General features: G+C 29.7%; 4 protein-coding genes, 3 long non-coding RNA genes and 1 pseudogene across 10 annotated transcripts; 3 read left to right on the top strand and 5 right to left on the bottom strand.

Moving 5' to 3' along the window:
• Positions 1-14,369: 14,369 nt before the first annotated feature.
• Positions 14,370-46,507, bottom strand: LOC126895977 (uncharacterized). 2 transcript variants are annotated; one of them, XR_007701746.1, is made up of 5 exons: positions 45,988-46,507; positions 39,533-39,644; positions 23,780-24,038; positions 14,660-15,395; positions 14,370-14,574 (listed from the first exon to the last, which is right to left on the bottom strand). It is a non-coding gene; the product is annotated as an uncharacterized LOC126895977 (long non-coding RNA). The 2 variants fall into 2 exon arrangements; XR_007701745.1 differs by lacking the exon at positions 45,988-46,507 and having other exon boundaries at positions 39,533-39,954.
• Positions 46,508-67,541: 21,034 nt separating this feature from the next.
• On the bottom strand, positions 67,542-69,750 carry LOC126895766 (uncharacterized). Its single transcript, XR_007701716.1, has 3 exons — positions 68,872-69,750; positions 68,662-68,798; positions 67,542-67,974 (listed from the first exon to the last, which is right to left on the bottom strand). It is a non-coding gene; the product is annotated as an uncharacterized LOC126895766 (long non-coding RNA).
• Positions 69,751-83,117: 13,367 nt separating this feature from the next.
• On the top strand, positions 83,118-95,714 carry LOC126895767 (uncharacterized). The gene is made up of 2 exons (XR_007701717.1): positions 83,118-83,515; positions 92,908-95,714. It is a non-coding gene; the product is annotated as an uncharacterized LOC126895767 (long non-coding RNA).
• On the bottom strand, positions 94,158-112,786 carry LOC126895765 (protein charybde-like). Of its 2 annotated transcripts, none has more exons than XM_050667971.1 (4): positions 112,622-112,786; positions 96,841-97,033; positions 96,544-96,699; positions 94,158-96,424 (listed from the first exon to the last, which is right to left on the bottom strand). In XM_050667971.1, the coding sequence occupies exons 1-4, from the start codon at positions 112,737-112,739 to the stop codon at positions 96,340-96,342; spliced, it is 552 nt and encodes a 183-aa protein (XP_050523928.1). In that variant the 5' UTR covers positions 112,740-112,786; the 3' UTR covers positions 94,158-96,339. The 2 variants fall into 2 exon arrangements, with proteins under 2 accessions (XP_050523928.1, XP_050523929.1); XM_050667972.1 differs by lacking the exon at positions 112,622-112,786 and adding an exon at positions 97,121-97,392.
• Positions 112,787-116,301: 3,515 nt separating this feature from the next.
• LOC126895762 (general vesicular transport factor p115) lies at positions 116,302-126,319 on the bottom strand. Its single transcript, XM_050667967.1, has 14 exons — positions 126,115-126,319; positions 125,813-126,041; positions 125,555-125,723; positions 125,062-125,158; positions 122,514-122,715; positions 122,132-122,456; positions 121,916-122,070; positions 120,650-120,852; positions 120,434-120,556; positions 118,623-118,733; positions 118,361-118,541; positions 118,084-118,283; positions 116,899-117,003; positions 116,302-116,764 (listed from the first exon to the last, which is right to left on the bottom strand). The coding sequence occupies exons 1-14, from the start codon at positions 126,190-126,192 to the stop codon at positions 116,483-116,485; spliced, it is 2,460 nt and encodes an 819-aa protein (XP_050523924.1). The 5' UTR covers positions 126,193-126,319; the 3' UTR covers positions 116,302-116,482.
• Positions 126,320-126,447: 128 nt separating this feature from the next.
• On the top strand, positions 126,448-129,017 carry LOC126895763 (transcription initiation factor TFIID subunit 8-like). Of its 2 annotated transcripts, none has more exons than XM_050667968.1 (4): positions 126,448-126,682; positions 127,144-127,436; positions 127,788-127,938; positions 128,498-129,017. In XM_050667968.1, exons 1-4 carry the CDS (start codon positions 126,562-126,564, stop codon positions 128,773-128,775), a joined length of 843 nt encoding a protein of 280 aa, XP_050523925.1. In that variant the 5' UTR covers positions 126,448-126,561; the 3' UTR covers positions 128,776-129,017. The 2 variants fall into 2 exon arrangements, with proteins under 2 accessions (XP_050523925.1, XP_050523926.1); XM_050667969.1 differs by lacking the exon at positions 126,448-126,682 and adding an exon at positions 126,714-127,001.
• Positions 129,018-130,101: 1,084 nt separating this feature from the next.
• On the bottom strand, positions 130,102-131,350 carry LOC126895764 (probable 28S ribosomal protein S26, mitochondrial). Its single transcript, XM_050667970.1, has 3 exons — positions 130,997-131,350; positions 130,489-130,750; positions 130,102-130,405 (listed from the first exon to the last, which is right to left on the bottom strand). Exons 1-3 carry the CDS (start codon positions 131,209-131,211, stop codon positions 130,217-130,219), a joined length of 666 nt encoding a protein of 221 aa, XP_050523927.1. The 5' UTR covers positions 131,212-131,350; the 3' UTR covers positions 130,102-130,216.
• A 10,402-nt stretch (positions 131,351-141,752) lies between these two features.
• On the top strand, positions 141,753-142,916 carry LOC126894897 (putative nuclease HARBI1; annotated as a pseudogene).
• Positions 142,917-144,179: the final 1,263 nt, after the last annotated feature.

Raw genomic sequence — 144,179 nt, 5'->3', positions numbered from 1 at the left:
AATACTATAATCGCATCAAAAGCTATAAAACTTTTATGGCGAAAAAATTGATCAGAGATACGCCTTAATCCGAGTAAAGTTACCCATAGTCGAAGCCAATGCCCCGAAAAAGTTTATCGAGCAGCTAAACAATTCAACTTGAATCACCTTTACAAAATTATACCTATTTGTTTTTAATAATCACGAAATAAAAATATTTTTTCATATTATATGTCCTCAAGCAAAAAATTTAATTCAATTGATGTTAAGAATTAACACTAAAAAGTCTATGAACCATGAATTTATAACAAATTATTTATTATTTTTTTTATGGTATCTGTATGATAGTTTTATAATATCTACAGTTACAGTTGTTTAAAGAACAGTGTCATAACCATAAAAAATATAGAAACATTATTATAAAATCGGATTTAAAACACTCGATATATTTTAGGTCATATTTATTGTTATGTTACATAATAAGATAAAAGAGTCGCAACCATATTTCTTTCAAGATCAAGACAGAGTGACAGATAATAATAATATGTGTATACACATATAAACCATTTATTATTATTATTATTATTATTATTATATAAACACTAAATCAATCACAGAATAATTTTAATTTGTTTATTTATTTTTATATCCCTTTTCAATAATCAACTATTAAAGTTAAAAACCAATCTATTTGTAAAGCATCAGCTTGCAGAGCTAATTGTACATTCTTAAAGTAATCTATTAATGTATGTTCCTATCTAGATTCGGGTTACTAGAAAGTTCTAACCTTTAGACCTTTAGCAACCACGAGAGATTAGTTCAAAATAATCTTAAGTGAACTTTTGTGAAACTGAGTAAAACTTATAGAGGTGTACCTAAATCTATTATGTGTACTGAACCGTTTGGTGACAACGGACGGAATTCTCAGGCTGCAACCAAGAAATCTTGTTCGTGCTGTATGAGAATATATAAAGTTTCGCCTTTGGACGGAAGACCATTAATTTGCAGTTTAGAAGGCCCGTCCGTTGAAGTGTGAAAACAGACTCACCTTTTGCATTATCATCATTAATACTTTCTGGAAGAAACGCCAGCTAAACGACAACGGTGGCCACCAGCTGTGCGTTTCAAGGTGTTTGCAAGATTGGATACAAGAACTTATTAATAAAAGCGATTACATTAAGTCTAATAGACTTTAGAATATTTATACAGGACCGAACCACCTTTATCGGCAATGTGTGCGAGATTGTGGGTGTGACCAAAAAAGCGTGAAATTAAATAGGAACCCGACAAAGAAGCCTATGACCAAATACGTGATACACAGTTTGGCAATAAATAACCAATTCCACAGATCGGACAAATTTTAGTCCCTTTTTAAGGGTGTAATATACGTACGTGCTTCTGCATCTTAATGCGTTCCTTTAGAAAATTGAGAGGCCACCACAAGGCAAAGGATCCCAGTAAATTATACCTTTTGCTATCTCCTCTAACCCGACATTTCAGTACGAAGGTCTGCAGGTACACATCAATGGTGAATCTCGCTTTATAATATATTCATTTATAAAAATTATCATTTTTGCAGCAGAGGAAGTCGGCCGATTTAAATTTTATGCGTATGTTCACAATTCTTTACCATCCATATGCGTACTGAACACAAAGGTATCATCAGGTAATTCAGCCGCCAGAATAAAAATCTATAATAAGGTTATTATAGATCCTTTTATTATGGTTATAAATCTATTGATAAAATTAAACCAACAACAGCAACGTGTTTTAATTTTAAGTATTTAGGCAATCATATAAGTATAAATGTATGTCTAAGATTTGAACAAATTATTCTAATTTGACACTAGAAAAAATCTTATAACTCTAGACGAATATCCATTTAAGAGCTTTTCAAAGTTAAATACAACAAGAATATATCAAATTTTGAAAGTTTTGATTGATTTATATTGAAGCAAAAAAAAAAATTACTACATAACACCTTCACGAGCTATAAACTCGTTTCGCACAATGATATCGTTGCTGTTAAATTAATACACGTTAAAGACGAGTTCCAGATCTCCAAGTGATTTTAATTGAGTTATATTCATATGGCATAAATAAAGCAATTAGCTCCATATAGTATTCGTTGTAAAAAAATAAATAATATCTCAATTCCAAAACACATAGGTTCATTATTTTGTGGATTGAAATTTGTGGAGCTATCAAGGCGTGCTAACCTATTATCAAACATCAACACACGAACCTATTTATTATTCTTTTTTCGGGTTAACAAAACACACTCGTACACATATTTGTATGTGCGTGTGTAGCGAATGGTCGAAATGAATCCTGTCATTAAGTCCGGAACATTTTATACCGATCGCATTGTTTTCGTTTGCAATTATTCTCCACCGCTAGTCCTCCCGTTCGTTGTGCCCACAACTTAAGTACCTTTTTAATTTTTATCATTTATTACTGAACACGTACGTGTACAGGATATACGCGTCCTTAAACGCCAGGAAAGAGATCGCTGTTAGGTCCCTGTTTTGGGTTAGAACACGTTGTTCTTCGGCGTACGTACAGTCGGTGGTTATCCACACAATGGAAACAGTATACACAATTATAGTCGTTAATTTCCTATCACTTCGGACCGGATAATACGTTCATTTAACAGTGTAACTTGATTAACGCATTCATTCGGATGTATATACATGTGTGCATGTATTTTGTATAATAACAATAAAAAATTTACGTGCGTAGGAGACAAAAGTACTGGGTTGGAACCATCCCGGCCATTGTACTTGCCTGAAAAAAACCGTTCTTGTAGCTGATGGTGCTGATGTTGATGTAGTTTTTATGGCATATTATTTTCAATAATTAAAGTTTTGGATGAATGACAATGACAGTCGATGTCCATTCGGCAAAAACACTATGGAGTTACTCTGTTTCCATTGTGACGACTAAAAAATTCTACATAAATTCACTCTTTTGTTTTTATAAATAGAACTTTTGAGTGCATTATGCTGATATAATATTCATCATGATTATATTATTGAAATTTAAAATTATACAACAGCATTTATAATTAATTATATTTATCATTAACTCTACAGGTAATCATCTGACTAAGGCGTTTCATATCGAAATTATTAACTGAGCTAATTATTGCACAAATATAAAAAATATACAAATTAATATTTCATGAACGTTTCTTGCTAAATGAACAAATAATTATAGTTATTATTAATAGTTGATTTAATGTGTGCATGTTTGAATGAAATACTAAAAAGGTAAGACTTATGGCGTGCGTGTTTCAAAGAGTCAACTATGAAAAAGCAATTAATAGTACGTAATTATTTATACACGTTATCCTGGACAAAGTACTTTAATGTTTTAACAAAACTAAAAAAATAAATAATAATAACCATTTAAGCATATACTTTGTATAATATCACGAAGCTAAAATCATAAGCCATTATAATATCTCTTAATTAACTCTAAAAAGAAACATGAACAATTTTCTTTACAGAGCTTAATTATAAAAACTGAAGGAAAACATTAATTTCAATTTGACTACAGATTATGCTCTTTGTTACTCGTAACTTAAAGTAAGTGCCTACCAATCTGTAATCCCCGAGCATTTGTTAGTAAATAATTAATCATGCTATTTGGTTGAGTGTACTGATATAGCCTAGATTAGAGTTAAATCTAAAGCTAAAACAGTGCAGTTATAAATCAAAATAAATTGAAAATTAAGTAAAATTGACTAATAATACTATTCGGACTATGAGTATCATAGACGCATCATACAAAAAGCAATATATTCACAGGTTCACACTGAAGCTAAAAAAACATATATTAAAATAAAAATTGGAGTTAAATTGCTTGCTTGGAACATAACAAAATCTTCGAAATATTTTATATAGGTTTGAAGACCACTTATTTATTTAGTAGCTGTATTGTTGAACATATCCGTTTTTTAATATGTTGTATAGCTTCAAAAATAAGAATAATATGTTTTTGCAAAAATCTAACCTTGTACGAAATATGAAACAAACTAAGTACCGAATAGTACTATTATTAACGGTGAAAAACGTGATTCGCACCCATTAAAACGAAGTCTCTGATAATAAGCTGTACATAATTATACATGTAATAGATTCCTCGGGCGATACACCCCGTACACATTAAAATGTGATCAACGAGTTTTACCAAGCAATAGTTAATAATATGAATACAACCGCGTAAGTTGTAAAAGCTATGAAAAATAATATACTTTTTTTTTTTTTTTCAAATTGCAACAACTTAAATGACGAAAAAACACGAAGTAACGAGGGATAAAAAAATAACAACTGTTGGTCCAATATAATGACAAGGTTGACGTTAATTGTTCTTAATGGTTTTTTCTTTAACCACAGCCGTGACAATAACAGCCAATAGAATAGCGGTTCACTTTTTGTTCTATGCAACATAAAAATTGTTTTGTACGTTAAATAGACGTAGTACAATTATAAAGTAGTAAAATTTTATGTTCACGGAATGATTGGCTTAGGTAGTTCAAAAAAATCTAGCAAATATTGTATTTTATAAATTTTTTGTAAATGTAGCATTTTTATTGAATTAAATTTTTTCCAATGTTATAGTGCTAAATAATAATTTATACTTTTGTCTTTATAGTATAGCGCAGGATATATTGAGGTAGATTTTTTATTACTATATTTAATGACGGCTATAGTAAATAATAATAATGAACTTGTTTCCAAAGCCGTCGTTACTAGCTGTTGCACTCCAATCAGCTGATAATTCGATAACAGATCTTTTTTTTTCTGTAGAGTCTATGAAAACAATTGTTGACGTCGTTAAGTACGCTATAGCAGCTAATATGTGGTGGCGTCAGTATTGTTGAACATAGTGATGTGTATGTCTGGGTTTTATAGAGGCATTGTGCTGTACAGTCAACTTGGAGATCATCGTCCAACAATACATGAACTATGTGTATAATAAAAAATACTAAGCTCTAGAAATATAAGTAAAAAAAAAGATACTAAACACAATTTTCGATATAACTATAAAAGTTGTGTACACTAGATAGCTACTTAGTAATGAATAAATGTTTAACAGATATTTACTCATGTTCATTGAAATATAAAAAAACAAATAAAATAGTTTTCTTTTTCATGAGAGGCATAATTTTTAGGAATAACAGATCTAAATAAACATATAAAGAAGATTCAACTGCATATTTGTTTATGTTGTAGTGGCCGCAGAAACGGAAGATAGCAAATAGGTTGTAAACATTGATTATTTACGTTGGATGTTTTGAAGGCCTCGGTGTAACTTGCTCTGAATAATGTATTTCTTTGTATATTTAGTTTTTTCGTAAAGAAAACCTTACTTTGTTGTTTATTGTATGATTTAAAGACTGCTAATTCAACGGTATATAGTTTCTTTTTTTTTATCACAAATTAAATCAATGACGCCAAAGAAATAAAATAAACATTTTAAAAAGTAGTAAATTAATCACTATTTTTACTAATATTTTACTATTAATCTTATGATATTAATTCAAAGTAAATATTTCGTTTTCTTGACATTTTATATCTTAGTAGTCAAAAGTAATCCTATCTTCAAAGTAGGCATATAGAATATTTTTATATGGTTTTTTTATGGCTATTTTATAGAATATTTGTTTTTATGTTAAACCTGTTTTTATACATTGGCTATTTTCGATTTTAGCTATATTAGTATACAGAGTGTAAGGAAACAAGTAAATTGTTATAAATAATGATAACAATGGAAAACCGTTTCCTGACTTACTGAATTCTCTATACAAATGAAATTATTTCCAAATGCCTCCTAATTGCTGTTTTTAGAAATTGGACCTTCATTGACTGCAATTAGCAGAGGCGTATGTAAAATTTCGTAATAATAGAGGACCCAAATACATTTTTTATTAAATAGCTACCATGAAAATTAATTTATTCATTTCGAGCAAATTTTAAGTAAAAAAAGTTAACAAACATGTTTCTATCAGCAGTATACAATCAACGAGAAAGCACGTGCCCCTGTACCCCCCTCTAAACACATGACTGCCCATAAGGGTCAGTCATTCGATTTGATCCATACCTTCTCGACACATTTTCAATAAACATGATAGTTTGCACATTTTATATAAAATTTTTTATGATTTTTTTTTATATCACTTATAAAGGAATCACACTTTATACTTTCTAAATTGAATATGAAAATGGAAAATTTAATTTTTTTAAATAAAATATATTTATTAAGAGACGTTTGCTTTCTGGAAATTAAAATTATGTTGCTTGATGTAGTATTTTATTTACACGTGCAAACACATATTTGCAATTTAAATCAGCTTTAATGTTTTATTCTTTGGTAATCAGGCCATAAAATGCGTCATCACGATATTCATTAGTTTTCTTTATTATTATATAAGTATAATTTAAAATAATAACATAAATTATGGCGAATAAAACATATTTGTGTTATTAAATTTCAAACGTACATCTATTTTTTGAAAATTTAATTCTTAATTATTATTAAACCAGTACTTAATTATATATACATTTTAAATGCCTAAATTTAACAATAGTTTAATTTGCTTTTACGATGTTGGTTAGTTTGCTATATTTCTCTTGATTCCTCTATAATATGAAATGTATGCCGAAAACATAATATATATTTATAGTTTAAATAAATAATACTTTCTGTATATTTAATTATTAACACAAGAATTATCAGTATAAAACCTGACACTTTAATTTTCATTAAGAAATTAAATTATTATCATAATTATAATCTCGTTTATAAATTCGACATTTTATTATTATAACTGATAGGAAACCAATTTCATATGAAGACCAGAATCATAATCAGGGGTGTAATCCTAAAGGAACGGTAGGGAATCGTGCCCTTTGATTAGCACAAACATTATTTTTTAAGAACTCTATTTACTAAATATGGCTCTAAAGATCAAAAATGGTTGGTCCTCACTTTGTTTTTTTAGCAAAAAATTTGCTCTAATATACTTACCGAAGTAAAAAAAGAAGTCGCCCTCCTAAAATGAGTCCTAAATACGCCCCTGAGCTTAATCAATAAAATAAGACTAATCCTACGCAGGAAACAGGATGTAGTTTAAAAATTCTCATTTATAAAAAAAAGTACTAATCGGAATCGGAAACAACATTTTTGTTATATGAGTGAAAATCTGTTATATCTAAACCTAGCTCAGGAAATATTATGACATTCTAGAATTGCCAAAGAAAGGGTTAAAATAGGATTAAGTTTATTTACAAAATGGTTAAATGATTTCATAGAAAATTGTTAAGTTTTATTAAAAAGGCTATTTAAAAATTGTAAAATATCAAAGAACTATATTTATTTTCTTAGAATTTTTATTATTACTTATATAGGATTAAAACTCGATTCACAAAACATATTCTGCGGAGTCACCATTTTTTGCGCTACATCATAAAATTTAATAAGACACTTCCATGCTAAGTATACGTTATATACTTACTGTGATTTTATTTCAACTTATTCATTTTAAATGTTGTTAATTGTTTTTATAATGGATAGTAATAGCGAATATAAGAGATCAGATAAGGCCTTAAAAATATACCTGATCCTATTCAAATTATTATTTTTTAATTACGACCCGAATCGACCGATTTAAAATTTCTTTTTAGGCCGGACCAATCCGATTTATTTAAAAATACCATAATTGCAAAAAAATTATACACGATTTTACAGATTCAGTAAATTTTGTTTTTAAAGAAAAAATATCGTTTATTTATTTATATTTATTTTTTTTTAATTGGCAACATAACGATCAAAATGCAATGTTTGATCCGATCAGATCTATTTTAAATTTAAGTTCAATCCGGCCAAACATATACATATTTGTACTAAAATCTGTATATATTAATACTCTTGTATTAATATGTAGATAAACTATAAAATTAAAAATATAAAAATTTCGAGTTAAGTATTATTAATATTTTAAATATAAAATTATTTTTAAATAATATTAGACACAAGTGATAAATTCTTGTTGTATAGATGAAATTTATTAAACTACGTTTTTTGATCACATAATTTCTGTTTAAAAATTGTTTCTACAATACAAAATAAATGTCAAGTTTCTGGTTGTTTGTTTTACAATAAAACATTTCAACATTATTATATTATTAATTCTTTCCTAGTTTTATGCATTGTACATTTTAATCACATAATAATTTTAACAAAGTCATATGATAATATTTCATTGATACATTTAGAAATATTTTATCCTTTCTTTGTATTTTAAGATGACAATAAAATAGAAATATCAATTATATAACAATAAGTGTAATATTCTCATCGAGACTAGAGTTGCCTTGAAAGTTAACTAAGTAATCTCGATAGATCTCTAAAATAGATAAAAAGACGGTTTCAGAAATTTCAAACAAATACTTATTAATAGGTTATTTTAGTATAAATTAATAAATAGCCTGAATATTTTGACCTAGAGACTCTTGGTCACGGTATAAGAAGAGTTATTAGTAAGTAGGCCTTATTGTGCCAATCCGGTTCTAATTCTCATGTGAATTCACGTTTGGTCATCGTAAAATACAATTATTTAAAATTATCTCAATTACTTATACTGAGATGTCTGTCAAATTTTTACCAGGATATCCTTCACTCAAGATAACTATGTACTATTAAATCTTATTTATATAATTTCAATAATTATAATGATCATATGTAGAAAATGAAACAAACATAAGAGGTCTACTAGAAAATCGATCAATTTCTTATGTTTTGTTGTTATTCTACGAGTTTAATCAAATAATTAAGATAAACATTTTTCAACACTGAAAAAACTCCTTAGTTAAATCAATAAACTTCTTATCAATGTAATATTTTTATTAGATAAATAGTACAATTTATTAATTAAACATTTTTTTTTGTTGATTTAACGAAATGTTTTTAAATTTGATTAATTTTTATTCTTCTTATTAAATAATGGTTAGATTAACAAAAAATTATTATTCGTTACATAAAAAGTTATTAGACTGATTTTGATAATGCATTTGTTAATTTTACCGAAGGAATTTTTACTTAAAGAACAAAGGTATCATATGGTTTTAATTAGTTTTAGTTATTTAACTTTCATGTTCATAACGTTCATGTTTTATGTACAAACATAATAAACAATATTATCTTATGTAATGATTTATCAACTGTTAACATACAACTATATTAAATAATTTGGATAAAAACAATTTTTAACATCTTCATTAGCCAAGTCGTGATACTCGATATTATAAATCTAGACTTAATAAATTTTATGAAACTATCTGGTGGTTATGTTTTATGACACTAATTTTACGTAAGTAATGGCAAATAATTATGAATAAGTACCTACAAATATTTTTTTAATATAATAACAACCGTAGTATCATAGACCATTCAGGAATATAAATGTTTTTTTTTTTAATATTGAATATTTAGCACATGTAAATCCTAAGTATTATTTGTCATAGTTTCACAACAGTTAATAACAGATATAACAGTTAATTATATGAATAATCGAATAATGCATTTAAAATGCATTTGATATATTTAAATATGTTCTATATATTTTTAATACTAATATTGCTAACTTTGCAATTTGCATAAACCACCACCGTCCAAACGTTTTAAACAAAAAAATTGACACGTGATCTTTTCAAAATATTCACATAAATCTATAAACAATAAAATGTTATAATATGTAGACATTACACTTATTGAAATGAACATAGTATTTTAAAATCGCTAATTCTCTAAAATATCTATGATATTTTTGGACTGTTCTACTCTAACAATGATTGATTTTGTTTAAATAGCCACTAGTGAAGTATATTTACTTTAAAAATATTTAAACTAAAAATAATTACTATAATTCAGTCAACAAAACAATTAATATCGGCTATTTGTATACATTGAAACTTTGAATAGAGCAATGAAGTTCAAACTAAACTGAATGTATACAATATAATACTAGAAGATTTATTAGTATTTTACGTCAGTAAGTTCCAACTTCAGTTAAAATATCTCTAGTACTGTTTGAACAATCTGTATTATGTGAACTTAATATTTCTGAGAATTTTCTTAAAACTGATTGTTGGTAAAAACTTCTTCATAATTAACTTTATAAGACCTAACAGCACTCGTATTTAGGTGAAAAATTCGCAAGTTGAAACTACCTCAAAAACCCATAACAATATAAAATATATCCAAGGCAGACATCAGATATCTTTTATTTATACGGTCGTAACAATTTAGAAATTGGACTGTTAATAATTTTGGATAACGGGAAGATTCTATATCACATTGATTTATCCTACCCAGAAATTGATTCATTTGTTGAGTTACAAATGTTTTTACATGGACTGAAGCCCCCACAGCTCCCATGCAAACTACGCCAAGGTAATACAATATTATCATTTGTTTTTTACGCTCATATAACTGTTATACAACAGTATGTAAGTAAGTATTATAAGCTGAAATTTTAAAGACGTCACATTGTTAATTTAAAATGTTACTTTTTATATGATAAATATTTTTTTTAATTAATTTTTTGAGAAACGTCATTAAAAAAATTTAATTTAATGAAATAGTGTATTTATTAAATAAACCATAGGACAATAGGGCAATCGTGATTTATTTCGATTTACACAAATACAACTACTAATTGTCTACCAACCTCATCTCTTGAAGTTATATAGTTTGTTTACATGTACAAAGATAAAAATAAAAAAGATTAATTCATCTAATTTCAACTTATTAGCTTTGTATTATTAATTTAACAATGTTATGTTTTCTGTGACTAAAGTTTAAAAAAAATATTTTGAATCTATAGAAAAATATAACACTGCCCGTTGTAATACTGTCATTATAAAACTATTATGTAATAATCAAAATAGGTACGTACGACTATTTCGCCACAACATTCTACAGATTACATACTGAATAAATGTCATCTGAGTGACCAACAAGTTATTACCGTGTATATTTTAAAAACTATACGTGTAACAATATATATATATATACTGCATAATAGTCATTATTAAAGTAATAGTACTAAAAATAGTATTTAAAGAACAAACCGCATTAGATTATCAATTAAATTCAAATAAAATATCCATTTCAATAGTATAGTTTAGATTTGAAATTTTTATACTTTCTGACATGCAATTGAAAGTATAATAACTATTCTATTTATTTATAGATAAAGATATCAACTTAAAGAAGTCGTCAAAAATACTATAGTATAATAGAGCGTTTGGAACTCGTATAAAATAGAAACAAGGAGGATAACAAAAGAAATATCCCTTTTTCAACATCAATCAGATCACAACATGTCAAACTTTGGTAGATCCTGTAGCCAGTACAAATAACAAATGACCTTCCGCTGTGAAAAATGACCTTAGGGTTGGAATTGAGTAGTTTTCAGATGGGCTTTCAACTGACGAAGGATCATTGTCCGTTGAACTGACCGGCCAATACAAGTAATTTGGTACTCCTCTCCTTAAATTATTTTTTTCTTTTAGATTCTTTTCTGTGCGTACGCCTCAACACTGCACACATAAATCTCCGATTTTCTTTTTTCTTCTTATATTGTAATGGGGGTGATTCATCATTGTGGGGTATACTCCTTTCATCACTGAAGAACACTTTAATTTTTGGTCTCTTACTTTTAATGATCAACATTAAGGGTCGCGTTTATTATATCGCGAAAATCATTACACAAACTACAAATAAATATGATTTTATGTCATTGTACACGAAACATATAAACTAGTCATACCTAAAATTGTATTTGATTAAATTTCAACTTTCTTGACAATATATTTTGTTGCTTTAATAGCCCCTTATCCACTTAAATAATTATTAAGGTTAAATCGAAGGGCTATTTTTTTTTTAATAAAATCTTAGTTTTAAATAAATATGTTAAGTTATACAATTTTACTCATTTGCAAATAGTATTTTGGAATAATTTTATAAAAATGTTTATTTAATTAAAAGCTTAGTTAAAAATGTTTCCACATTTTCATATCATTTTTTATAATAGGTGAAGTCATTATACTTAACAAAATTTTCTTCTTTTAACGCAATCAGATTACATTTTTACACGTTTAAATTGTAATGTACATTCATAAAATATATGACAATTATATTTAAATAGAATTTATTATTTCGATTTGAATTTTTAATTATTAAATATGGTAAATATAATTATTATTGTAAAGTAAGATATACATAATCTGTTTTTTTTTTTTAATTATCTACATTCCGGTAGAAATATCCATAAATGATCATTATAGAACTCTAAGAAAACTTATATGACTGAGTTCTCTTTGTACCTTATATTAATCTCAGGACAATAATGGTTTTCAACATTGCTTTCGGGCTAATCTTTTGAGTTCAAAAAATTATAATCAGGTTGGTCATTTATTAAAGCACGCCTCATCTATTTGTTTTAAACATATTTCACTTTTTTATTACCTCTAAGTTTAATGGCTTAATATAAAATGCTAGCGCATAATATTCTTTGGTCGTCATTAAGTACAATCGGAACACTTAAAAAATGATTAAGTAAAGAACAATGAGAAACTTAAAGGAATTGTAAATATGAACTTATACTGTACCGTCAGTATAATCAATTTTTAAATTAATTTACAAATAACTTTGAGATGTGCTTAACATATGATTTTATCTAACATGAAACATTGAAAAACAGGACGTCATTGTTCAAAGAGATATATTTAAATTTTATTCACATCACGATAAGCGGAAAACCGGTAGCTTTAAAATGATTTGTTATTTTTATCATGTATTTTATTTTTGTATGAATGCCTATTTTAACTATGTGCCAAGAGCTTAAAGTATTCAGAAAATCCGTTCAAAAACGAATAGACGAGTATGTAATGATTCCAATAATTTCTGTTTTATAAATCGAGTTACAGTACAAAAAAATTCACATAAGTTGATTAAAACAAATGAGTAAACATTAGTACGGACAATTAATTTACCGCTCGAAAATCAATGTATTTGTAATTTATTAGGTTCAATTTGAAAAATGACCATTAATTTATTTCTTGAGTTCTAAAATGTGAGTCAAATTATGTTAGTCACCTTTACCATCAGTATTCCCCAGCGTTATAATATGCACATCACGACAAATCCGACCAACACAGTTTTATCAAAACAGTTACACGGCTAATCATCTTAATTTTTTGTAAGGTTTCAAGTGAAAAATTTAAAGAGGCCTTATCTATTTATAGAGTTACTTTTACGTTCGTACAACTGCTATGTTTTATATTTTTGTCATCTCTGACACTGTTACTGTCGTGCTACTGTCGGGTAACTACTAATCAATTCAGGGTCCTAAATCCGACTACTGTACATATAACGGCTGAGTAAAACTGGTTTTATGGACAAAGATAGGTACATGCACTACTCGTTAGAAATACTATATTATAATCATTTCATGTATATATGATATGTGAGCACACAGACAAAACTGTGGAACAACCATTATACATTTGAAACACACACAAGCGGTTTCAAAGTATGTGTTTTTCTATTGACTTCTGACAAATTAAATTTTTAAAACGCGTTTATGGTTACTGTGCTATGTAAGACAAACGTAACGACTGACATTTAATTTGTTTTTCAAAGGAATACAAGAAATTTCCACATTTTTTGAGCACTTGCTTCAGTCCCAATACTCGGAAAAATAATATGTTATATTTAGTTTAATAAAGATTAAGATGAACGAAGATTTAAATTAAAATGTATATCTCCTAGTAATGTACTTGAAGTTCTTTGAACCGAATTAAATTCATTAGATATAACAATTTCTTATTAAAGATACGTACAAAATGTTATTCAAAAATTTAATTCATTTTAAACGAGACAAACGATATTTCTTGTGACAAATCTTGCGAAAGTTTTGCCTTCGGTGAAATAAACTGACAGAAGCTTTTTTTGTCCTCGTATTTATATTGAATCAATATAGAAACATTGTTAAGATGACGCAAATCGATTACATACTCAGTTCACACCTGTGTGGCATTATTCAGTTGATTCGGCTCGAGGCCGATTTTCCAATTTGAAATCAAATAACAAAACTATGGCAGCCGTATTTAAGTAAAAAGTAATTTAATTGATTATATGCACACTTAATTGATTTCATAAAAAAATATTATATTATATATAATAATCATTCAGTATATATATATATATGTATAAAACAATTTTTTTAATATATATTTTTTAACACGATATAACATTAATGAACGCTTAATTCATAAGGTATTTATTTTCAATTACATTACACGATTTAGCGTCATGAATTAAAAAAATTAACATTGGGAATTATTCAAAATAATTATAATATTTAAAACAAATTAATTTTTAGACTTTTAGCAAAGCTTTTGTTAAAATTGCGTAGTCTTGATAAACATAAAGTAAAAGAAACGAGCTCAGTTGAACGTTTGGATTTTGTAAATGAAACTAGATATAACCTACTCATTATTTTTTCAAAGCAATAAGAACATTCTGAAAATTATAAAGATTCAATAGTAAATACGTCAATCGAATAAAAATTCAACTTTTTTAACTCGATTTTTTTTTTAATACATACCTGAACTGTGACATAATTATTTTTCTATGATTGTAGAAGGGCGTTTTCTTTTTTCAAGGTTAACTTATCACTGCGTCAATATCATAAGAAGTTCTACAACGTATTTTTTAATTTTAATGAAAGTTAATTTTAAACGTATTTTGTTGTGTATTATATTTTTTGATGAAGATCTTTTGTAAGTAATATCGCTGTCGTCTTTTGTCCGGAAGGAAATGCAGCTTCCTGATTCGCGTTGATCTAACGAAGGCAAAAGTATTATATCATTTCCAAAAGGTACCTCCATAACTTTTGGGTAATAAATAGTGTCATGGAAATGTACCACGAATATATGTTGACACGCCTATTATGTAAATTCTGTTTCACGACATTTTTGTTTTTAGGCTTCACAAAGAAAAGAGACAACTTTTTCATTTTTATACTTCTTGGGATAAGTTATTATATCCAATAGCGTATTCAAATAGTTGAAGAGAAAAAGTTTTTCATAACCTTGTATTGAATTGAACGAATTTTCCATTTTAAAGTCCCAAAGGAAAGTGTTTTCTTAAAAAAAATATTTTTTTACGTAAAGAGCTAGTTTTGGAAATTTAATTTTAAGCTAAATATATTTTAACACTAAACTAGGAACACAAGCTAACAAAAAATCCGTCATTTTGCGCTACTTCCTATTCGATTCAATTGGTAAATTTTCATAGACCTTCGATTTTTATTTATCCTCAAAATATCTCATGTGCATAATCTAAAAAACAAATAATTACCAAATTTAAAATAAAATCTTTATTCAATCTCCATTCTATTCAACTGTAAAATTAGATACATTATAAAGATTAGGTATACTGTATATTAGTAATAGTAATTTTATGTAATTTTGATAATTTTGTTTTTTTTTTTTTAGAGTAAACAGCAATTTTACAAAGTTGCGTGACAATATACAATTATTTTTTGTCAATAAAAATAAACAAGTTAAGGTCCAAACGTAAATTCAAAATTCAACTAAACCCTAATTGCACTTGATTAGTTGAAGTTAACAAAGCATAACCACTAGCTAATGAGTTATGAGTTACATTATCATTGTTCTTCAAGTAAATAAAAAAAATTAATTTTAAAGAAACTTCTCAGAAAAAGTATTATTGCCAATATATATTATATGTAAATCAAATAAGCAATAAAACAAAATCAAACCTGCAAGAACAACGCATTTTTATAGTTGGTTCTCTTAGAAATTATACTAATTCAAAAAGAAAAAAAAAATCATCAAATTGCATATTATTAAAATTGTCTCCACGAGAGATATTAATATTATTTTCATTTATATTACTTTTTTAAAATTATAATTGCATTTTTATTGCTCCATAAATTTAATGTTCTTATATAAGTATTTATCACTTGTGGCTAGTATTTGTTTAACCCAGATGATAATATTGATATCAAAATACGTATACAAGACATTTTTTAATATTAAATTAATATTTTAAATATATTATGTATTTACTAGTTATTTTTTTATGATTTATCTGGAGTTTTGATCCCATTCTTTATTACAAGTTATAAAAAAAATATATTTTTAACGACTATTTTTGTTTTTATTTTATTTTAAATTACTTTTTTTTATTGAAGTAGTAAGCTTCGTCAATAGTTAAGCTCTTAATGATTTTTTCATTTGTCTTACTAGTAGCTATTTTTTTATTTATAAACAACTCACACAAAATTACCAAGAAGCTTAACAAAACTACGAATATTTATAGAAATAAAAGTTATTTTAAATATTCTGTTTTTTAATTTTTCGTTGTACTGAGTTTAAATTTATATTATTACTATATTGTATCGAGATGGGGTTATAGAAAAACTTTCCTCTAAAAGCGTAAGATTAATGGTCAAAATTATTTTTATTTAAGCTGGAACATAACACTAACTTAAACGTCAAAGGGTATTTTTCAAAAGTGATTAATCACACATAATTTGAAAACCCATTATTTTTCCTGTCTTTTGTATATTTTTTCATTCTTATTGATTTTAAGGGTTCCAATGTTAAAATATTATAAGTTACAAGACTTTCAAAAATCTAAAATACCCAAGGTTAATTAAAATGTCATCATTAGACAGACGGATTTATTTAAACTTTTTTGGCACTATCTCGGCAAGTTAAATAATCTAACTCATCAATCTCACTTCAATATCTCTTATCTCTAGTTTTCACTATAACGATGAAAATATTCCCTCTTTATAAAAACTATTATATACCATAATATTTACCATACTGTAAGATCATAAACTTAAGATTTTTATGTTCATATGTCTTTAAATAACTTATTAATTCTTTATTTATAATTAATATAGTAATACACATAAAAATACAATTTTATAAATTGTATATGTATACCATACATATCATTTCATCATTGCATTATTTTTACAACTTTTTACAATTTAACTCTTTACAATTTTATAAATTTCGAAATAATAAACAATCAGCGTTTAGATAGTTATTAAAACAACGTATTTTTTATCTGTTTTGTATTCATGTTTTTAATAATTACCATTTTTTAAATACACTAATTGTAAATCATATTTCAGCGAAACGTGTTGTTGAATCAAATTAAAAAATATTAAAAATTTTATATTTTACGGAAAATTCGTAAAAATTTGAATAAACTTTTTCTTGTGAAATAAGTTCACTCTTAATAATAGTTTTAATTAGTAATTAGTTATTTTTAATTTTCAATTAAATCTTACAAACTAATTACTTTCTAAAAATGTTGACAATAAGGTAGAATAACATTAACAATTGTTCTATTATTTGCTTATAAGTTAACTGTGAACAGACTTGATTAATTTTAAGTTACTGAAGTAGAATAATATCTATTTGTTAGGTTACATTGATAAATTTTAATAATTATAGGGTTCTAAGTTAATTGTTTTCAGTAAGTATACTCTGATGTATGTGTATTATAATTGAATTGTACACTACACATTTCATGAGCCTAAATTTCTTAGTCGAAACAATTATTTACATTTCAAATTGATTTTTAATCTCACTTTTGAATCGATTAAAATAAGACCTTCGTGATACTATTTAATTGTCGCAAAAGTTGTATTTGTACCGAGAGAAACTTGATTGTGGTCCTAGAATAATTTAAATAGCTCTACAGTCCCTGGTCGTGCATAATTCTTGACTCGTGGTTTATATTAAACTTTAATTATATACTATAACAATAGATTTCACAACAATCAAAACTAACTACAATAAATAATTTGAACTTTGAAGGGGTTAAACTTGAAAATTGTTGTCAAATTTAAAAAAAAAACGTTGAGTGACTGTATAATACTACTTTGACATGCGATTCTCTACTGTATGTATTAGAACTTGAAATAAAAAAACATTTTGCTAAAAACGACAAAATTTGATTTTAAAAACAAATCCATTCTTAAATTCAAATAATAGTAAGGTAGAATCTAAAAAATGTTTACTTTAATAAATTTTCCTGATATTCTGTTACTTATAAAGTATAAAAATTAATCAATACTGTGCAATTTACAATTGACAATATTTTAAATTGATTAAGTAAACAAGTACTTGTCATGAATTCAACAACAAAAACTATGCTGTAATAACACTTTTTTGTGGGTTATACCAATTCAAACAGATATATATGTTATTTACAAAGAGTTTCAAGCAAAATGTAATTGAACATTGAATACTAAAATATCGATTAATATTCTCAAAATGAATGTTCGAAATTGAAAATTGAATTATAGAAACTGTAACCACGTTCTAACTTCTCTTATTGTTCCTAAACTCTAAGTCTGAGCATTGCGTTTGATAATATGATCTCAACCCTCTAGAGACAGCAAGTTTAAGAAGACGGTGAGACTAATTCAGGCTTTTGTAATCCACTTTACGTTGTTCGACTAAAATTTATTAATACACTTATTCTTCAGTTTCATCCAGTTTGCTAAAAAGTCAAATACAACTCTCATTCGAGAAAAATAGTTTAAAATATTTTTCCAACCGTGAGAATCTCAATTTTTTAGCAATGCAGACAGCCGACAAAGTAATTTTTCTTTTTTAACTAAAACGTAGAGCATACTTCCGTTCTCTCTTAACCCATTCATTAACTACTGGGTTCACAACAACCATCACTATTGCTATTGCCCCGAGATGAAAACGCACAAACAAAGATACAATAAATGGGCAAGCAATTCGTTGGAATGAAAATTATTATATTGTTGTTTCTATTTAGGTTAAGATTCCGGAAACGCATGTGTGTGCGTTAATATACTGCCGGTGAGCAGCTGCTTGCGAATTTCATACTTAATTTCCGGACCTTGTGTGTTAGGTCTCTTTGTTTTCACCGGGTAGAGCAACAGCTGTTTTCTGTGTAAGTGTGTTTGTAATTTACGTGCGGAATCCTAGTCAGTTGTACCTATGGGCACTAAAAAGACACATCAGCTGACTGTACGCTCGCTGGCATATGTATACAATATTTGACGTACGTTTTCGAACAGACCTCCTATCAGATGAGACTTCATGTAACAGCTGGGCTGGGAGTCGTTAAAAAAAATTCTATTCGGCTGAAAATTTTTACAGCCGAGGATGGCAATAATAATATTTTGTATTCTTATGTGTCTTCGTGTGTATGTATTTATTGGAAACAGTCAACGGAGGGACGTCCTGTTGGGCTAATCGAAATGTTTGACGTGTCAAATGTACCGTACACACGCACAAAAGGGTTTTTTATATTATTATCATTACTACTTGGAAGCATAGAGCCAACTGCAAAAAGGTCTCCCTGTAAATACTTATTCGACCCTGAAAACATCGTTATATTTGTGTGTGTGTAACGCACACAGCGTATAGCGGTCACATTACTATCATTATGCGTAATCCACAGGGGTTTAGGTATTTAAAAAAGAAAAAGAGTATAACAGTAGCCGAGTTAGAAGGCGACTGCGGTATAATACATAATAGAGCGAGATGCAAAGGCGAGGGATTCGGTGTGGTTCTCGAACAGTGTTTAATGGAACGACTGAAAGGCGAAGAAAAATGATCTGATCTTTATTACAGTATTGTTCAACATAAAGAATATACCTCTTGTTTATTTTTGTAAATGACTGAGAAAAATGTATCTGTCAGCTATCCTATTTGTTTCTATTAGGTTTCCTATACGCATCTCGCTTGACATTTTTGCAACTTCAAATCAATTCAATTGAATCAGCCAACAAGTGCCATTTTTTTCCAAATTCCCATGCAATTTGAGATAAAGTCACATATTAAATGTTTTAATGATGGATTTCACGTGATTACCGAGTTGTATAAACTAATTATTCTAACCATTTAGTCAACTATTTTTAGTTATATAATTAAAATTCTAGGTATAAATATATTATTGAAAACAAGACCTGTTTTTTTTTTATAATTTACGTAAATATTTTAACGTTATCTAGGAAAAATAATTTTTCTCTCAAATTGTCTTCGTCTTACAACACCTTTAATAATATGGCCGTCGCTATTTGAAAAAATTTTTAACAAGTAATTAAACTATACTTAAAAGGCTTTAAGACGACGACAATTCAAAAGGCAAATTATTTTTTTAGACCATGTCCGAATTTTACATGACTACTGTATATTTGATTATATATAATAATTAGGTATTTATTTCCATCATTTTTCATTTTGACCTATGTCCGTTATAATACTTCTGTCAGTTTTATTGTTATGGAAATGTATTTATATGTGTGTGTTTGTGTTTTTTTTTTGTGGTTTAATGCGTTTCAAAGTTAAATATGTTTAATTGCCAATGAATAATTTTACGGGTGAAAGATTCTAAAGTTAAAATAATGTATGCGAGTGCTGTGCTTAACAATTATATACACACATATATTATGAATAAATTCAAAATAGTTTAACATCCAAAACATCTAAAATAGTTTAATTAATGAATATACGTGATATAGTGATATGAAATTACAAAATTTAATAACATATCATTGAGGGAATGTATGACTAACGTTTATATGGCATAGCTTTAATATTATAAATCATAAAACAGAAAATATAAAAAATGGTGTTATGCTGTTCATTTATAAATTGAAAAAAAAATGAAACTGAATTTTTATTTATTCATTTGCAAATAATTAAAAGTTATTCAAAACATTTTTGTTTTAAAACAAATTAAAACTTTCCAGACTAATTTTCATAATTTTTTAAATTTAATTGCCGACTATAGGGGCAATACTGTTTTGAATTTGAGGTTGTTTAAGTTCCAAACATCAAAACATTTTCATTGAAAATTATTGAAACTATTTAAATTACTATGTGTAAATTACTTTACCTATGACATTGCACACGTAAAATATGAAACTCAACATTTCAAAAATAAAACCGTTACTTTTTATACAAATATATTTAATAAATAATATAAAAAAATATTTTATTTTTTCTTAAAATTGTTTAAATAATAGTCAAAATTACTTGATTGTGCTAATGTTATCCTAGGGGGTGCCAAAACACCCCCTTATTTGCACCTATGATATCAATTTTAGTTTGGAAAAATTCAACAATAGATTAAATGTTAGTACACTACCTTAAGTAGAATCTTATTGTTTTACAATTAATTATTACTTTTTTAAAATTGCTTAATATTTTGAGTACAGTGTAAAATAATCAACTTACAATCACTTATAATACCCAAAGTGTTAAAAAAACCATCTAAGTATGAAAGCGTACTTTGTATTTCACCTCTTTATTTGTCTTTCCATAAGTATACATTTTAGCATTATTATGTTTGTATATATTGTAATTTTTTAATATTTAATCATAGGGTTTGAGTATTTTTTTGATTCTATCCCTAACAAACACGCCACCGAATTCATCTCAATTCACCAGACCATCTCCACTTTGTCAGAATAAGCAACAAATATTTTATAAAGTATCAAATTCAGTTGATAAGTTTTTAATTAAAAATATCTCTTCAGTTAGTGTACCTGTTTATATTTCTAAGTATTTACTAGGTTAAGAAAATAAGACTGACGTATGCATTATTTTTAATAACACCATGCCAATGAGGAAGATCTTAAGTATCCGGTATCTCGTTTCCGCTCTGACCTCGCCTATTTTTAAAATGTTAAACCTGCCTTTAAAAGTAATTAAAAAAATGATAACTTCCTTGACATACGCCTCCCTAAAAGTTGTATAAAATATATATTTTTTCATTTTAAAGGAACAAGGGACAAATTTTTATTTTTCTTAATTTACAACATGTAAATTATTTTTAATTTTTTATTAACTGTTATTAATATATAGGTTATTTATAACACATATCAAATAATTATATATAAAATTATTCATTTTAAATTAATAATTTATTTAAAAAAATGTGTTGGAAAAGTAATTAATACCATTTCAATAGTTACTGTTACGTTGTTAATGGTAATTATATTAAATTAATAGTAAATTAAATTTTTTTATTTCTATTTATTACACTATCACATTGTGTTATTATGAAAACATAAAATTATATTTGTAAACATATATTTTAGGATATAAATATTTTGTTTTTTTTTCAAATAGTCACGTTTAAATACTTTTTTACCTAGTGTCTCATTTTAGTAATTTGGCAAGAAACCGAATTAGCAGAGTACTTTAGCACCTTAGAGAGATTTCTAGTTAAATAGTTAGTAATAAAAATGATTATATTATGTTGTGAATTTAAAAGAATATTAATATATTGTGTAAAATGACGATTATTTTATTTTTAAAGTTTCGGTCCTAAACGTCAGTTGATTAATTTTAATTAACTTTAGTCTTCTATTATTTTACAAAAGATCATACGATGCGTATAGAAAATTAAAAACTAACCCAATAAATATATTGGATTAGTTTTTTAAAATATTACATGATTTTTATTCGTTGGAATTAAATAGCTAATTTATCTATTATGGAAACAGTATAATATCACAAATTTATTTAAATCTTTTTGATACGATCAGTCTTTGTATTCTAACCTATGCTGCTGTTAAAATTTTATCGATACACAACCATAAATTAAATTTAAAAAACAATAATTTTCGTTTATTCTAAAAGAATTTATTATAGAGCTGTTTTGCTTGTTAAGCGATGGTAAAGTATTTTATTTTTTTTGATGGTGAAAAATAAAATTTATTTTGAAATTTTATTGAAAGCCTAAAAATAGTTTTTATAAATTCCAGTTAAACTCCATCGACTCAATTTAAATGTTAATTTCAGTTTCCGGTATACATTCCCTTTGACTTAAAATCTCACTGTAATAAATAAAAATTAAACCCGCACCCTCATTTTTTGAAATGATGCTAGCTATCGCTATCATTCAAAAAAAGTATCTATAGACTTAGAAAAAACGTTGAAAACTTTAGCTACAAATAATACACAAACTAATTATGAAATATTTAAACTTTTTTCTTTATTTTATGGGTATTAAAATAAAAACCTTCATAAAAAATTTTATTTTCCTTTCAATTGTTATTAATTTGTACAAAAGATATACAATTAATTATACTTTTGCCCTTAGATTTTTATGCATGAAACCATAATTATATGTTATTTTTAAACATATCATTATATTCATTTTATCTTTTTGAAAAACTGAAGAACAAATGATTTTTAACTTAATAAATTCAATGCAAATTTCAATAAAAATCAATTAGCTATTTTAAATATTGAAAACTATTATAAGTACTAAAAATTTATTGACCACATTAATGTTTTTTTTTAAATATAAAATTAATAATAATAATTATAGTTAATTACACGTTGTTCATAGTTTTTAAATTATAATTTTATTGGCAAACGATAGTTATCAAATGAATAATTATTTGCTAAAGAAAAATTTTCTTACTGAATTATATCATAGTCTAAAAAAATTGTACAGCTTTATTTGTATATTATTATAAAAAAAATAACCAAGAAATGATTCATATCATTGCATATTTTTTTTATATTTAAAATTTAATTATTTTTAAAGTAATTGTAAGCTATAATTTTGAGTCATAACTCATAATAAAAAAAATATCAATGAATAATATACACTCATTGAAAAATAAATTATGTAACGATAGAAAATACTTAAATGAATCGATTAGAATTACCTGTGTTATAAAACTTTAATTTTACTTTAGTTTGACAGTTAACGATAATTATTCGCCAATACAATAATTATCAATGTTAATTATTTATCCAATAAATATCTTTTCTGAACTTAAATGTTATTGTATGGAGCGCTTCATTTATAATGAATAAATCAATATGAATTTTGTGCTACGTGACCTAAGACACGTTGAATCTTGAATCCAAATAATGTTATAAAACATTTTTTTCTGTTTTCTTTTTTTGTAGCATTAATTCATCCTAAGAGAAAAATCAATAATTAAATTCCATTTACAACACAATTTCTGATAGATTTAACGAATAATAATAATAATAAATTGAGTTTTATATTATTTTCAGTTCAGGTTTTTACTAAATACGGGTTCGTTTGCTGTTTAATAATTTTTCTAAAAAAACCATTAAAATTATTTGTAGTTGAGTCAATGAAAGTGAAAATCTTTTAAATAATTTTTGCAAAATTACTAGTTTCAGTGAACAAATTATTTTAACCTTCGGTTGCACTTATTACTTTACGGTTTTGTTTTTAAACTCTATGCGGTCAACGTCCTATAGACATTTCGAAATTGACACTAATAATTATGTAACGTCCCAATTGACCGCCGACAACAACACTAAAGCGAGTCGAGTGTATAAACTCGACGCTGCAAATTGCACATTGCCGTTATTAATTTGTTTACTCGTCGGTAACCTATATTTTATATTATTAATTCAAAATAATGAAAAAATATCCCTCTTATGACTGCTTTAACAATCACCATCCTACACACACACACACTAGTTCTATAGTCATTCGGTACGACATCGACATCCCAGTAAAACTATTTGCAATTTATACGTTAAATAGTGTATTGTACAATAAAATGAACTTTTTTTTATTGCTTTTATTGAAACACAAACATAATTTAACAATGGTAAAGCTTGATAAATCCGAAATAAACTGTTGTCGACAACATGACAACATTACGGTGCAGTTTCAGTTTTAAAAACATTAAACAAATTCTATTAATACAAATAATAGTTGTGCAACGGTCCTAAAAATGATAGATAAAGAACATGAGTAATAAAACAAAATTGGCTCCAACAATTAACTAACACATACAATGGTACTTAAATCACTAAAACAGGATATATTAATACATGTTTATTAAGAGTAACAAACGTTGGCAGATAAAATCGCGCCCAAGATCATATATTTTACTTGAGCTGATCCTACTAAAACACAAGGAAATAATGATAGAACTAAAATATATATTAAATAAAATTGCAGTAATAAAACATATACAAACACTCTCAATAACAGAAATCGTTTATTTTTATTCGAATTAAGTTTTAAATGAAACATGCCAAAAACTTTAATTTTCATAGATTGCGTTGATTTTATTCCTTAGGTTACAAAATCCATAGTATATGCGCCAGAACACAATTTCTTATGAGCTACACATTTTTTTTACGTATTTTTAGACTACTTGCAATTCATCAAAATAACATTGCATACTTTTAAAAAAAAAACATATTTTACTTTAATAAAAATGTTTTTTTTTTTACATATATTTAATTAATGTGACTAGGTTTACAGCACACTACAAACAAGTTACATTATTTTTACGTTTGTTAGCATAATAAAAATTCAAAAACCTTAATTTTTATGATTTGACATGTTGGAAATAATTAAATTCGTTAGAAAAACAAAAAAGACAAAATTGATATTATGTCTACGGTAAACTTTTTCGATGTTGTTGTTATTCACATGATTTTATACTAAGTACATGAAAATAATTGTCGATTACCGAATTCAAATTGTTGAGTCATTAAGTTATTTATTAATAACAGGAAAATAATTTTTTCAATATCCATGAAAACACAATAATAATATTTTATTATTTCTAATTTAATACATCTAGAAACACATGAATAATAATGCGAAAATTAATTAAACTTAATTATCAGTACTAACTTTGTTGTGGTTTTGCCAGATTATTTTAATTTGAAAAAACAACTTGTAGGCATGTATTACAATTTCTTAGTTTCCACATATATACAAACCTAATTAATTACATGAGAAATTATAGTGTGCTATCTAAACAGAAGCCCGCCATACACAAATACTTATTACCTTCAATAGTTAATAGATTCATAGTAGACTTAAATCTTCATAAATCATACGAAAATGTCTTATTATGCAAGAACAGATATTTTTCAATGTTAGTATTAATTAAAGTACCTACAATTAGCAGATATATATATATATATGAAAACAAATATAAGCCATTCTATAAATAGCCAATAATTATAAACTATATTATCAAGGCTATGAGTTCATCCTGAGTAGATCCTGAGCATTTTGTTTCCGTTACTATTGTAAAAACGAATTTAAATTTCAAGCATCAGTAAAAAACACGAAAAAAAAACAATTATTCGTAACCTTCAATTCTACATGGAGATTGTTACTTTATTGATATAAATCGGGCATACATATGCGCAAGATCGATCGTGAGATTATTCAGAGTCCAATATATAGTTATGGTAATATCTATTTATTTTTACATTGAAATAAGAAGTTTCTAGACTATTTCAACTCGGTCGTTGCACTACGTTTACAATCTAGTTCACCATACATGGCTATTAACATCAATTGATTTTGTTATTTTCATTTTATCATAATGACTTTATGTTAATATAAACTTGGCGTACAGTTTGGATTGTATGATCGACCCAATGAACTATCCAAATCACTGCATTTATCGCACAAGGAAGAGACACCTGATACTATTTCACCTAATGAAAGCACAGAGCAGCTGATGGCCATTTGCTTTAACACGTTTAGAATATCAATGTGATGTTCGTGTTCATGTCTATTAATGATACAAACGCAAATTCAATTACAACTCAGGTAATATATATTTAATAATTTATCTATAACACATCAAAACGTGCAAAAAAAGTTTCATGATGAATTATAAAAAAATTAAAAACGACTGGAAAAAATGTAAGAATGCCTGAAGTTTAATTGAAACATAAACGACTACAAGGTTGCTACAAAAATATGAATAGGTACAAATAAAATATTTATAAATGCAATTCATCATAGTCGACCGAGTGCATTGTTGCACCCCCTCGTATTATTATTATCATGGAAATCAATTATTACAGTTACTGTCAGCTTTTGAATTAAACATTTCCCACGCGTTTTTTTACTGCACACGATATTTAACGAGTACACTATGCACTGTAAGACATTAATATTTACAAAAAATACTACAGTACCATTATAAAGACATACATCATCACTTGACACGTTTAACCACTAGATGTCGCGTCAGTTAGTAGGTACTGTACTCAACGCGTTCAATGCGAATTCATTAACTGTTGAGAAACCTTTCTTAAGTAATTCATTTAAGAATGGATTACGCAAGCATGAACCTTTACGTTTGCATAATTTTGTTTATTTTAGGGTAATAATTTTTAATTACATACGATTTCATGTTGATATCTCTATATAAGTAATTATAACGAAAAAAAAAACTTTTTTTTTAATAATCAAAAAGCTTTGCGTGTTATAGTTTCAACTATGAGCGAAACATACAAAAAAAAAAAAAAGACAAACAAACCAATTTCATAACTTTATTTCTTGTAAGTCCTTTACTTTCGTAACCAATTGAATACGTTGTATTGTATTTGTTACCATAACACAATAAAAAAAACCTTAGTTTATAAACATGATACATAGATGATAATTTTAGGTAGAAGATATGTGTTGGGTTGGGTGTTTATGTTTAAATTAACGTTTGTGTGCATTTCTAGGTTTTTTTTTTATTTATGTAACATTTATGTTATCATTTACTGTCAACTTCATTAAATACACAATTTTCAAACCGACAAGATCACTCATCAGTGTTTGTGTACAACATGTCAAACATATCTAAAGAACTAATCGCCTTTGTTAAATCCTACCAGTGTTTTTTTACTATAGCTTAGGAAAGTACATAATTTTGCGCAGCGATTGTAATTTAAAAAATCTTCCTTCTGTTGAATAGAAACGTCTGACAGATAGAAAAATCAGCTGATTTAACCTGTTTCCAACTGCTGGCAAGTCATACTAGTCACGATAAACCATTACATCTAACTGGATACCCCACGTCTTACGGAGACGGCGGACCATCGAGTTAACGATGACGATCACGGGTGATGATGATGATGATGGATCATCTGAACCAAATATGCCCGAGTCACGATCGAACCAAGAAAACCGGTCTCGGTCATTTGAGGAGTAGAATAAAAAACCGGTCGTACACAGATACATATACTGTTCATGTCATATTGTACTCGGTGATTGATGCTCGCGGTTCTTCACCATCTCTGCCGCTTTTCCTACCATCTTTATCTTCAACTCATCTACCTCTTCACACTGCGGTCTAGACCGCCTCCGTTCGCCATTTATGTCTGTACAATACAAACGTCAAGCCTGACCAACGTAAATATAACTAAAATAAACTTTCGATCAACGGGGCGAGAGATCTTTAGCACTCGATAGTAGTCTATGTATACCCAAACACTGACGTCGATTAGATTAGAGAAATTGTTTTTCAAATACATAATAGAAAAGATAATTTTTTTTTTGGGGTTAAAATAAAGTATGACCCTTTATTTATTCTATTAAAATTAAAATTGATTACTAACATTTGATTAAACAGTTCAATGTAACTTAAATCAAATAAAATATATTAATTATTGTATACACAGCTGATCGTTTATGTATAAAAAATATACAAAAACTATTTAAAAGATAAATCATAAATAAAAGAACGTATTCATTTAATAAATACAGTGAGTAAATATGTCGAACATTAAAATAGAGAATAGTTAAATCAAAAATTATAAATCAAGCGCTACATTGTTGGATTTGTTAATTTTTATTTTTTATTGAAATCAAAACCATTCTAGAAAATTCTTTTTGCTTGCAATATTTTTATTTTTAAATAATATTGGATATTACTAATGAACAAAAAATAAAATTTTGAGAAATTATACGTATTATACCGTTTTATTTATAATTACACCTACTCTACAAATTGCTGACGGGTCTTTAATGATATCATCTATAAGTCTGTAACGAATTTCTCAATTTTAATTGATGTTTGTTTCTATAGAAGATTTTTTTTATTATATATACAAATACGAGGATCAGAAAACCATATCTAAGCGTAATGGATAATTGCATTAATAATACCAGCATTTAATGTATTAAAAAACTAAGAGAATTTTAATCGATCCATGTTAAACTAAACGCTTGAAGCTTAACGAGTGCTTTACTTATTAAAAACAACTGAGAACAATAATGCTGTAATAAATTTTTAACGATTATAATCAATGAGTCAGTTTATTAGACAACACAATCGCTAAATTAAAATAAAATACGCCAATTAAAGTCTATTTATAAAACTAGCCCTCTTTTAATAATTGACTGCATAGTTTTAGAATCTAAACATAAGCCTTTAAATCCGTATGGGATTTTCAAACGTCAAAAAATGAAAGTAAAAACGCCTTTATGATCCGAAGCACTTCGAAGTTTTAACATAAATCCATATACTTTTATAATTAATTTTCCAACTCAGGTCGTTGCTAGTACCATTAAGTTAATTTTAATAAATGCAATTTTACAATTTCAAAACTTTTCTGTCGACTTTTTTTTTATTACTCTTAATTGCACAAAATATCAAATTATTACAAATATTTAATTTTCTGTAGTAATTTAAACAATTATAACGTAGCGTTTTTGACGAATAATAATTATGTTTGTCAGATATAATTACATTTTCATCCTTTTCGAATTACGTGTCTTTAAAAATGAAATAAAATCCCGATAATAATAATCATTTATAGACAATTGTAATCCAAATGCACAAGAGTGCACCGAAAACATCACCAGAAATTGGTTTTAAGAGATTTCATCGTGTATATAGTTTGGAACCCCACAGAACAAAGTCATCTATAGTTTTCAAGACGGTATGTATCATGTTACATTAGATATACCTTTAATTTATATAATCGGACCGTCTCAAAACTCACTTTGTTTTAACGAAATCACGTAGACCTATTTTTAAACATAAAGGACAGGATAAAAAATAAATAAAAAAAAAAAACCTGGATCTTAAATGGTTTATTAATTTCATCATAATTATTTTGATTAGGTAGAAGAAAATATTTTAATGTATAAATAAATTAAAAATGTGTGCGTGCATTGTAATTAAAAAAATTATTTATTAATCTCAATCGGGAAAAACAAAGTGATCTATTACTCTGTATAAATATGGACCACGGAACTAAAATAAATAACATTTTAACGTAGTAGGCATTTTCCAAGCAACAAATAAATCGACTTGACCTTGTTTCGTACTGCACCTATAATTATACATATTCATAACCCGATATATTCCTTTCTGAATTTCTAGGACACGTCATTGTAATTTTATTTTTATTCTTAGTACGATAAAAGAAGATTTAATATTCATAAAAGCGGTGCAAATGGTGCATAAAAAATAGATTATTTTTCTGGTAAACATATTTTGTTTAAACACTTCAAAATATTCGTACTCAAGGCGTCCATAAATAATAGTAAAACTGCATGTGCAAGTGTGTTTCAATTAAAATTTCATTGCAACATTTTGATTTTATACAAATACTTCACGCGTCGCATTATCCGGTTATATAATATTCAAAAATAATTTATTACTTATTTTAATTTAAGTATAGACTGTACGTATTTTTTTCTAGGCAACTCGGAACTTTTCATATTCTGCTGTTGACACATAACGATTTCCTAGTTCGATTTAAGTACATGGTCAACTGCATCTTATTTAAATGACACTTAGCAAAAACGCGAGTGGAAATTAATCGGATGAATTCAAAAACATAACTCGGTACGGCTATAAATAGATTTTCGTTTATGAATTTGCACTCGATAGTGATAAATATATACAACGGATTTAACGAAGTTTTAATTAATATTGTTTGGATAACTTATTTTAAAACCACAAAAACTGAATATTGTATGCAATGTTGCCTTTTTTTAATGGTTTCATTCATTTCAGCTCTTTAAACAGCAATGTTTAATTAATATAATAAATTATGTTAATAAAGTTAACTTATACACAACACAAAGAATACATTGATTACATTGTGGAACGAGAAAAGTATAATTACGAACAGTGCTATGTTACATTAAGTTTTTTTTTACTGTTATCACAATACTCGCAAGATAACAATAGAGTTTTGATTTTTCATTACTTAAAAAATATAGACAGAGAACGTGTCCATTTTTATCAAACCTGTTGAATGACGGTTCAAGGTCTCTAACCTTGATACGCTATTGACAATATTAATGATTTAACAAATTCACTTATATATAATATATATGATGATTTTGTCTGTTTAATTATTAAAACAGATACAATTTCTGAGGGCTTATGATTCGCTTCTTTTTTTTTTTGTTATGTCAATAAATTGTCATTGTTAGATTGTTGTTGATTTTTTTTTGTTATTCGTACACAGTCTTACGCCCGCTACACGAGTAATTTCAGTTAGATAAGATACGTTTTCTTTTTTTTATATAGCTCTGTACATATTTTTTTAGTTCACGATAATATCCAAAGCGTTTAAATACACTAACGGAAAATAAAGTACGGCCGAGTAGAGTTAAAAATACTGTTCAATTAATTGAATGCAAAATGGTAAGACAGTGGTTCTCAAAAATGACGAGAATTGTTGGAGTAGTTTTGGTATTTTTCGGTATGCCGTAGTTTTAAATATTAAACGTTTACCACGCGATTTGGATTTTATTAGAGATTAAAATTGAACCTTTTCAAGGTACACGAATAAAATGTGTTGGTATCAAACGTAATTTATAAGTTAGCTCGAGCAAAAATACAACGTTGGCTTGTTTATTACACGTGCCTCTAAAGACTTCCCAGGTATAATCCCGTACGACTATCCCTTGGTGACCCTTCATTTTTCATGAGCCAAACGCTACGAACTGTTGCGTCAGCCGACCAACGCGCTGGCCACAGCTGGTAAATTATTTAACAAAACGCACAACGAAGACGACGTGACACTACTGTATATAGTAATAATAATATAAAACTACTTTACTGTGCGTTAGCCGGCGGCCGAATAGCGTTGGCTTTCCAATTTATTATCATAATAATGACAAATAAACAATATTGCCGACCTTATTATAAAGCCATTATTAAAAAAAAAACACACACACGACTCTAATGTTTCTCGTTAAAAAAAAAAAAATCCAATTTTCGTACACCGAGCGGAAAACAATTGAAAACCATCGAGTGATTTGACATGTAAGCAGGACGGGATGTGCTGATTAGTCACTGCGAATTAAAAACAATATTAAAATGATTGGACGCGAAAACTTTCAATCGCGACAGTATGACGTAAAGGTAAGGAAGGGGTTTTGATAAAGTGCGGTCGGCAAAGGCGATCTGGGTGTTTGGCCGATGACGTGCTCGGAAAGAGAAAAACACCCATAGCTTCTGTGTTCGGACCAACAGAGAATAGTTTTGAATAAATTGAGACAATGTCATCGGCATTTAAGAAAAAACTGCACCGCGATGACGCAAAAGCAGCAGGATGTTTATTTTGCTGGCAACGAGATCGTCCCATACGATTGTCAATAGTTAATAATGACGTGTACGGAACCGTCAAACGAGCATTTTTTACTGGAACGGCCATTGTGTTCGACGATACGTCCGTTTCATATTGACAGTAACAGAACGAGGCGCCGCGGCTAATATGCCTGACGACGTGTCTAGCAACGTTGCATCAGCCGCTTTTACCTCCACGACGGTTTTTTAGCGCTCTACAACGACACGCAATATTCGGGAAATCTAGTTTTAATTTTTTATGCGTTATTTGTTCAGCTGTTGCGGTTGCCGTTTTTTTGTCGTTTAACATAAATATAAAAGAACGCTATTTGATTACTTACAATGTATAAATGCGACATGAAATTACACATTAGTCGTTAGAAAAACGATTTTAAGTTGCAATTTTTTGTGTCGCCCGGCGGAGTAGGGCTTTCGTAAAACATTAATTTGTTATCAAGTGCCTTACAACCGAGATACCTGCAATCCAGACGTTGAAATTAATTTGTTTTTTTTAATTTACCGGTCGAAAACGTTATTTACACCGTGTACTACTATTAATTATAGTACTGGAAAGCATAAAAACCAATATTTTTCTTTTATTCGACCCGACACTTTTTCCGTACGTGTTCAATGCGTCCATTATAAGATAAACGTTTATGTCACTTTCCAGAAATGGAATCATAATTCAATGGTTATGTAACATTAATGAATAATTATTTACTGCATTGTTCCATACACTGCGGTAATTCTACGACAAAAATCAACTACAATAAAAACGTCGAACGCCTATCTTGATTTCATAATGTTCCTCGGCTAGTTTATAATACAATTAATTACTCCGGAACGATCATAGCAATGTAATTGATAACTAACGCGCAGGTCCGGTACCCGCGGCAATAAAAATTACCATTTTATTAGCTTTTGAATCGTTACAACTGCAAAATGATTGCCTTTTGTGGCTTGCAGTTGGATAGGCCAACTCTCAAACCGTTATACCACGAGATACTGTATAAAAGGTCGTAAAATAATATCAAATGAGTGGTATTAAGACCCATAAAAGCGGTCGCTGTGTTACATCCAATCCGATCATTTAAATATATTATCGTGTACGTAATGCCGAAGATAAGCAAACGCGCTTTGTTTAGTTGTTCATTAGAAAAACAAAATCGTTATTGTGACCGGAACCGACGCGATCCCACTCGCATTCCGTTCCGAGTATTTTTTTTTTTTATCATTTGCAAGTGCCGCAAACGAGTGACTGTGCGATCGATCAATAGCCGACAATCATTACGCACAATGGCGGTGGGTGGGGGAGGGGAGGTACTCGGCAAGTTCTGAACTCTAAGAGACGATCGCTTCGAACTTATCGAACACCTGTAACAATAACAATCAACAAAGCCGCTGTCTGATTGAACAAGCGCATACACGACGCTATTTTTAAGTGGATAAATACACAGCAAGCCAACGTGTACATATGAATCCATTGTTTTACAAAGCAGCGAACTTTGATCGTTACATCAGATCAGCGTAATCGACCGAGAGTATGAAAAGTGTGCGAACCTGTCCGGACGACGTGTCCAGCGCACATCGACTCCTCCGCGGCCGCCATTAACCTCGTTGTTGTCCTCTTCGGTCGCGGTGTTTGTCCACTGCGCCCCGTACGACCTTTTGCCGGACACGCACGTGTACGTCCATTTCAATAATTACGGTAATTGATCGCGTCGGACAACATATTACACCGGACGAGCTTTTTAATTACATATTCAGCAACAAAGAGGTGTGGTGCATCTCTGTGTTTTTTTCCAATTACCATTAATACGGATTAGTGTGTTACAATGATACCGCCGTACACCGTCGTGTAATTAAATTGCACATTCGGCGACACAGTATTTCCAATTTATTTCCTCGTTCGAAATTAAAACGCAATTTCTTCTCGGCGCACGAGTGTCACCGTCAATCACACACGAGGTGTATGCAGAATAGATATTTTTAGATTTTCGCACAAGTATACCGAACGAAATATCGGTGAAACTCAAAAGAAATAATAATCAAACACTCGTGACGGGTTCAAGATAAATTTACCGTTTTTTTACAAGTAAAAAAAGACTCCCTTGAACGAACGGCACACTTAACACCTACATTGTAGGTGTTAAGTGTAGGTCCTACATTAATAACCGTTCGTATGGAAATAAATAAATATATTCTTCGTGGCACACGATTACTTAACGGCCTTCGTTTGTTTAAATGCGTAATAATTGTTCGTAATTTTATTCGTAAGTTGAGCGCAAAAATAATTGCAATTCAAACACTCAATAAGACGTACGAAAGTCGATACGAATGAATTCCTCTAGAAATTTCTCGTCGGCGTTAAAACTAGATTTTAATTACTAATTCGTGTTTTCATGTATAATTCTAAATTTAATTAACAAGTGTATGTTTTACTAAAAAAATAATGTATCCTATGACGTTAATGAAACTCGTCGACTGGTGGTGCGTTCCCGTAACTGCCAATCGGCAACCACAAAACTACTCGTTACTATAAAATAAACAACTTTAAAACTAAAAAATAGATTAGTCACAGATTTCCTAGATTCTAAATAAAATCTATTTATGTAGAAAATAATAATTGCATCGATTTTGGTAATGCAAGTACAGCTCAATAAGTGTTTATTGAACTGATTGTATATCATTCGCATAGAGTAACAATATAAATGCTTTTGTCCGTTATCTGATTGTAATTGTTTTACGACAACAATCTTTGGCGAGTGGTAACGGTTTGTATGAAGAATATATCTGATATTGTCAACTGTACGAAAAAAAAATATATACTGGAAATCAATACCATTTGCTTTTAGTAAATAGTATTAATATTAATACTCTCCAATGATAATATTTTTTTTTATTTGCATTATTTTAAAAATATTTTCTTTGCACAAACAACTTGACCTATACAAGATTTAAGTTAAAGTAAACAAATCTAAACTCGATTAACGGTTACCACTGTTGAAGGATAAAAATAATGGATATGTCGCGTGTGTCATTGGCTTGCAAAGTGCTGGAAGCGTACACGTTTTTTGTATGGCATTTCAAAGGTTTCCACTGTGACGACGTTATAGGATAAGCTTTTTACGAAGGACGTTGTAATTTGACGTCCCACTCGAACCGTAAACAAGACAAATTTAGGTCTAAGATGTATCTAAATCGTGCGGTGGAAACTTTATGTTAGCGTCGTGAATCCCATGTGGATTAAGACCGGTGCTATTTAAACATAGTATTCTTATTTGAGCTCATTTCTATCCGAATCGCATGGACAGTGTCAGATCTAAATAGTATTTTAAATGTTATTGATGTGTTTACCGCAGCAGTGATCGATCTATGTATTAACATCCATTTATGCCGTTAAATTGATCCAATGAATTAGCAATAAAACAACATGGAAATTGTTGTTTTCGTAAACAAAAAATAACCTTCAAAAATAGTTTAAGGTTAAATCTAAGTATAAAATTTTATTTTCCCATGATATTTTTTATGAAAATTGTATTACATGCCAACGTTATTGTATTAAACGACAAAAATGATATCATTTAATAACATTTCCTCCGGCTTGAACGTTACATTATAATTTGAATTATAATATGTTAAATTTTATTAAGCTAATAGATTAATAATATGAATTGACTAGTTCTAGCAAATATTTGCACCGTCCTTGCAATTCAACAAATGTTTATTGATATCTTTCCGCCGTAGAAATTTATTGGACGAGTTGCATCAGCCAAGTTGTTTGCCGTTCACCTACTTCTAGTAAAATATTGTAATATTTTTTCCCGCTAAACATTATTATTATGTTCATACAGTATTTTTGGCTGATGAAATTATTCATACAATTCGCGTAGGCTATTACCTCATTATACTTATTGTTACCTCGGCGGCTCATGAACTTTCCACATAGGAATAAGTAATAAGTAATTATTGACCTTTCGTATTCAATAATTAATTATTTTTAATGCGAACAATTCTAATAAGTTTTTTTGTTACAAATAGAATGCACGAACCGAAACAAAAGCCTTTTTTGAAAACCTAATTTTAAATTTAATAATAGATGAAAATAATAATTAACTACTCTTACACTATTAGCGATATACTTATGTTAATATTTCATAAAATAAAATTGTCAATCAATAGAATATTGATTAAAAAATGAATTCGGTAGACTCGTTTGAAAAAACTAATTAAAATACTTTTTTTTTTATAGCTTTCAATACATAGTATTATTATAGCTCGACGATTAGCTGTTGTTACTGTTATTATTTTTTGTTAAGTAGTTGGTAGAAATGATGCGAAAAGTTTTGAGAGTATACGAGAATCGATCCCGAGACGGTGGTGTACAAGGACCGACGCCTTCATGTCATCAACTTGCCCCTAATTAAATATTTAAAACTTAAAAAATATATATATATGAATATATATAAGTTAAATGTATTAAACAAAATTAATCTAATTACTTTATTGAATATAGAATATTGTAAAACTTAAATCAAAAACGTAATGTAAGTTTCATCTTTCTGTTCAATTTAATTATTTCATGTAAGCATGTGTCACATAACTCAAGTATTTGATTACAAGAAGTTAAGTCATATTTCCCTGACTTACTCGAATGACAAGAAATGAATATGTGAAAGCAAAGCTAATCGGATTAAAATGAAATTCTTTTAATATTCCAACTTAACCTTTTTAAACAAGTACATAAGATATGTGTGATAGTACTAAACAGATCAGTTGTACATAGGCCTGTGTGGTTGTTTACATAATTACAGAAATGAATCCCATTAGTAGACTTAAGACGAACGTCGATCACTCTGTGGATACAAAACACAAACAATATATTTGAACAAGTATTGAGATGAGCTAAATGCATATGTATAGTATCATCATTGACGCTTTTATCTTCAAAATTGAATATAAGATGAGTGATGTCAAATCAATATTTACTCTCAATAAACATACTCGGCTAGATTATTAAAAATATGTCAGTAGCTATTCATACACATTTTTTGTCCATTCGCAATGATTTGAAAAAAATTATACATCACATTTTTGTCTAAAACAAACACGATATGAAACAAACAATAAAAAGAGTCTGAAAAAGTTATTCAAGAGGACCTTAAATCAAATTTGGATTGATTATTTAGAAAACTTCTCTCATAATTGAAAAGCGTCTCCGGGCCATTTAGGAATAATAGAAATTCAAAATTCGACACGTGTTTCGCAGAATATACTTAACTATGTCAATCATAATTAAAATACGATATAAATAATATGAAACCAATTTTAATAATTTTATTATTTATTAAAATAACTATTTTTAGAAACTTGAAATATTTTAAGTCAATTATTTCATTGCTAAACATTTTTATTTGTAATATATTAAATAAATAACACTGTCGATTAATAACGCTATCTTTGTTATATGTTTTTTTTATTGAAATTGTTTAGTATTTTTTGGTAACATTAAAATACACTTTTAATACACTAGATCCCTGGTGATTTATTCAGGTACATACTAAGTTATTTAAAAATAATATTTTTTTTTAGCTTTTAAAAATCATTTTCGCTGCAGTTAAAAAAAAATAATATTTTACATAAATTAAAAATATACAAATTTTATTGATTTAAAAAATGAATTTAACTTTCATATATTACATCATAATTGTAAATAAACGCTGACCATTAAAATGATAATTATTTGTAAAAAAAGCAAAATAATTACTTTATAGGCTATTGTGTGTAAATCGATAACAATAGATGCGGAAAACATTACTATTACTGATAAGACTATCAATTAATCTATAGTAAATAACCAATCAACCATTCAAAACTGAAAACAAAACTATTTTGTACCTACATATTCTGTCAAATATAGTAACATTAATAATAATCAGTAATTAATCATATAAATGGAAGTTACAAGTAAACAATAAGTTGTGAATGTGTATGCTATTAATAATAAATCAAACGTAATTTATGCATCCGTAACGTAATTGCAGTAATAATTAAAGATTTTTGACCCTATTCAACCACCACTGTCATTCTGTTTCCTGCAGATTTAAGTTCAATACATTTTTTTAAATGAAAATTAATTATAACATCAATAAAAACACAGATGTACATCAATATCAAAATAGCACAACTGTAAATTTGTTTATCATTTTTCTACTAAAGTAAAAATTAATTCACTTAGAAATTTACGTTTAATTATGTATATGAATAATTTTTCTTTAAAAAAATACACAAGTAGAAACTTGATATACTCGTACCTAATCCAAACGTCACAGCGTATAATTGTGGTTTAACTATTTGTCGACTAAAAATAATCATAAAAAGTAATTATAGCATAAAAAATCAAATATTACTCAAATAGATAAAATATTTTTCAACTTATTGACAACTTTCACTTTTGTTAAAAAAAATACTTCATGAGTAGTTTAAATGTTCTAGATACTACATTTTATAAAAATAAAAAATTACACATCGAAAATTTATAAATATTTTACTTTTTAAAAAAAAGAGTAAAGATTTATTGAAGACCACTTGACACTTATCAAAATGTACAGCATTGTGTAAATTTAGTAATTTATCCAATGAACAAATGCATTAGTTTGTTTTGAAAATTAATTTCGTTTTCTCAGCGTGAAAATATTTAATTCTGTCTAAAAAATTCATAGTGAAAATTAAAAAAAAGTTAAGTTTACCAAAGTGGATGGACTTGGTACATCATTATCATGTAAAATGTCTATTATAAAATTTGTTCGACCGAAACATCAAACGAATAAGAGAGTAAAGGTTAAATTGATACAAAAAAATTGTAATAACGATAAGATGATAACCAATAGCCGAAAGCGATTAGAAAACACAACGTTTAATAAAATAGTGAAAACTAGAGATATCCATCCAAATTGTGTACATTTTTTTCTTATAAACAGAAACATTGGGCGTAACAAAAAATCGAGAATAACATAGCTCGATACAATTTATACCTATCGTTCATAATGTGCTAAATAATTAATGTTAATAAATTAATACCTGCGCTTGACAGTCTAATAATTGATTTTTATCATTTTTTACGGTTAACCAACTCCTCCACTACACGTAGCGTAAATCTTTAACGCACAAGTCTCAGTGCTGACTACAATATCTGCAAAAAATGATTTATTAAAGAATTATACACATGATACTGTTACAAAGTGTTTGTCATATTTTATAAAGGTTATAAGCTCAAAATTATCTAATTCACGTCATTCATTAGCTTCTTTTGCATTTGGCTATCGTTTGGAACACTTGTGATCCGGAAAAGTCGGTGACACTGTGATTCTCAGAATATGTGACACTGTACCTTTATCAAAATTTGTTATTTTTGAACTTTACGCGTCATTATGTTAAGCTCAGCGAACTCAGGTTGCTTTCGTTCCAACTTAATGTCATATATATTTATAACAAAAATTTTTTTAAAAACATCCATATAGCCTAACTTATGAATTAATCATTTTTCAGATTCAATTATAAATGAACAGCTAACCTTATAATATATTTGGTAACCACTAGACAAACAAATTACGTAGAATATAAAAATCATAATACGAGCCATTATAATGGATTTTAATGTAATAAAATTTATAAGGTTATCACTTTGGTTAATATACGTTATTCCCCTTAAAATTTATTATAGTATTTTAATGTGTACCTTGTCAATTATGTCATAAACCAGTCTTTTTCTAATTAGTAAAAAAAGAGAGCACCCGTCTAAATTTCTTAAAATACTCTACACTACTCGTCTATAGATGTATCACATGTTGTCATTCGGGCCGATTTTTTTTTTTTGTAAATTGACGACTTAAATAAAGTAATATTTAAATTACATTTATCATTTAAAAAGATAGAGCGATTAAGTTTTAAATACCATATTGAGTTTTTTTTTATATGAAATACATAGTTTTGTTTAATTATTAATTGAACTAAAAAATAAGAATAATTTTTAAATAAACCTTGGAAAAAAGATTTGGCACTAAATCAATTTGTAACGCTTACTATAAATCTGTAATTAGATTTTTTCATGCTGTTCTAATTGTACAGATAAGCCCTAAAAACCATCTTCGGATAAATATAAAAATTTAATTTTTTTTGAACCTTGTAAGAGTATAAGATAAAAAAAACAAGGATATGTTTTTTTTTTTTGAGCCGTATAAATTACACTAGCCATATTACCTGTTTCGGTAAATGTTCATTTAATAAAATACTTATAATTATACTCATTAATAACTTTGTTTTTGAAAAATTAAAAATACAAATAAACAAACGTCTTTTAATAGATACGAGGAAATTTAATTTGTTCCAGTAGATTAATTTTTATGATGCAAAAGTGTGAGAAACTGCAACATAAATATTTATTAAATATTAATTTATTAAATTCAAGTATAACTCGTGACCCATAACAACATTTCTTCTCAACTAACGTATCAATCGACGGATTTTTACTTTTAACTGTGGTAGGAGTTGAGGTTTTTTTTTTTTATTTTATCTTTCATTGTCGTTTAGTGATATTTTAGTTCGTCTTCAACGTGTAACGTAATACCCTATTTTCGTGCTCAACAGGGTCTCGAAAAACGACGACAAATCATCCGTGAAGTCTCCTATCTCATCGTATTACCGGTGAATAATTAAAGCGTTTCTGGGAAATAGTAATAAAACACTCGGCTAAGAAGCTACACAAGCCACAGTTTCCCTTGAGTGTACAATGACATTAAGTGCACGTAGCAACAACCCTGATGAGAAATTGAACGCTTTAATGGCAAACAAAAAGTATTCAATTTGTTGTTTTACTTCAAAAATCTTATGACTACGCAGATATGTCTAAGTGACCGTCCTCCAATCGTATCGACCCGTTACTTTCTATTTTTACAGCTCCGCGAAGAGGTCGATAAGCAAAGAAAACACGACTCAACCCCATAACACTATTTTTCGGCAAATCCCAAAAGTTCTCCGGGGAAAACGAAGCTGACAAATTTCACGAATCAGTTGTACAAACAACATTTTACCATGTCCGTCGCCTGTGCATAAAAAAATATATAAATATATAATGGTTGTACTATTCGGTTGATATAGGTACTCGTATAAAAAAAAAAAACAACAAGCGTTCGGTCCAAGCCAATGAAATGGCTGTACAAAAATGATATACAAACTAATTACAAAAGAGAGTGTTTTAAAAATACAAATGTCGAAATCATGAGCCATGTGTTTTTTGTTGGATATTTAGAACGGTGCATATGTGTGCGTTTTCATATACACATATGGTGCCTCCTGCAGTATGACTACAGTGTATTGTACAGCGTGTCGTGTATACTTATGGCGTGCGCCCGTCTGTGTACATGTGAAGTGTTATGTGTATAGTTGGCCGTTAAATCTGTTGTAATGGACACTTCGACTCTGTTTTATGTGCAGAGACGATGGTGGCGGTATACCACCGAAGAAGAGAAAGAAAAACAGAATTATAGGCGCTGGTACAGTGTTTAGGCAATTAAAAACCATAAACAATACCCGAATGGTATTTTTAAATTTACATTTTATTATCTACGCCGACAGAGTTAAAGTTCTCGTCGAGTCAACAAACAAAAGTAAAGCGAAACTAAATAAGTATAAAAGCGTAGAATGTTTAAAAAAAAAAAAATCGACAAGCCAACCGACAACACGAGCTACCGGCTAATGTGGTACTTAGTGTGAATGTCACCCAACACTGTTGTGCGCTTAACGTGTGTCCTATTAATCACTCGCTGTCGTTTTGAAATCTGACCGAATGAATGTTTTGTTTTATGGCTGACACGACTCTTTCGTGTAAAAACAAAGCGCCACTGTTATTGTTACAAAAAAGTCTTTGGTGTTATCTAGAAACGCAATAGTAATTAATAAAAATAAAATAACCGATATTCATCTCGTTGGGTACACTTTAATTCTTTCACATGAGCAATGAACATTCTTATTTTTACAAAACTTAACAAATGCATAACACACTTTGTATGTACAATAATTATTATCAGCGTTTATATATCGATTAGGCAACAGTGTGCTACTCGAGGGCAATATCCAACGGTGCATAATTATGCGTAGGCGGTGTGTTTTAATCGGTAGATTTTAATAAAAATCTAAAACAAGTTAAGGTTGATGTGACCTTTTTGCAGCATTAAGTACAGTAGATATCACACATTGGAAAAAGTTGTCCCTTATAGTACTGCGCAAAACCCTCGCTATGATTAAGTCGTGTGAAACGCTCCACAACAAAGGCATACAGTTGTAACTAAATAATACATCAAATTAACAACTTTAAATGGCAAACGATTATAACCACGTGCAGACTGCAATAAATCAATTTTAACTTTTATCCATAAAATTCTACCTCACGTACATGAAAATAGCTCAGCTTTGAAAACTGTCAGTTAATATTTATGATTATAAATGGGCCGAAAAATAATTATTCGTCCGACCAGCGGTAATAAATATGTCAGACGTGAGTTGGATACAAATTTTATCGGTGTAGATCAAAGTAACACACAACTGAAAACCCAATAAACTTTTAACGTTTATTGATATTTTTATTGTACTTATTTTCGAAATTGTTGTTCGAAAATAAAATATACTTGGAGTAGAAGTGAACGTAATATTTCTTCCAAAAAACTAGAATATAGTACTTGTTGTTATGGCACGACAGTAATAACTTTGTTACCATACAAACCGAAAAAACGACCAGAAACGGTACACATTTTTTTACGGTGATAACACTCACTATTCAAATGGACATTAATAATTAGAGAGCGGATTTTTAGGTTTTCACATATTTTTTATTGACTTAACGCAGTACGCCGAGGGTAAGAAATGTCGGCGATTCGTCAAATCCCTAAGTTCGTAGCAAAATATTTGTTTTGTATATTTTATCATATTCTGGAGAATAATGAATATTTAGCGTGTTATTAATGTTTTAGATTATTTTGAGTTGTTTTAATTTTTCTTTTTTTGTTAGAAAAATATTTAGCGATAAAAAATCGTTAAAAACTAATCTATAACTTACAAATAATAAAATGTATGATGTTGGTCGCTATTTTTCAAAGACCTTGACAATAAATGTTTCCAACTGTCACGATTCCACCAAATATTTAAACCGAATCAACCGAATATGTTTGCAAGAAATCACATTAGAGAATATGATACGATAACTCTTATTCTTTCGTCTCTTGTTATTTGTGTGTAAAATATTTCAATTACGTTTTTAAAAATACCAAATCACTGTAACAGTGTTAAAAATATAAATATGCTGTGGTCTGGGTCATATTACATGTTGTTTTAACAATTAATTATTTGTAAAGTTCTTCGAATCACCCCAAAAAATGATAGTTATTACTTTACTTTATTTGTAGCGTATCAATTAAATTTATAATGTTTTTTAGGAGTTCCTCGAATACCTACCAAAATAAATTATTATATTTGGCCAAACATAAATTCGTTACTTTTATTTATTTTTAATTTTGATTATTACATATAAAGGTTTTTATTTAACTTGTGGCCATTCAAAAGTTACCTTTTGTACTATTTAATACTTCGATGTTTAATAAAATTAGAAGTATATACTTTTATTGGAATAAAAAATGTTGTTAAAATCGACAAATATTGGTATATACTACTACTGAAATATTTATGGTTTTTTTTTATTATATTTTGACATGTTTAGTGCATATTAGATTTAGATCACATTTTGATCATATTCCAGAGAATAATTAGTGCATATTAGCATAATTTGTAAGGGGTTTCAAAACCGACATATCCGTTTTCTAGTAATAATACTTATCGTCAATGCTGTTTAGCAACAATTATTTGATATACGGTTTATTATTTAATATTTACCATAAATAACACATGTTATCTCACCATTTTGTATACGCAGAAATTAAAAAGCTACCTAACTCGGTCAAGTTTTATTAACCGACACGGCGTATGGCGGCATAATGTCTAATTTTAATCTGTCGTCTGTGCATAGCAATGGAATCAGTCATAATATCATACCCAAAAAGTAATGACATTTTTTACTTTTGCACTATTTATATTACTTGGTTTTACCTAAACCAATAAGCGCTGTGAAATTATTACTCGACTATAACTCATTATAATTGTGAGCAAATTTTTTCACTTGAAAAAAGTCGTGACTCATACCTAATGAGTATTTAGATGCCGCTAAAAAAACTGCGTTCGTCAGTATATACAGTGGCAATTTAACGGTTGGTTTCATTGACACTGTCTACATTTGTTAATAAGCGCCTGCATTAATAAATAAATTGGCGAATCGATTAAGTTAAAACAAATTAAATTCATGAATTCGTATATTTTATAATGATCTAGGGAATACACGATGTTTTTCTAAATAAATTAATCTATTTGATTGATATTTACTATTCAGTGACAAACAGTCGTTAATCCAAAGCATTCTCCTTTTTTCAACATAAGAAAACCAGTTTTTTTTTTTTGGAAAATGTAATCGTTTTAGTGGAAAAAATATATGACAATTAATTAATTTTTAACGGTATTTTAAGAAATCAACCTGACATGTTATGTGACTCTATAAGTGTGTAGTAAAATTAGTCAATAGTAATTTATGCAATCATTTAATCTTTATTCAGCTGTTGCCTTTGTAACACAAAATAATGATTTTAAATTAATTTCAAACGCACGTATTTATTTAATAACATATTATCTGAATTATAAAATATAATTTCAAGATTCAATTTACTTTGTTTGCCTAAGTAATGAAAGTGAAAATAATTTAATTTATACGATAAAATTAATTATAAATATCCTTTTATCATTATGGAAAAATTAAAAAAAATATATTTACTTTACATACATATCGCTATGTTGTTTAAATGTAAAACTCAAAAGTCGCTATGACAACTATTAATTTGAGTGAAAAAGCAAATTTTTAATCACTAAATTCGTTGCTGTTAGACTAGGAAAACCACATAGGCGTTGAAAATATTAAATCGCAAAAAATGAACGTCTAATTTCTTAAGTCACACATTTTAAATTATAATTTTTCACGCTTTAAATTATTATAATGGAAAATACTATGGACAAATATTTAAATTAATTATAACATAAATATGGTAGGTGTTGGAATAAGTAAAAAACACATTGAATTCCAGTAAATCATAATTTGAAATTAGAATAAATACATTTGAACATCAAAAAACAAACCGAAGGTATAACTCTGATGTGAGAAAATAAATTCAAATGGTTATATACACCGAACCAACGCCTTTTATAATCTAGAATTGGACGAGATAATAAATATATGAATTATTAAAACAGTTTATCTCATCAGAGTACATTAAATTAAATGCGTTTTCAGAATCGTACCCGCTTACACCACGTAATATCTCGTGAACATTTGATGTGTTTACTTAAATTTTATTTTATTATTTTCACACATACTCGACAAATCTTACCAAAAACTCACACCAGAGTTATATTGCACGCTTTCCAAATTGTTATTATTTCGTTTTTTCTCTATTACCGTGTAAACCTTTGCGGCCCCGCGGGTCCGGCAGTTCATCAAACTTATACACACTATTTATGTCGAAGAAGCGGATGTCAGTACTTTTCGCGTGATTTAGAATGATAATGAAAATAAAATATGATAATAATAATAAACACACGACGTCTAAAAGCTCAGAGTGTGGCTCGACGCCAAGTGCCGACGTTTTAATTTTTTTACAGAATTCGGCGTATGGCGATCAGATGCCAGCAAAACGTCAAACAGCAATATGCGGTGGCCAGATAAAAAACCAAATGAAATGCCAACGTACGGTGGTGATATGACGTAAACCGACCCGTAGTTATTATTGTGCGCAAGACACTGAGCAGATCGCGTACGAGAAATTGTACTTGCAGCAACAATTATTTACAATAAGTGTCGGTGTAAATGAATACATCGAACCCGATGTGTCGGGATAATAAAAAAAAAAAAAAAAACTCGTTGCACCGCCGCACACCTCACACTACGCGAATTGCGCGAGGAGCTTCCGGAATAAGTGACGGCGACGCTGAGTTAACATAATCGCGTGGCTGATAAAAAAAAATGTATTCGCTTTAAACAAAAGCCTTCATACAATGTTTATCGTTCGACCACATCAAACAAACCATCGCTGTTACTTCAGTGCGTGTACAGCAAACCGGATAGGATAATAAGTTGTACTGTGTGTAACTTGTACACATAACGGCACAGAGCGTACACGGCCTGGTGTATGACCATGTGACCCGCTCACGTTAATTAATCACTCTCTACGACCTCTTTGCTGCAGGGTTTTTATTATAAAGGATCTTCTTTGTATAGGATAATATCCGAGTGCGTTCCAAACGCTGTTATTACTGTGTACGCCCGTCGTTAACGTAATAACATGGAAACGCCGGCGACTGTGTGTGGGTGTAATAGCTCAATATTTTATTCGCCGCTTTTTCGACACGGTCCATTGCTGTCGCAGTAGTTTTCGGTGTAGGTATTAGTTGAATACACTTTCTTATACGTCTCGTTTTAATTTCATTTCAAGGGCGATCAATTCCCGAACACTGTAAATTAGACTCGGTTTTTTGCTGAGGACCGCCTGTACGAAAACGGTCGTGATTCTGCTTCGCGGATATGAATAATTACACAGATAACCAACATAGTTTTTGGAAGACAAATTTCACGAGTAACCTTATAACGACAATTATAAGTTTGTGAAGACATAAATTTTATCGCGTTATTTCGACAAAGCGAAGTACAAATTTCGTTTGAAAGTCGAATCATCGAGTAGGACGAGATAACAACGAGCGTTACGCAAGTCATCCGTTGTGTTGTCTCTGCTCGATAAGTACTAATTAATTACGAAATCGCAAATAACGAAAACGTCGTGGTAGTTTTTTTATTGGAAATTTCCTGGAAGTCAACAGTGTACGTATGTGGTACAACTGAATTTCGTAAGTCACGCGTACGACGAGTCGATTGACTTGTTTTATTAAGTTTATAACTCGTTCGTGCAAACAGTAACGTTTTTAAACATTTGTTGTGTTATTGTCGGACATGTAGGTAATCAGGTATGGTACGGCGGTTCATCGTTTTCTATATTTTCACTACGCGTTTGTCGGAATTAATTAATAGTTAATTATTTTTTCACCGGGATTTCTTGGCAAACACGCCTCGTTATTAATTCTTTACATAAACACGCTGGCGGCTGATCTGTGCGTAAATGTAAGCGAACGCGTATTATTTTGTCTTCGCCAAGAGCCAGAGAGGAAAACACGAATAAACATTCTCGACCACCTAAAATAATACAGTAGCTTAATTATATTTACCAGGAGGTAATATAAGACGATAAGATAAACTTTCGAGCTTGTCTTCGGTCTGAAACACGGCAAACTGTTATTATGCCGAAATGTGGTCGGAGTGCAGCGGTAAAAATAACACGAGAAAACCAACGTAAAATAAAACTACCGACGTAATCGTGTAAAATCGTTTTCGATAGTCACGGTTCATAGATTCGTAATAAACTTCATTGTTTCTCATTGAGAATCTGGTTGTCTTCGCGGAGCGTTAAAAACCCGTTGGAACGTTTCAAATGCACCAACACTAAAAAGAGCACTCGGAGTTATTGTCCGCCGTACTGTTTTTAGGGCCAATACGGGTACTTGTATAGCGAGTTACGTCTTCAGCGCTCTTAAGCCACCTCGAAGTGTATCTATGACAGGTCACTGTTTAAAGCATCCACGTGCAGCCCGTTAAACGCGAAATGTCGATAAAACCGTAATGCGCCGCACTATGTTTTTTTAATACTCTCGGTAAGTACATCTCGACGTAGGCCGGCACGTCGTACACGATCGACACAGAGTAGGATTGAAATAAAAACAAAGTACTTTGAATGCGTACGTAAAAAACGTATGCTCGGGGACGCAAATACGACGCTGCACCGGCCGTGTAATGTCGTGGCCGTATTATTTCGTACGGTTCCAGTACAGGTAAATGGTACGAGTGCAGGATAATATCTATCCAACTGTGAACGTCAGATAACTTCTGTATGCATTGTGCCAACAGCGAACGAGTCGGGTGGAAATCCAGTGGACACGGTGACATTATTCACTTGCCTGCGGGGCTTGTATAATATAATATTCGCAACGTTTCCCCGTAATCGTTGTGCGTTGACGGGGAGGTGCTCGCGTACGCGACCTGACGTCGTTGCACACCCTAATCTGGGTTCAAGTCCAAACACTCAGGTCGTATACTTAGCAACAAACTGTGCGGTGACGTTTGCCACGACTGCCGCCGTCATTTCGGTCCGTACCCGCGCAAAACCGTTCCAACGGCATACGATAGCGTTTTACGTCAATTGTTTTACACGAATCTCGAACGTGGAACGCCGCAACAATTATGCGGTTCGGATATTTGATTTCGCACCTCGTTTTATCTGCTCTTTTGTTATTATTTTCATTGGGTTATCTGAAACGCCCGAGTCCGTGAGGTGTCATGAATCCGTCGGCCGAGACACCTCCGAACGGGTTTCCGTGTAGTGTGCCTTATCTCGATTGAGTGTGCACAGAAAATAAATCTATTGTGGTATTAAAGATGCATGTGGCACGACTATATATAGAAGTTATTATAAGGTTTTTTTTTTAAGACGTTTAAAATGCATCGCTTAAACACACACAAAACACTAGTTGTACAAAACGTTATCCAGATAATAGGTCACGAGTACCACAATGCGGGTAGTGTATGTATACACAAGGTACATTGTGTTAGTATGTACCCACCACTGGTATTTTTTCTCGTCGCGTTCGATCGAGGTGCTTTTTTAATGGTATCAGACATCAAAAATGTTCCTCTTGATTATTCCTCGGCGTCCCATTGTGCACACACCACATGGGAATGAAACATCGCTCGTGAAGGGTTCGCGAGATCAATATAGACATGACGCGAAAAGAGGACGACGAGTTAGGCCAAGGGATTCTTGTGTAAACACATTTATACATTAAGTATGTAAAAAGCATTTTTTACGCGGTATGACGCTAAAAGCAAACCCATATCGATTTTTCCTATGCTGTTTTTCTCTCTCTCGTCTTCCATTTCATTTTTATATCTTCGCCTAGAAATCGTTACATACACTCATTTCTAGGTCAATCGTTCACGATGCCGACCAGAACATGTTCTTATTACCGTAATGTCCTGCATCCTTGTTGTTGTTTTTTTTCTACGGCAGTTCTCGTTGAAAAGGTGATATAATAGGTTGTAAGAGTAAAACTAAAAAGTGAAATTAGAAGTTTACAATGGCGTGCATCATAAATCCTGCGTTGAACAGAGATGCTGACACAGGAACAAAGAACTCGTGCGAACCGTATAGCGGCGATGAAGATAAAAAACGCTTATGACTCGACAGCGGTTCGATTTTGTATTAGAAATGGGAAATTGTATATGACATTTGGCTTTAGACTTTTTTAAGTAAACCTCTTAGTGTGCTTATAGTTTACATATAGAAAGTTTCTGTACTTGATATTAATAAAACGAGTTTTCAAAAGTACGTTTTTTCATTTTAGTGAATATTTAAGACATACACATTGAACCACCAGAAGAAATATTCAACTCACTAAACTTCAAAAGCAACAAAACACTGTTTATTATAAATATAGACGAATAAAAAGAATGCTTTTTATTAAAAAAAAAAATATTTCACAGTTCTTAAGGACGACGGTAGTCATTTGAATTTAAATTAGACATACGAATCGTAATTTTTATAAATAAATAGATTTAGTTAACAATGCAAATGCCATTACGCAAACAAATAATCAACTTTTTAAGTTATTAATACAATTTTTGTTTTCTTTAAATTTATTCTTAAATAGCATAGATAATTTTTTCGAATTTTGACTTTGAAAGACCTTGAACTCAAGTTTGCCTTGATAACCACATGACTTTTTTGAAAATTAAATCATTAACTAAGATATCGTGGAAGCTTAAATATCGAATTATATAACCTTAACTACATTAAAGTTAATAATATGTACATCAAGATGAAAAAAATAAAAACTACGAAATTTCGTTTTCCAGTAGTTATTTGGCAGTAAAGCCAAAATTCATGCATTTTGTGATTAAATTATTAATAAAATTTTTCATAGTAACAGAATTCATACAAATAAATTATTTATAAAAATTACATTACTAATTAATATAAAATACTTCAAATAAATACTAGTTTAAAGTAACATATGATAAAAATAAGAAATATTTCCCAATGACTTACCTTCTATGAGCAATTAATCATTAAATTCAAGTACCATTTTCGGTAGATATGACATAGAATTTCTACGGCTTCTTAAATACTTAGAATTTCTATGGCTTCTAAATTTTATGTATTTCTATGGCTTCTTAAAATTTAAGCATTTTTATGGCTTCTAAATTTTATATATTTCTATGGCTTCTTAAAATTTAAGCATTTTTATGGCTTCTAAATTTGATGTATTTCTATGGCTTCTTAAAATTTAAGCATTTTTATGGCTTCTAAGTTTTATATATTTCTATGGCTTCTTAAAATTTAAGCATTTTTATGGCTTCTACATTTTATATATTTCTATGGCTTCTAAAAATTTAAGCATTTTTATGGCTTCTAAATTTTATATATTTCTATGGCTTCTTAAAATTTAAGCATTTTTATGGCTTCTACATTTTATATATTTCTATGGCTTCTAAAAATTTAAGCATTTTTATGGCTTCTAAATTTTATATATTTCTATGGCTTCTTAAAATTTAAGCATTTTTATGGCTTCTAAATTTTATATATTTCTATGGCTTCTAAATTTTATATATTTCTATGGCTTCTTAAAATTTAAGCATTTTTATGACTTCTAAATTTTATGTATTTCTATAGTTTCTTAATACCCTCTTCAATCGAAATTTTCAAAAACCTGTCCAAAATTGTTTTAAAAATACGCCACTGCCTTTTTTACATTAAAATCCGAAGCCTTATATCATAACTATGATTACACCATTTATTTTTTAAGCATACCAGGTCCGTTTTCCTCGTATGAGCAATTCTCAACACTCGTTGAATAATATTTACTTTTTTATTTTTTGTTATACTAACATTTTGTTTTTTCTTTGCGAATGTTTTGACTCAAACAAATACAGATTGAATAGTAAAAACAAATTAGAAAGAAGCACTTGAGCTTTAAATATGCCAATATTCCTACTCATAAATCAGTAACGCAATATTTGAATACTCCAAATTTTGCGTTTGTGGCTCAATTCATTTCATGGCGNAACGTAATATTTGAATACTCCAAATTTTGCGTTTGTGGCTCAATTCATTTCATGGCGCATTTTAAGCATCAGATATCTTAATTTGTGCCATTGAGACGCCGATGATAAATATTTAGTAGGTATTGTAGTAATTAATAAACGAATATTTTTGAATTTATTCGAAAACCCTAAACATTTTGATTATTTATCGGCGTAAATAGCAAAAACACTTCAAAATCACGCCAATGTAAACAAAAATACTTGAAATTTGCTTTTTAATAAGCTTAAATGATTACAATAAAATTCGAGGGTTGTTTTATCAAAAGTAAGTAGACACGCGGTCAAGATCAATCTCGTAGGTGAAGTCACTTGGACAGTGCGGAATAGAAAACATGCATTAGCGGTAATAAATTTATTATCATTGTTGTAATCAGACAGATGTGTGTGTAAGTCTGACATTAAAATCGAATTTAATAGTACTTGCTGCTCGTATAATTATCTACAATAAATACACCACGTTGTACGTAAAGATGAAGATAATGTCATGCAGATAGATAAGGACCATTATTTGAATACGACCAAACCAATATCACATGTACAAAAGGCTATTTTTTAGTAATAAATACTATTCGAAAAATGACGCCCATTGGGGTTATACCAATGACTTACTAGTGTATTTTTGTTAGCTGAACAAAATTGATAAACAAACAATAAGCTACATGTAACTATTTGTGATGCTATTTATTTTAATGATTACGATTATTGTTTTGTCTCAAAACTAACGGAATTATTAATAGTTCCGAATCGACAAGAGACATTTTTGACTTAAAAATAATGAAAAAATTAACATCACTAAAAATAGTTTTTTGTGTTTTAAGGATGTTGACCAAGAACGCATAATTAATCGTATTCATTGGTGCTATATATATTTAATAATATTTATAATAAAAAACTATTAGCATTTCAAAGTATAGACTCTGAGTGTGGTATACTGTAATGAGATTGTTTTATCTGCACGCACTTTGGTAAACATTGATCATTCTGTGTGTACTTTATAATGCTAATAACTCTAAAATTAATTATTCTCTGTACAATTACTTTAGTTTATAACAATATGATGCTGTGGCGTAATTGTTCCAAGAAAATATCAAACATCAGATAATTATTTTGAAAAATCTTAACACCCATTAATCGCTTATACTTGCAAGGGTTTCACATGACTAGCTCCAAACGTAAAATAACTTAAATTTATTTATCATGTTGTGTACTACGTTATACAAAGAATGCATAATGTTTACAGTGAATTCTACGAAGATATCAAAGGTTCCTTCGAAAGAGTTCAAAACTTCATCATAGTGAATTCTATTAATGGCTATAGCGAATTTTAATTCGTCTTTATTAGTTGTAATTAAGTTGAATTGAATTGAGTTCATGTAAAACCATTGTACCAATAAAAAATATAATTCAACAAATCTATAAGTAATTAATAAATTACAACTCTATTAGTGGAGACAAAAATTGTCTAGCAAATTTATATCACACCATGTTAAAAAAAAACATGAATCTATTTCATAACTACACTGGAATTACAATATCTGATTGAACCGTCAAATATAAATACAAATCATAATTGTATTTTCATTAAAATAATGACAAAATATCTGATGAAACACCTTTGTTTAAAACACAACTCTATAAAATTACACAAAATGACTAATTATTTATTAGTGAAGTAATACAACCGAAAGTATATTGTACGGCATCACGCAGTTCTAGATAAAATCGAATAACGCAATTGCATTATTTTTCATGAATTTTGTAAAAAAAAAAAAATACTGCCACCTACGAAGAATAAACGCATTTTTGGTTTTTTTACCGTCCCGAAACACGCAAAACGGATCGGAAATCGTGTTCACGCATTGTGTTCATTTTTATCATGTACCCTTAGTCAGGTGACCACAATACAGTTTAGTCCCCCGACATTAATTTTTTTAACGAACCACAGTGCATAAAATAAAAATGCAGAATTCATAAAATATGTAAATCTTTTTTTGTTTCGACGCTTGTACTCGATTTCGATACACAGGAAAAATGTATTATCATTAATACGACTCAGAAATTATAATAAATTCATCTTTACATTTTATATAGAAAGCTTGCATTATTAAGCCAAGTACGCAATAAAAAATAGAGATTTCGGTTGGGTTCAAATCGAAAGAGTCGAAACTGTTTTGGTTCTACTATAGTTTTAATTAAGTCGAAACGTCCAAACTAGAATCAGTTGTTTTTTACGTTGTTGGTAGAGTGTAAATTACTATTCGATTATTGCACACATGTTACAGACTTATCGATAGTTTTTCGTACCATCTCGTCCTTCGCAAAGTCACCATGTATTCGAAATCATTTCCTGTTGGCTAGGAACAATTGTGTGTCGGTTGAAAACCGCTGATACGATAATTACATCAGACCGTCTAGACGAATGGACAGTTTTATTATACTTTTTTTATATTTTCCGTCTTGCTATACAGTCATGCTTATTGTTATGCACAAATGAGTGGAGAACAAAGTTATAGTATGTAAAAAGATACAAGTTTGTTTATCGGCAGGACGTGATCTCCTTTGCATTTGTAGCTAGAGACGTTGCGGTCGAATAATCACCTTACATTAGACCTTTTAGGCACGAGAAAATGACTGAAGGCCATACGCGCCACTATCAGATGAATGCGTATAATATACAACGCTGCTGTCGAACACTTACTGTATTTACATTAAACTCAGTCATTGAACTCCGAGTGCAGACTTATCCTTTCTGCGCGTTCCTATCGATAGGAACGATAACGTGTTATCAAAAAATAATGTGTTTCCAAATAAATATTTCAAGTAAACACAATACGATTATTCAACATTTTTACATCATGCAAACTTTAATTACTTTTTGCAGTCATTGATTACATCATATCGTGTAACACAATGTTGTGTGGACCCTTTGTGTTTGCTCAGCAAAAATAGAAGATCAAAGATTCAACCGAAACACTTAGCGGGTAAACCGATCACAACGTTCCTACTGAGTATTGCATTTTGTATTACTTATTTATCAGTCATCTGATGGCGGATTTTTGTCATACAACCGTAAAACCAACATTAAAGGACTTTGTCCTTACCAAAAGCATTTGATGTGTTTGAATTGGGTTGATGATTTCGGGAATATTGATTATTGCGCACAAATACGATACTCTTAAAGAAATACTATGACATCTGCAAATAAAAACAAGAACCAACATGAATGTATGCCAAAATCAACAAATTTAATTGAATATAATATAATAATAACGATCGTTGTTTAAGAATGAATTGACATCGTGTGATGTACAACATATGACATTGATGTGAGCTCATTCTCCGCCGTTTACATTGTGTAATAATGGCTGGTATGAAAATTAGGATATGAAAAGATTTATTTATTTTTGAACACACGAGACAAAATATTTCCCATTCAGAGGTATTTAAAACGTGTACTACTGAAATGTTTATCAGTCTTTACCAGTCACAATTAGAATTCATCCCGATTTTATTATGGAAACAAGTAGTAGTCTTACTTAAAGATTTCTGATTAATTCGCGCCTAAAATGGGATAAATATTCCAATTCAAAATAAAAACGATTATGGTCAATCTGTTTAATGTATTAACATATGTGTAAACACGTGTGGCTTAAAATTAATTTTTTTTTTTAAGAAAAACGCTTGGCTGATTATTCACTCTGTCACCAACATCAGTAAATAAAAATTTACAAAAATTATAAGCGTGCTTGAGCATTCCAAAACAATTACATAATGCATTTAATAATAAATTGCTATTCAAACACATTAGAAATTACTTATAATGATTTTTCAAATATTATTTTTTAGACGCCTTGGAAAAATACATGAATTATGTTTGCTTACCTATTTGTACACGTTTTTATATAAACACGTGATTGTTAAGTGAAATCAATTTTAATTTACAATGTACATATGATTTTTGGAGTATTATGTATTTGCTCTTAAAGATATTTCTTTTAAATATTCCATAATATATTTGAGATCATTGACTTTTGTTCTATTCGCTTTAAGGAGACCACAACTACATATGTATGATTAAACTAGAAGCTTTAAATATATTGTATTATTTTATAGTAAAATAAAATATTTAATGCATAAAAAATATTAATTTTCTTGATAAAAATCATTGAACACTAGAGGTGTGAGTTGAGGCAATAGCAACTTGACCATTTTTTCTGGATTAATTTATAGTAAAAACTGAGGTTGTTCGATCCCGCCTCGTGTTGATCTGACCGCAAGCTCATCACTTGCTAAAAGCCGATTTATATTAATTTAAAAAATGTAGTAAAAATTTCATATTTAATTATTTAAAATACTTTAAAAACTAAATTTTAACAGTCTCTCTTTCTCTATAATCTTTTATCATTATCAAATACAATTAGTGGCGCAGTCAGGATTTTAGCTTGGGGTGGCCTAAGGACTTTTTTTTTTGTATTATCACATGTTATACTATGATGAGCCCCCCTTGGCTACACTAGTTGTTATAACAAAGATTCTTACTTCACTGTTAAATACGAAATATTGTTACTCAAACAGCACGAGCCTCAAAATAAAAGAAAAAATCTATGAAACTACAAATGTACATTTAAAATAAAAATTCTGTAAAAACCAAAAATATTATTTTTGGTCGTGGTCGTGGTCTTGGTCCTAACATGTTAGAAACACAGTGCACTGCAGTCTCAGTTAAATGGGTTTATACTAAAATTCATTTTTCCTATATATTAATGTATTTGTAATTTTCTTTATAACTCGAAATGTCCTTCAATGTCCTTTCAAAATTCCTTGAAATTATTTTTAAAGTGATTTTAGGAAAAAATACAATTATGGCAATTTTTAGTTAGAATATAAATAGTTATTTTTGGTATATTTTAAAGTTTATCTATCTACTACAGATAGATAGATAGGGAGAAACAAAAAGGTGGCCATCAACTAAATAGGTGCGATTTTTTAAAAAATAAACCGTTTACTTCATCTGCGACTTATACAATGATGGGCTGGTCAAAAAATTACTATATTCTAGAAAAATGTGAAATGTAGCCTTTGTAAAATTCAAAATAATATATTTATAAAAAAAGTTTCAAAAATCATTTCTTGGTTCATTTTTAAATCTCTTTAGGATTATACACAAAACTAATCGATTTTTTTTAAAACATTTTTAATAAAGCAAAATCACAAAATTAAATCATAATATAATAGAATTTCTTATTTGCCTAGAAATTTACATTAACTTATGCAATCAAATGTACTTCATTTCCATTGTTCGGAATTATCAGCCTCTTTCGATTTATTTTCAAGACATCAATAACTTATACTGAGTATAGTTAATGAGTTTTATACTATTATTTTATTTTTTTTTTAGGTAAAAAAATATAATTATTGTCTAAAGTGTACATTTAAATATTGGAACAAAACTTTTCACTTATTTTAAATGTTATTATATTGTCATAATCAGTCGTTTGAAAGTGATATAACCACATATCATTAACTTCCATTAACTACACTATATCTCAAAGCAATTGTTTTTATTAAAAAGTATTACAAAGTAGTACGTACTTGACTGAATTCACCAAATCATAAATAAAAAGTAAAATATTAAAATAAATCAGTATTACTTTTTAGTTTTAAAGTAGAAAATCTAGTATGCATAATAAGTAATATTGTTAACAATAATTATTCACCCTGCAACTCATACATCATGATATTCATTCGATATAAATCCTACATATGTATATAACTCATCACCTTTAAATTATTTTTTACAATTGTACTAGTTGAATAAATAACAAGAAATAATGTTAATGAGGAAAAGTCAAACGATAATTACTGTACTTTTTAATTTATTAAACTATAGAAGAGTCCGGGATAAATTAACACAAATCAAATTATTTATCAATGAATTTAAGATTCATCAAATCAAATCATGTTCTTAAGAAGTTATTAACATATTTCCAACATTCTAAGATGAAAACTTTTCAGCTTCGCATTGAAGCTAATTACTGTAATTTATCATAAAAGATTTATTAATTATGAGGAAAAATAGTAAAACATTAGTTAAGGTACAGTTTAAACTTAATACCTTAATATTATACTAAGTATAATTTTAATATCTAAATCTAATTCTAAATCCTAACCTTTAATACAAGTCAATTTAAACAATGTCATTTAAATATCTAACTCATAAATATCAAAAATACAATTTTCTAATCATTTTAGTTATTTATTTTTTTAATAAGAGTGGAAAAATGATTTGAAACTTGTTAAATTAATCAATATACTAATATTTTGTGATTATTTCAGTAAAATTTTATTAATAAATAATTATTTTAGTCATAATTATAGTTTTATAAATACTATGTCAATTTACCCCGTTGTATATTTAAATTTAACCCGTTTTCGAGGTAAGTTGACACAAAGTTTACTTTTAACGCTTCATCGGTAGACTAAATGAAGTAGATAATTATGAAAAAATAATTTTTTCACATTATAGCCCGTGTGTTTTTGAAATTATATGTTAAGTTCCATCACTCTACCTGAAACATTATTAATGAGAAAGCAAAAAATGTAGCAGCGGTGTTCCGTACTCAATAATGGCATCGTATAAATCAATTTAACTCATCAATGACGCGGTCTACTATTTAAAAAAATCACCGTTAATATATTTTATTACTCATGATTTATTCTAAATTTTAATTGACATTCTGAAAGTATAATTTATTTTAAGTTTGATTTATGTTGGTAATAAATTGAAATACAATTTAATATTTGAAATATTGTCAAGAATTATAAACATCACAATTGTTGTATTCTAACCATTTTATTACTTATTCTTGAAAACTTAAAAATAAAGACGTTGAAAATGTTTATTCAAAATTATTTTAATGTATTGAGCATAAAATACATTTCACTAATTTTTAAAATTAATGTAGTAAAACAAATAATACTTTTAGTTTAATTCTGCTCAACATTTCGCTATATTTTTGTCGGTTTTTAATTTTGTTTACTAAAACTTTGTAAACTAATATCTACTACACTTAATGTAGTAGATGTTTATTTTGATGGTTAGTTACAAATTATACATGCAACATGCATTAAGCGTTAAGAATGTGCCTTATTTATTAGGGCCGGATTTGTGCTCAAAGAACCTAAACTATTTAATACGGAGTGTTTAATTTGATAGCTCACCCAAAACGGAATTTTAAAGCATTTCGAACTAAGGAAATATGCAATTGTAATATTCAAATAAGATCCTACGTGACCATAGAACAAAGAAATTTAACAGAAATTCCAATTTCATTACTAAAATAATTGCGGTCCGTCGAGCATGCATTTTTTAAGTAATATTCTCATGTTTATGCAATCTTTTTGGTTTGGATTTCATTTGATTATCATTTTGGTATAGCCTTTCAATAAAACATTATATACTGAAGACAAACACACCTTTGCAATTTTTTCAAAGTGTAAGTTTTACTTTAGACTTGTTAACACAAAATAAACTTTCAGTTGTACTTAATAACTTATAATGAACTTTTCTTCGTAAAATTATGTTCAAAATACTTAATAAAAATATATTCTCTACTTTGTTTACTAAGTTACCTGGACAAGTGACAAAATAATCAGCACACTTTTTTGAATTTAAGTAATTCTTTTACTTAATAAGAATTTTTAAGAATATTTAGTATAAAAGTTTTAGTATTTTCTTGAAAAAACTTATGCTAAAACATTACATAAAAAGCTTTGAAATGACTGCGATAATTTTTCGGATTAATATTAGAATGACACAAGAAAAACTCTTGTGTCGTATATTAAAGTTCAAACAAAAAAATTCAAGTCAACAAGTTATTTCACTTTCAAAAATGAATTTCTAAACAATATTAGGCAATCCTTCTGTGGAATATTTTTTAACATCGTCTAAATCATAGTAAGTAATAAAACAACTTTTATACTTTAATAATAAATATGATAAATTTTCCTTTGGTGATTTTATTAGCTCATAGTTGTATTCTCTCATGGTTACTTTGTCACTTACGTTTAAAACAACATATAATTAAAAAAAATATATATGCAAATCCCAAAGGGTACATAGACATAATATATTAGTGACAAACATAAAACAGAATTGATATAAAAAATTGACGTCAAACATAGATACCTCTCAATGTTTTTTGAACTAAATAAAATCATAAATATTAATTTTTTTCGCCCTTGTAAGAAAAAAATAACATAGATATTTATGTAGCTAATGATGATTTGAGTCGTCCATTTGAAAGAAAAACGCATGTCTGAAAACATTTCTTTTTTGTTTTTACATATCTCATTTTAAGCAAATTTTTCCAGAAAAGCAAAATTACAAAACAAATGTTTTTAGACATACTTTCTTTTGCAACTGATGACTCACTTACTAAATGTTAAATTGTAATAGTAGTTAATTTTAAAAATTAAAAGTTTTGTTATAAATCGCTTATTGAATGTCGAGTAGTATTCAACTTTATGATACATGCCTTATATAAAAAAATTTACCGATAAATACATTTATGAATGGCTCCTCTGTTATTATGATAAGTAATTTATGGCTTCAATAAACAAAACATTTTTTTTACGGCACTAAAATATGTCAATCCTTTCATATTAACATAATGAAATAACAAATTGACATAAGCTCATAGTGCTATTTAACTATTAAATATTTTTACTATATATATTTCATATTATCAATTAAGTTCAGATTATCGTTTTTACTTAAATTATATTTGTGTATATCATGTTTTTAATCGTTGAAATTTAAATTTATTGCATAAAAAACACATAAAAACTAAGTTAAATATCAATAATTAAAACAAAAGAAACGTGTAGATGATACATCATACTTATTTAAATCCTATACAGATCCACTTCATTAAATCTGATGTGGTCTCATAGAATCACGACGGAAATAAAATGGTTTATTCAACTTTTTAATGGGATATTAGAGTAATTCAATTTTTATTAATCATAATCCTTTCGCCACATTCGCCCTTATTATTACTTTTTTAAATAACCAAAGAACATAACAAAAATCGTGATGCATTTTAACATGGTCCAGCAGCATTGTTTATTAAAATACCTTATATAATAGTACCTATGGAGCGTGTATTTTACGGATTTAACGAAATAAACGTCTCTAAACTATACACTACATATTAAGTATAATTATTATTGTTTTTTCATGATAGTAATCAATTACAAGTAGAAGGCTATTTTTTTTTAAATAAATTATTTATGATTCGGTATCATATTAACTCACAAATTTTGTGTTCTATTTTTTTTTTTTTACATAATTGTTATTTAAGTAAAGTTCTTATAAAAATTAACATAAATTTTTAAAAAAATTTTATCACACATTAACAACGATCGTAAACCGAATATACATTTGAAACTTGTGCAAATATTTGGCATACCATTATTTATTGTAGTGTTTAACAAACTGTTGGGCTATGGTCATGCTATAATGTTTAAACATTAAGCTTTTTAACGTCTATTTTTAGTCGTGATTCGCTGAATTTAATTGTAAAGTTAGCTTACGCAATACTCATTTATATGATGTTCCATTTTATAATTCATATTTAAAATTTAAACACCAATAAATATCAAGAACGATTTAAAAATCATGTTAACAAATAGGTTATACAGTGCCTAAAACATTACTATTTTTGAAGACGATTCAATACGAGAACATCTTTTCTAAAAAATAGCCGTACACACATAAAAGGTGTGTACGAAATCCGGTTTTAGCACAAGAGTTTCATAAAATAATTTCAAAAGAAATCCTGCAGGGAGTGCAAGCGGTTGTTGACCGCGATTAAACGATAAAATCGTTTCATCATGTTCAGTTGTATTTACTCAAAAACATTAATTAATCTCTTCTTGTACTATGACATACACGACATCTTATCCACATAGCAAAGCAAACATCATTAATATTTATTCACCGATTTATTCAACAAATTTGCTCTATATCACTTCCCATAAAAACACCGACTTTCACTAAGTTTACTTTAATTTAAATCTGTATTTAATCATACTTGTCTCATAATAAAAATCATCCTGTCAAATAAACATGATTTAGAGTACTAAATATATATATAATTCAATAATTTAATAGATTTAAAAAATCAGGTAGATAATAATGCTTATTAGATATCGTTTTTAAACAACATTATATAATTACTTCTTCATTTTCTACTTAATAAAAAAACGGTAACTCATCTCTTTATTCAGCCGCTATCAAAAATGCTTCTTAAATAATATGCTTAATACAAGCTAAATTAGTTAAAAACGTTAAGTAATCTTTATTTATGTTTTTTATTTATTTGAATTAAATAACTAAATTCAAACGTTTTTGTAGTTAACGTTTACTTTACCTCCTAGTAATTATTATTGAAGTGAATACGCATCATTTTGAGTAGAAGTTTTTACAAATCTTTCAAAGATAACAAGTTATCTCGGCGTTTTTAATGGAACGCGTGCTCAAAAACAAATTTTTTGCGAGTATTTGATCTTACAAAAATATTCTGTTTAGCGTATTATACAAAATAATATGATTACTGAGAATATCAAAAAGTAAATTATAATAACATTTAATATTTTGACTACTTTACTGAGAAGCAATATTCATCTAAGAATTTCCTCTTTTTGACAGCGTCTTTACTTAATCACTTTTAATCAGTTTATGTTTGACAATATTTAAACAAGTTTTCGTTTTGTAAAAAATTACTAGAATTAATTTTTAATGAATTAGATCAAAATAAAGACTTTCAATTTAAAAATGATTATCAACCAAAAACAAAAATGAATTTACTTGTAAATCAGTATTGTATCTTTTTAAGAAAACACTCCTAATTTAACTCATTATTTTTAAAATTTATTCTGAATAAAGTATACACCATCATGAAATTTACACAGAAATTATGTATAGTTTATTTTACTATTTTTCTGCACCTATTTATCTAACCACCACATCTTATATTCCATTTAAAACGCCCCAATCGTAAAAATAAAGAGTCTATTTTAACTTGAATAAGTCAAATACTTGTTAATAGCAATCCAATTTCAGAAATAATTCTTAATTGTAAAGTAATCGAAATGAAATTGATAAATATTCTATATAAATATTGAATAATATAAGAGAGTTAAGTGATTTCTTTTTCCTTCTTTCTGGTTATTTATATAACACTTATTAAATTCACTACACAAAAGATAATTCATTTCTATTGCAAATAATTGATAATTTAATTATTTACTTGACATAAAAAATTACGAAATCTATAATAGTGATTAGAATAAAAATAATTTATTTTCTTATTATACATATTATCGTATAGACCTACCCAGACAAGTATTAACAAGTTAACTACATTAAATTTTTTAATTTGTTTTGTTTCTTGAACTATCGAGCTAAATTTACAACCCTATTTTAAGAAGATAATGATTTTAATGTAATATGTAAAGAATTACAAAGAGTAAACTATTATTAAACATTTTTAGTAAAGCAATACATATTTTATTACAATTTATAAAAAAAACATTCTAAAGTTGATTTTTACAAATAAGTTTACTATAAAATGTGTTAAATTTCAAATTGATATAATAAGTAATTAATGAAAACACGATTAATCAATAGTTACTTCAAAAGTTATTAATTGAGTAAGCACTTGGGGAAAAATTCTTGTAAATAAAAACAAAATTTTAACACATTTTCCTCAACCCTTTGCACGAGTTAAGTAAATAACACAAAAAGTAATTACACGAAACTTTTTATTTGTTCCTTACAAATAGTCATTTTGGTCGTCGAAATTTGAAAAATTAAATAATTTAAACGTAAATATTTCTTTTTAAAAGTTTTAATGAATAACTAAAAATAATGTTTTTTCCCTCGAAGTATTAATTTTTTATGCGGTTATTTTGTTTACTGCACAATTTTTGAATTGAAAACAAAATTTATCCTTGAAGTGTTAGTATACTTAGTATACGTAAACAATAATAGGTGACAAAAACAATCAAGGTTATTTATTATCATCCAAACGTATCATGAATGGTAATCTTGGTCCCATAATAACAACCACTTATATTCAAAACAAGATTATTTACACAAATATATGATTCAAATAACAATCCAACAACACCCCAGCACGAAAACAACCTTATAATTACAATTTGTAGTCCTATGAAATATCCTCCATTTGAGAATTTATACAAATTAATTAATTGAACTTTATTTTTGATAATTTTTATTTCTATCGAGATTATAATTTCAAACTTCGAGAAAGTAACCTGAGCCTAAACTTAATATCAAAAAATTTTATTGAAAATCCAAATGATCTTCAAATAAATACTTATTACTAGGTACATGTCAACAACCCAAGTAATATAGCCTTGAACTTTGTTTTTTATTGATTTAAAAATTGTTATTGTAAAGTAAAATTTGAAAACAGTGAAAAACACATTAAACTAACATATCACTGTAAACTTAAAAAAATAAAGATATTTTTTGATACAGCATGCAACAACAATCTTATTTTTTATTCTATTAAGTTTACTCAGTAAACTTGTGTTTAAAAATACTCGAAAAATGCGTGTTAAGACGATTGAGTATTGACATAAATAATATTAACATCTGGATTAGCTCAAGCTAATTAAATGAGGATCACTGTTCTACAACGTGAGTCCCAATAAAAAAATATAATTGAGAACAACTATTGTAAGAATAAATTAATAGATGGCTAACTAGTTACGGTTAGCTTAAACTTGATTAAAATTAGGTTAAACCCTTCTGTCAATCGAATGTATAACTAAAAAATATAATATTGTATAATAAATTATAGTATCCTCACAATTTGAAAGCTAAATAGTTTATTTGATTTTACTAAGTAAATCCAGGGAATATAATTTCAATCCTTTTTTTTTTTGTGTAAACCAGTGTCTGAATACTTTCTAGTTTGTGGTACACAATAAACGTCCATATAAAAAAATCATATAGAATATTAGTTTAAGTGATTTATTGTCTTGCATCATAATCAATACAACATAATATTTTTAAGTTTCAAAAGTAGCATAAAATTATTAATAATTGATTGATATTAGTAATGTCAGAAATCTTCAAGTAGCAGTCCTACAGTAATAACAACAAGTGACTACTGTTGGACAAAAACCACAAAAATGAGTAAGCACTCGGTACGTGGCTAATAGTACATTGATCATAGTGATAACAACCACAAATTACTATGAATATACATTTTTTAGAGTATGTAGTGAGAATACAGTCAATATTGTGATGAAAAAGCAAAATACTATCTTTGAGAGTATGTATCCTACATATGTTTATGATAGATAAACGGTCGAATCATTTTTATCTATGGCCTATTTTTATACTTTACAGTATCATCAAAAAATAATTGTTATTCCATCGCTCTATTTTATGTTATAACATTTATATCAAAATATTAATGTGTATGCAATTATTTTGAAATATTTTTATAGGTGCATTTAAAGAAATAGAGTAGATATCCGAATGAGCACTACTAGAGTACCAACATTTTGGATCGGAAATTTTTTTTATTAAAATTACTGCAAAAAGAAATTATAATAATAATAAAATTGATAGATTTCTGAATTTTAAATTGAAAACCGCTTCAAAAAAATATCATTCTCCGATAAATGTAGAAAATTTAATTTTGACAGAATTTCAGTGCTTACTGTCTAACATAACTAAAAAAATCAATTTTAAATACAAGAAGATGTTAAATATTAACACTATTTAAACTACTGAAAACAAATTCAGCCAATTGCTAAAAACAAATTAAAGTATCTGTCGACTTTAAACCGGCAAGCTAATTCGTCGCCAAGTAAACGCATACAGAGTGATCGCAGTTAGAAAATTAAGCCGATTAATATTAATAGAATTTTTTTATAATATATTAATATACTTAACTTTTTTTTTTCAATTTTGTACTCACGTATTCATAAAATGTTATTTTTAATCAAATTCAATACATAAATTTATATTTGTTTATTATCAGGGTTGTTAAAAAATATGAAAAACCTGTTAAACACATAAATAAACCGTTTCAAACGTCCCATGTGACCAATGAAAATGTTGATATTTTTGTTGTTTCAAACACTTTGTTTAATATAGATGAATACGACTTAATTAAATAAAAAAGGTTTAAACTTTAATTCTATTATACAACTGGCCCTACTATCAAGGGGAATATTTCATAATCTAAACAACTGAACAAATATCTATGTTTATAAGTTTAAAGGGTTATTCGTTTATCATAATCCACTCAATTACTCTCTATTTAAATGCGATATTAATGTAATTTTTTTTTTAATTACATATATTTTATTATTTATCAGTTATTAATTTATTTTTAGCATCATCTCTTATAACATATTCTGATGATTTCTTCAATGAAAACACACATATATAACTAAAATATAAAATACTGGTCTAAAGTTGTTTTTGAATCTTCGTTGTCTTAATTAAATAATTTCCTTTTTATACTTTATAAATCACTTTATATGAGTCCAACGTTATAACACAATTTCGGGCTCATTTTGTACACATTATGTACTACATAAATAAATATTAATTAAGAATATCGTTTAAAACTTTATTTATTTTTAAAAGATAATACAGATAAAAAAATTTTGTATTAAAATGATATTATAAAAGTAAAAGTTTAAAGGGCACCGACTGAGTTTATTAAATTAATATACATAACATGATACATATATTTATTTATTTAATAATAATAAAATAATATGTATCTTAAAAATGTATATTAAAAAGTAAATACTTCTTGGCTTTGTATCGAAGCTAAAATAATAATATGTATGTAATTACTAATTCTAGTTAAACAACATCTAGATACCAAATTAAAAATAAAAAAATCTTACATGAAAATTAATAAAATAAAACAGTGTAGTACATAAAAATTATTCGAAATAAGTAAAATTAAATAATATTTATTTTGAAAACTTTTGGTAAAGGTTTTTTATTTATTGTCAGTATCTCATAAGAACTAGTATAATATATTATTTTTTGATGTCAGTTTAGGCGTTAGTTACATAAGGAGTTTATTTGTTTTTCTTTTTGACTTGTTAATTATATTTATAATTAAAAAAATTTTAAATCACTAAGTATACAAGAACACGACATAAGTACTTAATCACACGCACAAAAATAGACAAAATCGTAAAAAGTTTCTCTAATGAGATAAGAAATTTTAGTTTTATTATTTACCCTTGAAACCTTATTAACGATAAATACAATTTATTAATTGACTTTGAAAACAATATGTAGTTGGAAAATAGCAACATTTTTGAAATCAACAAAGCGTTAATAAAAGTGTACAAACATAATTAATAAACAAAACGGTTTGTTGGTTCATTAGCAACATTTGCTTCTAGACGATTTTGTCTATCAATACTGGTCAATCATCAAAAAATAATTAAAGTTTTTTTAATATTAATTAAATTATTTTCGTTATTAAATAACTTAACATCTGCAATTTTTAGAAACATTGGTAGATAGAGTTATATTCAAAAATGCACCCAAAGGTTCCGATCAAATGAACATGTAGTAACTCTTTATGACAATAAAAAGTAAATTTTCAACGATTTTTAAGTATCAATGCGATCATAAAATTGTTCCGTAGAACTATAATAATATACTGTTTTACAAAAAGTATTAAAAAGTAAATTTTAGTTGAAAATGTTCATTTGTGGACTTAATGTCCAAATAATATATTCGCATAAAAATTATTAGCAATAGATACAATTTACAAATATATTTCATTGTGAGTGCAAGTCACCATTTGTTTTTTGACAAACAGACATTTTTCTTATATTAACATAATAAAATCATACAAGTTACTTTTCTAATAATATGTTTTTTTTAAATTGACATTTGTGAGTCATGGATTTCTATGAAATAATATGTACATTTTGGCGACACATAATTCTCTTGTGTACAAGTTTCTAATAATACCAATGTTTTTCTTGTTATTCATATAGATACTAAGTGCCATTTCAATACCTAAAAAAATAGTTAGAATATAAATCAAACAAGAATGACTTTATTGACTTTTAGTAATCATTAATGAAATCAACTACCTTAAAAATGAATAATAAAAGTTTGAATTAAAAACATTTTAACCAAAAAAATTATTTTTAGGAAATTTGATCGTTAATTGTATAGAGTTTAATAATGTTAAAACCTTTATAACTAAGAATAATATTTATGAAATAACCGTTCACGATTTTTTCAATAGCCAAGAAATTAAAATCTCGCTGCGCTATCATGAATTACTTATAATGGGGGGGAATAGGTGAATTGCCCGCGTTTATCCATACATTTTTTTAATATCATAGTAAAAGAGTATTTTGCACTCAATAAATGTGGTTATTATCATAAAAACTCACATAATATTTTTAAAAAACAAATTTTTACATTATTTAAAATTATAATTATGCATTATATATATATATATATATATATATATATAAAACTAGGATTTCTGAATATATATAACTTGGATTTCCCCAAGTGTGCGCTAATGGGTTGGTAATGGGCTCTCCAACTCTATTATTCTGTGATTTTTCCTTTTTTTATTTTCAGACATCCCTAAAAGTTATTTATAATCGCCACTGTTAACTTAAAGTTGCAGGTATATTTTTTATACTTTGGTAACAGGACAAATTTAAATATAGTTTCCGTTCATACCAATTTAAGATGTTGTTTGTTGTTCTGAACTTGTATACTTATGTATGTTGTTTTTCATTCGAAGATTGATGAGTAGTTTCGTTTTTTTTTCTCAACAATTTATCAAAATAGAATTTGATGATGTGTCGCTTAATAAACTACAATTCAACAGCGTATTAGTTGTTTTTTACAAATTTCTAAGAAAGTAATAAATAACTAAAATAAACTAACAAAATAATAACCAAGAAAACAGATTTCCCAGCATTATACATCGTTTTAAATGTATACATTTGAATTACACGCCTGGGTAGTATACCTAAACGTATATTTTTATACGGAACGCATTTGAATGTACGCTACAAGAAATATCATGTAATTTCATTTCTCAGAGACTATAATTTAGGAACTTTATGACAAAATATTCTCCGCCATAATAATAGATTGTTCGTTTTGCTGGAGCGAAAATATTGTCTTTCCACGATGAACTCAATCCACTACATGAACGTTTTCAAGTACAGGAAACTCTAAACTGTATCGGTGTTCGGCAACATGTATGTGGATAACGGTCGTAGCTCCCACGGTGAAATTGCAACACTGTTCGCAATTCAAAAACAACAATTTACGCAAACGTTGTGAACTGAAAAAAACAACAAAGTGTTATGCTCAAGGAGAAAGACGGATAAACGCGTGGAAAAGAGAGTTGTATTATAACATGGACGATTGGACGCCCGGAGAACCAATTTTCAACGGGAAAGAGTAAGTGAAAGAAAGGAGAGAGAGAAAATGATAATATAGGGGGAATCCGACCAGATCAGCTTGTTGTTGTACTGCGGTCTAAAACTGGTAGATCGGATGACTTGTAAAGAGGAGGGGTGTTCTGGATATGCTACGAGCACTTCAGAACGAAGAAGTCGCGATGCAGTTATGCAATTACTAAAAAAACATGTATAAGACCGACAGTCATGGTATTACTGGTGCAATCAAAATATAATGCGATATTATTATAATGATGACCACTGGGACCACCGTAATTGGCATTTTCTTCGGTCAATTTTCCTGTGAATTACACGCCGGTCAGTCGTGACCCAAGCTCGCGGCCGCCTTACAATTGTTTCTCCTCCGCATCGATCATGACTAGCAATTCCTAGCTCGTGCTTTTCTCCAGAGTAATGGGCACACATTAAATGTAATATAGAAATGAAATATAAAACGGTTGGGTTCCACAGTAAATTATCGTAGGTACTGTATTCAATCAAAGCGTAAGAACGTCCGTCTTCCATTCATCTTGGAAAACTTCCGGATTCTCGGGAATGGACGGAAATAATAAAATACTTGTGGGGTCATTGCAGTCCTGAGGGAATCGTGTTTTCTTTTCGCGGTGAACTAAACGCATTTAAACACAAACGTCGGAAGCATAAATAATGTTTTCCATATTTACAATTTTTATTTTATAACGACTAAAAAGGTAACTTTTCTGACATCGAAAACAATACCTACTGAAAATGTCATCCCTTGTTCATAGAATTTTTGTTTTCCGAACACATTAAACATTCAAAAAGGTACTGGAACAGACCTGCTCAACGTTTTTTACTCAGAACGGAGGATTTAGTGAGCGTTTCACAAAACCCAAAACATATTTAAATGTTCAGACAAATTCGTTGAAATCTGTACAATCGTACAATGTAGGCGCACTAAAAAAATACACACTTAATTAAACCAACAAGTATCCAAGAATGTTTTAGTCTCCTCTCGGAGACTACGATGAAAATATCTATAAATTCAATTATTTCTAATTAAAACAAAGTGAAAACTAGTTTGTTTAGTCAGAGAATTTAATTAGATTCACTTAAAATAAATTATCTAAGTTGATGAACCAATAATTTGTCGACTTTATTAATTACTATTCCTAAATTCAACTTCCAAATTATCTATAATAATTATCTAATAATCTCTAACGAATAATTGTAACGTTGTCAGGACGAAGTCTTAATTTGACTATAAAACCATATTTTAGATTATTATATTTTCTTTAAACCAAACAAATGCATTTTAATTTTACAAAAGTTTTCTATTTACAATTTGTGATGATATTTAAAGAACCCAATGGACGTTTTTTTATAATATTAAAAACAATAACACATATATGTTATATACTACAATACTTTCACAATCAATGTATTTTATTTCATTGATTTATTTAAAAAATTATACTGAAACCGATATTAAATTAGCCATTAATAATTTATAAATAACTGGCATCTATTAATGACATTGTTTTTACTATGTATAGAGCTCAATAAGTACTTAACGATGAATATACATTTATTATTTAAAATTTAATACCTGTTTACGATAAATATCAATGGCACATACGTAGGGAGAGGGAGTAATTTCAATTCACTACTTGACTTAAAATTTTTTTATTCTTATAACTCATTTAATAGGAAAAGACTATTCTATATTTTAGGCTCCAAATAACTTTTATAATATAACAGAGGGAAACCTGTGTACGCTTCCACATCTAAGCTATTTTAAAAATATGAATAGTTCTTATAACGTTACAAGAAAGTAAAAAAATTATTATTTATGAAACTTTATTGATCCAAAATATTTTGTCCACCCATCAAAATATAACTCGACAATCACAAACAAAGTTTTATTATTAATATTGCACAAAACACAAGTTGATCACTTTTGTTTTAACTTTATTAAATCAATTTTACAACCAACCAAAAATTAAAAAAAGATGATATTTTTTTACATAATAAAAGTTACCATAATGTGTTTTATATTTCTTCTGTGTATAACAAATATTAACAAGAAACCGTTAAAATACTAATGTAGATTATTTACGACTAAAGGAACACATGAAACGAACACTAACTGCTGAAAGTTATAAATAATTAATTTTCTTTAGAATTTAAGTTTTCCGTTATACTTCAATGACTTCATGAAACCAAAATCGCGAGTACGTTTAAATTAAGATTTACATAAACCATTATCTATTCATACGAGGAAGCTTATAATGAAAGCTATCAAATTTTTATGATTTTTTGATTACTTTTTTTAACCTACGTTGACTTTATTATAGTTAAGTAGACGCGTTGAAAAGGGCGAGCCTTCCTGAATTTTTACACATGAACGCCCAAACTTCTCAGTACTCATAATTACAATACCCATTACGGATATCCTCTCCAAACGGTACAAATAATATATTTTTACATTTCTAACCAATAAAATAATCTCTTAAATTATTTCAGAGTACAACTGCATACGAGGGGAACACTGCAACGGTAAAATATTTGTTCTCTTTACTATTTACTAAAAATGCAAATTATGTAACAGACATGTACATAAATATAAATGTTAATCTTCGGTCGTACGCTAAGAAAAAACCCAAAGTATTAGTATAAATGTATCAAAACAATTTCTTAATATTCGTATACTAACATTTGTTTAGTCAAAATTTACACATATTTTTTTTTTTTTGTGCTATGCCACTAAATAATTAATGTTATTCATTTTTTTAATACAGTAGCTTTAAACATGAATCATCAGTTGTATTACAAAAAAAAAAAATGTTTATTATCTAATCAGTTAACTTAATCGTTGCTTGAGATATTTTTTTGTTATTTAATTTTTTTTTTTTTTAATAATAAACAGATTTTTTCTAACTTTCTGATTTTTTCATTTTTTACAATATTTTTAAGTAGTGTCACTGTTCGTTATGCTTTGCGTCTATTAATTTATGAAATTGCAATGATAATATTATTATAATTGATTAAATAAGAATATACTAAACGAAAAAATGTTGATTATTTTACATCAAATATATGTTCGAATTTTAAATTTAATGGGGTTTACATTATGAGTAATCCGCAAAACACCTGTACAACTCGTATGAATCATGCCGAACACACAGAAAACAAAACGGGAGAATTGCAGGTGCTATGTGAACGCTTACTAATTAAACACAATTATACCGATAGATTTGTCGGTGTTGAGTTAATAAATATATGATGTGATGTGCATCAGTCAGATCAATTGTATGAACGCGAGGAAAGCTCAAACAAAGTGAATTACGATTATAAAAAAACAGACGAAAAACTAATAACGATCATGAGAAAACAAAAAAAAAATCCTCCTAAAAGTTGTACAGCCGAACAAGAGAAAATAGTGTTTAGATATAATAGATTGATCAAATTTAATTCCAAACGCTATAAAGTTTTTTGAACAGTTGGGATTTTCGATTCGCACTCAACCCAACCTGCACTGGTAGTAGTACAATGATCTCTACACACTGGTCACGTAACCCTATCGAAATTCAAACCCCGTAGCATTTTTGCGTGTTCCAAAGGCTTTGGAGACCCGTCGAATCAAATGGCCCGTTAACGGTGCCTTATATAGGTAAAAGACAAAGCGACGTTGTGATAAAAACAAACGTTTCAGTCGGTCGGGTCCATCGTCATCCATGCCAACTTAGTTTTTAATCGTTTCAATAACAACAAAAATAAAAAAAAGCTGACTAGTGAATCGAAAATTCACTTGTGCGTAATTTATCGTACGCGTAAAAACGTTAGTGGTCTATAAATACATGACATTTTTTTTTTGTAGTCATTAACTTATTGCCGAATCGACGAGACGTCTAGACTCCTTAGGTTACTCGCGGGGGTCAAACTTTTTGGTCAGCTAAAGAGTCACTCAAGCAAATTTGTTAATCAATGTTCTTTTTTAACCATATCTGTCGTTTTTCGGATGATTTTTTTTCCACCGCATCACTATTATTGTATACAGTTTCGGTTGAGCCAACTTGGATTACCGGATTCGGATAATTAATTAGACATTTTCGTGGTCGTTACGTTAATTTTTTGTCATATCACTAGGCGATCATTTGTTTTAACCGGTCAGCATATTAGCCTTGACAGTGCGGTGGTCACAGCCCAACGACAATCAACACATATTGTTATATACGGCCGTGTCTTTTTGTTATAACAAAACACACAAAATATCGAAATTCAAATTATATACATGTACAATTAGAATTTCTACAGTTTAAGTCACACCGCGATAACTATCACCGCCAAGATTGAATCTCATGTCCATTTAGTTACAAATACGGAGCATATTAAATGTAATAATTATTTAAGTACAGTGTAATAAAAAACCGTATCGAAACTACCGTTTTTGGTCCCAACTCGTTCGCTGTAAAATTTGATACAATTGACAACAATGTCGTGTACACGCAATACGAGCAACGATATACAATAATAGTCAGAAACTTCACACCGCCGCAATTTCTGTGTAGGCCTACAAACATTGAATGTGACAGCATATATTTTTAATTAATTTTTTTTATAACAATACTCCTTATTATCTTACACCGTTTCGAAATCTATACAGCCAAACGCTAACACAGTATATTGAACTTAGATAAGACATATTATTCTATCTAAAGATTATCGTTTTCTCAATTATAGTATAATATACTCGCGTAAACATTTAACCAGTTTAAGTTGAACATTATTATGAAAATAATTATTTGTATTTGCCTAGAAATAAATGCAACGTAATAACATGTTGATAAATATTTTTTAAAATCAAGGTCAAGTTTAAATTTGAAAAAAAAAAATGTTTTCATCTAAAACTGGTTAGTATAGTTTTTGGCCTTTAGGACTAGATGAAATTTATAATTTATATTAACTGGTGAAATGTTCATATAACACGTGTGATAAAATTAAATATACATACACATATATATAATTTTTTCAACAATAATCGCATTTTACTTTAACAAATTAATTGGTACAAAATTTATCTATGGGTGTCTGTGTTTATACAATTTTATACGTTAAAAGATCATGTAGAAATATGGCTACTAAATGATAATTGTAAATGTCAGAACTTGAAAAAACAAAATCCTGTTTCTCTGTTTAAATTATTTATGATTAATATGTTGTGTATCAGCTAGATAATAACCCAGGTAGTTTAAACAACTATGAAATGGCAATCAAAAAAATTTTAAACAATTTTATTGTAAATTATTATAATTTATTATAAATAAAAACGAGTCGGTTGGTACAATGTACATAGTATAATAATTATTACATTTTATGAGATTCCATGATATGATGTCAGAATAATTCAATCTGTACCGCTGACAAAACGAAAAAGCTTTGGCGCTGCTGATGTCAGTGGTCATACAATGTACATGTAAAGAAACTAATATATTTTTTTAGTACTGATTGTTTTCGGTATATCTTTGATAATGTGATAAAGTAATTGTGATTATATATAATAATTGATAATATGAAATATTATATATCATAGATTTAAAATAATAATATAATTTAATATAACATAATAATAGAGTTTTATTGTCGTTTTATAAGACCACAGTTATTTGTAATAATAAACAGTTTTTGTGTCGCTAAAAATAATAATATCTGATCTTATATACATTTTCATAATTTTGGCACATTTTGAATTGATTTACAGCTACGGCTGTAAATCAAATTTCATCGATTATTCCACAAAAACCATAAACGTGTACGGACATGCTGCTACTGGATCGCATCGGGAAACATAACAGCCATCGGTGTAATAAAAAAATCATGACGAACTATAAAAAATTACTTCTAAGTACTCGGGGGGTACAACAATGTGCTCACTCAATATTATCAATATGCTTTTCAACAAAAGTTTGATTGAGTCTACTTCCCTCCACAACATTTATCCTTCGATGCTTTTTTTTTTTTTTTTTTAATGCTGAACAATTACATAGCAAAATATTTCACATTGACGGAGTTACGCAATTAACCATATGTAATAAATAATAGAACACTATACATAAATACTGGTGTTTAAGAGTGTAGTTGAGACTGTCAGATAAATTGAAATTACCTCATTCTCAATAGTGTGTTGAAAATACTCGAGGGAGATACAATATTATTATCAAGGTTTCTTATTTAAATTACGGAAGAGTTCACTTGACGTTTCTATAAGACCCGTGCAAATAAGTCGAGATACAACTGAATCAAAAAACGCGACGTACGTAAAACTCGACTTGGTGTGATGAAAACTGTTATAAGATACCAATTCATCGACAATAATCTGAGAACAATTTATTAATCAAACATGGCTTCATTATTTTTGTGATTAAAATTGTAATAATTTAAATAATTTAATAAAAACATAAGCATATTTATTTAAACCTAAATTATTTTACTACTTTTAATAAAACTATTGTTTGGATGAACAAATGAGACTGTAATATCGATTGCATTATTTATATTGTTACATTATTAGTAAATTGATAATATTTGTTTGATTAATCACGATTTTAATTGAATTTACTAACGATTTTGGTTCGGTATAGAAAGTTACTAGTTGGAATAACAGAATATTTTATCGACAATAAAAAATAATAACACGATATGTTTGTTTTATCAACAGCAGCAGTGGCCTGTAACTGAAACTAATATTACATTTTATAATTGTTTAAAATCAATATAATAATTATAAACTAGTTGCAGGTAAAATATACGGTCTTTATTTTAAAATAAAACAAGATAATTTGCATAAAACGTATTTAAAAATGTAATAATAATTAACATATTTGGTCTTGATAAATTTTATGATAGTGGTATCACAAACGTCAACAAAAGCTATCTAAAAGTTAACAATGTTTCAACATAAGCGTTTATTAAAATAAATATTATTTACAGATGTTCTGAATTCAGAACGATTCATTAATATAGTAATAATAATCATAATGCATTATTATATACCAATTTATAACATTATTGGGACAAATAAACTTATAAATAAAAGTACCGATCATTAAGATGTAAAAAAAACTATTATCTACTAAATAAAATACTTCATACTGAACCCAATAAAAGTTTACTTTCGTGCATTTATAGAGAATAAAGGAAAAAGTATAAGCCTAAAATATATTTAAACGTTTTATTTGAATAATATGCCCGTATTTCAACACTAAACTAATGAAAAAGGTTTTCAATTTTAAGAAATGAACAATCTAATTATGTAACCGTTGTAAGTTCACTGCTAGTATTTGTATAACACTGATAATTGGCGCGTGTCTTTGATTGTAATTAATTAAAATATAATAAAATTTTATTCCGTTGGGCGAAAATTATTTTATCATGACGCAATAAAGTAAAAATAAAAAACAGTAGAAAAAATTTCCTAGTTATGTTTTTGAATATAATTGTTAAACACTTAAAAACCATTAGTAACTAAATCAATGTTTTTTTTTCAAATGTAGTTCAAACTTAATTATTTTATTTATCGACTTTGCACTTCAAATGTTGTCAAAGAAATCAGACAAGTATTACTTTTTTAATAAATTCATCATACATTTACCGTGCAACGAAAAATAGCACACTATTAAAATATCCGCTTTTAAGAGTCTCGTTTTCTTCAACAATCGATTAGGTACAATATTAACTCGATCAATTTGAGAAGTTGCCACGCCTAAAAAATTACAATGTAAAATTCACATTTACTTAAGACCCGTCAATAGAAAAGCGATAACAATCACACCTATTTTCGTTTGTACTTTTACATGCGGTGTGTGTATGTAAATTTCTAAAGCCTATGCGTTTTCGCTTTCTTCCGACCTAGACCTTCTCTTATTAGACATACACATGACAGAGGGGCTCGTATTTTTATTTTATTTTTTTTTATTGAAACCGTGAGAACGACTTGGAAACAGCTGTTTTCCTCCGTTCGCTTCTTAACGCACAATCATTTCGGTGGTACGACAAATTTCAATACCAATGGACGGGCGCAGTTCGTTATATTATTATTTTACGGGGGATGACCGACGATTATGGATGACGACGTCTTGAGGGTGAAGGTTTGTGCATTTTCTTAAGCGGTTTTTATCTCGGTGCCGGCAATAAAAAATAATAATACCCATACACTACAACAACAACAACAACAATATAATGCATCGACGAGTATTACTCAGAGAGCTGTGCTAGACCTATTGTCGTCGTCTCTCGTACACATTCACACACCTGCTGATGTGTGTAATAATATGTGTTGATATATATATATATATATGAGTCATCACCGCACCTCCTATCCTCCCGGCACTTTGTTGTGTGCGGTTCGACCTTATCTACCGACTAATAATTATCGCGAAACGCTCCGCTAGTGCATTAAAGAACTATATCGCAGTGCTAGACACTGCACCGCTCCGTGCTGCAAACTGTAATTGCGGTACACCTATACGTGGACTGGGTACGGGCGAAACCGAGTAAAACTTTTTGCGACTCGACGGCGTTTCGAGTTTTGACAGAGTCGCAAAAGAAGCGACCCCGACAAACTATCTTTTGTCACAGTGCCTGATAAACCGGCACAAAAAAAAACAGATAATATCGTCGGCGTAAAAAATTATACAATTTTAAATGTATAACATGTTATTTGTTCTTATGGTATTTGTGTGTTTATTATAAAATGTTAATAAATCATTTTTTTTTTTTTTTTACCCGGTTGCCTCGGAACTTTTTTTTTGTTATATCACGCGCTATTACAATGTGCTACAACGAAATAATATTATTTTAGTTTTAAATTACAATTTCTTCGACTTGCATCACGTAGAAAACGTAAGCAATACGTACATTTTATTATTCTCCACCTGCTGGAGGAAGCGTTCCGTTTTGTAATAGCATTTTTATTGCTACTGTTGTCGCTTTTTTTTTTTTTTGCTATTTCATTGCGATTTAGAACCGCGTTAATACGCCGTTTGTTTTCATTTACAAAATAAATGACAAGAAAAACTGTTTGGTGTTTAATTAGCGTTATCTTTCCTCGCCACTGCTAATCGCACGAGCGCAAATTTATCGCAAAACCAAGAACTAGTTCACCTAGTTTGTTGGGTTTTTTTTTTTTTTCGCCATTTCAAATCAGTAAACAAACACACAACGAGTGCTGATGTATACTTTTATTATGTTTTTTATTGTTGGCTAAGAAAATCCGTGGAACTTAATCTCTTAATCGTTACACGAGTAATATAGATAGCGGAGCAATAGCAATTGAATTATAACCGTAGAGTAGTGTTGGTGGTGGTCGCTCGTCGACACAGGCCGTAATTTTGGGAGGTTTTCAATTACGAAATTGAAATTCGTCGTACGATAACACACTGTACGACTCGGTTTTATCAGCGGCTGTGTGTGTTGCTCGGTTGCCTGCGGTAAAGAACGCGCCAACAATATATTATAACAATGCGAAAAAATAATTCAGCCAAACCGGTTTCAAAGCTAATGTTCAGCTTTGGTATCGCAACGCGTCTTTACCCAACTAATATTGTAATAACATTGTCAATTACCGTACCAGTCTTCCCTGCGGCGTACGCTGAATACCGAAAAGTGCTTTTTCGGCAACGTCACGTACAGCAAATGCGGTCGGTGCGAGGAAAACACTGGAAACGTTCTTTTAACACGTCCGTGTACGCTTTTTGTTACAACGAGTCTGTCCTGTGAAACGACAAATAAGGACTTGCCACGTTTGTGCACAAAGAAAACCCTACGCCGCCGCCGCCACCGAGCAAATAACATTAGCAAGTGTGCGCTGTAACTGGTAAAATCAATTGCCGGCGAACAAGAGTATTTATTTACGATGACGTTTATTAGTGTCGTTACTGATATTATTTGGTTAATAACTTCGTGTAAGTTATAATTATTGACCGAGCAATGTGTTTTTCCAGCATATCCGCCACTATAATTAGAAACGACAGTCGACAAGATAGTGTAGTAGTACACGGCGGTAATAATTTGCCATGTACACTTTCGTACGAACGATTTTTGATTGCCTTTAAATCGAACCGCTAGTTCAGATCGCATCGCGGTGAAATTAACATTTCGGCAATTACCGTAGTAAAAAATTGCAGCCCCCTTTCCTGCGTTGCTCATCGGTCGCACGTGGAACAGCAATTGGACGACCAAAGCGTCGGCCCCATTTTCGGGGTGCTCGGCCGAGAAAATCGCTGCAGTTTCTGTTGGTTTTTTTACTGTGCGCGTCGACACCTCGTTGCAGAACCGCATCGTAAAATGAAAGTTTGAATTTGTACTCGTTTGACGTGTGGGCCAGTTATCATAAAACCTAAACGTGTTATTGAGTTTTTCATTTGCGTTGGCGCCACAAACCGGTTGCCAGTAAACATCATTCATCGCCATTTCTACTTATGTCTGCCTCGAGAATATCGTACGAGCAGTTGAGTTTACCTTTGCATGACATTATAATATTGTTTTTATTGGGCGAATCGAATTATTACGACGTAGTACGTTTTACAAAAGGTTACATCTAAACGACTTGAACAAAAATCGGTTTTGTTAATCGCAGCCTATAAAACTTATACAAATACAATTGTTGGCTACATAATTATGTATTATTATTGACTACATAAAATGTAATGCGACAGCAATGGCCTCGATAGACGATCGATTCACAGGTGACACATTGCAATGCTACACTGATATGATATTGCATGAGTAATAAACATAATGAGTATAACTTGCAGCGGCTTGCAATAGCTGCATATAAATTTCCACGTGAAGGTAATTATTGTAATTCAATTGTTAACTGCAGACCTGTTTGAAATTCACTTCTATCTCTTTGTTTTGAATTTTCAACAGTATTCCTATCCGTTTTGAGAAAAAAAAATTTATATTTCATAGGTATTCGTCAATCTGTCAAGGTCAAAGTTTGATATAACAAAGTAGTTGGTTAGGGCCTTTCTTTTCTGTTCTATACGAAAAACAAACTGAAGCGACTGACAGTCTAATCCTCTTCGCACCCTCATTCATAGAATGAATTATTTGACAGACTTTGCGAGATATTTTTAATACCGTTTTTTAATTTACTTGGACCAAAGACTATTATATTTGTACTAAAATTCGTGTCAACAAACTGAAAGGACCCGTAGATAAAGGTGTTAATGCATTTTTACCCCGTAAATAGATCCATAATGACATTATAAAAATTATGTAGCGAGAAAAAAATGTATTATGTTTTTTTTTACACAGTCAGTAAAGGAGTTACTATTCAGGAACGCCTTTTTTTAAAAAAATATATAATTACGTAATATATATATATATATATATATATATCCAACACTTTTTTCAATGGTTGAAGTTGTTAATGACCCTAATGAATAAATTTTAAACCGTAAAATAAAAAATTCCATTAAAACTCGGTGGTGTACATTAGAGTTTTACGACCGTTTTGTTAAGGTTTTAGACATAATACATCAGCCCAAAACGTTGGTGAGAATTTTATCCAAGTAAAAAATATATACTTATTTTAAATATTTATTAAGTTGATTGAGTTTTTAGTAACTTTTAATATAATTTTTTATTATTTTTTTAAATGTCGACCTTGCTTAATTTTTAAAATTATTATTGAACCCAACTAGCACATCGAAATCATTACAATGTTATTTTACGAAAACAACAAGTTAAATAACAGTTAATTTATATTTAGATTGTGTCGGACAGCGCTTATTAATTGATTAGTGTTCTTGAAAAATTCAAAACTAAGCATTTTTCCTTATCGAGTCACGACCTTTAATAGTAATTATGCAAAAGAAAATAGTATTTATTTATTTTTTTATTAACAAGATTATTTAAGTAAATAATTATCGGAGATTTATTTAAAAATCACTGAACGCAACGTGAATTTGATTTATTAAATATTAATTTGTTTACTCGATGACATCAATAGAAATGAACGTGTTCGCAAGAATACGTCGACAGCAGAGACAAATAATATCAAACATGTCATTGTCTCGGAAAAATACCCGACCGGCAATGGGCTTATTTAAGGTGTTTGACGTGAATTTTTACCAATTCATTGCATTGTAATTGATCCGAAATTCATTCGGGAAAATACGCAAACCATTTGAATACATTACCATTTATTAATATCGGTAGTAAACACAAATGACAATAAATTCTCCTGGTTCCGCGTAAAAAACACCTCTAGTCGTTTGACTTTTTGGGATTTCGAAACCTAGCGCACGTGTTTTATGTGAACGTCGAGTGCTTGTTGAACACAAGTAATGATGCAATACTATCATCACTATCGTTCACACCATACCGAGTTCTTATTGTTCAGTGAATTCAGTACATTGAAATGTTCGTTTTGTTTAACGGTGTAATTACTGCATTGATTATTGATGACCTGCACGTGGTCGCAACACAAGCCGTAGATTTTTTTTCAGTAGCTCAATAACGGAAGATGTTATTGCGCGTTAAAATTTTTTTTTTTTATTGTTGTTTATTAGTACTGAGGAGGAAAAAATTGTTCGATTCTATTTTCGTGTGCGTTTATCTTTATAATGAGATTTGGCAACGGCCCAACAAATATAAAATAAAGTATCGTATGAGATGAACCGGTCCGAGGTGCGCCCAGATGACCGTCATAACCGCGATGTTGCCTGGCGCACAACCACCACCTCCACCATCGTTTCGAAAGTAATCACATAAACTGGTTTACCGTCGTCAAGAGACAACACTCCGTCGAAGAGAATAAAAAAAAATATATCAATACTTACTCGCCTTATTAATCATACGCGTTTGTAAAAAAACAAAACAAATTGTGTTTTATTCGATTTGCTCCGTTTGGAATTTTTTACCAGCAGAAAAAATAATTAAATTTACCATTGAGTACACACTATTGTATAAGGTCGAGACGAACGTTTCAATTTTATACGCTTCGCACGTCTATTCTTATTTTATCATTTTCGTTGTTCCATTATGCAGTTAAACAAATAAATGTTTACTGTACAGAACAGTTGAGCAGACTCATCAGTCCCTCCACACAACCGTTTTCCTAACAAATTTTTGTGTTGACCACAGGGGTATCTCGTTCCTGTTTTTTACACGTCACGTGTGAATTTTAATTGATATAGGCCGTTTTTCGTGCAAGCAAATATCGCGTGTTCATCACACGGGACCATTATACTTATGACAGTTGTGTAATGATAGAAGCGAGTTACCTAATTTTATCGCTTTGCTATACTCCAAGGAATAATCGTGATCACACCATGCTGTATTTTTTTCATCCATTATCATTGTTAAAAAATATCGATTATCACAACACCAAACCATTATGATCGGTCATAATAAATAAACCGACTTGGATGGACAGAGCGGAGCGACGACGGCGGCAAAGAGGTAGTGGGCATGGCTCAGTGGGTTAACGCGGCCTTGGAGCAATTTGCTAATGAAAATAATTCATACTTCGCTCGAATGTTTTTTTTTTTGTCTAAGCTGTTGCTGCTCACAATAAAAACTTACTGCAATAACAGTTTTTTATGCACGAGCGCGAAGAACAATGTAGAAAAAACCGCAGAACAGATAAATGAATATACTGAACAATTAGGTGTTATTAAATGGGAAATGAGATAATAGTACGGTACGTACAAGACGTGTATAAATAGACTAGATTGTACGACGACGACAAAACTACAAATGACCAAATGATCAGTTGGTGGTGTTGTATTCGCATAGGTAAACACACAATCGTTTTACTTCGACGAGGGACGCGACTGTTTTTCTCCTAATGGCGGCGGTTGATATGAAAACAACGTTATTATTTCACTCGAGGAAAACCGCACGCCAAAACACTATACGTACGTGCGAGTGTTCACGAAGCCTCATTAACGTTATATAGAGTAGTGTTTGAAATGATAACATCTCGAAAAATAAATGTAGTCATTAAACGTATTTCCTACAATACTAATGATCCGTCCGATAATCGGAGCGTATTAATTTACCACCAACAAAAAAACAAGATGAAATCAAAATACTGAAAACAAATTTTGATTTGCAAATAGCTTAGTCAGGTAAGTACGCTTGTTGCCTTCAGATCAAACGATGGTCTCGCTATGCGTTTTTTTCACTCGGTGTATTTTTTTTATCTGTTTCTGTATGACAATTGCCACGGTGTAAGATCTTACACTAAAATAAAATACTATGCCTCAGCGTAATTTCCATATGAAAACGTTTTTGTGTATAAGTGATACTCTGCGTGGGCTTTTATCTGTTGCGTCGTTAAAATTTTTCGTGCAAACACACAGTAAATTCTCTACGCCGAATATACTTTATTGTATGCATATAAACCTCATAATTTCACTGTTTTTTTTTTTTATGCTCGGCGACTGTGTATTGCGCGTATCCTAAAGGTAAAAACCGGACGAGCCTATACACCCAGTCCCAGGGGTATGTCAAATTTATACGAGAATGGCGTCGACGGGTCAAACAACATAAATAAACCTAACCGAAAAACGGGCGGGTATACAATTTGGAATGATGATCGGTTCTTTGGCAACCCCTAATGTAGGCAATTCTCGAGGTAATAAAAATCCTTCGATTGGATTTTGTTGATACAAGCCGCAAAAAATATTCGGCGTCGAGATTCATGATGCAAATTTGCATGTTAAAGCAAAATGTAATAAAAAAAAAAACCGAATACGCGTCCGTATGGTTAACGAAAACACTTTTAACGATAATGAGCTTAGTAACACGTCGATAAGGCTCATTACATTACGTCTATGTAATTGAACCTCGTACACAGAATAAAAATTCACTTACTACTCGAACGTTTTACAACCCGAAAATAAAAATAGCAATTCTCTAAAGAACATTACGATCGTTGTGATTAAGTCACATGCGATTACGACAAGTCGACATGTTGTGTCCCGTAATTGAGTTGATAACGTTAGGTGGTTACTGATACCAGTCGATATAATAATTTGAACACATTCAATTCTTGTCATAACGCTCATTTCGCAGAATAATTTATAGTCACATTATGCCAGTAGGTGTAATAATGTTGTGGCAGTGTTTTTTATTCATTAATAATAATAATGAATAATGACACACTTTATTATGTACAAATGTTCGCACATAATCATCTTTATGTTATTATTGGACTGACCTATAGCGTAATTGTTTTAAATAAATATATTAATTCAGTATGTTATAACAACTGCGTTAGGAATCGTATTATCTCGATGTAATTTAATGATTTTTACTTGAAGATCTATATTCTGTTCGTATAATGTAATGATTTTTCTCAGCTATGCGATTAAAATTCTAGCCAACGAGGGGCTCTTTACCCACACTACCTCTGATTTCAATTATATTAAATATTAATTGTTTTCTAGAATTTTTATGATTTTTCAATCGAATAATTTAGCTATCCAATAAATATACCTTCTGAAATTCATGTCACGATCGAATTAATTACTAAAGTTTGTACGTTTAGATTGGTTTAAAAAAAAAAAATGATTATAAAATACTAAAATATTTACTGAAAAAATTTCTGACTGCGTCACTGATTTATTCAACTACACTTATAAATAATTACACTGTTTTTCTCTTGTGTTCAAAAGTTGAACGCATTATTATGATAATATCACAGATAAAATGCTAATTAAAATACTATTAAAAAAAATATATATTTTTTTTAACTAATATTTTCGAGAAGTATTTTTTTAACATATTTTTATTAACAATTGTAGTGAATTTCAGATGCTCGACATTTTTCTATCAATTAAAAAAAAATTTACCCAACTGCACTTGAATTAGATCTTGATTCGGACTAGACTCTCGAAAGAGATGAAAGTTTCAAACCTACACACATTTCCTACGGTATTGTTTAGCATATTTTTTAATTGCAACATAGGAATTGATTAGAAGGTAGCTACTTGGAGTTGATTGTATGCACGCAGTATACACAGGTGAATACGAAGATGTGATCATTGTAATATCATTAGAGCGTTCGATTGTCTTATTCTCGATTCACGGTTAACTCTTTTATATTCCAGTAGGTTGTCGGTTGGTTGTTGTTCCATTTCTATCGCGGTCATCAACAACACTCCAGAGAAAACGTTCTTCATTAAAATCCTCTAACAATGCACCGCGTTTCCGAAACCAATGACTTCGCCGAACCAACTTCTACGGTAGCTGACCACAAAGATACCTTGTTCATACGATTCATAACTTATGACATCAATGATAATAACAACAGTAGTGTACGTAAAAGTAGTAAATATACGCATTTTGAACGCTTCTGTAGTATAAAAAAACACCGCACGGGGATTCTACTAATATTCATATTATACGTGTGTTTAATAACATGCATATAGGCCACGGATCATAAAAAAGTACAATATTTTATAACCGGCAGAGTACGATCGGCAACGGTAATAAAATGTTTGTTTATTGTTCGCGTTATAAGAATAACATGATACACAGGCGGTGGCTTATAACTCCCAATGTGTGCGTCTATTTATCGTGTATGTGACCGAGTACCCCATCCCGTTTTTTCAGACTACATTTTAAATGATACACCCGTGGCCCGTTTTATTCGTCTTTGACGATGAGATTACACTAAATTTACACACATATATTACTTTGTATTGCCATGGTAAAAAATAAAGTTTACCACCACACGGCCGTTCGTGTTACACTCTCGTTTCATTGAAACAACACAGAAACTTAGGCCGTCGGCCGTTATTACACAATACCAGTGCGATGATCCGCTCGATGTGACTTTATGTGTAACAAAATACATTAGGCAGATTGCTTTTCGGGTAAAAACTCTGGTCCGAACAGAGTAGAAGACGCGAAATATTTTCCTTAAACTATCACTTCAAGTAACCTACGAGTCGGTGTCCTCGCTGTTTTCATTGTAACTCGAAACGTGATCAGTTCCCGTGGCCGAGATGATTTCATTAATACGAATAATTTAATACTTGACGTCTTCTCAGTTACCAACACGACGAGGAAACGCTCCCAAATGAATAAAAACACAGCGGCGATACTTTTACTCGACTGTTCCGATGCACATAATACGACGGTTTTGCTTTGGCGACAAATAAGATTATTAAAGGTCATCGATAGTATTCAGCATATGCCTCTCGAATTCATTGTGAGATTTTCGGGTACAGCCTTTTCGCTTGCGCCAACACGACACATGCCAACGACTTGACGAGAGCCCACCGCGACAATGTACAAGAATAGACGCTAGTCAACAGCTACGCGGTATATGGTTAAGTTTCATCTACCCTTTTCGTATAATCCCGGCGTATAATATGTCAAGTCATCATTAACAAATCGTTGTCGTATGCGACGTACCAATACCGCCATTTGTCTACTAACATACATGTCCTTGTTGTTCTACAATTTATAAAAGTAAAACAAACGAGCATTTTAATACTATGTTGTCCAACATTATGGTTAACATCGTCGCTAGCAATCGTACTTATTATCCGACTAAATACGGCCGACGATAATTATTTTAAGAATATTTTTGTAGACAAAGCAATGTGAAATAGAAGCCACGTCCATCTTAAGCTAAATACGAGCAAACAATGAAACCCTAAACACACACACGCACACATATACATATACATACATTTATATATATATATAAGACAATATACGACGATTTCGGGGCATAATAAACCAGAACTGACAATGAATCGTATGAAAAAAAGGCATATACGTCTCTTAACACTGGAAGGGACAAAGGGCGACGTTGTAAAGATAATCTCGAAACAATGCGGCTTTCCACATTGGCGCCATTGCTATTATATTGTTTGGTTTTAGTCTCCAAAAAAAAATTCTACTTAGATTTTCAAGTATGGCATCATAAAAACATCGGTATAACTCATATAAACGGCAAGTGGAAATAAAACGCGCGAGCCGAATCGAAGGCCTTTTTTAAATTTTCATTACGCCATTCGTGTGTGGTGATCTTTCAAATCGTGCAGACATTATTATTCTTAGAGGCAATTTAGAACGAGTGGTACAGAACGCTCGTATTGGAAACGGTGTAGGAAATATCATTCAAGTACGACGAGTTTTTTAATTTGTTTATACTGCCGCAGCCAAAACTGTCGCGTTTTTGTTTTTGAAAAACAAAACTCTTTTATTTATTTTGTGCTACACGCGTCAGAACTCGGCGTTATAGTTTTGTTGTCAAACACCTGAAGGAAGCGTACACCACTTATTGTTAGTACAAGTAGAATCCCCCAAAACAAAAAACATTATCCGAAAAAAATTTAAATAACAATTATTAGAACATCAATATTATATTGTACACGTGTCGCGGTAATTATGTAAATTTAAATTTACATTGCACCGATGAGCTTCAATAAGGTGTTGTCGCACAACATTTGTTGAGAGTATTAAATCTGCCAAAACAGTGGCGTATTTGGTGATGTGGGGATTATGTCCCCCTTCCCCGAGAGCTAATTTGACACATAATTTTGATAATTTTATGAACAGAACAAAGGAAATTACACTACGTTTTATAGTAAAATCAAATTTTTCAATTTTTAATCTACGTTAATATGTTATAATATAACATACATTATGTTTATTTTGAATAGATACGACTGTTAAAAATTATGTATCCCCTCCCCCAGCGAAAAAATCCTAAATACGTTATTGTGCCAAAATCTTTTACTAAATTCAAAGCGATAGTGCGTCAGCACAATACCGATAAGGCCCATAGCTTGTAGAACTCAGCGATGGCCTAAGCGGTTTTCTCATTATGACTACAATCAATATTAAATTGATAAAACGACAAATTTTTTTTTCGTATTTTCGACGTTATATACCGTACCATCGGAGCATGACGCAGTAGCAATAGGCAAGTCTGACGTTGCCAGTGTTTGGTAGGAAATATAATGAGAAATTCGTGCGCTGGTGATAATGACGAGGACAGTTTTAAGGAAAGAAAAAAAAGAACTAAAAGAATACACGTAGACGTTGGGAGGGTTTTTTTTTGGCACAAATCCATTGACCGTGACTTTTATGGAAGAGGCGGTGCAATTACACGACCTCAACGTTATTACGTTCTGTCAGCAATCGTGCGCCACAAAGAATCGAACTTAAAAGTTGGTACACCATATGTTTATTTATGTTTTAAGTAAGGCAATTCATAGGCAAACTAATTTTGTGTCGCCAGAAGCTAAGAGGACTTTTGTGACGTTTAACAGGGTACGGTCAAAACTGCACGACGAAAGTTTAGCGCACTCACAAAGGCGCTGGAATAATATGGAAAAACTAGCGATCGATTAATTTTCATCAGTGCCGTTTACCGACAACACAATAGGACACACGATCCAATTATGTTGAAATGAAAACCCGCTCGGAACTAATTTGTTTGTATTTAGTGAATAGGTCGTCAAGGAAAAACTCCAGTGAAGGGAAATCGGTTGCGGTTTGCATTGATGGTACGTCCCGTACCATCAGCTGATAGTTGAGGTACATTTAACATAGGCAATATGGCGGACGTGACGACATTTTCAGTCGTAGCGAAGTAAAAACCGATGCGGTTCTCACAATTCAATTCCACAGACGTGCCGTGCTGCCCACCATAACACAAACGATTGTTAACCGCAATTTTCTTGACCGATCCGAAACGAGAAAACGCAAACCGTCAAAGTGTATATGCTGTTAAAACTCATAAAAGCGGTTGCAGTTATTGAATTATCGTCTTCTCAGACTGTAACGATGTGTCATCTCTCGTATTTGAAGAGTATGACACAACAAGTTAATAAAATAACCTAAACATCGGTCGGTCCTCCCGAGAGCAGGTGTACAAAAAAAAAAAAAAGTACAGAAAATATTTTAAACAAACAAATTCCAAAGTAATTTCAATATAAAATATATTATGTGTATTGGCTCGAGATAAAAATAAAAATGATTTAAAACAGAGGTCGGTAAATGTTTCAAAAATCAAGTGTATTTGTTTTTATGTTAAAAAGAAACAAAAAATACCCATGTTATTGAAAAACACGTATATTTCTATGCGGATGTTCGCAAGGTCTAAAATTAAGACAACTTATTTGAAAAAATATAATACGTTCAAACAATAAAATAACAACTAGTCACTATTTAAACATCGGTAACAAATAATAAAAAAATATTAATAATAATATTTTTTTTTAGCGATAACCTAACACTCAAATCAAACAAGCGTTTAATTCAATTTTGTTTTTCAAACAAACATACGATTTTTTTTTAAAGAAAGTAACGATTTTATTTCTAGCGCTGACCCGGCAAAACGTCTTGTTGTTACAACAATGTGTTTCTTATACTACAAGTCGATTAATTGAAACCAGTAAGGGTCACTATAATAGGATTTGCAAAACAATAGGGGTAAACTAAATCAACGCATAATTAATAATACTCTTACTCGCGTCGGTCACACTTCTAACGTTACAAATTTTGTGACCCCTACATAAGTTGTTCAGAATGAATATTAAACGTAGCATACATAATGGTTCTTAGGACCCTCCAACCTTATCGCAGTCTCCGTGCGGGGGCTGCAAAAGGAAACTCGTCTAACCCCACCGGGTCCCAAACCTGAACATAATCTAAGCCCTTAATCGTTTTCCTATCTGGGAGCGCGCGGTAAAATTTCATTGCCTCGCCGCCCGCACCGCGAACGGCTTAGTCAAATGTTAATACTGTGCGCATTAGGTATGCACACGTGTCGGCTACCGAGATGTGTAACTCGCAGAGATAAAGAAAAAAACGAATACATAATAGTGTCGTACAATTATTTTAAAATAAACTTTCTCCGTACAGGCAGCCTAGTCGTTATCATCGGACTGAGAGCGCGATTAGAAGTAGAAAAAACCAACACATCAAAAATGATTCGTTGCACAGGACTTTCTTTTGTCATTGAATTTCAAAAATCAAAGACGATTTCACGCCGTCCTACGACGAAATTACTGAAATCGTTTTTATTGATGTTATTTGTTTTGTGCGTTGGATAGAAAACATTGAGATATTAATCGCGGCGTTCAATTATTTTAATAGATACTCGTTATTTAAATTATCCGATTCGAAATTAATAACATTGGCGACAAACGCGACGGCGGTGACGTGCGAACAGCCCAACGAAATCGACAAACGTCAGCAGCGAAAATATTTATTTCGGTGTTTTTTACCGCGAAGAAAAATCCATTTTTTTTTCTTTCTTTCTTTATTATTCGAATCTCGATAGTTCAGCAAATGTGCTAAAACTCATGACTACCAACAATAATTATCGGAAATTATTATATTTTCTTCTCGATGGCGTCCAAAGAAAGAAATTCTATTGTAATTACAGATTTATTCGTTATCATCGACGAGTTCAGCAGACCATAGTCGTGCGACTATTAGGTCTATTGTTGTCGTTGCCGTTATTACATTGTATAATACACGACCATAAAATAAAAAGCACATAAACGGGTTTGTTCGACTTGTCATCCCACAAGTGAGCGACGGGAGGAGGGTACGGGCGGCACAATAGCAACGGATAGAACGGTGAACGGGAAAAAAATATACATGTATAAGGTAATATTTATAAACGGTCGGAACACAGACGTTTTTACTACCGGCTGTGTATAAATAGCTAATCGGTCGTGAATAAAATATTATTCTGGCTTCGGTTTAATTGTCCGACTGTAATAATAATAATAATAACAACAACAACGGTAAGGCCTATAAATGAACTGCACATTAACAGTGAGGTACTGTACGTAAATTTACTTAACACACTACTTTTACTGCTATTAACGACGTTATAAATTATCATAATCTTCTGGTTTTCGTTCTTCTTTGTCTCGCGCGCACCATTCGTTTTCCATCCGAAAATAAATAAATACTTTCGGGCGGCCGCACTTTTCGAAAAACATGTATAAAAAGAACCGACGACCTTAACGTGCAACTGCAACCTAAATAGAGCGAGTAATGGACACGTGCGAATTAAAAATTTGCGCGTGTACCGCGACCTCACTCGTCCCTGGTGTCCCCCCTCCCACCGTCGACGCAATAAACAAAGAACCGCAATGCCAGTCCGAGCTTTCCCCCGCCCGCCCCTTGCTACCAACCGCGTCCCCTTCTGGTACGCGCTGCCGTAAACTCCACACGAGCGGTCGCGCTGGTATTTATAGACATCTGTTAGGGCACAGAAGAGGTTTTGTTGCGGTAGCTGGCCCGGGCCCGGTGTAAAGCGTGCGAGTCCTATAAATTATAATGCTATTAGCCGACGCGATGATGCGCGAGATGACGTTTGGGCTGTTGGTTAACGGGAATTATTTATAAAACGCCCGAGGAAAAACGGTGGCCAGAGCAGAGGGAAACAGTCGAGGAGAAAGAACGAGAAAAACAAAAACCAAGAAAATGTTTGAATGCAGTCGGAGTGCGTGTCGAGATTTCCAAATGAATATTTTTATTATTGTTGTTTAATCGACACCACGCGCTCTCCCCGACTGTACACAGTTGGCCGCTCGACGCCAACTTGTCTATTCGGATCGTTGTTTACGCGTTAAAAAATTTTAATATATTTATACACAAACTGCACGCAAACGATTCTTGTAACGCGCGATTACGTTGATGGGCGGCGGCGTCGTTACATAAACGTTTGTTGTAACTACTCGTCGTTCAATCTTAAAATTCGACAACAATCTTTTTAAACGCAATACACGCTAGTGCAAACTTGATTCCATCGGAACTCTTCCACACTCGATGTATATTATCGATGTATGTTTTTTTACCATTTATCGTTCTAAATACACCGCGCGCTGACGTTATCGTCCGTGGCGATATGCGGTTCCGCATTTTTTGTTTTTGTACCACAGTAACGTCTGTACAGATGTTTTTCCGGTGGTTCGACAAGTGGTGTTCCTTTTCTCCCGCCCGTATATTTTTGGAGTAAATACTTTTGACTATCGCCCGCGTTCGGTAATCCACCACAGTTCAGATCGGTTGGTCGGACGGCACCGGTACGAGTCAGTACTGCCCCATAGTCCGCAGACGACATAATATTTCACATACACGGTCGGCGGCGGCGGCAGCATCGGCGGCCACTGGAGCCGATAAATTACTACACTGCCGCCGTCGTGACCAGACCGTACAGGTTTACTGCACGTCCGTACCTGTACGAGCGGCGGTGCCACGACGGCCGCTGGGTCGGATTCGATACACAATCGAAGTAACTGGTTACCATCAACTGGTACCAGTGTAGGATACCACGAATAAAATTATATGCTCTCCACTTGTTCCAAAATATTATACATTCACGTCCTAACTCCGAAAAAAATAACAAAATAATTAACTATGTGGGCGAACGGAATACTCAATCGTCAACTCCGTCGAAGATTTTTTTTTTTTATAACACGGGTTTATTATCATACAGCGTTTTGTATAATAGTTTGATATTTTCTAGGTAACGTTAAAAAACTGCGACAAACAAGCTCAGATCTACCTACGTCAGCAAGAGAAAAAAATTGTCGAGTTCGATTAAAGTATTATCAGTATATTGAAATAATAGTAATGCATATCGCCGAGTTAATTTTAAACAGCTCGTGACCTTTTCTATGGCGGACAACCTAATGTTCGATTGATAATTAATACTCCAGAAATTAATAAATTTTCAACGTTGAAAAACTATTGTGTTTATGTACTCGCACGCACAATGTAATCAAACCTTAGAAACTGTTGGTAAAGAAAATGCCATACTTGTTCAACGTAGGGGGGGCACGAACATTATTATCGCTCACTAACGTCGATCATTTAGTCTGATAAGTATTATTTTTCATGATACACTTTAGTATCATAGCGTTATCAGTTTTAATTATGAAACGCTCGTTGTGTTATGCCTGTATAGAAATTTATCGTCTTATCCCAAGGCCACGGTAGTTTCTAAAAAAATATTATTTACACTGTCGGGTGACAGCGAATAATATTATGACGTACTTTTAGATCGGACCATATGCATTAATCGGTATAGCAAAAACAATGTGTTTTTTTCTAAACTTCAAAGAGTATCATAGGCCCGAATAAGAACAATAAAAAAATATAATTATTGCACACTGACCCGTTTCAACGAGTCCTCGCGACAGTTTTTACTTATCACATTGATGTGTGACGCGTGTAAACCGTTTTAATTGGTTACAACAATATAGTTGCCAGTAGATGTTTTCGTGTGCCTTTATTTTTCTACTGAATTTCAGAAAACCGTCAGCATTCAACCACAAGTAAACAACTTGGCTGTAACGAAAATACACTTTTACTCTCATTTTCCACTTTGACAGATTTTCCAATTAATCGTTTTCAGAAAATCGGTACTGCACACAGTTTTATGTGGTTACCGTACTACCAGTTTGTCAGGTTCAATGACCAGGTCGCACTAGCGATTGTAATTAGGTCAATTTTCATCGAAAACAAAAAAGTAATAAAAATTTGTTGCCGACAATCAGCAGTTTGTATATCATTAACGCCTTAAAAAACAATATATCTCAAAACGAGTTGACAACTTATCAACCCGACGACGACTCATAGGCTCATCATCGTAGCCATGTAGTGCACAAAACACAAATCTTATGCTGTCGTTTGTGATCTTATCGCATCACAACGTTAATGAAAAGTCAACACTATTTTTAACTGGAAGGAAAGAAAAATAATAAACACAAAGCATTTTTGTCAAAATATTATTTTTTTATTAATTTCTCAATTTTTTGCATAGTTTTTTTGTTCATATACTACAACATAACAAAATAAGAAAAAAAACATGACAATTGCTATGAAGTGATATGAATGGCCGGGAGGGTGTGAGGTCGTGCCACAATCAATAGGGAGAGTAGTATTTTGACATTAACAAAAAATATATATAAATATATAAACAAAAATATATAAATTCTCCAACGCTTTTACAATAACGAGTGTTGAGCTCGATACAAGCGCAGTTATATTATTTTTAATATAAACACAATTCAAAGGTAAACTTAACTTAAAAAAAAAATACTGTTAAGAATACACTTTACAGTGTCACTGAGATCAGAAAACATAATATATTATTATAGCCAAAAACTCTATTTTATATATAATATAATTTTACAATATATAATATTATTTTTCTTGTAAAGAATTTAACTGTTAAATTTTGTGAGTTAAAGACCGTCTTTTATGTAAAAAAATTCACACGCGCTTTAATAAAAGCCTACAAAATTTGAAAGTTAACATTTAAGGAAAAAGTAAAAATCCGTTATCACAATATATAGGTATTTCACTAGCCTAATTAATAAAAATTATTTTTAAACAAATATATTTTAATGCTAATTATTAACATTATTTTTTTTTGACTGGTTGTTTAATAAAATAAATATATATATATATATATTTGAATCTGTGTATTATAATATATTATTTTTCAATTATGAAATTCTAAATAGAATCTACCTCTACACTTTTCTCATTAATAATTCATATTCATAGGTATATTTTGTACATATAAACCCTACTGAAATTCATCACAACAATTGTGAGACAAACACAGAAAATACTTAAAGAAAAGATTTTTCATTCAATAATTTATCACCGAAATCTTATTGAAAATATATAAAATGTTTTCATTAATGTGATGTCAGTTAGGAACACTTACGCTAAGGTTAACTTTTTTTTTTTTCATTTAATTATTAATTATATCGATTCATATAATATTTTAATAAATATAAATAAATTTGAACGTGAAAGACATCTTGGCAAATTTCTAAAAATACGCCTATTTAAATAAGGATTTATATTTTTTGAAATTATATCAAAATTTTTTGGTGCGATATTTTAGCCTACATAAAAGTTAATAATTGTTAAAACCTACCAACTAAGTATTATTTTTTCTTTTGTCTGGACACACTAATATTTTGAATGAAATTAGCAATATATATATATTTTTTTAGTTTTTTTTTTTTTTTTTTACAATTTATTTTATGTATTATATTTTCAGATTTTTGTTAAATCCTGTCCACTATTATGATTTTCACTTATAAAAAAAAGTACGTACGACTATGTAAAAAAGATTTTAACTGTACCTAATTCAAAATCGACTTAAAGAAACTACAATCTACAATATCTATCTGTGTACCTAATAATCTTAATATTTACGCTCTATAAATATATATTTATCATTATGTATGTATATAACTATAAAAAGCCGACAAAAAACAACGATTTATGGGTAAAAAAAAAAAAAGGAAATATTAATAATTAGTATTATAATCTGGAGACATATATAATATAAATATAATATCAATGTATAAATTTATCGACATAAATAATAACGAAAACAAAAATTAAACGTAACACAAAGACTGATCACAATCGAATTTTTAAAAATTTTTCTTGCGCGTATATATGTATCTATATATATATATATATATATATATATATATATTCATACTTATATAATTTGTTTTTTTCTTCATATCATTTAACATAAAATACTATATATACACACACACAATACATACTATTATTATTTTTTCACTTTCCACACCACAGATCCACTTACAAGACCAAGGAAAATGGCGTCTACACGATTTTTCTTAATATTTTTTAAAACAATATTACAAAAATGTCGTTATTACTTGGTGGTAGTCGTAAACTGCGCACGCTCGTTAGTAGTGCATAATTTGTTGTTTTTAAATTTTTCAAAAAACGCACAGGCTGTTCCGAGGGAATCAGTCTTGGCTCTCTCTCACTCACGTCGGTGGTGTTGTTGGTGGAGGTGGTGGTAGTGATGGTGTTATGATGAGATACTGACAATGAGAAGGAGGTGGAGGAGGTGGCACTGTCGTTCGGCAGCACCGGACGTCGCTGGTCCTCACTCCAAAAAAGACCGGTACAGCTTCCTTTTTTCTATGGTGAATTCTTGATCTATCACTATGGTACCACCTTTAGTTAAATTCCTGTTAAACAAACGACGACGCTCGAGATTAGAATCGACTGGCATTTAGAACGCGGAAAAAAAAATTAACAGTCGCGACACCAAAGCGGTCGAAAAAAATAATAAAAATTACATCTTTACCTAATGAATAGAGGAATGAGCGACCACGTATTTCGGGGATCTTGTTTGAGTGTGAGGAACAATTCGAATGTCGACACTGTGTTGGTATCACATTTGATTGTACCGATTTTCCGGCATTCTTGGTCGCCTTCGAAATTCAGGTACAATGTGCATCCTCTGAGAAAAAAAAACGAATCCGGTTAACGGGTCACATGATTTTTAAAATGGGGAGTTTGAAATAAAATTTAGAAACTATTAAAGGTAAGCAAGATAAAGGAATCTTTATAAATTTGTCGGTAAAAAAATATTCCGACTCACCTGAGACCACAGGGTTCGCTTTCGGCCATTTTAAGCACATCTCTGGCTATCCTCCGGAGAAGATCAGGCGGCAGCAAAACTTCGCCGCACGATAACTGCGCTCGTTTGGCCGCTCGGAGTTCTTCTTCAAGCCGTTGGTGTAGTGCCATAAACGCACTGGTTTCCGACTCTATGTCCTCCAGTTTCAAGATTCCTGTACACATAAAAATCACAAATATTTAGCATATCGGTTAAAAAAAAAAAAAATCATAAACGTTTAAGGGAAAAAAAAAATTAGTACCGAGAGTCGAATGAACGGGATACGACGGTTGTATATAATAAGGAGGAACAACTTCCATTTTCTTCGCAATTTTTTTAGTGCGTTTCGTTATTTTAAATAATTCGAAAACCACTCGGTTATTGTATGTAAAAAATTATTATGTTTATCAGCACATTCACTTGAACGTTTATATACGATTAGTCGCCTATGTCGAACAGCTATGGAGTGAACCGAATCTGACCGCGGCGGTTGATCAACTGAAGAACGATAGATACGATTACTGACTGACTGGCACTACCAGTACCGGCGGCCGGCCGGTTCGATCAGCTGTTGGAACAAAGAGACCCCGCGGCCCCGTCGCCCCACTAGTGCCGCACTCTACCGTCATCGTCCGCCACTATCTGCCGCTGCCGCAGGCCCTACCGAACGGTGCCGACGTGACCGTGTGGGGAAGTGGCTCGCAACGAGTGGTGGTGGGGACCATCGACTACCGCTACCCGGACCCGATCCCCCGCCACACGATTTTGCCCCGAGGGCCCTAAATAATGCGCGCACACACGCGCCTTCTATCATTGCCTCGCGCTCTCACTCCCTCCGCCACGTCCCGTCATCTTTGCCCAGCGTTCTCACCGCTGTCCCACCGTTCTAACCGCGGACAGAGCGTCGTTGTGTCGTCGTGTACCGAACTTCCCTTTGTTCGAAAACACCAACGCGCACGCACAAATAAACACGTACGCAACCGGCCGCGGTCGTGGGCGTATTTCGTCGCACCACCGGACCAGGAGAAAGAAGTGCGAGTAGTTGTTAAAGAAAAGGGCGATGAGGACTCGACGAATTTTTTAGGTCTTTGTCCGAAACCTCAGGATATCCGGCCAACACAAGTCGACCTAAAACACCGTGTCAGATCATAATAATATATTGTATTGTTTTCGCGCGGCCCGATGATTTTTTTTTTTTTTCAATCAAAAGTCTTGTACTACACAGTTGAGACCACTTCGGTGTCTTCCGAGGGACTTGGTGTGAATAATCTACAGACCGTAATAGTCGGTATTCGTTTGTCGTCGGAGGCGATTACTAGTTGTAGTTAAAAAATTCATTATCACCGCGACTAGGAAGTCAATTAACGGTCTCTGTTCGTTATAAAAAGTTACAAATACTATGTGGATTCGTTTTGATTTTGTATTATAACAAGCAACAGGACAAAAACGAGTAAATTTGTTGACCTTGAGCACGGCTTGCAATGGCTGTAAATTAAAAAAAAGTATCAATTAACAATCCGGCGTCGCCACTTCTCTTTTTCGNTACTATGTGGATTCGTTTTGATTTTGTATTATAACAAGCAACAGGACAAAAACGAGTAAATTTTTTGACCTTGAGCACGGCTTGCAATGGCTGTAAATTAAAAAAAAGTATCAATTAACAATCCGGCGTCGCCACTTCTCTTTTTCGTGGCAAGTTGGCAACGTTGAATAGTCCAACCAAACAATATTTTCAAATAAAAGCCAAAATCGCTCTGTATTAATAATATTTTAGAATAATAGACAAATTAGGGGAAAATTTGGTACGTAGGAAAATATATAATTGAAGAACAGACGGGCAAAATTTAAATTTAGAAAAATGTACTTTTTTTTTTTGTAACTCGTAATTTTTATATCGACAAACCAAGTTACTATATTTGTGTAAGAACTCTTCTTTTTAATATTAGTAAAACGAACCCGTATTTTATTTGGAAATTACTATTTTTACTCGTTAAACAATGGACCTGTAAATATTCATTAGAAAAATAAATAAACTCTTATTTGTATTATGAGTTTTATTACAATGACTATCGGAATACTAAATAGGAATTTTTTTTTGTTCGTTTTTGTGTTCAACAAAAAATTATTTAATCGTAGCGTATTGTTAAAATTTACTTAACGAATTAAATACAAAAATTAATAGAAAACCACCGCTTTAATCCAAATATTTTTTATTTTATGTCTCGCTCAAAAGAAAAACATTGTTAAACATGAATATTGTAAAAATACTCGAAAGTTGAGTGTTTTCAACACGGTTTCTTTTTTGAAACGACTAAAAAATGCCCTTGATGGAGCCTCGATTTTAATGAAGATGAAATTTTGTCGGTACCATCTGGCAGAGAAGGGGAAGGTGTTTCTTTGTCAGCACTGTTTACTATTATCCTGCTGTTACCGCTCTCCCGAATAGGGGAACGTTTGAAAGGGAACGTGTCACCCGCCTTTGACCGCGCAGGGATGCAAAATTGAACGATGCAACATACACAGTACGATAAAAAAAGGTAATACAAAAAATATATATACTCATCACCCTTTTTATTCTGCGCATTAGTAAAACTTTTAGTTGACGCCGTGTTTTAAATATTAAATATCCGTCAACTTAATAGTTTTTTTTTTTTACGAAACAGTGGGGGTGTGTTCAGTTATTAAGCAGAGATAAACTCAAATGGAAAAAATCATTAAACAAAGAAATTAGAGAGACGCGAAAAAGTTTAGGTTTTTAAAAAGCAATTTAAGTTAATCAAAAAAGTAATCAAAAACTGAATTCGAGAATAACGACTGTTATTTATTTTTACTATCAATATAATTAAACTGTTCTGAACGACCGTCGCTCTAAATCCGTAAATTGAAAAATGATACCAATTACACACATTGGCCACTCGCGATGAGTACGAGCGCAGACAATGAAAATGCATCGATTAGACAATTAAATTCCGTAACAGTATTGTTATCGAAATAAACACAATTGATGAAACAAAATCCAACGGCAATAAATACATTAGAAGCCCAGTAATGTTAATGAACTTTCATGGTTAAATATATTTAAGCATACGTGTTAATTAATATTTGTCGAAACCGTTTAATTGTCGATAATTTTAGTGTACAGCCCGTTTGGCTTCTAGTTAGGCTAACAATCGTACATTGTATTGCAACGAATAATTATTGATAAAAAAACAATTTTATCAACGCGACGACAACAGATCCCATTACGGTACACGTAATAGCTGTAAATCAAGTTGCGGGGCCGACTTAAATAGTTCGCATGTGATGTCTAGTGGCCGGGCAAACTAAAATAAATGTAAAACTAATTATAAACCAAACGGTGCCTATGACTTTACATCTATTTAGGACTTATCAAAGCTCGTGAAACGATTAAATTGATACGAAAATAATGTTGTTATTTTGGGCTGCTTTTGAACGGTACACGATTATTTTACACATATAGTTTGCTGTGTTTTTAAATAACCACAAAACATTATATGGATATTGACCGTAGGTCATCGCATAGAAAATACATTTTTGTATTAAAAGGTAACCAACCGTTCACGTTTTATCCGTTGGCCGTATGATATTATTATTAGATAGGGTTCTATACACGACATTAAATTTGAACAGCGTTGACACACGAGTGTAGCCAATAGTCGGTTTTTTATAATATTGCCTGTCGCAGTTTTATGTGGAAAGAGCTTTCCGAATTATATTGGATTACTGGCAGGTTCAAACGTGATCAGTGACATGCAGTTAACCACAACACATTATTGCACTTACCTAACACGTACATCAGGTACAACGAATAAACAATGTTAATGGATTAATGAAAATTATAAAACAATACTATTGGTATATCGCAGGCAGAGTACTTGATTAATTATTCACTTTTTTCATAATTATATATGCGCACCGATGTCTGTGACGTAAAAACAAATAAACTTTATTGTAAAACAAGTTTTGTCAAAAAACGATAAACAAAAAATATATATAGGAAAGATAATTAAGACAAATTGAAAAAGTTTGCACCAATCAAAAGTACTTTTGTTTTTGTTCGTTAAAAAAAAAGTCATCAGCGAGAATTCATTTAATAAGCATAAACTATGTGCGGTGATGTAATCCTAAAAAAGTTCACCAGTACACGTCTAATTCAGCACACATAACGTCTACTCTCTGAAATCCCTGGACATTTTTTTGAGCAGGGCTTTCAAAATAATAGGTCGACCACGTCAAAAATTCAACAGTCGCTGTTAGAACTATTTCGGCAGGGGTGGGGGTTATAATCCCCAAACCCTGCCCCGGTTGCTTCACTGCCTCTAATAGTTACTGAATTCCGAGCGAACCGGAGAAAGGTTTTACAAAACAACGTGTATTCAAATGTTTGACATAATAATTATATACATTTTTTAACGACCAAGGAAAGTTGGTCTGAGCATCAACGTTGCTCTTTGTCTATAAACCATTTGAATTACTAGTATTTAAATCGATTAGAAATCTAGTGTGTATTATGTTGTAAAGACAGTCGCCGCCGTAAGACTGTGAATTATAAGCTGCGTTCATGCACGTGTCTACAAAAAGGTTATGGCTTTTATATCGTAACAAATAATTATATTAAATGGAATTTATTATCAATTGGATAAACGTCAAGTGGTCAGGTACGAGTAGGCGTACGTCCCGACCGAGATTTTCGTTAACGATACACGGCAAAATAAAAAAACGTGGGTACACCGCGAGAGGCATTTGTTTGTAATTTACACGCAAACAACAGCGTCCAGTTGTTGGGATCAAACGATACAACAAATATTCAGTCGAGTTCAGGAAAACAGTTTGAACGAATCTGCGGCTGACACGAATTACTCGTTGGATCAAAGAGATCCGCAGCAACGCAAAGCACACGGACGACCAAAACGTTATCAGCAATCGGGAAACAAAGTGACCGAACCGTTTGGACCTCCCGACGTTTCCGAAAGGGTATTATGTGCTCGACCAGAAGTAACAAACGAGGGGTCACGTCCACAGCAAAGTACGCGTAGGCACAATGTTATTTTTACGGAAGCGCACACCGGTGACACTCACAACAAGTACGCGTAATGACGCCGATCTAAGTAGCAAAACGACCAAGTGTTGGCCGAGTTGTAGAGAACGAAATAATAATCGTAGGGTAGGACGCGGTGATCAATAGATATGGTGGTATGTGAGCATTGTAAGGCTATTTCAATAGTTTTTACCCTTGGTTCCCCTTAAACAAAAAAATAAATACATCTTAAAGGGTTGATGAGCGTTTTTTCTAACCGTTGAGCGTTGCCGCGGTGGACTCTCCCACAGAGATTTCGTCATTGCCAGGCATTCTTCAGGCACCTCAAAAAATAATGATAACCTTTGAATTCTGGTTTCGATCGTACAGCAGTCAAACACAATGGACGAGCCGGCTATTATCAGATGTACAATATTATGTATGTATAATATTATACACACATAGTCGTAATGCGTGTACGCCGAGGGACTAAAAGAGATTTTATAATGCGGACGGGTTTCACAGGCCAGTAAAAAACACAACCATTGTGGGTGTTAACCGGTCTCAACTAGTCTCGCGTTTAATACAGAAGCTACGGCAGTGACGGGTTATTTTTTTACTCTCGGAATTGTTTGCGCACTGGAAATACGAGAGTGTTATAATGTTGTGTACGTTCTATGGTAACACGACATTGTCAGTGGCCGAAAATTAAACTGTTGGCGTCACATTCGAAATGCATATATCAGTGGGGTACACGTCGAAAAAAAGTGTTGGGGTTGTTCCGGCGGATAGTAACACGATACAAAGTGAAAATATAACAAAGAAATAATCAACTAGCGTATTGTATTTCGTTAGCCTCATTCGTTGCCATCAAAAACAAAAAAAATTACCCAGTTTATATTTCATTAATCCTTAAGAAAACTTACAGTGTCCAAGAGCCTACAAAGAAACTCTAAATGTCTAATCTAATCTAAACGGGATTGTGCATGAATACTACTCTATCAATAGTAGTCGCCGGTAAGAAATATCTATTTTTTCATACTCAAGCCGATTTAAAAAAATTCAAACGACAAAATACATTTAAACGACAGTTTTTTTAAACGCGCAAAACGTACGCAGAGTGCGATATTATCATTACAACACCACGAAGATATTTGCGATCAATTTACACATTAAACTCAATTTGCGACAACGTGTGCCGACACTTTGAAGGACTTTTTTAAAATATCGTACGACAACAGCAACTCGTATTCAGTGAAGTCATATTTTCAGAAATTACCGTATTGTAATTAATCGACTTTAGGCAAATCGAACGGTGCCAAACTGTAATCTATTTAATGAGCGCTGTACACAGTCGTGTCGTTTGAACTTGGAGTTACGCTCAGTTCTAAGGATATTAATATGTGGCGTGCGTAGTGACAAAGACATTACATTGTACGTATACGCACGCATCATCACGTACAGCGGCACGAGACAAAGGAACATTGTAGCGTAGCGACGGCCGAAGGATAGAGCGGCGGATATCGGCGGAGCGGAGGGTGGATGCGACCAGTGCGAACGAACGGGAAATCAATAGTCAACCTTGACAAAGGCATCGAGCAAAGGCTGATGGCAGTAGTGGTGGCGGTGGCGGCGGGGTGTGTTTGCCAGCTGGTCGACTTGGACGGCGGCGACGGGGAAGAACCGGAAAATCGTTATTCCCGGGAGTTGGTTCATGCGCGCCGCAAGCTTCTTTGTTTCGGTGCACTTCATTCATCCAGCACAGCGACCCTTCGCAATATCCCCTCCCGTCCACCCGTTGCAAAACACGCGAGCACGCATAGTGGACTGTGGGAAGTGAGTAACGGGACAAGGGGACGTCAAGCCATTACAGTGTTGGGGTGTACAACAGAAAAAGAGAAAGGACGTTTACAGATAATGAAACCGGTGATTTTTATGTTAGGGATGCGTCGATAAAAAAGGGGCGAGGGGGGTTGGAAACCTCCCCCGGTTTTTCGAAGGGTGAATATTGGGGGGGGGGGCAACTGTAGGGTAGGAAAACACTAAGCCACCGACAACAGAAAAAAAGTTTCACTCCGCTTCCTCAATAAATATAAATCCGTTCTTAGCTGTAGTTACGTACACAAACGTTTGGAATTTTTGCGAGTATACAAATTATAAAACTTATGTCAGATCTCCATTCAGAGTTATACAACATTTCACGATTATGAGCAGTTCAAACGTTGATTTTTTAAATCGAAGTTTGCACGAAGAATACTCTGAAAGTCTTATCCCGATCTGTCACATGGTAGCTGCTTAAACTGTCTCTCATAACCGTTTTCATAGAATCCATAAAATACGACTTACTCAAACCAGTGTATACCTAATTTCACTAACATTAACGTCATATGAATTGGTGTGTTCGGAAAATCTCATTAAGTCAGTCGGCTCAAAAGACTTGAGTTGGATTAATTTTCTCCGACACTAAAGTAGAATCTCTCAGTTCACTTTAAATTGATAAGTAAAGCAATGTGAATATCACAACTATCATTTATTATATACCAATATTTCAATCGTACAGTATTGTTGTTCTTGTGTTACTAAAACTTTGAAATTTTATCCTGACAAAATGCCAACTAGTATTTCGATTGTAAAATTACCAACGCTTTAAACGTGAATACATTCCAAAGCTTCTAAAATTTAAAATATAATATTCGCCGTTTTTTAGTTGACTAAGGTTATTATTAATATAATTTGCCCTAATCGATATTTCATAAAAAAAATTGCAAAAAATTTGTACTATTGAAATTGATTTATAATTTGTCCAATTGTAAATTATTTACCCTTTACTAAGTATACACTTGGGCACCGTTTATTGATTAGGAAACTTTTTATACATAAGAACATAACACATTTTATGTTTATCCAACAAAACAGATAACTATGCGGCATTTCTTTTTGAAATCGTTAAATTTTTATAACAATTAACTACCACATATATATGCCTTGTTGATGCAATATTTAATTAGTATTTATTTCGATGCATCTCCGAAATTACGATTCATTAGAATACTATTCGAACTGCAATTCATCAAATATGTATAAGTTATAAGTCTATGTGTTTCACGTTTAGGTTAAACATGTATGACCAGACGTTCGGCTTTGGCTTACAAAGTAAAAAAACGGAAATAAAAATTATCCAAAAACTGTACACTATGCTGGGTCGTCGTAAAAAATAATTCCTCGGTAAATATCATTAACTTTAAACAATAATAAAAAGTCATAATTATATGACTTCGATTATTTTGAGTCGTCTCTCTTTCTCCTTTTTGGGTTTCCTGCTGACTGTTCCCACATGCACATCATGATAAAAAAAAAAAAAAAAATCCGTGTAAAAATAATAATATAGCCATTCAAGTATTCTCTTTGTGTTGCTTCGCGTTCAGTCGACCATAATGAGGCACCTATCTAATTTCAGGTAATAACACAACATTACATTCATGTATATCAATTATAATTTATGGTAAAAGTATAGTATTAAAAACACTGAATTTTTTTTTATCTAACAATGGAAAAACATAGAAACACTATAATATATACTGAGACTTAGGCTTAAAAAACACTACACAAAGCAGTAAGACTTAAATTCATTATTCGAGTAGCCGAGAAAAAATTGCACAACTCATAGTTTTCAAAATGATTAATTTTGACATTGACTCGATTTTCAATTAGATTTTCGATTTATAAGCTTGAAAACGACTAGTTATGTTTATACAAATCGATAAAATGTAATACTCGTGTAATCTATTAATCAATAAACGGATAAACATAGTTGTAAAGATATGAAATGAGTGGCACTTAAAGTTTCTCAAAAAAATAACATAATTCGTTTTAAACTATACCGCGGTACAAATAATTAGCAAGTATTACTCAGTTAAAACATTGAATACAGTCTTACCTCTTAAAAATAATTTCAATTTTAGAACAACATGTTTAAATATCAAACCATATGAATGTACATCTTTTGAGGCAGCTCGTTGAGAAAAGAATAAAAGTTACACTGAAAATCAGTAAAATGAATTTTAAAATAAATTAGTCGATTCCGATTAAAATTTCAAGATAAAACTCGGCCAATAAAAGCAGCACTTATTTTATAACTAAAATTTAATCAACTGGAAGGTCTATAAAAATTGTTTTCGCGTGAGTTGTTAATCATCAACTTAATTAGCCATAGACGCTACTAATAAAATATTTTACTTCATTCGAAACGCATTCAATGTCCAAATCTAGAAAGCATTATCTGGCACTAGATAAGATAATTAAATACTAATAGCTTTTAAACATAAGAATAGCGTGTTTGATTTAATTTTATTGAAAAAATTCAGGCCAACTGTTGATGTTGTTGAGAAATGCTGACGTTAGTATGATGTACAATACCCACAGTACTACAATATTAAAAAGGATATACAGGGTTGGTATTTTTTAAACAAAACAGCTGTTAACTGGCTGCTAATTAATGTAAAACTACTCGCACGCGGTAGGAAAAAATTTAAAGAAAATTGTTCGAATGAATATTGATTATTTCGTATTCAGTGACATTGAAAATTAAACAATATAAAGTATTCCGAATCGCAGCTTATCAATGATAAATCGACTTATCTCAATAACGAACCAACAATCGCATAGTGCACAAATATATTCCCCGTTCTTTTATAAAACGAAACACATACATTTTAGAACGGATCGATGAATATAATATTATACCTAATAAAAGATTTCTATTACTTAGGTATACCACTCGAATCAATAAAAATCGATACAAGTCAAAGGGCATATTAGTTTTTAGGTCTGAACTACAATAACACTCGAATGTGATCTGTGAATCGGTTAAACTAATGAATGACATTACGCCATTGTAATTCGAGTGTAGAACAATGTTTTGTGGGGTAACTGTTATTATGAGTTTCTGCTTTACCGACTCTCTCGGAATTGCTTACAACAAACGTTATGCATCATATTCGAAATAAATAAAAAAATCACCCCCTTCAATTACGCGTTTAAGAGAAATCGTTAAGGGCTCGTTTTGAATAAATAGAATAAAAGAGCGCGTTGAAAATATTAAAAAAACTGGCCTTTATAGTTTCATTCATTCTAGCCAACCCTTTCGATTAACATCTGAAAATCGGCTTAATTGACAGACGAGAGGAAGTAAATCTATAAAAAGTCACAGTAACAATAAACAATCGAATGTGAAGTTAACTATTGTGTCGGTTTACGGTCTGGTCGGTGCCACACGGAGACTAGTGTAATAAATAATATCGAATCAGAAGTTATATCGAATATGTGAGGCTTCTTTTTTTTTCATTTCTTTGGCAAAGCCAAAGACGGGACGCAAGCCAAGGGATTTCATGTGTAGGGGAAAAAAGACACATCTGCATAAGTCATTTTCCATTTCGGTCGCGTCTTATTGACCAGGGGTCGTGAACGGGTTCCTCAGCTCAGCGTGACATTGTGTGCTTGTTTATTGATATGAATTGTCAGCTTATCCTCGTATCTCGACCCAACAGAATCAAAAATAGAGGGAAATGTTGAGAACATGCCAAAATCGAACGGTGGGCCGATTGGCGAATGTCTACTGCCGACTATGAATTGTATAATTTATTATTGGCCCGAATTATTGACGATAGCCGCACTTTTGTTTGATTTACAATGTATTAAAACAAATTATGATGCCAGTAAATATTTTTTAATCAAACGTCCACAGCGATCCCCCGCGCCCTCGTTGCTTCTCAAATGAAAACTGGCGCCAATGATTCTAACGGTCAACAACGACAAACTAACAAATGAAAAACCTTCGATTGGTTAACATCTATAGCAATTGAACATAAAGAGTTTGTTTTAACGCGACCAATTATAATGTAATGTATTCGAACTCTGGTAACAAGCCAATGAAATAAAGCAATTTTCAGTTCCGCTTACATCGAAAAAAATGTTTGTTAAAACTATTTAAATAAATCATCGTTTAACATATTCGGTGCACTTATGAGTTTCTAAAATTAGAAAGCCCGAGTTGTACACGAATAAATAAAAAACACTTGCATTTATTAAGCCGGTAATTATTTGGTTTTTCTTCGGATGTCCATAAAATATTTTTATCATTTAAAGGACAATATCGAATGGTAATAATAGTTCCTTCGGTCGGATAGATGAAATATCAAAGGAATGGATTTTTTTAATTATCCTTTAGTGTTACACGAGCGTCTTAGAAAGTTATTTTAGTTTTTCGTCGACCGAAATCATTTACGGGTTTTTCAGACACTCCGAGTTGGTTTCCCATAAATCACTATGTCATAATAAATATAGAAATCGTTCATCTCAGAATCTGCCAAAACGTTGCGACCCACTTACTGTAAACCGTATAACTCCAAATCAATACTTATTGACGCGTTTTTATTTACTTTAACGTATTAAACTGTAGCCGATATTTTTTCTATACTTTCCCTTTACTAGCCCACCCTCTTTAATCGACCGTTTTGTTTAAACGATAAAATTGTGCCAACTTCGACTTCCTCCCAGTGCACATTTGCAGTTCAAAACGATTTCAAGCGGTTAGGAGCGGTCAAATAACAGGCGATCCATCAAATCTCGGGAAATGATTTCGACGATCAAAAATTAATAACTCTATCGAAGCGAAATCGTAAATTAAAGTTTACGCATCTTTACGTGTTATTACGTAGTAAAACCAGTTAATTTTATAAAAAAACTCAAAACCGCAATCTATCTGGGCGCACCGTCGATAAGTAAAAAAAAAAAAAAACAAAGGTGCACGGTACAAAAACTTATTAGTCATGTCTGGTGTACGTATCGACAGCAGTTATTTTTAACGATCAGAACAATAATAATAATCGCTGGTTCGCAAAAACGCAATATCAAGTCAGCCGACCCGCAAAGGTACACTTGGCCGCGTTTCAACAATAATATATTAGTAAAGTTTTCCAAGAAAGTATTTTCATGGAGACCAATGCGCGACGGCGATAACGACGGCCGCGGCTATCGAACAAAACGTCGAAAAATATTTACAGTTGCGGTGGTGATCTTTTCGACGTTTATGTAGAAATATAAAATGTACCGCCGCTGTATGCGTACAAATATCGATTTAGAAGTTGGTGCACAGACGAAAACACATAGGCGCGCGTAAACACCCTCACCTCGAATGCGGCCGACAGCACAATGAAAATATACGGTCATTTTAAAGTGGCCACCCGATGGCGTTTGTATAAGACGTGTCGCGTGATATCGTCGGGGCTCGGGTGAACGTACGCCGGCACAGCGTCGAATGGTGTACGCGCGACAGGGAAAAAATAAAAAGGTAACGGTCAAACGACATCATCGCTATAATAAGCGACCACCGCGGTGGTAGTAGCGCTGCGACACAATTAGCTGCTCTTGACGTTTCTCGCTGGATAGTCGGCGGTGCGTCGTCCAAGAAAAACAACGAATCTATAACGAGTTCTGCAGTCATGCCGCCCTCCTGACCACACCGTGCGGAATTCGGACGTCTGCCCCGTCAGAAACGACCGGTCAATTAATATTGTGCACTTTCCTGTACACGGCCGGCGGTGACAGAGGTCGCGACCCAAACGTACCTTTGTCCGGCATGTCCTTCGCGCGTCACGCCTCTCGACCGCCGCACAGTACTCTACGGGCACCGTATGCCCCAAAACAAATCGTCCACTACAACATTTTTTAACTGCGAGGTTGATGAACATCGGTTTTTTACGACACACGTAAACCGTGTACACACGATGCGCATACTAGACGGAAAGATATCGTTCATTGTTGCGCCTACAAACGTCCGTTTTCGTCCTCAGTAAACGCTCGCCGGCGTTCGGTTCGAATAATATAATATTTGTTCAGTTCCAACTCGGCTGACGTTGCCGCCGCGGATCGCACTGACCACACAACGACTGTTTCAGAAAAAAAACCGTTGTTGTCGAAATGTGTTTGTTTTCATGTAAATTACTACAAGTATAATTAACATTTCTCGATAATTAATAATGCGTGTACTGCGCGTGAAGGAATACAACGCGCCGCGCGAGAACAATGAAAAACTCCGAGGTGCTCATTAGGACCGACCAAGGCGATCCTCGCGAGTAGTAATACAAGCGGATGCAAAATGACAAAATTACATCCAAAACGCTAATTTACGCCGATATCAGGTTTAATTGAATAATTGTCGCTATTTTTAGCGCGGGAGCCATTAGTGCAGTTTACACGCCGTTACCGTTTATACTAATTAACGCAAAATTCTGATGTAATGTGTTTTAATAGCGACTGTTACCGTAGAAAATAAAAGTATGTGACATATGCGCGTACAGTTGGTTTGTCTAACAGCTCATGCCAACGGCATTTTACACGTCATAGAACGAAATTAAAGTTTGTCGTCAAAATGTCAACCACCGCGCGAACAATATCCATTTGTATCGTTTATTGGAAATACAACATCGGAACCAGTCGGTGTCGATGTTGTTTTTGATTTGTCACGCTTGAAAACTGACGAGTATAAACCAATTAAGCTGAAAGAAATTCACTGCACATGTTGAGCGAACGTTGAATCGAAAATTTATCCGATAATAAAAAATGCGTTTTTACATGTTAGGTGAACTTGACGAGAATTAACTATTTCCGTACAATCGGACGCAATCGTTTGTGGAAAATTTATATTTGGGCAGAGCCGTCCCTTTTCATCCCCTTCATTTCTCCTGGAATAATAAAATTCTACATATATATATATATATATATTTAAAATAGCAGTATTTATCACTGAATTAGAGGCGGAGCTTAATTCCTATTCTTTATTTCGGCGTCCTATTAAATAGGTATTCACCGGCGAAGAGCTTATCTGCATCGAAATAATTTTTTTTCAATGAACGCGATACGAAATACCAAGTGTTTTTTTTTTTAGACAGACCTTATAAATGAGTAATTTATAACGAACGCATTTTTTGTAACAAAACGATTAAGCGCCTGAACTCGATTTGTTTGGATCCGCACCTGTGCGCTCGGTTAATGTAAAATTTCAATAATCCCCATAAATGGCTGAATGCTTTTTAATACGTTTATTTTCTCACTTTTAATTGTGAATTTACTGGGAAAATATAGGTAGTTCAATTGGGGCGCGGGAGGTGTCACGATAACCAAACGCACGGGTGTCGTCGTGGCTCGGGACATTTCCAAAACGCCAATCCGAAAGCCCACCGGATGTGCGGACGGTAAATTTACATTGGCACGCCGTTACGGAATCTTGAGGTGAAAAAAAATGCTTTTCGATGAAAAGCAGAACGTGTAAAACCAGAGGAACAGAGGCTTTACTTTATAGGCTAATCGGCGATCGAATGCAGACCGTGTGTGGATTGATTTCCGGCCACGTTTTTTTATATTCAATGTTTTATGAACACGCGGTGTTTTATACGTACTATTTAAAAAAGATAGCTCGGCCGACACAAATGTCAGGAAGTTTCGTTGTCAGTGCACATTAAACACAATGAAACGCGAAATTCGCGTTAATTCTCCACAACAAAACGCGTGGCCGATCGACAACAAAGAGAGTGTGGAAAAAATAATTTCACCTGTAATTATACACCGGCTGATGGCCCGTGAAGGAAGCTAATTTCAAGCACGCGAAATTACCAGACCGGCCAAAACGCGCACAATGTCCATCAATCCGCGCGAGTTTGAAACAATAGGACGATCGAATTAGAATTTTTTAACCCGTCCGTCAGAATCGCCGCAGCTGTTCACGGACAAAACAGAGGCGGCGCGCAACACAAAAGCTGTACATGACACTACAATTACAAACAGTAATTAAAAACGGCATACGACAACACTACCACTTGAACCATAAGACACTCGATTCGATGGCCAAGCCGACTCGCTTGTTTTTCTCTCGCCGGTCTTGAAACCGGCTGCGCGTTTGATTTATTCAAAACGCTCCGACCGATTCAATATTACCGACTGTTGAAACCACTCGCAGTACTTTTTTCTTCACGACGAAATTTTTTTCCGCGATTGTTCTCTCTATTCTTTCTCGGGACAACCGTAAACAACCATACCGTGTACTGTTGTCGGAGCTCATTGTTTTACTAGTACAAGATAAATCTAGTACACGTCAAATCACTCGTATTCGAGCAATTTTTCTTTAATGTTCTACGGATTTGTCGATTCCATCGACAAAACTACGTTAATATTTTGCTTTACACGGTTATCATGCTGAAATGTTCCAACAATAAACTATTAAATATTCCGAACGAATATTTAAACCATTTTATAGTTAACGGTGTCCGAATGAGCCGTTTTGATAAAAAACGTAATTTTTGCCACAACTTTAATCAAATAAACGTTATGGCTTTCATTTACACCGATTCCGATAAGAAGAAAGAAACCCTTCGCTGAAACATTGTTTAATTTTTAATTTCAACGGGTAAAGCGATTGGTAGTTGTGCAGCGTTGTTATTCTATTGTTGTGCCCCGGCCGCCCACCCTCCGCGACCGACAGGTTGTACGACACCAGACAATGTAATTATATTATCGTGTCAATTCGTTCTTGGCAAGGGTGGGACAATGTATTATTCATACAACGTAAGGAAAACGGTTTTTGAGTGTTAATAGCGATTACGAGTGAACGGGAGGGGGGGGGGATGCCATCGCATACAGTCGAGTGTAGGATTCGCTCGTACTACAACTGACCTGTAATCAGCGTGCCGTCTTTGCCATCGGACGCGACCAATGCATCCTGACCGTGCCACATGCCGGCGATCTTCCTGAATACGTCCGACAACCGTACTACTTCCCGGCGAGCAGACATCGCAGCACGGAACACGCCGGACCGCTGTTGGCCGTATACTGAACTTGAATGCCGGGATGACAACGGCTTACAGCCGGGAAACCACCGCGCGCCGACAACGCCGGTCGGACAGCTGTTGCCTCGACCGCGACCGCTCAGCTGATCGCTACTGCTTCACGCACCACCGCGACCATCGTTACCGTGACTCTGAAACGCGTTTACTTTTTATTTCTTTTGCCTGTGATTCGGCGTTCTGTTTCACCACGACCGTATTTTTCCAGTGGCGTATACCGAGTTTTTATGTGCCGCCGTCGAGGAGGTGATATCATCGAAAGGCCAAGGACGCATGTTAATATTTGTGTACTCCGACTATTTGATGTTTACAGCAGATTCTATTTCAGTATTAACTTTTGCCCTTGTTTGTGGTCTGAACGAGTTATCAATTTTTAGCTTCGATAGGGTCCCGAGGAAGTATTGGTTTATGTTAGGAACATTTATTGTGTTTCGTGTTTACTAAAATTTTACACCGCTCTTCTACCCAGCGGTGCGTTACCAGAATAACATTTCTTTCATGACTTTATTTTAAAATTATAACCTTTAGCAATAGAAGAAATAAAAAACTTATAATGTCTCGGCGGCAGTCACGCTACAAAAATTTTCCTCAAACGACAATTGTGATGTAAACACCGTTATAACAGTCATATTTTCCATAGTACAGAAAGTTTTGTCGTTATTATTTTCACAATGTCGAGTTTTTAACTATCTTTAATTTCTTATAATTTTACATGGGGTTTCGAAATCATTATCTAGTCTACATTTAGTAGGAAATAACGAAAAGGGTTACACTACACTCTCCAACGTCGCATTTGCTCGTACGTACCTTAAGAACGACGTTGACCTTGAGTGTGTTTTGTGTTCGTCGAGACCCAACTATCGACACGGTGCACACTACACAGCCACTCCTAAAAACCATTTTATGATCACCGAACAATGAGGGTCAGATAAGCCGAAGCCAATACATCTTTTTTGGGCACGTAATCATAATTACCATTAACAACCATAATAATAAGAAATAACAATAATAACTGTCGACTGCGAGTTGAAGGCCCACGCATCAGTTATTGAGCAAAATAAATCTTTATTTTTTTTTTAAACCCCGGGATGTTATAGTCTTGAAAAAATTATAATATTGATAACATTGACAAATTATGTCCTGTGGCATATATTCGTGTACCAGCTCGCTAATGTATACTTTTCATTTTTTAAGATGATTCTCGAACTCCAAGATAACGAATAACGATACTATTTTTTTTTTTGGGGGAGGGGGCTCTCAGTAATAGCGTAACCAAAAAACATAGCGACAAATTAAAAAAAAAAAAACTACACGATTCCTGTCTATGAGACATTCAATACTAATTATATTTATTCGTTCAAAATTGACAATTTTCTAGGATCAATGTTATTTTTTGCTGATTTCAGATGACACAAACAACTAAATCTTTTTACGAATTGTGGTAAATAATTTACTAAATTCGAACAGCACATGGGGTTTAAAAATTTCACTATAGTTATGAGAATAAACGTTTGAAAGTAAAACGTGAAGAGAGGGTGACATTTATTTTTAAACTCTCTTTGAGTAAAATCCATGTTACAAATCTAAAATGAAAAACGTATAATTTTACTATTGGGTGGTGTAACACAGCCGGCTTGAAGTTAAAAATTAGAGGATGAAGGAAGTATAATTTACAGACTGAATATTTTTGTTCATATTTAAGTATCAANTATTTATTTTTAAACTCTCTTTGAGTAAAATCCATGTTACAAATCTAAAATGAAAAACGTATAATTTTACTATTCAATTGGGTGGTGTAAAACAGCCGGCTTGAAGTTAAAAATTAGAGGATGAAGGAAGTATAATTTACAGACTGAATATTTTTGTTCATATTTAAGTATCAACGTCATACATTGAAAAATTTACCAATTTTCACTAAAAAATAATTGTTCATAGAGAGTGGTAAAAATACCGGAGTTTAAGTTTTTATAACTATATAGATAATCATTTTTATACTCGTATAGCAGAAACATATATCTAACAAATATTTTAAGTTGAATTTATATTCCAAGTAGCTGTAATTCTGTTTTACCGTCGATACTTCAAAACGACCTCGTAATTATAATTTGTTAAGAACAAAACATCCTACGCCTATAATATATTTTTATTATAGAGAACAAGTATTATTGAAGTATCCTTGAAATTTTGTAAACGACCAGTGAGAGTGTTTTGTATTTTTAATTGATTAAATTATGTGTTAGCAATTCTTAACTGTTAATTATATTAAATTTTTATAGCTCACCAATTTTCAGTCGAATTGAAAATATTAACTGACATGCCAGTTATTATTTTTATAAGTATCTATCGTTTTTATTATAATAATATACATAATCACTAACAATAGAACTACATTTTTTATTATAAATACTTAAAAAGTAACATTTATTTACAGTAATAATTTTATAAAAATATAATAATAATAATGACACATTATGTGACTGTAGTCTGGTGTAAAAAAATTGTATTTATAAAATTACTATTTAGTAGAATTTCATTATGTCAATAAACGTTAATAATATTCTTGATTACTGGTATGATTGTATAAACAATTTGTTAAATAAAGGTTGATAATTAAATAAAACTAATTGTATTATCGATGATTTGTAAATACTTGTTAAAGAATGAATTAATGAAAATTGTTTGGGAGAGCATATTAAAAATGCTAAATGAAAACCTTATCAGTAGTATATTTAAAGGAAGTATCCTGAGATTTAACAACCCCGTCCCTCCAAAAAATTTCAAGTAATAAATTATGGTAGGCATCGATTTTTTTCAGAGAGAAGAGATATGAATACTTTAGGTTTTAGGATGCCGCGTAGATTTCAAGAAATAAAAAATGTCACATTCCCTTACAAAAAAAAAAATTCTTCATATACACAATACTATTAAACGTTATTAATAGTCAGAATACGTAAATATCACATAAAATATAGTTTTAATAGCTTTAGTGAAATTAAAAAAAAAAAATTATATTCTAATTAATGATAGCAAAAAATTTAATATTGAACATAATTAATTAGCCTTGCACTCACATACAAATTTATAATGTGCTTAATATCTGACAAATATGTTTAAATTTTAACAGTTACTTAATATTTTATACGTGTGGTCATATAAGTCTTTGATCCGTCGAATACTATGCACGGTGATAATGGCCGTGGTAAACAACGAAAAAAATATACCAAGTATTTGACAGGACAATTAAATGATGTGTGTGGCGTGTTAGTACAAAAACGCTGTTTGTTAGGGCGCTCAATTTATTTATTTTTATCATCACCTCAGAAAGTGGTCTGAGGTCGCCTAATATATGTCAGGCCATTTGTAATTAAATTCAATTGACAATCCGCGAAGTTGCGATGGCAATATATTGAACTCGTGTAGTAATTTGCAAAAGCGGACGGAAATAACCAATAAAATTTTAACAAAAAATAAATAAACAAAATTACCACTAATAAATTAAAACACAATAAATACTTACAATAAATACATCTAATAAAAGGACATATTTAGTAATATTCTATTTAAACTTTCATTCAACAGAATATAATTCAACTATAAAATCATGCAGTTGGTATATATGGTAATATATGTATAAAAACTTTAATTTCTATAGAAATTCTGGTAAAACGATTTAAATAAAAATTTCAATTGTCTATACGTTCAAATCGTTTCTGAATAATTCAGCCAAGTGTTGTTTCTCTTGAATTTGCTGTTGCTGTTCTTGCTGCTCTAGCATTTGATGTTGCTCTTTTTGTAACTGATCTTGTTGTTGCTCTTGCTGATATTGCTCTTGCTGATATTGTTGTTGCTGAAGTTGTTGAAACTGCTGATGTTGATGTTCTTGTAGTTGATAAACCTCACTGTTGTCTAATGTTTGTGGTTGTTGTTGAATATTAGTTTGCTGTGAATATGAGGTTTCTGGTTGAGGATCATTCTGAAAAAGTACAGATGATATTAATTCTCTAAATATTATTTAAATTTCTAATTAATAACCAAATTTAAAAAAATAATAATAAAAATAATACTATAATTTTCAATAAGAAGACACTACTAAGCAAAATAACTTACCCAAATTCCATGCATTTCTAGGAGTCTTCTATAGGATTCTAATTCACTTTCTTTTTGTTGATAGGCGTGCATTAAATTTATATAATTTTCTTGAATTTTAAAATACTGAAAAATAAATATAATTTAAAAGTCCATTGTTGATAGAAACATGAGTACAGCTATTAATACATCAATAATTTATGGAATAATAGACCAGTTCAAAATGTTTCTAATACTGAGTAATTTATTACTACATTGACTGATATCCTTAATTTTAATTGATAATTTTTATTAAATTATAAACAAATATAAAAAAATTATTAATTAATTGAGTCAATGGTAAATTAAAAAAACTAAGTTTTACCAAAGACAGAAAAAACCATTTATCTAAACTGTATAGACTTATAATGAGTGTATTTTGTTTTTAACATAATATTTATTCAATATAGAAATTTGATTTAGTTTTTTACTAAATTATTAGAATATATATTAATTATATTTATTATGAAAAAATGAAAAATTGATTTGTTTGAACGTAGTACCTTTCCATATCATCGCCTAAATTGATATACTATCACTGTAATATATAAGCTTTAATACATTCATTAAAATATTAATAAAAATAATAAAACACTCCCAGAAGTATGTACAAAATTTTTTTTTTAAATTCATTTTTTTGTCTTTTAATTTTTGATGTTTTTTTAATTCAAGTATGGATACAAATGTTTTTTTTTTAATTATTCAAAAGTACACTTAAAGATTTGTTATATAAAACTAATTTAGAAAAAATTCACTCATTTTTGACATTTCTAAATAATTTTTAAATGTGAGTAAAAATAAACATGTGTTGATAACTTCATGTGAACAGAAAAATAAATGTAAAGAGGACATTCATACAGAACATATATTACAGATAAGTAAAATTACTTATATATCTTATGAAATAGTGACTTTACTATTTTAGAATGAAATGTTATACGTAAAAACCATAGGAAGGCATAGAACATCTATTTTCAAAGCATTATGTTACACATAGGTGGAACAAATAATAAGACATCAAATAAAATTGGTCAAGATCGGTATATTTGGTTTAAATAATAATGACAAGACATAACCCTTAGAAAAAAGAAGAAGGTAACAGAATATTTTAATTCATTCAAGTTTAACATATTCATAAAACAAAAAAAATTTTAAATTGAAACTCACTTCAGTTTTTAATCGCTCTGAATCATCTTTAAAATCATTAGCTAATCTGCATAATTCCTCAATTCTATTGGTTTTTTCAGTCAATTCATTTTTAAGAGAATCCACTGTATTTTGAAGCTCTTCAATTTGTTTTGTGCTTGAAGCCAATTTTTCTTGGTCATCTTGTCCAGGTTGTGTATTTAGTGTTCTCATTACCATTCCTTAGTATAAAAAATGTTTTAACATTTTTATGATTAATATACAAAGAAATTACATTCATAAATTAATATTTACTAACCTTCTAAAATTTTAAATAACTTACAAAACTCATAATCTAATAATAGATTAAGAGGATTATGAGCAGTTGGTTGTGGATGCTTGCTTGCTTTAGTGTAAGATTCATTTCTAGAAACATCTCCTAGTTTTTCTATAAAAGTTTCTACACCGATTCGTTTAGTTATTAAATGTCTAAGGCTATCCTGAAAAAATTAATATACTTAATAAATTATTTAAATGTACTGTTATCAAAAAAAATATTCATATGAAAATTATTATTTTACTTTTTTAAAGTTGTCAACTGTATCTGGATTGAAAGCTAAACATAAACCCATTATAAATGTACTTAAGCCACTTACAATTTCTTCAATTTCTTCATTTTCCAAACGATTAGCCTGTATATTTTTATTACAATAAAGTTTAGTTCTTTTTATCTTAATTTTAATGACACAATTATTTGGCTGTTTTGAGTTTGACTCTTGAAATTGAATTATATTTTTAAAAAAAGAAGTATTTATCTTTTATAATAAATATTTTCTTGTTGTATTCAAGTTGAAAAATATGACTATATCCCAAAAAAATGGTGTACAAAGAAAGGGTCTGATGAAGCTGTATATCTGTATCCAATAAGCTATACTTAAATTATACATGTCTGTTATAGTAAACTTATAGTCTTCTGATAAACATATGGTTGTTAAAATTAATGTGTCAGATTTTTCAATTTATTTAAACTATAAGACCTTTGTGCCAATTTGACGTTTTTACATATATATGATAAAAACTATTTTATTTTTGTTACGTCACTATTTAGGGGTTTAGCCTAAATGCCCGTCGACAGTATTCTATGGGACCAACGGGGAATAGCTGGCTAGGCTATATCTACCTTAGGTACTGAAGTTTCCTATTTAATTTATATTCCCTTAGAGGAACTACCAAGGGTCGCACTACAATATATATATATATAACACTTTAGGTTAACAACGATATAAATAAATATTTATTAAGCAATTGAAATATTAAATAGATAATACAACCTGCTGGACACCTAGAGATGTTATAATCCAACAGGGAGCTGACGATGACACACACACACACACTATAATATACGGGGTAGCGAAGTTAAGTTAATTATCAGATAAAAGTAGTGATCGCGAAGATGGTAAGATATCCCTACTGTCGTAGGGATATCTTATTATGGCACATTGGCTGTGAACTGCAAAAAGTGTTTGTGTGCAGTCCGCTCTCCTGTTAGTATTGTTGTATGTCACTGTGTTAATTATATATATATATATATCTATTAAACGGTACAACGATGTTATGGAAGATAGAGATATGGGCACATGCAAATGTGATCGTATCATTTTGAAATGGCTTAACATTAAGGGGTAATTTTTTACAGTGTTCTNCAATGTTATGGGAGATAGAGATATGGGCACATGCAAATGTGATCGTATCATTTTGAAATGGCTTAACATTAAGGGGTAATTTTTTACAGTGTTCTAAGCTACTAGAGTCTAATTTTTGTTTGAAATTTCAAAATCCTATCTTATGAGGAAACATAGATACAATGATACAGGGATTATAAAAACTGGGTGAATTGTATTATATAAAAATACACTAATATTGATAGAATTTAACTGTGCGTTTAGATCATAGATGTTTAGATGTTTTGATGGGTAAGTGAAAACTAAAAGGAATCTAAAAATTTATATGAATTAGCCCTTAACAATATGTATTAAAATAATTTTTTTTTCTAGTTTTTTTTATTATTTAATGATCAATTTATAAAACAAAAACTTAGCATACATATGTAAAAAAAATATGTGTTAAAACATACAGTAAAATTAGTAACTTCTTAGCGTCATAACAAAAATAAAATGAGGGCTAATTAAAAAAAAAAAAAATTAAGGTAATGTATAGCACATATATAATTTTTTTAACACGCTAAAAATGTGAGGTTCCCGAAAAACCCAAAAATCTTTAGGCAGTGGTGCAAAACATTCCTGGTATATCCAGCACTGTCTGTATCGCTTAAAGTATTATTAAAATTTTAAAGAAATTTAAATATCATAAAATATACAACTAATAAGCTCACTTGAGTGATAAAATATGGAACACCATTACTAATTTTTAAGAAACTCTCAACTGCCAAAGAACAATGTGAAAACCAAGTTGATAAAAACATTAGATATCCAATTTTACTTTGTGCTTTGTCAGTCTAAAAAAAGTAAGCAATAATGAATTCATATAGTTTTGTGAGTTAAACATACAAAAATATCATCAAAATCAGTATAAATTAAAAAAAACTAACCGCTTGAATAGAACTAATAATTTTTTGTAACAAAGTAGGTGGATTTTGATCTTTTGATGCTAACATAACATTAATTAATTTCTCTTTTCCATCAGGATTATCAATAAGAGCATGTGATAATGCAACTGATGAAAACCAAACCCCAAGTGGTTCTTTGCAAAACAAACCTTGACATAAAAGTTGACTGGCACAAGTTTCTGATACTATAAATAAAAATATTATTGAACACTAAATAATTTTTTGATAACCATGAGTTTACATTTTTTGAAAAATTTTAAACACAAATTTTAATGAAAGTTTTAAAAAAATATTTCTCTTAATACTCAAATTTTTTATATATTTATATTTTATTAAGAGTGAATAGAATAATGAAGTATAACTAACAAAAACTACTCCACACACATAAGTTTTTATGTTTAAAAAAAGGAATAAAATTTATGTTATTTAATATAGAGAGATCTAGCTATTATAGTACTAGTCCATAGTAATAATGAGAATACCTTGGTGAATTGTAAGTATATTAGATTTTCAAATACCATCATTATTGAAACCAGGATAATATCAGTTGATCAAATAGCTGGTTGACAGAAATGTTACAATAAACAAAAATGATCAAGTTGTAATTTCAAAATTACACTTTTTGGCTACAATAAAGTTTAACTATAAGGTGTATAAATATCTAATAAAAACAATCATTAATATTTTTCTATTTTTTCAAGACTTAAATTTACTTTGAATGACTTTTTTTTGTTTTAAAAAGGAAGGTAAGATCTGAGTAACAATTGATTATAGTGACAAATATCAGGAAGTATCAGTTAATTGAGTTTTTCATGCGTGGGTATTTCCATAAGAAGATGATAGTTGTTATATTTATTTTAAAATTAGGAAATTGATGAATAAAATATACACTTCACTTAAAATTTACAAATTGTGTTCAATTTGTTCAATTGTGGCTCTGTATAATAATTTCTTATTATAGAAAAAGGATCTAACACTTACTCGTATTTATGTTTGGTATTATAGAATTCTCTGAATATTTTGCTCAATTTGTTATAAAAATTAATTTAGTAGAAGGGAGTAAAAATGGGCAGTAATTTATTCATCTAAGTATATTTTGAAAATTTCTTTTGTCTACCACTAAATAATTAACATAAATACTTAATATATGCATAAAAAAAATTAATATAATGAGTTACAACTCTCTTCATTTTATACTTTCCTTTGTTTTATGGCTTTTTTTTTTATTGTATATTTAATTCATTTTACCTTCTTTTTCAGTTGGCAAAAGTTTCTTTACAATTTTCATTTTGCCAATTTCATTTTTATACAAGTAACATTGGAAACAATAAAGAACTGCACAGCGCATATCAAATGGTTGTTTATCATTTAACATAGACCATAACAATAAAACCAAAACTTCCCTAAAAATAAATAAATTATTAAAAGTTCTTGTGATAAAAATAAAGTCACTATTATTGTTACTTTGAGGATACACCAGTAGACTTAACAGCTTCAAAATACTGCTGGTTTTCTATGTGTCCTCGTATAAGCTCAGCCACAGTATTTATCGCTTCGGTCAGTGGATTTTTAGGCACACCATTTGTTATTATTAAGTCACACATGGCTTTCATAATTCCTGAAGTAAGCATTGCTTGTTGGCAACATGTAGTTGCTTGAGCAGGATTAGTGGGGGATATAAGTGTTCGTATTATTTGTAGTACAGCATGTACATTGTTAACTCTTTGTAATGGCCATTCATCATCAATTGGTAATTTTAAAAGAGGAAGAATTCGTGAAATATAGTTACCTAAACAATATGATTGAACAAATTATTAAATTAATAAATATATTTAAATAATTATACCTTCTTTGAAAAAATTTTGAGTTGAAATATTATTTCTTAATAAGGATAACATAAAATTTAGACAATCTTGAACGACAATTCCTCCTTCAGCATTGCCTTCTTCATTTATGACATCAAAGAGACGATCAAAAGCATTTTCAAAAGCTAATATTTTCTGGATATTTGCATTACTTTTGGTGAGTAGTGTTAATAATAAAACAGACTAAAATATTACACCATTATTAACAAATTTACAATGAAAAAATATGAATCTAAACAAGTTTTAAGCTTAAATTATTGATATATAAAACTTTTTAACATAAAATGAATTATAATAATAATATGTATTTTATCTTTTACACTGTAACAATATGTATTTTGAAGATTTTCATAAAACAAATTTGAATTACACAAGGTGTCCCATCAATTGCGCAATTTAAATAACAACTAAATTAATAAAGTTTATTTTAAATCTATTTATTTATATAATTTTATAATCAGCAACTATTTACGTTTAATGATGAAAAATAATATCAGGTGTATGATCTTTTCCACTTAGCCAGTATGTGTTGCATGTTGCCAACAAATTATTAACTTTCTTGCACAAATTAGACTGCATTTTTAAAATAATGACCTATAATTTCTAAATTAAATTTTTCAATTGATTTTGTTTTTTTATACATAGCTGTTCCTATAAAAATTCTAATGAAAAAAAAGTCACAAGGTGAAAAGTAACAAAATTTGACATTCTTGATCAGCTGTTTTGGAAAATTTTCTTGAAATAAGGCAACAGTTTCATGGATAATGAGGCATGTTATTTCATCATGCTAAAATCATAGCAATCAAATGTTGATATTATCTAAACAAAGTCATACTCATCATATTCTTTAAGTGCAGAATGCCTAACTGTTGTGATCACAGACGAATTAATTTTTGTGGACTTATATATTTTGCTGCACAATAACTTTTATTGTTTCATTGAGTGTAATGTGATCTCAGTGGTTTCACATTTTCAACAATATTAGTCATTTTAAACTTTCTTTCAATCAAAAAATTGTCCCTTGGTCTACAAATTTTTTTTGTCAGAATAGTATATAGTTTTTATTCTGTCACCTTAAGTTTTGTAATTTTGATTATATATTTATGTGATAAAAATATATGATTTTGTGAATTGGTCTATGAAAATTAATTATTCTAATTTAAACTAATTTTTTTTTCTTTATTTGAGTTATGCTATCTATACAATATTAGTACAATAAGTATAAAATATGATAATGATTTTTTGACTTCATTATTTTGAGAAGAGAAACTGCCACTGACAACACTCTTCTAACTATGATTTTAGTAACTAAATAATAGTATATTAAAACAAAATCATAGTAGGTACAGAAAATTAAAAAAATTTTCAAGAATAATGTCAGGTTTAAAAGTTGCACACTTTATGGGACACTCTGTACATGTTTTAATACAAGAGATGATTTTACTTTTATAACATACAATAGAACTACAAGTATTACAAAAAAAATTATTATAAAAATATCCAGGAAACACTAATTATATTATTATTGACAATAAACTCATTTTGTCAAATTTTGAGATAAGTGGTATTTTAGTAATTCTCTTTAAACTCAAAAAATTATTCCTAGAATACCTAAAAACACAAAAAACTTTTTAAATAATGAAATATCTTACTTTTGTTTTTGACTTATCAAAAACACATTTTCAAAATATGTTCAAAAATGGAAAAGTTAAAATTATTAATTCTTCCTCGTAAGTTATAAAAAATCTCCTACATTAATTATTTTGTCTATCAGTGTTGTTTTATTGAGAGATTCTTATATCTCTAAAAAATTTTATGAATAATTTAACAATAATTTAACAATATAAAATTCAAGTTTTCATTTATCAGTTANCATTAGGCAGTCTAAAGAGGTAGAAAATTTTTTTAAAGTTGTAGTACAATGATAGGTGACTAACAACAAAGATTATGCAAGTTTATAATATCAGAAAGTAGGCCAATTGAATAAATAATTTAATTTCAAAAACAAATATTGTTTTCTATTTAACAATATAAAATTCAAGTTTTCATTTATCAGTTATTAAGAATATAACATGACAAAATTAGTGGATAGACTGTGTCTAGATGATCTAGAAATCTAGATTTTTGCCTAAGTATAAGTTACACTATATCTTTCAAAATATAAAACAAAATCATTTTTTTTCTTTTCATAAATTTGTAGAATCCTACACTATAATTTCCAATTAAAAAAAATGATTTTAAAATTTAAAAAAAATCAACACAAGACTTTAAAGGTTCTTTTTATATTTTTGTTAGTTAAAATCTAGAGAGTTCAATTATAACTGAAATGAGTATTTATGAGAAATAATTTATTACTCAATTACATAATAACCTTTTTTATAATTGTTGTTTTAAACATTACAAAATATTGTAATTTCAGATTGTTATATTCTGAAATTGTTTCAAATATGTTAGACTACCACTATAATGAGTTGTTTTGTAATTAACATAAATATAGGATACTATGATAAAATAAAAACCAATCCTTACATTATTTCTAATTACTTCTCGACTGTCACTTAACATATCAATTAATTTGGAAACACCCATTGGACTGATCAAAATAATTTCTTGTACATCTTTTGCTCTACATAACCAAATTATAATTTGTTAATTGTACAAAATATTAAAAATATATTTTAATCTTCTGAGTAAATATTTTCTTCTAAATATAAAACGAGCTTAATTTAAAAGAAAAGTCAGATTTATTTAACCTTAATTCTAAGTTATTTGTATGATATTTCATACGCATTTGATTATGTGTATATTATTATATTGAAATTAAATAACATAATAATTATCGGAAGGATAGTGTGGATGAATCAAATATTAGGTGGTACCTAACACACATTACAACAAAATTTGGATAAATCCATCAAGGAGTTTACTTTTATGGGAAGAAGGTTTCTTCATTCATTAGAAGTTGCTATGGTAATAACATAGGTGTTATCCAAATGCATATTTAAATTTAAATTCAACTTACTTATTGGTTAGTAATAATAATAATAATTGTAGTGCTGGCCAGCGAATTTGAAAATCAAATTCTTCTAAATAATCAAGAATTAATGCAACATTTTCTTGTTTTTTTATAAAAATCTCAGTAAAACGTTCACCTAATTTATCAGAATCTTTTGCCGTAACATCTGGTATTTCTATAAAGACAAAATATAAACTCTGTATGCATTCAAAAAATATAAAACTATGCAATAAAAAAATAAAATAAACATAAACAATTATTCACCTTCTTCATCATATATTTCATTATTCATAATGATTTTTAATGTGTCTAAAACGTAACTAATAATCTCAGCATCTGCACGGTCTTGTTGTAAAACTTGACATAAAATATCCATTCCTTTAGCTCCTACTTCAATACGATACTTTCTAGATAAAGCTTTAAGTGCTCTACATGCATCACGTCTATCAGCTAACAATGTAGAGTACTGAACTCGTTCGACTAATCTTTCAACCTGGATAATAAATATAATATTAAGTGTTTTAAAATAAAAAATCGTTTAAACATAAATTAAAAAATATACATACAATATCAGCACCAGATGGTTGCTCATCAACTACTGGTGAGCCTAGCACAGATTTTAAACCACTTTTGAAATATTCCATAAATGTAATTTATAGTTAATAATCTACATTAAAAAATAACAGAATACTAAATATTCAAGTAAGTTCTCTGATTAATTACAATGATTTAAACATATATATATAGTTCTACTAAAAACTATAATCACTAATCAGAATTGAAAACATTGTTATCATAGCCACGTGCTTATTAATACCAACACATTTTAAGCCAAAATGAGTATTCGTGGAACTGTTGTCTACTATTTTTTTATGACAGCCTCTTTATCAGTTTATCAGTATTTATTCAACTGTCAACAAAATTGTTATAGTTTCGTAGAATATTTTGTTTCATGTCTAATATTAATATAAAATATTGTATTTTCTACTTTTAATTATTTATAAAAAATAATTATGGATAAAAGTATGGAAAAAAAGTTTTTGAAAACAACTATAGCTGGAATACTATTAGAAACTGGTTTTCATGTTGCTGAGCCAATAGTATTAGAAACACTTGTTGAAATATTATTCAGTTGTTAGTAAATTTTTCAATTAAAATAAATAGCAAACAAATTTTTATGAGTTCAATTAAAACTTATATATTACTTTAAAAGTGACTTTGACTCCAGTTAAATTGTTTCGCAATTGTAGTTTATTTTGAGTGGATATTTAAAATATTCTTGCACCTATGCTAGGAACAATTGTAAATTCTAGAAATATTCTCTTCTGTGGTGTAAAAATAATAAAATAGTAAAATTTTTATGGGCGGAAAAAGTATTAATTAGCATTCAAATAGAAACATTTATTTAAGGTCCTATGAAGTGGAATTCTTGATATGTGTTTAATAATATTAAGTAAGAGATGCTATTATAATATTATTAAACTGAATGTCTATTTTACCATAGTAAAGAAACAGAACTAAGTCATATTTTTCAATATTATGTTATGTTATATATGTCTTAATTACTTGTAGTGTTAATAAAATATTTTTTTTAGTATTAACCCAAGTTGGTACTAGTAGTCATCGTTATGCTGAAGTTGCCGGTCGTCTTGAACCATTGGGTGCTGATGTAATGATGGGTTTAATTGATATGGGCATTTTTAAAAATGCGTCCAGTCTTCTTAACTATGCTAAACGCTCTAATCGAGCTGTTCTTCCAAGTCCTACACCTTCCGTACAACCACGAATTACTAGTAACTTACAAGCTGGATCAAAGTTACCTCATCCATCTTATATTCCTAGTCACATGCCCCCTTTTCCTGATCCCCATGCTTATATTAGAACACCAGTAAGTAATCAAATGTTTATTTATATTTTTATGATAATGTAATAAATATGTATTAAACAAGTATGTTTTAGTAAATTATTATAAGTAAAAAATGTTTAGAGTTTGATGTTGAAATTAAAAATGTGGGATAATAGGGTCAATTAAAATTTTTCTAGTTTAAAATTAGTATTACAATGATAAATATAATTTTTTGAACTATAATATTTCTTTTAATTTACCATAGTTACTTTAGTATGAGCGGTGCTAAAAGTTAATAAAAATAGTCATTTTTAGAGAATCTGTACATTAGCATTTTGTTACTTCAAACCTTTGATTTTTATTTTCTTTAATTTTATAATAATTTATTTATAGACTCATAAACAACCAGTTACTGAATATGAAGCCATACGGGAAAAATCTGCTATTCAAAAACATGAATTGGAAAAATCATTAGTGAAATTCCTTATTAAAACTGGTCCTACTGAAAGTTTGTTTTTAAATCAAGAAAATGACTGTTTTCCTTGTGAGTTTTACTGAATTTAATAAAAAGTTTATTGGATTCCTTTTATAAATTTTTAATATTTTGTTTACATAAAATTTATGAATAAATACAAAATATTTTTTGTATTGCTCTGTAATTAGAAAGCATGATTATGAAATGTTACCCTTAAAATTTAGTTGATTGTATTATTCAGCTTAATGGTCAAAAAAGAAAAAATCAGTAAATAAATGAATTGTTTATTTATTTAAAAGTAGTTTAAAAAATACTAGTTGTTGAATACGTTATTTAATTATTGATATAGTAAGAAAATGATTAACTATCTATATCAATATAATTTTTTCTGAATTTTATACAAATTTAATAGAAATTTTTCATTACTTATATTGATACATTAAAATATCAAAATTTTTATACCTTCATTACTATACCAATAATTTTTTTGTGTATTTTTTATCATCTTTTTTAATTTTAGCACCAAGTATCATTACTCTGCTAAATTGTATATAAAGCCAGCATTTCTGTATAAAATACTCTTATTTTTATTTGTAATTCACCCTTTTATTTTATAAAAATATTTTAGTAATAGCAAATAAACCAGTCCAGCCAGCATACTTATCAGCTCTCTTACCAAGTGATCAAGTATTTGATGATGAATCTGATGACTCGGAAATTTTAAGAAATAATAAAGATATAAAAATAAAAAAAGATGTTAAAATTAAAGAAGATTTTGATGAGAATGATGATCAAGAAAATGAAGAAGATGAAGAAAATAATATAGATGAGTCTGAAATAAAGCAGGAAGAACCTATTGATAATCCATTCTTAAGACCAGTAAAATATCCATTATCTTCTTCATAACATTAAAAGGATCAAATATTTAAATACTTTTCTATCATTGTGAGTGTAAGAATAAATGTAAAACTTAAAGACAAATTTATTTGTTTTTTGTGTAAATTTTCAAGTATATTGTAATTAAAATATTAAATATTGTATGTATTTTTAAACTTTAATATAGATTTAGAAAGAAATATTTTTTACAATAAGTTTTTTTTCTATTTTCACTGAATATTAAATAAAAGTTTTATCACTATATCAGGGCAGTGGCGGCACTAGGCGTGGGCGAAGTGGGCCATTGCCCACAGCCTCGCACCTCAAAGGGCCTCACGTTCCAAAGGGACTTATAATTAACCATAGAAAAATATGGGAGAAGTATCTATACAAAAATTCTAACAGTATTATTAATTTAAAAAAATATGTATTTAATTTTATAATTATGTATAAATAAAATTATATTGACTACTTTGCAAATAAAAGGTTAATAATTAGATTATTGTTTTAAAAAATTGTAAATCTTAATATTTATTAAATAACTATTGTTACTTAAATGTTTATTAAAAAAATTAAAAAAAAGGGCCTCTTTAAGTCTACTTCGCCCACATATAAATTTTACCTCGCGCCGCCACTGTATCAGGGCATAAAAGAGTGTAAGTTAATTAAAAGTTGCCCTTTCTTTTCTCTCAATCAAAAGAATCTCTATAATTGACTTTTTTGCATTGCAAGACATATTAATATTAATATCCTCAATTGCCAAAATATTTCTGTCAACTTCCCCCTTACTATTATTCCTCTTGAGCACAGGTCTTATAATTTATTCATTTAGTTTTAAAAATATATGTACTTATTATTTATTACATTCAAGTGTTTTTAGGTAGCATTGGTAATTTTTTTCAATTAAATTAACTTAATTCAATATTATTTATTATTTCTTCTAGTTTGTTTTATTGTTTAAACAGTAAAACTCTTAAGCTAAATATTATTTGATATAAACATTTCACTTTTTACACATACAGTTTTTAGTAGTTTTACGCTTGTGATAAACATTATCTATAAATATAAATATATTGTCTATCAATATAGGTTGTGAGCAGTGCTGGCATTAGATATTGTGGGGCTTGATGCAAAACATTTTTTTATGGTCCCCTTTTCATTTTATAATTACTAAAAAACATCTTTTTTTTGCTTTTTATTTATGCTCATGAAACCATTTTTAAGTGTAGGGCTCTAGTATAGTACATGGGTGGCTTTATTCTTCTACTTGTATTGGGTGTCAGAATTATTATTAAAAAAATACATTTTTAAAAGAAACTCAATGGTCTTCAAAATAATAAATGAGATACACAATCATTACTATTATTATAGCAAGAAGATTTATTCAAGAAACTAGATGATGACTTGCTTTATATTCAAGTTTTTATAATATTATTATATAAACACTAAAATGAAAGAAAAAACGCTATATTTAACTGTTAATTGATTGAACATGAGTATTTTTTTTACTGTGTTCTGTAGCTGAAATATTCTTACTAATATTGCCTCGGTGAATATTACCATTTAGATCTATGGCATAATTATGGTCTACAATATTATCTAAAGTATTATTAATTGCATCATCAATGTTATGAACAGTAATATAAGTCTTGGATTTCTCCTAAAATAAAAAAATAAGTATTATTATAGATTACTTTAAGAAGTTATTTTATGTATTTTTATTAAATTATTGATATGATTTACCTTTTCTAATCGAACAATTTCCTCAATCTCCTTCAGTTTTTTTATTTGTTCTTCTTCATTTTCCATTAAATGTTTTAAAATGTCATTCCTTAAAATTTCTTTTTCTTTTACTAATCTTTCATCTCTTGCTAAAGCTATTTGAGTATTCCATTTTTCATTTATTTGTAAGCACTTTTTCCATTGTTCTTCTTCTTTTCTTGCTAACTCTTGTAATACTTCATTACCAATGTCCGACTTTTCTAATTCTTCTTCTAGCTGCTTTCTGAAATAGCATAAAATTTAATGTATTAGAGGTATAGTAACTAATGCGTAAAGACACAACATAAATTCATTGGACAAGTTGCCATGAAAATGTTTGATCATCATTAATCAATATTTTATTAAAAACAATTTTTAATTGTTAAACAATAATATTGTTTAATTTTTAACAATAATTAAAAAAATTAAAATTTCATATGGCAGCATACTTCATAAAAATAGATATAAATAAAACACTGATGATAATTACTGTATTGACTTCATACAAGTCCTATAAGTTGTGAAAAGATTAAATAATTCATTCCTTTCTTCTTCAGTTATTTGAGGTCGTTTAGGTATTTTAAATATTTTACTTGGGGCTTTTTTTACCCATCGAGGCTTACGAGTATACCTAACTGGCTGTTGATTTATAGCTTTGCTTAATAAATTACTGAACAAAAATTCAGTGCGACAAAAATTTTGCATGTTAAAAATAATTAAAATTATAAAAGGCTTCACTAATTGATCGATAAAAATTTAAATGTAGATATTAATCAATTCAATTAATTTTTTAATTTTAAAATTTCAATAAGCACATTTCTGATTTCGGAAACTTAATGATAAGACAAATTACTGATAAGTTATTCAGAAGAGATTAATGAATACCGCTACTCTCGTAGTCAATTAAAATTGATTGTAATAGTAAGAATATACCATTTCAATCTATATTTTCATATGATGAATCTATTTTAATTTAAATATATAAATAACTTCTGAATTATTATTTAAAAACAAAAAAAGAAGAACTCTCCCTTTTCTTCTCCTGAGTACTTCTGTGTTTGGTATTATAATTTAGACAAAAAGATAGGGTAAGTTAAAAAAAATTGGGAAGCTAATTATATTTTTTTCCATTATCACAATTATAACAAAATTTTGAAGGAGCTATTTATATATAACTTTTCCCTTTCTAATTTTTTTTTTATACAGAATATTCAACCTGGTTTTAATATCTTAAATAACTTATTGCAGTAAATAATTTGCATTACTTTTTTAATCAGTTTTTTTTACAGATTATTTTTGTTTGGTTTAATAGGTACACTATATTTAAAAAAATATATTTTTGTATCATATGAGCAAACATTTTATAAAATATTCAATATTATAATGTTAAATAATCACAGATGTATATTACACAGATAAATATTATATAATCAAAAGCCCGTAAGTCAAATTTACCAATCAATTTAATTAAAACTTCAATTTCTTATCTCTAATATAATAAAATATACAAATAGTAAATTAAAAAATTGTGAACTATTCATGAAAATTAATGCATCTCACAGTTTTTCGCTTCATCTGTAAAGTTTGATAAAAATGGATACGAAGTTTTCAATTTAGCCGACGATATACTCCATCCTCGTTCTATACCCCCACTCAATTTTCGACTTTTACTACTAACCACTCCATATATTAAAATGCTAAAAACTTGATGAGTACTTGTCCTAAAATTATCATCGATCAATCAAATTTGTTGCCATCAAATTATTCATGTTATTTTTCCTAAATTTTGGAGAGATTATTTTTAAAATTGGAAGGGCTAGCTGTCCCAATTTATTCTTATGGTTTCCTGCACCACAGAGATATAATTTAAAATTACATAATAAATAATTTTCAAAAAAATAAGATTACAATTCGTTATATAGTACAAAAAATGTTGACTATATGTCGTTTTGTATTTCCTATAATTTTAATAACTGTAGGGTAACTTAATTTAATAAAACATTTTAGTTTTAACTCTTCCATTTTACTCGTCATTTATTTGATTGTTTTCACTAAGTTATACATCAAAAGTACAAATCGTATCTACTATATCAAATCTATTAACGCGATATTTAATAAAAATTTTCCCCAATTCCTTCAATTAGGGGTAATCTTCAAATAAATTCCAATTCATAACAAAGACAATTTTTGATATTTTATTCACTTTTTTTACTTTAATTATTAAGATATATTTGTTTTTATGAAAAAATCATTATTAAACAAAAAAAATCTGGGATAGATTTCTTATTAATCACACTGTATAGTTGTTATGAGAAATGTAAAACACCAATAATTTGTTGTCAGTTTTTTGAAAATTTAATAACCGTAATTTAAAAGGTTTAATTTCTCATTAAATTTTTTTTATGAAAAAAAAATTGATATAATTCTACTAGTAATACAAGCAAATTGTATAAATTTATTATCCTATGTGGCGAAACTTATGACACACTATAGTATTACCATCGTACTGATCTGGATATCAACCAGATCAAAATGGTACTACACCAACCGATTTAGGTTTTATAATTCGCCTACTTAACAAAACCCAAGTTTCCTTCACTTATCGAAGACCGGCGAATTGGACATAATTGCACTGATAATGATCAGTCAGTAGCAATATATTAAATAATATTATTATTCGTTTTCATTGCCTACTGTAACTACGAAATTTATCCGTCAATATAAAAAGTTATTATTAAATACATGTTTTGTTATTAGCTGTACAAAGTTTATCACCAAGCTAAGTTTAGGCACAGACTATATGAAAACAGATAGTTCACTTAGCCGAGAACAATAGAAAAAAAAATTAAGCTCTCTGATTGGGCAGAAGATAAAGCAGTAGAGACTGTTGTACAATTTCATATTATTGTGCAAATATTTTACAATAATATTGTACAATTCCTCTATCAGTTACAAAAATTATCAATGATATTGGAATTAGTGACACTATTGCATTTTAAATACTTGAACGATAATTAATTATAACTGTTCGCATACTTATTTTGTTTAAATAACGTTTAGTCTTAATAAAAATGTTTTTTTTTTTAATATTGTCTGACATTATGAATATTGTGTTTAATTTGTATAAAAGTTGACATTTTGTGTAGTTTATTATTTCATAAATTTTTTGTCAACGTTTAGTTAGTTTTACCTATAATATATGAAGCTGTAATTTTTGGTAAAACTGTTAATAGTATTATATTTTTTATAAAATTTGAATTATTTTAGATATAATAAATAATAATATAAATTATATAATAAATTTTATATTTTTATTATTATTATTATTGTTAGCCATTTTTGGCCAAATTGTAGCCATTTTCACCGTGAAGACAAAATAAAGTCCGAAATTTTTTTTCCCCAAAATAAAGTATATTACATTAGCTTTAATTTAATATATATATAAAAGCGTCAGTATTTCCGGAACACTTTCAAAAGTTAAGTTGAAAAAGTTAATTTTTTGTGAAAAAGTTGTCATTTTGAATTCCCCACTGTGGGCTGGTAAAGGGTTAAATTTATAAAAAAAATATACCAAATAATAGGTAAAGACATCAAATATTTATATAAAATTTTCATTTTTGAAAAAGTTATGGTAGTGTTAAGAAAAAAATGTCAAAAATTACTGATTTTTAAAATTGTAATTATTTTGGAGATATCTCCCACTTATGAGGAATGAAGGAAAATTTTTCAATTTTTGAGGGTAACGTCTTCGACTAGATACGATTTGTGATCTTTTGACGTATCGTTGAAAGAAATCGGTTTGGTAAGAGCTGAAGATGAGTGGTAACGGTCAGTTTTTAGTAAAAAAAATTGAAAAAATTTCGAAAATTAGAGATTTTTAAATTTGTAATTTTTCTGGAGGTTTCCCCCATTTACGGTGAATGAGGAAAATTTTTTCAATTTTTGAGGATAATGTCTTCGACTAGATACGATTTGTGATCTTTTGACGTATCATTGAAAGAAATCGGTTCGGTGAGAGCTGAAAAAAACAAGGTAACAGACACACAAAAAATAAATAAATTAAAGAAACACACATCATAGTAAAATTAATACCTTCTCAGCTTTGCATCGAAGATAAAAAATACTGACCACTAAATATTGTAGGTACTGCATCATGACCAGCCGATTTTTTGTAGTCTTTTTCAAAAACATTTTATCGTCAAAATGATCCGCGCAAACTACTAGATTATTTTTTTTTGGATAAAGTCTCTGCCAAATGATTAGTTTGACAATTATTCATCCATAGTTTCAAACGATCGTTTTCTTTAGGATAAGAAAAAAAGCTTTTATCCTTGAAGGAATATGTACTTGGACAAAACTTTACTGAGCATCGCATACTGGTGAGGTAGTGAGATATTTTGAAAGAAAGCACCAAATATAACACGAAATAAGATACATGTGATCATTGACAACATTAACAATAACAATTGTTACTGCTCAAGTCAAATTTAAGTAGTTAATAATTTACATTATAAAAACTGATAATTATTTAATTTTCATGACTAATTTAGGGATTTTGAGTCATAAATAAGGGATTATGGGTTTAATACCTTAATTTAATGATGTATTAAAATAATTTATGTCAATAATTATGTTTATATACGGAATTTCATAATATTTATGCTACAGCAGATTTAATAATGAAATAAATTAAAAGAATTTTTGCGCTCATACATATGGTTGCACTGATTTCACTTCTCCAATCAAAAAACCGTTTTGTTATCGGGCCAAGTGAACTATCTGTTTTCATATAGTCTGTGGTTTTAGTATTGGTTTGTTATCATCAATTATTATCTAACATCCAATGGCGCGAACAGGCTAATAACATTTTAAAGCTTTAAAATGGTAATAAAGCCCAATATTTATTCTTAATAATCAATATTGTTTCCGTACACTAAATAATATTTAAATGTTTGTGGCTTACAGATTAGTAAAATTTTATAATTTTGATGTAACTTGTAAAATGATTTATTAATCATTTATTAAATGTTTCAAAAGATTATTAATACTGTTGGCTGTTACCATATTATTAATATATATATATACATTTTCAGAAAAGTAACACTAATTTAAATGACTTTAAAGTTAATTCTTTTATGTCAAGCATTAACTATTTATTTAACAGAATTAAGCAAAATATATGTACTGTAACATCAGATAATTTAAAATTTGACTGTTTTCCTCGAGGTACAGTTGTGAACAGAAAAATTGCTGTTGGTCTCCAAAAAAAAATACTGATTATAAAGTACCATTGTGCTATTATCCAATCGACTATAGCAACTATAAAGTAGTAAATGTAACAGAATCAAGTAATAGACTGATAGCATACTATAACTTAAAGTCAAGTACATCTTGTATAAATAATATAAAAGTGTTATGTTTGGATATATCTTTTCATACTACACAAAAATTACGAGTAAAGTAATCAAATTTAATATAAAAAATAATTTTTTTAACAATAAAAAATTATTTAAAATACTGATTATTATAAAATTTTATGAAGTAAATTTAAAATATTAATAGTTTTTAATTTAATATTTTTTAAACGATTTTTGATGCCAATAATGATTGATATGAACCTGCAATCCCAAAAGTAACAATTATTAAAAAAAATTTAAATAAATCTATTATGAGAGATTATATTGTACAGATTGATAAAAATAATGTGGGGTTTGCTGTTTTTAGAAAAAAAGATGGTGTTATTTTGTAAGTAATATAAATATATATATGCAAGTTGAGATTTAAGTTTTAATAGTAACTTAATAAAATTATGAGGTACTTAAAAAAAATAATAATAAATATAATTTAGGTGAAGTTAACAAGAATAATTGTAAGATAAATAACAAGAATAATCTAGTGCTGATTGTCAACTACCATTAAAAAAATTATTCTGATTCAAGAATCTGATAAAATGTTAATAGAATGGCATGTTAATAATTTTTTTTAATTTGTTATAATAAAAAACCCAGCACAGTGTGGTAGGAAACTAATTCATAACACATTATTCCCTCTTACTAGTTTTCAATTACCATAAAAAAATAAAAGAAATATTCAATAAATTACTATTCCTAATACTTAGCTTTGATGTTGAGCTGAAAAAGTATTTATAATTTTTTGTGTGTGTGTATAAAAAAATTCTGAGCTCTCATTGAACTGATTTTGTTTGTTTATGTGTATAAAAAACCCCATTTTAATTCTCAAAAATTTGAAAAAGAAAAAAAAGACAACAAAATTTAAGAAATTAAAAAAAAGTTTCCCAAAATCCTGTGCTGGAATTTTTTTTAAATTTGTTAGAATATTTTAAGTTTTGATTTAATTTAAATAATAATAAATCATAATTAAACATATTTTATGGCTGCTATTGAGTATAAAAATTCTATTGTCTTATTTAAAAAAATAACAGCACAGTGGGGTCGTGGCATAGTTGGGTCCAGCATAGATGATATCTGACAGTGATTAAAATCACTATCATAAAAAACCCTTAAAACGCAGATGCAAATCTGTAGATAGTGTTTAATTAAAAAAAAAAAAATTTGTTAAAATAGCATATTTTTGAATATGGTAGCCATTTGCGCATAGAAGATAGGTCGTCGGGACAAATTTTTTTTTTTATTTTATAGTACACAAAATAAGCTTTAATTTGATTGATATATGTTTAAATGACGGAGTATTTCCGGAACATTTTCAAAAGTTCAGTTGAAAAAGTTCTATGTTTTATACAATGTTGCAAATTTTGAACGACCCCTATATAAGGGGAAATTGTCCAATTTTAATAAAAAGTATGCCAAATGAAAGATGTACTTATAATGTATTTAGAAAAAAAAAATTTGTGCTGATATATACATTTTTCAAAAAGTTATAGCATTTTTAAGTTGAAAATTTAAAATCCAAAATCGAAAATTTTAACAAAAAATAATGATTTTTTAACTACGGAAGTCGTTTAAATGTAGAAGATAAAGTGTCGGACAAATAAATAAAAATTTATAACATAATTTTATGTTAATTTGCCAAAATCATATAGTATAGTATTTCAATAGTAAAACTATACTGCCCAGCTTGATAACTTAAATAGAAAAAGAATTAAGCTGTTTGAAATTAAAACAGTATATCATGATCTTTGTTACCAACTGTCAAATATAAAAATGCATTATCATAATTTAAAAAATGCAAAAAATGTTATAAATAATTAGAATTGAAACTGATACTGTATGTATAAAATGTATCAGCAATACCATTTCAGCAACAGTTTGAATTGCGCGGAGCGACGTAAATTTTTTTATTTAAGTACCTACACACATATAAATATTTTTTTTAGTATAATTAAATAAATAAAATTCGATTACTACATCATCGAGAATACTTTTTCTAATGAATTAATGCAAAAAAAGAACAGAAGTATATAATAAAATTTGTCAATGATGGTTGAAAACTTTGAAAACTCATAACTTTTAAGCTGGACTTCGCCGACAAAAATTTTTTATATATTCTTAGTCAGTATAAAAAACTGAATCAATTAAAAAAAAAAANGTTAAAATAGCATATTTTTGAATATGGTAGCCATTTGCGCATAGAAGATAGGTCGTCGGGACAAATTTTTTTTTTTATTTTATAGTACACAAAATAAGCTTTAATTTGATTGATATATGTTTAAATGACGGAGTATTTCCGGAACATTTTCAAAAGTTCAGTTGAAAAAGTTCTATGTTTTATACAATGTTGCAAATTTTGAACGACCCCTATATAAGGGGAAATTGTCCAATTTTAATAAAAAGTATGCCAAATGAAAGATGTACTTATAATGTATTTAGAAAAAAAAAATTTGTGCTGATATATACATTTTTCAAAAAGTTATAGCATTTTTAAGTTGAAAATTTAAAATCCAAAATCGAAAATTTTAACAAAAAATAATGATTTTTTAACTACGGAAGTCGTTTAAATGTAGAAGATAAAGTGTCGGACAAATAAATAAAAATTTATAACATAATTTTATGTTAATTTGCCAAAATCATATAGTATAGTATTTCAATAGTAAAACTATACTGCCCAGCTTGATAACTTAAATAGAAAAAGAATTAAGCTGTTTGAAATTAAAACAGTATATCATGATCTTTGTTACCAACTGTCAAATATAAAAATGCATTATCATAATTTAAAAAATGCAAAAAATGTTATAAATAATTAGAATTGAAACTGATACTGTATGTATAAAATGTATCAGCAATACCATTTCAGCAACAGTTTGAATTGCGCGGAGCGACGTAAATTTTTTTATTTAAGTACCTACACACATATAAATATTTTTTTTAGTATAATTAAATAAATAAAATTCGATTACTACATCATCGAGAATACTTTTTCTAATGAATTAATGCAAAAAAAGAACAGAAGTATATAATAAAATTTGTCAATGATGGTTGAAAACTTTGAAAACTCATAACTTTTAAGCTGGACTTCGCCGACAAAAATTTTTTATATATTCTTAGTCAGTATAAAAAACTGAATCAATTAAAAAAAAAAAAAATTTTAAAAAACTCGATGGGGTGGTAAAATGCATTTAAGCCGTAAGGTTCTCCTGTTTCAGCGTATTGCAGACCATTAAGGTCCATCGCAACTAAACAGAAATTCTTTATGGTTATATGACAATTATCTAGGATCATCTACTTCCAGCTATTAGAGTTACTTCCTCAATTGATCATATCATCAATTTTTTGTTGTCCCCAGTGGTCCTTACTTTCTGGTCTCCATTCTATTGTATCCTTCATTATACTCTGAGATCTCCAGACATAACTAATTATCTCATTCTTCTTTCTATAATTATTCCGATTATGTCATAATCTCCAATAAGTTCTTTTTAATTCACATTGGATCCTATTTCAAATTGTTCTGTTTATTCATATTTCTTAGGTACAAATATTCTTCTAATAAACTACCTCTTTAACATTGCTTTAACACAAGTTTCTTTTTGTCTTCATTTTTGATTAACCACGTTTCACATGTCTATAGTATAACTGGTCAAACTAGTACTTTATATAATCTTTCTTTTGATTTTTAGAGAGTATTTTTGTTTTAAATACTTTGTTGTTAAATGCAAAAAACATTGATTTCCTGAACTTATGGATAGATTTATTTCTTTAAGATAGTTTTTTTGACTATTGAACTTCACTCCGAGGTATTCAAAAGTATGAACTATTTCAAATTTATAGGACCCAATTTGTATGTCTTGATGGTAATGTAATTGGCTGTTTTTTTTTTTTTAATTTATGTATTTTTGTTTTTTCTTCAATTACTTTTAGACCTATTTTTTTTTGTTGTAGGTATGAACTAAGAGTTGTTTCTTTGATATTTTGTTTACCTTTACCAAATATTACGACATAATCTGCATTATCTAAAAACACATTTTTTCTTTTAAATATGATTCAATTTGTTGTTTGCTACGACTTTTCTTACCACACTTTTCAGTGATAGATTAGACAATATTAGTGACAAAGTATTTGCTTGTACTTACTTTAAATCAACTTTTACCTCAAATTCCTCTGAGTATTTTCTGTCAAATTTTTATTTTAATTGTTGAGATATCAAATTCCAATGAAGTGTTGACCAAAAATAATGTGTTAAATCCTCTTCATACAATGAATATTTTTGAGTAGTGACTTATCAACATTTCTTAAAGTTTTTGGGAATTATTATGCTCCAGTCCTTACCAAAATTATTTTAATAAATAATGTTGAGATAAAAAGTCAAATTGGTTTTTGAAAATTAACCATGAGGCAGTCCTTATCTAAATTTTTTTGCTAAATTAGAGGATTCTGTATGGCTTAAATTGTATTACAATTACATTTCCCTCATATCTTAACATCTTAAAATATTTAGGAAATTTTAAATATATTAATTCTACTACATCAAGCATTTTTAAAAATGTTTTAAAAAAAAATTTACTTTTTAATCCTTTAAGATTTATATTTAATTTATTATAGATTATTATACCAACATAAATACAATTAAATGTAACAAAATGTTTATTATATGTAACTGAATTAGGATTAGTTGTTTTGATCTAGTATTATAAAAATGAATAAGTCTATATTCAACAATACATTAAAAATTTCTATAATATAATGCTTAAAGTATCATACAATTTTAGCTTATTTAATGCATTTCTTAATAACATATTAAATGTAGATTCTAAATTAGTTATATAAGAATCATGTGTGTCACTAATACACAAATTCCATAGAATAATAAATTTACTAAAGATTTTTTTTTGTTAACAATTATATTTATTGTATTTACATGACATGTAAATCTAAATAATTAAAATAAAATATGATAATGTTATGATTTTTAATCATAAATTTTTTTATTATTAAGTGCTTTGAAAATAATTAGAAATTTGAGGCCACTAATAATATCAAGGTCAAATTATTCTGGCTTGGGAAAATTTTCTGATCATTGGTCTGGAGATGTATATTCCACATGGGAAAATATGAAACAATCAATAACTGGTAATATTGTTTATTATATAATGAAACTATATCTTTAATTTGAATTATAATTTATAGACTTAATGGTTTTTAATATGTTTGGAATTCCACTTGTTGGTGCTGATATTTGTGGTAATAATGGTAATGTTACTGTAGAACTGTGCTCTATATGGACTCCATCATTGGGTACATTCTATTTTTACAGATATCCGTTAGATGAAAAAACATATAGTATTGATGAACAATTTTTATGGGGTCCTGCTCTTTTAATTTCACTAGTTTTAAAAGATGTATGTTTATAATTTTTTTTTATTTTAATTAAAATTATAAAAATGAAATTCATTTAGAAAAAAGTAGAAGTGTATGTTTATTTGCCAAATGGTGTATGGTTTAATTATTATTCCAAAGAAAAAATTATTAGTGATGAAGAGATCTTTACAATAGTTGCTCCATTTGATACTATTCCACTTATTTTTCGCGGTGGTTATATATTACCAACGCAAAAACCTTCTGTAACAACTACTTTGAGGTGATATTAATATTATAAACATAATTTTTTTTTCGAGTTCTTAAAAATAAATTATATTAATTATAAAACCTTTTTGCAGAAATATCTTATTTATACAATTTTTATTATTTATGATAAAAGACAAGTTAAAATACATAAACGGCCTTCCTTCACGATCATTACAAATTGATTATTAGTATTGTGACAACCATTTATTTAAATATCATAAATTGTTGTCTTTAGTCTTTTTTATATTCTTAACATATGCCCATCGTTTACTGCAGTCAGAACCTAAAACACAAATTGTAATTTGATTACTTATTTCAGACATTTGGCCACAGGAGAATCTTTTCGGTCACTTGCTTTTCAATATCGAGTCAGTCATTCCTGGATAAGTGTCATAATAAGAGAAGTTGCTGAGGCCATTATTAAAAGGATGTTTGAGTTAACTATACCGTCGCCTACGGAAAATCAACTAAGACAAAACAGTAGTCAATTTTTTTCAAAATGGAATTTCCCGAACTGTGTCGGAGCGATTGATGGGAAACATGTAAGAATAAAGGCTCCCAAACGAAGTGGATCATTATATTTTAACTATAAAGAGTACTATTCAATCGTTTTGCTAGCAGTCGTTGACGCGGATTGTAAATTCACTGCTGTTGATATTGGTTCCTATGGTAGAGAGGGAGATGCTGGTATCTACCTAAAGAGTCAAATAGGGAAAATGATAAAAAATAATACATTTAATATACCAGCACCAAAAGAAATACCCGGGACAAATACTGTTGTACCCCATGTGATTGTAGGAGATGAAGCTTTTGCTCTGCACGAAAACCTGATGAAACCTTAGACAGCAATCTGTACATGATCCATCAAAAGCTGTATATAATTATCGACTATCTAGAGCTCGTAGAACAACTGAAAATACTTTCGGAATTTTATGCGGGTATTTCAGACTCTTTTTCCTACCTATTGCTACTGCTCCAGAAACAACCGACAAATTGATTACATGTGCATGCATATTACATAATATTTTACGGGGAGCAAAAGTACTTGCTCCAGGTCAAAAACATTTTGATGATGCACTACCACTACCAACCGAAAATTTAATCCCCATAACAGAACACAATGTGCGTGCCAAAATGAATCACACTCAAATTCGAGAAATATTCAAAAATTATTTCAACGGTCCAGGGGCTGTAGAGTGGCAGCATAGTTATGCAATGCGACATTAATTGTGATTATTATATAATATATTTATTGTGGTAATTAATTTTACTTTTAAAGCATCTGTTGTAAATTAATAATTAATTAATTTAATTCATAATTTTTGTATTAAAATAGTATCTGTGACAACACGTAAACGAAAACAAAAAATAACATGTGACTATTCTAAATTTTATTTAAAATAATGTTGAATAAATTAAATTTAAGCTTGAAAAAAGTGTTTTATATTAAATTAGTTAATATTTATTGAGTTTTTCACTTTACTGAATTTTAGTACTATACACACCTGATTTTTGAAGTGTTATTCCAATTTCGTTCCACAAATTTTGCTTCATTTGGGCTTGTCTATACTCTTTGGATTTGATATTGTACAAAGCTTCATGATTTTTGACAAAATCAATTAATTGTTCATCATTTTCGCTCGTCCAAATCACGTTTCCACTCATTGTATAATTTAAAAATGCACACCGCTACACGGGAAAAACGTTAAACTTTTGTTTAACACCGCTATGACGGCCGTCGTGCAACTGACAGCACCGCTATTTGACGTTACGGTGACACTCAACGTACTCTAGGAAACCTACTCCGATGTTATTTATAGAAAACGTCACCCAACGCTATATTACGGCCGCTAGATAACGGCACCGCTTTTCTAGGAAACCATCAAAAAAATCCTTTTGGTTTAATAATTATACCTGATAATAATCAACAAGCCCTAGGATATTTATACTGGGATGATGGAGAATTTTCAAGTAAATTATTCTATGAAATAGTTTATTAAAATATAGTTAACTTCCCTGTGTTTTAATTAACTTGCAGATTCTTATGAAAAATCTATGTTCAATGAAATAAATTTTACTTATAGAAATGCTAAATTAGAAAGTGAAGTTATTACTAATAATTATTTAAATGAAAAAATAACTTTGAAAACTATAACTTTGTTCAGAATCCAAGATAAACCAGAAAATGTTTGGTTAAATGAGGTTTCTTGGAAAAATTTAATTTACAATGAAAGTGAAAATGTAAGAAGCAAAATTTTCTAATTCTATTCTCTATTAAATTATTCATGCTAAGTCAGTGGTGGTCAAATAATTTTTATATGGGAGGAGATAATAATCATCATGGGAGCTATTCCCCTAAACCAGACCTTTTTATTTGTATTACTATGATAAGTTATTATTATTAATTACTAAATATTTTTTACTTACTAGACCAATTTTAAATATTTAAAATAGTACTGCATTATATTTACCCTTGCATAACAAAATAAATCAATACATATAAATTTGATCTTCCAGATTTGTAGTATCAATCATTTTTCATATAAATTATGCTTAATAGCTTATTAATTGAATTATATATACATTTTTCAAAATATAGGTGTTCAGTAAATAAGGAAACATTTTTCTATTGTTTTT

This window comes from Daktulosphaira vitifoliae, unplaced genomic scaffold (assembly GCF_025091365.1).
Source record: "Daktulosphaira vitifoliae isolate Bord-2020 unplaced genomic scaffold, ASM2509136v1 Scaffold_1, whole genome shotgun sequence".
Classification (NCBI taxonomy): domain Eukaryota; kingdom Metazoa; phylum Arthropoda; class Insecta; order Hemiptera; family Phylloxeridae; genus Daktulosphaira; species Daktulosphaira vitifoliae.
Note: the sequence above shows the minus strand (reverse complement) of the source record. Positions and strands in the feature narration are given on the sequence as shown.

What these genes read in the sequence shown, in the direction of transcription:
- LOC126895764 (XM_050667970.1), bottom strand. Translation starts at nt 131,211, where the DNA reads ATGCAAAATTTTTGTCGCACTGAATTTTTGTTCAGTAATTTATTAAGC. An exon ending in ACTTGTATGAAGTCAATACA is followed by an intron (nt 130,751 to 130,996) that starts GTAATTATCATC and finishes ATGCTATTTCAG; the next exon opens with AAAGCAGCTAGAAGAAGAAT. An exon ending in AAATTGTTCGATTAGAAAAG is followed by an intron (nt 130,406 to 130,488) that starts GTAAATCATATC and finishes TTTTTATTTTAG; the next exon opens with GAGAAATCCAAGACTTATAT.
- LOC126895765 (XM_050667971.1), bottom strand. Translation starts at nt 112,739, where the DNA reads ATGTCTGCTCGCCGGGAAGTAGTACGGTTGTCGGACGTATTCAGGAAG. An exon ending in AGACGGCACGCTGATTACAG is followed by an intron (nt 97,034 to 112,621) that starts GTCAGTTGTAGT and finishes TTATGTGTACAG; the next exon opens with GAATCTTGAAACTGGAGGAC. An exon ending in AGCGAACCCTGTGGTCTCAG is followed by an intron (nt 96,700 to 96,840) that starts GTGAGTCGGAAT and finishes TTTTTTTCTCAG; the next exon opens with AGGATGCACATTGTACCTGA.
- LOC126895763 (XM_050667968.1), top strand. Translation starts at nt 126,562, where the DNA reads ATGGATAAAAGTATGGAAAAAAAGTTTTTGAAAACAACTATAGCTGGA. An exon ending in ATGCTTATATTAGAACACCA is followed by an intron (nt 127,437 to 127,787) that starts GTAAGTAATCAA and finishes ATTTATTTATAG; the next exon opens with ACTCATAAACAACCAGTTAC. An exon ending in AGAAAATGACTGTTTTCCTT is followed by an intron (nt 127,939 to 128,497) that starts GTGAGTTTTACT and finishes AAAATATTTTAG; the next exon opens with TAATAGCAAATAAACCAGTC.
- LOC126895762 (XM_050667967.1), bottom strand. Translation starts at nt 126,192, where the DNA reads ATGGAATATTTCAAAAGTGGTTTAAAATCTGTGCTAGGCTCACCAGTA. An exon ending in TTCCATATTTTATCACTCAA is followed by an intron (nt 118,734 to 120,433) that starts GTGAGCTTATTA and finishes AAAAATATACAG; the next exon opens with GCTAATCGTTTGGAAAATGA. An exon ending in CAGTTGACAACTTTAAAAAA is followed by an intron (nt 118,542 to 118,622) that starts GTAAAATAATAA and finishes TAATTTTTTCAG; the next exon opens with GATAGCCTTAGACATTTAAT.